At 46.3% G+C, this 135,870-nt stretch overlaps 24 protein-coding genes and 1 non-coding gene across 25 annotated transcripts; 14 read left to right on the top strand and 11 right to left on the bottom strand.

Moving 5' to 3' along the window:
* Positions 1–46,819: 46,819 nt before the first annotated feature.
* On the bottom strand, positions 46,820–47,545 carry MYCFIDRAFT_178132 (uncharacterized protein; the record flags this gene model as incomplete). Its single annotated transcript, XM_007932045.1, has 8 exons — positions 46,820–46,850; positions 46,939–46,946; positions 46,982–47,031; positions 47,064–47,075; positions 47,108–47,121; positions 47,159–47,308; positions 47,351–47,429; positions 47,482–47,545. The coding sequence occupies 8 exons, from the start codon at positions 47,543–47,545 to the stop codon at positions 46,820–46,822; spliced, it is 408 nt and encodes a 135-aa protein (XP_007930236.1).
* Positions 47,546–47,932: 387 nt separating this feature from the next.
* Positions 47,933–49,033, top strand: MYCFIDRAFT_120322 (uncharacterized protein; the record flags this gene model as incomplete). Its single annotated transcript, XM_007932044.2, has 4 exons — positions 47,933–48,173; positions 48,235–48,524; positions 48,575–48,811; positions 48,902–49,033. Coding segments are annotated over 4 exons (900 nt in total), but the record flags the coding sequence as incomplete, so codon positions are not given.
* Positions 49,034–49,138: 105 nt separating this feature from the next.
* Positions 49,139–50,276, bottom strand: MYCFIDRAFT_178130 (uncharacterized protein; the record flags this gene model as incomplete). The annotated part of the gene is made up of 5 exons (XM_007932043.1): positions 49,139–49,374; positions 49,410–49,418; positions 49,449–50,084; positions 50,122–50,160; positions 50,198–50,276. 5 exons carry the CDS (start codon positions 50,274–50,276, stop codon positions 49,139–49,141), a joined length of 999 nt encoding a protein of 332 aa, XP_007930234.1.
* Positions 50,277–50,303: 27 nt separating this feature from the next.
* On the top strand, positions 50,304–52,212 carry MYCFIDRAFT_178129 (uncharacterized protein; the record flags this gene model as incomplete). Its single annotated transcript, XM_007932042.1, has 18 exons — positions 50,304–50,308; positions 50,338–50,348; positions 50,387–50,400; positions 50,426–50,468; positions 50,504–50,663; positions 50,697–50,809; positions 50,838–50,876; positions 50,904–51,021; positions 51,050–51,108; positions 51,141–51,156; positions 51,194–51,446; positions 51,472–51,488; positions 51,526–51,545; positions 51,575–51,622; positions 51,654–51,670; positions 51,715–51,745; positions 51,825–52,096; positions 52,135–52,212. The coding sequence occupies 18 exons, from the start codon at positions 50,304–50,306 to the stop codon at positions 52,210–52,212; spliced, it is 1,314 nt and encodes a 437-aa protein (XP_007930233.1).
* A 32-nt stretch (positions 52,213–52,244) lies between these two features.
* Positions 52,245–54,694, bottom strand: MYCFIDRAFT_178128 (uncharacterized protein; the record flags this gene model as incomplete). The annotated part of the gene is made up of 10 exons (XM_007932041.1): positions 52,245–52,325; positions 52,351–52,492; positions 52,532–52,813; positions 52,854–53,026; positions 53,057–54,216; positions 54,260–54,278; positions 54,318–54,363; positions 54,393–54,429; positions 54,469–54,491; positions 54,540–54,694. The coding sequence occupies 10 exons, from the start codon at positions 54,692–54,694 to the stop codon at positions 52,245–52,247; spliced, it is 2,118 nt and encodes a 705-aa protein (XP_007930232.1).
* Positions 54,695–56,259: 1,565 nt separating this feature from the next.
* MYCFIDRAFT_90050 (uncharacterized protein) lies at positions 56,260–57,116 on the top strand (the record flags this gene model as incomplete). Its single annotated transcript, XM_007932040.1, has 2 exons — positions 56,260–56,417; positions 56,483–57,116. The coding sequence occupies 2 exons, from the start codon at positions 56,260–56,262 to the stop codon at positions 57,114–57,116; spliced, it is 792 nt and encodes a 263-aa protein (XP_007930231.1).
* Positions 57,117–58,006: 890 nt separating this feature from the next.
* MYCFIDRAFT_178126 (uncharacterized protein) lies at positions 58,007–61,330 on the bottom strand (the record flags this gene model as incomplete). Its single annotated transcript, XM_007932039.1, has 15 exons — positions 58,007–58,015; positions 58,039–59,402; positions 59,438–59,514; positions 59,541–60,220; positions 60,246–60,398; positions 60,428–60,514; positions 60,553–60,631; positions 60,658–60,708; positions 60,745–60,878; positions 60,918–60,947; positions 60,977–61,001; positions 61,049–61,104; positions 61,136–61,182; positions 61,208–61,235; positions 61,292–61,330. 15 exons carry the CDS (start codon positions 61,328–61,330, stop codon positions 58,007–58,009), a joined length of 2,859 nt encoding a protein of 952 aa, XP_007930230.1.
* A 458-nt stretch (positions 61,331–61,788) lies between these two features.
* On the top strand, positions 61,789–63,085 carry MYCFIDRAFT_212245 (uncharacterized protein). Its single transcript, XM_007932038.1, has 2 exons — positions 61,789–62,382; positions 62,443–63,085. Exons 1-2 carry the CDS (start codon positions 61,818–61,820, stop codon positions 62,973–62,975), a joined length of 1,098 nt encoding a protein of 365 aa, XP_007930229.1. The 5' UTR covers positions 61,789–61,817; the 3' UTR covers positions 62,976–63,085.
* Positions 63,086–65,073: 1,988 nt separating this feature from the next.
* Positions 65,074–65,896, top strand: MYCFIDRAFT_183745 (uncharacterized protein). The gene is made up of 2 exons (XM_007932037.1): positions 65,074–65,656; positions 65,715–65,896. Exons 1-2 carry the CDS (start codon positions 65,105–65,107, stop codon positions 65,757–65,759), a joined length of 597 nt encoding a protein of 198 aa, XP_007930228.1. The 5' UTR covers positions 65,074–65,104; the 3' UTR covers positions 65,760–65,896.
* A 178-nt stretch (positions 65,897–66,074) lies between these two features.
* Positions 66,075–66,682, top strand: MYCFIDRAFT_122683 (uncharacterized protein; the record flags this gene model as incomplete). The annotated part of the gene is made up of 2 exons (XM_007932036.2): positions 66,075–66,413; positions 66,470–66,682. 2 exons carry the CDS (start codon positions 66,075–66,077, stop codon positions 66,680–66,682), a joined length of 552 nt encoding a protein of 183 aa, XP_007930227.1.
* A 2,839-nt stretch (positions 66,683–69,521) lies between these two features.
* MYCFIDRAFT_79407 (uncharacterized protein) lies at positions 69,522–71,063 on the bottom strand (the record flags this gene model as incomplete). The annotated part of the gene is made up of 1 exon (XM_007931936.1): positions 69,522–71,063. The coding sequence occupies one exon, from the start codon at positions 71,061–71,063 to the stop codon at positions 69,522–69,524; it is 1,542 nt and encodes a 513-aa protein (XP_007930127.1).
* Positions 71,064–71,744: 681 nt separating this feature from the next.
* Positions 71,745–74,546, top strand: MYCFIDRAFT_57555 (uncharacterized protein). The gene is made up of 3 exons (XM_007931544.1): positions 71,745–72,204; positions 72,256–73,922; positions 73,972–74,546. Exons 1-3 carry the CDS (start codon positions 72,183–72,185, stop codon positions 74,242–74,244), a joined length of 1,962 nt encoding a protein of 653 aa, XP_007929735.1. The 5' UTR covers positions 71,745–72,182; the 3' UTR covers positions 74,245–74,546.
* Positions 74,547–74,895: 349 nt separating this feature from the next.
* Positions 74,896–77,001, top strand: MYCFIDRAFT_87318 (uncharacterized protein). Its single transcript, XM_007932035.1, has 3 exons — positions 74,896–74,917; positions 75,046–76,120; positions 76,176–77,001. Exons 2-3 carry the CDS (start codon positions 75,090–75,092, stop codon positions 76,801–76,803), a joined length of 1,659 nt encoding a protein of 552 aa, XP_007930226.1. The 5' UTR covers positions 74,896–74,917; positions 75,046–75,089; the 3' UTR covers positions 76,804–77,001.
* A 336-nt stretch (positions 77,002–77,337) lies between these two features.
* MYCFIDRAFT_190401 (uncharacterized protein) lies at positions 77,338–78,096 on the bottom strand (the record flags this gene model as incomplete). The annotated part of the gene is made up of 2 exons (XM_007932034.1): positions 77,338–77,445; positions 77,503–78,096. The coding sequence occupies 2 exons, from the start codon at positions 78,094–78,096 to the stop codon at positions 77,338–77,340; spliced, it is 702 nt and encodes a 233-aa protein (XP_007930225.1).
* Positions 78,097–79,375: 1,279 nt separating this feature from the next.
* MYCFIDRAFT_79412 (uncharacterized protein) lies at positions 79,376–80,362 on the bottom strand (the record flags this gene model as incomplete). The annotated part of the gene is made up of 1 exon (XM_007931940.1): positions 79,376–80,362. One exon carries the CDS (start codon positions 80,360–80,362, stop codon positions 79,376–79,378), a length of 987 nt encoding a protein of 328 aa, XP_007930131.1.
* Positions 80,363–82,666: 2,304 nt separating this feature from the next.
* Positions 82,667–85,044, top strand: MYCFIDRAFT_79413 (uncharacterized protein; the record flags this gene model as incomplete). Its single annotated transcript, XM_007931942.1, has 5 exons — positions 82,667–82,915; positions 82,971–83,862; positions 83,916–84,180; positions 84,230–84,342; positions 84,395–85,044. 5 exons carry the CDS (start codon positions 82,667–82,669, stop codon positions 85,042–85,044), a joined length of 2,169 nt encoding a protein of 722 aa, XP_007930133.1.
* A 1,522-nt stretch (positions 85,045–86,566) lies between these two features.
* Positions 86,567–91,832, top strand: MYCFIDRAFT_216477 (uncharacterized protein; the record flags this gene model as incomplete). The annotated part of the gene is made up of 7 exons (XM_007932033.1): positions 86,567–88,800; positions 88,860–89,056; positions 89,272–89,373; positions 90,611–90,694; positions 91,070–91,228; positions 91,351–91,536; positions 91,594–91,832. 7 exons carry the CDS (start codon positions 86,567–86,569, stop codon positions 91,716–91,718), a joined length of 3,087 nt encoding a protein of 1,028 aa, XP_007930224.1. The 3' UTR covers positions 91,719–91,832.
* Positions 91,833–92,157: 325 nt separating this feature from the next.
* MYCFIDRAFT_87321 (uncharacterized protein) lies at positions 92,158–93,441 on the top strand. Its single transcript, XM_007932032.1, has 5 exons — positions 92,158–92,409; positions 92,464–92,515; positions 92,567–92,907; positions 92,966–93,035; positions 93,087–93,441. The coding sequence occupies exons 1-5, from the start codon at positions 92,382–92,384 to the stop codon at positions 93,418–93,420; spliced, it is 825 nt and encodes a 274-aa protein (XP_007930223.1). The 5' UTR covers positions 92,158–92,381; the 3' UTR covers positions 93,421–93,441.
* A 7-nt stretch (positions 93,442–93,448) lies between these two features.
* MYCFIDRAFT_156795 (beclin 1) lies at positions 93,449–94,900 on the bottom strand (the record flags this gene model as incomplete). Its single annotated transcript, XM_007932031.1, has 1 exon — positions 93,449–94,900. One exon carries the CDS (start codon positions 94,898–94,900, stop codon positions 93,449–93,451), a length of 1,452 nt encoding a protein of 483 aa, XP_007930222.1.
* Positions 94,901–95,009: 109 nt separating this feature from the next.
* MYCFIDRAFT_178116 (uncharacterized protein) lies at positions 95,010–99,755 on the top strand (the record flags this gene model as incomplete). Its single annotated transcript, XM_007932030.1, has 8 exons — positions 95,010–95,015; positions 95,052–98,971; positions 99,036–99,114; positions 99,149–99,196; positions 99,224–99,296; positions 99,342–99,519; positions 99,545–99,632; positions 99,735–99,755. 8 exons carry the CDS (start codon positions 95,010–95,012, stop codon positions 99,753–99,755), a joined length of 4,413 nt encoding a protein of 1,470 aa, XP_007930221.1.
* Positions 99,756–99,783: 28 nt separating this feature from the next.
* On the top strand, positions 99,784–101,606 carry MYCFIDRAFT_190396 (uncharacterized protein; the record flags this gene model as incomplete). The annotated part of the gene is made up of 4 exons (XM_007932029.1): positions 99,784–100,104; positions 100,159–100,446; positions 100,521–101,471; positions 101,577–101,606. The coding sequence occupies 4 exons, from the start codon at positions 99,784–99,786 to the stop codon at positions 101,604–101,606; spliced, it is 1,590 nt and encodes a 529-aa protein (XP_007930220.1).
* On the bottom strand, positions 101,583–103,021 carry MYCFIDRAFT_34905 (uncharacterized protein; the record flags this gene model as incomplete). Its single annotated transcript, XM_007931469.1, has 2 exons — positions 101,583–102,369; positions 102,435–103,021. 2 exons carry the CDS (start codon positions 103,019–103,021, stop codon positions 101,583–101,585), a joined length of 1,374 nt encoding a protein of 457 aa, XP_007929660.1.
* Positions 103,022–103,496: 475 nt separating this feature from the next.
* Positions 103,497–104,708, top strand: MYCFIDRAFT_199257 (uncharacterized protein; the record flags this gene model as incomplete). The annotated part of the gene is made up of 1 exon (XM_007932028.1): positions 103,497–104,708. The coding sequence occupies one exon, from the start codon at positions 103,497–103,499 to the stop codon at positions 104,706–104,708; it is 1,212 nt and encodes a 403-aa protein (XP_007930219.1).
* A 27,056-nt stretch (positions 104,709–131,764) lies between these two features.
* Positions 131,765–132,391, bottom strand: MYCFIDRAFT_143023 (uncharacterized protein; the record flags this gene model as incomplete). Its single annotated transcript, XM_007932027.1, has 2 exons — positions 131,765–131,833; positions 131,921–132,391. Coding segments are annotated over 2 exons (540 nt in total), but the record flags the coding sequence as incomplete, so codon positions are not given.
* Positions 132,392–132,873: 482 nt separating this feature from the next.
* Positions 132,874–133,026, bottom strand: MYCFIDRAFT_t61. The gene has a single exon. It is a non-coding gene; the product is annotated as a tRNA-Met (tRNA).
* Positions 133,027–135,870: the final 2,844 nt, after the last annotated feature.

Genomic DNA, 135,870 nt, shown 5'->3' with positions numbered 1-135,870 from the left:
CTAAAGAAAAATATGCCGGCTATAGCTACCGGCTACGGCTGCCGGCTATAGCTGCTAGCTACGGCCGCTAGCTAGATTGACTTACGCTACTAGAACTTTACGCTCGAAAACTAGCCGCAATTCTTTCCTCCTCTTAGCCTTCTCTTAGGTTGTCTTCTTATTCTAACTTTTACTTTTTTCTATAGGCGCTAGCTATCGATAGAATGCCTTATTCCGCGCCTTTCTTCTCTTATCCTTAGCTCTTTTATCCTTATCTATCTTGTCCTTTCTCTCGCGGTCTCGTACGGAATTCTTCTTCGTAGAGTACTCCTCTTTAGTCTTACGCTTTTTAGTTAGACGCTTAGGTAAAACAAACTCGCGGTCTTTAGTTCTATCTTCTATTTAGCGCGCGGCGCGCTTCTCTCTTACTATTATAAGGGAAAGGGGCGGGGGCGTAGCGTATAGTAGTTATTGTCGGTATAGATATAGAGGAAGAAGTTAAAAGTATAAGAATATCGCGAAGCCCTAATTGTTGCCGCCTATATAACGTTATATAGGTAAGCTTTCGCAACTACGGTAACTACGCCCCGGTAATAGCAACTACGCCCTAGCAACGGCAACTACGCCCTAGCAACGGCAACCACGCCCTAGCAACGGCAACCACGCCCTAGCAACGGTAATAAAGCGTAGTAAATACAACCTAGTAACTATTATAGCCGGCAATCGTAGCCGGCAGTCGAATAAGAGTATCCTTATAGCAAAACCACGCCCTAGTAACGGCAACTACGCCCTAGCAACGGCAACTACGCCCTAGCAACGGCAAAAGAGCGTAGTAAATGTAACAGAGTTACTATTATAGCCGGCAATCGTAGCCGGCAGTCGAATAAGAGTGTCCTTATAGTAAAACCAATACAGTCTCTAGTTTAAACTAGGAATCTATATAGTTCGAAAAAACCAAACCGGAACTAGGGAGCTAGTTCGCCGCTAAGAAACCAAACTATATACGTTTAGTAGTTCAGAAACCGAACCACTGCGGGGTCTAAATAATACTACCCCTAGGGTACTATTAGCTAACTAATTAGAGGCTAGCAAACTAGGACAATAAGACTATACTACTATAGTCGGCGCGCACCGAGCATTAATAAGCGCGCTATAACCGTTAACTAATCGCCTGCTCTTTTAAGGAATCTGCCTCTTTACTAGCGTATCCTATAAGACCCTTCTTTTAGCGCCCCCTCTTATTCCTACGCCCTATTAAGGCCCTAAGGCCTATACGGCCGGCGAAGGCGCGCGTATAGCGAATAGTGCTAGCGATAATAACGGTAGCGTACGGCGCGGGATAGCGATAGTTAGGAGGTAGCGCGCGGCTATATTAGTAATAGTATTACGGAGTATGTCGCTAGTTAAAGCGTTGCTAGTCGAAGAAGGAAATTAGAAGTAAGGTAAAGCTAGCGCTAAGACGACTAGCGCCGCTATTATTAATATTACCTACTCGCTACTATTACTAACCTTACCTACTATTATTACTATACCTATAGGAACAACCTTACCTATACTACGAGCCTAAAGCACTATACTAACTAAGTTAAAAGATTGAACCCGCTAAGGGTTAATTAAAACTTTAAGCCGCTTAAAAGATTAAGCGACTAACAGACTAACTAAGGATAAAACTATAGAGCTAAGCTAGCCGGGGTCGATCTTGCGGACAATAGGTTACTCCTCGATCTTTCCGATCCTTTAAGCGAGGCGAACCTTAACTATTACACTTATAATAGCCTTTACCTATAGAAACTAGGCGAATTGTGTTTTTTTTTAAAAAAGATAAGATAAGATTAACAATTAAAGGCTGCCAAACCTAACTAATTAGGGCTAGTAAAACTACGATAGTAAATAATAGTCCTCGTAATAATAAGAACAATCCCTCGGAAGCGGACAAACCCTCGGAAGCGGATATTGCTAGGTCTTTTAAGAGTAGACGCAAAGAACTCGGTATAATATTACTTAGAACGGAGGCAGTGCTATAATACCTCGTACGCCTACCTATTATAGTAGGGAAGACGCGCTCGTATTATAATTAGTCGATAGTCCTTAATTCTTATAGATATATATTACTTTATAGGTTGTTATATATAGGAATAGCGCAGTTAGAGTTAGATATTATATTAGAAGGTAAGGTTTAACATAGTTATATAATTAGGTAGTTAAGTGTTTAATTTAGCGCGAGCTAAGCAGCTTATTAGACTCGCTAAGTTAGCAATAATAGAGGTCGAGATTAGAGTATAGATAGGCTACGAGGGCGCGGCCTTTAGAAGGGGAGCGTATATTAGGGCTAAAGAGGCTACATACGTGATTAGTATATAACTAGGCTAAGTAAAGCTAGGGTCTTAGTGCCTTAGGCAGGGCTTAGCGCTTAGCGTTAGGCTAACTAGCCTACCTTCCTCCTTCTCCTCCTAGATCTCTATCGAATACTACCTATACCTACTACTACCCTATCTACCTGCTAATATAACCCCTATTATAGAAGCTACCTAAAACAGGCTCGCTACTTTACGTTAAGAATAATAGCTAAAGGACAACCTCCTCGAAATATACCGCCTATAGGAAGCCCTAGTAACTAATACTAAGCTAATAGCAAGGCCTTCCTTACTAACTATTTAAAAGAAGGATACTAAACTTAAGGATTGCACCGTGTTTAATAGCTCTAGTCGAAAGCAATACAACGACTATATTCGTAACTAGAAGCTTAACTAGCGCAATATACCGAGAGCGCTACTAGATAACTATTCCTTAGTCGTCTATGCTATATAATACATTAATAGAGACCTAAAGCGCACCTAGGATAACTATTTTGACTCCCTTACTAATTAGACCGCTATTTAGTAGTAAGACTATAAGACTATTATACTAAACACCCTTAGTAACCCTATATTACGCTAGTAGCACGCCTAAGACTAATACCTACGTACTAAACAAAAGGCCGACTAAACCTCTCGATCCTTCGAGGCCTATCTAAAGGCCCTTAAGGACGATTTGCTACCTAAGACCGACTCTATCTAGATATCTAATATACGACCTAAACTAAGATAGGAATTAGTCCTTAAATTAGACCGCCGCCGTGTTTTTAAACAAGCTAATCTTATATGTATTTAATTTATAGTCGAAGTAGAAACAGCTAAATAGGCTGTTTAGCTCTAGTAACGACTAGAATCGAGGATCCGACTAGCTAGTACTAACCGTAGTAACCGTAGCCGCGGAGGAAACTAAGGTTCCTACTAAAACAATAGTGCTAACAATAGGAATAGTAATAATAACCGTAGAAGAGGCCGTAGCCGGCGACTATATAGAGGAGGCCGTAATAGGGGCCGTAGAAGGGGCTCGTATCCCTATAATGCTAACCGCTCGACTAATAATAGCAGCAATAACGGCTATAGCAATCCCCTAACCGGATTAAAGTACTTCAATTGTAATAGTACTAGCTATCTACTAGGCTAATACGACAAACCTAAGGACTAGGCCCGAATTAACTATACTTCCGCTAAGTATAGGAAACACCTTTTAGCCGCTAACGCTACCTCTATCGGCTCTTTTAATTAGTCGAAAAAAGAATAAGCGCCGCACTAACTATTAGCCTTATACGGTATAAAACTATCGATATTATACTAGCTATTATACGTACCTGCCTTATATAAGACACCTATAGTACTACTTACGAAACTAAGTATTAGGGCTAAAGAGGCTATACGTAATTAGCATGTAACTAGACCGAGTAAAGCTAGGGTCTTATTGCCTTAGGCAGGGCTTAGCGCTTAGCGTTAGGCTAACTAGCCTACCTTCCTCCTTCTCCTCCTAGATCTCTATCGAATACTACTCGTACCTACTACTACCCTATCTACCTGCTAATATACCCTTTTTATATAGTATTCGATCTACCCTTTAAGGATAGTAGCTAGATAGTCCTTATTTTAAGCTTTTAGCGGTATAGCTACGAAAACTATCGATTTAACTACATTACGCCCGAAGAATAGGACCTATACGCACTATTCTACTAAAAACAACCGTACTAATTATTAAGCAAGGCCTTCTATACGGCCTATTATACTAAGTTAAGCATATTAGACCGATACCTACTAATTCCGCTATATCCGTACTATAAGGGGCTATAATATATTATTAGTGCTACCCCTTATTATAATAGCCGGCTTATTACGAAACAATAATAATAACAACCGCGGCGCCGCTAGCAGCGCTAGCAATAATAATACTAGTAGCATAGTGCCTACCCAAGTGCCTACTAAAGTGCCCGCTAAAGGGCCTACTAAGGAACCTATAGTTCTAGGTAATAATCTAGAATTGCCTATTAACGACATTCTTAATAACGTTATTAATCGACGATATAGCTAACTAGCCTTTAGGCCCTAACTAGTAGGGAGACTATAGGAAGCTACTTAAAACAGGCTTACTGCCCTACGTTAAGAATAGTAGCTAAAGGATAACCTCCTCGCGCTCCGTCGCCTTTAGGAAGCCTCGATAACTACTACTAAACTAATAGTAGGACCTTCCTCGCTATTAGCCTAGAAGAAGGATGCTAAGCTTAAGGACTATACCGTATTTAACGGCTCTAGTCGCAAGCAATATAACGACTACATTCGTAACTACGAGCTTAATTAGCGTAATATACCGAGGGCTCTTCTAGACGACTACCCACTAGTTGTCTACGCTATATAGTATATTAATAGCGACCTAAAACGCACCTAGGATAACTATTTTAACTCCCTCGATAATTAGACCGCTATTTAGTAGCAAACCTATAAACCTATTATACTAGACACCCTTAGAAACCCTATATTAAGGCAATAATATACTTAGGATTAGTATCTTCGAGCTAAACAAAAGACTAATCAATCGGCTCGCTTATTCGAGGCCTATTTAAAGATCCTAGAAGACGACCTTCCGCTTAAGACTAATTCTATATAGATCTCTAAGATACGCCTAAAACTTAGGTAGGAGCTTATCCTTAAATTAGACCGCCGTCGTATATTTAAACAGGCTAATCTAATACGCATTCAATTTATAGTCGAGGTAGAAATAGCTAAACGAGCTGTCTAGCTCTAGTAACGACTAGAATCGAGGATCCGACTAGCTAGTACTAACCGTAGTAACCGTAGTGCCCGCGGAGGAAACTAAGGTTCCTACTAGAACAATAATACTAATAATAGGAATATGTGAGAAGGGTATATTAGCAGGTAGATAGGGTAGTAGTAGGTACGAGTAGTATTCGATAAGGAGCTAGGAGGAGAGGGAGGAAGGTAGGCAAGTTAGCCTATTGCTAAGCGCTAAGCCCTACCTAAGGCATTAAGACCCTAGCTTCACTCGAGCCCGGTTATATACCAATTACGTATAACCTCTTTGGTCCTAATATACGCTTCCCTTCTAAAGGCCGCGCCCTCGTAGCCGGTCTTTGTTCTAGTCTCAACCTCCGTTGCTACTAACTTAGTAGGTCTAATAGGCCGCTTAGTCCGCGCTAAATTAAACGCACAACTACCGATTATGTAACCCTGTCAAACCTTACCTCTAATATAGTACAATGTCCAACTCTAACTGCGCTATCCCTATATACAATAAACTATAAAGTAATATATATCTACAAGAATTGAGGGCCTTCGACTAATTACAATACGAGCGCGTCTTCCCTACTATAATAGGTAGACGTACGAGGTATTGTAGCCCTGCCTCCGTTCTAAGTAATGCCGTACCGAGTTCTTTGCGTCTACTCTTAAAAGACCTAGTAATGTCCGCTTCCGAGGGTTTGTCCGCTTCCGAGGGTTATTGTTCTTATTGTTCGTAGTTTCGCTAGCCCTAATTGGCTAGGTTTAGCAGCCTTCAAGTGTCAATCTTATCTTATCTTTTTAAAAAACATAGCTCGTCTAGTTTCTATAGGTAAAGGCTATTATAAGTGTAGTAGTAGAGGTTCGCCTCGCTTAAAGGATTAGATAGATCGAGGAGTAACCTATTGTCCGTAAGATCGACCCCGGCTAGCTTAGCTCTATAGTTTTTGCCCTTAGTTAGTCTATTAGTCGCTTAATCTTTTAACTTAGTCAAAGTTTTAACTTAGCCTTAAAGTTTTAATCAAACCTTTAATAGGCTTAAAGCTTTTAATCAAAGTTTTAATTAAAGGTGCCTTAGGCTCGTAGTGTAGGTAAGGTTGTGTCTGTAGGCGCAGTAATAATAGCAAGTGATATTAATAATAGCAGCGCTAGTCGTCTTAGCGCTAACTTTACCTTCTTCTAATTTCCTTCTTCAACTAATAATAACTCGGCAATACCGTTACTAATATAGCTATGTCCTTCCTTTCTTAAACAATAACACACTCCGTAATACTATTACTAATATAGCCGCGCCGGCCGCGCCGATTGCCTAGGCCCCGAGGCCTCGACGGAATAAGGAAATAAGAGGGGGACCTATAGGGCGCGTTAGTAAAGAGGTAGAATCCTTAAAAGAGTAGGCAATTGGTTAACGCGTCGTAGCGCGCTTATTGTTACTCGGTGCGCGTTTACTATAGTAGTATAGTCTTATTGTCCTTCGTTACTAACAATTGCTTGCTTCTAATTAGTTAGCTAATAGCACCCCGGGGGTAGTATTATTCTTAGGCAACATTATAGCCCTTAGCCTTCTTCTTGTTCTTTATACTAGTCTAATACTTATCTAATAACTCAGTTATATCTTCAAAAGAATCTTTAGCTTCCTACGAGTCCTATTTAGGTAAATAGCCTTGCTATCTTAGTAGGTACTCCCTCTTGCCTTACCTAGTACGATACTATAGGATACGTTCTATAGACTACAGCTCCTTACTATCCGCTAGTATATCTTCGTATTCTATAGGGGCTTTATCCCCTTCGCGTAGGTAGTACGGCTTAAGGAGGGATACATAGAAGGTGTTATAGATAGTATAATAAGGTAGGAGCTATAACTAATAGGCCTATGTGCCCTTAGCCTCTCGAATGCGGAATAGGCTAATGTATCTTAGTGCGAGCTTAGGCCTTGTTTTGCTATTAGGTAATAGGTGTTTGCGGATACGGAGGTTCTTTATACTAAGTATAACTATATCGCCTTACTTGAAGGTTATTAGTGTATAGCGCTTATCGTAGTAGGTCTTTTAGTACTCTTAGGCCTTTGTTAGCTTCTTAGCTATCTTAGTATAGATTTCTCGTATCTTCTAGACACGTTCTATTGCCGCTAGCGTTTCTAGTACTTAACGCGCTTCCCTTTCCTTATGCTCGGCCTCGAGCGATAGTAGGTCTTGTAGTATAGTAGCGTTCTAGCCTATTATAGCTATATAGGGCGAGATCTTAGTTAATAAATGTATACTATTGTTGTATACGAATTCTGTAGGCTATAGGAGGTTGACCTAATCCTCGGGGTTCTTATTAATGTAGCTGCGTAGGTACTGCTATAGGGTAGCATTCTGCCTCTCTATTTAACCGTTAGTCTATAGATAGAAGGCTGTTAATAGCCGATGCTTTAGTCTTAGCTGTAAGCAAATCTCGCTCTAATAGTAAGATATAAATATCGAGCCCCTGTCGGAGACTATCCCCTTAGGGGTTCCCTAATAGGTATAGAAGATGTTACTCTATAGCGCCTCTACTATATTAATAGTAGTCTAGTCTTTCCGCGCCGGGATGTATCGAGCGCCTTTAGTAAATCGATCTACTATAACAAGGATAGCATTATATACGTCCTTACTGCCCCTACGCCTAGTAGGTAGAAGGCCTATAATAAAGTCTATTGTTAGCTTAGCAAATAGCTTCTTTAGAACAGGGAGCGAAGACAACTCGCCGAACGGCAAGTGCTTCGGTACTTTAACTCGCTAGTATACTACACAGGTCTGTATATACTCCTTTATATGCCGCTTACTATTTAGCTAGTAGTATATACGCGATAGTAACTCGTGCGACCTCTCTATGCTATAGTAACTAGCGAGCTTACTATTATAGTGCCTCTTTAAAAGCTCTTGTCTAATCGATTGTTTAGCAAGGACATAATATCTGCCCTTAAACTTTAAATAACCTTTATCGTCGATCGACTAATTACTCTTACTAGATCGAGTCGTTCGCCTACTTACAAGCCTATTAATACGGTTAATAGCAAAGGCGTCCCTCTACTAAGCCCGTAAAAGCTTATCTATAAACGATTAACTATCCCTATTTGTAAGGTCATTCAATAGGACCCTCGCTATTAAACGAGGTACGCATTATATGCATCTAATAGCACTAGCAGCCGGAACTACTATAACCTCTTCTATAGTGCTGTCGCTATATAGACTATTACTATAGATAGCAATGTCCTTAATCGAGTTATTATAGCTCGAGCGATCTACGTCCTTCTTAACGTATACTAGAAGAACGACAACTCCGCTATAGTATTTATTGCCGCCGCGGGGTCCGGAAGTCCGCTTATCCTACGCTTGCTTATTAACAATACGGGCTATAGCAATCTTATGCTATAGGGTTAGAAACAAAGAATTAATATATTAGGTTTCGCTGTTGTAATTAGGTCGCCTTAATAGGCTATCGGCAGGGTTACTTATACCTAGCCGATATAATACATTAAAATCAAACCCGGCGAGGTAGACGGCCTATCTAGCCTGTCGACCTATAACCCTAGTAACCTTCGTAATTCTACGGAGGTTGTTATAGTCCGTATAGACCTAAATAGTATGCTATGCACTATCGAGATAGTAGCGCTAGTGCTTAAAGGCCTCGACAATAGCTAGGAGCTCTTACTCGTAGGTCTCGTAGCGACGTTCTATATCGATTATCTTCCGTAAAAAGAAGGCGATTAGGTGCTAGTAATTATTATTAGCCTGTTGTGACATAATAGCTGATATAGCGAACTGTAAAGCGTTAGTCTCGATTCGGATCTGTTTGCTTAGTACGAAATAGTATAATAAGGGGACTTTAGTAAAGCGTTGCTTTAGACCGTTAAAAGCGGCTTGTGTCTTATTAGTCTATCTAAACTCTCTAGATGGATTGGCCTTAGTTTTAGTAAGCTCAGTTAGTAGCATTACGTGCCTCGAATAGCCCTTAATAAATCGGCGATAGAAGTTAGCAAAACCGAGGAACGACTATAGTTCCTTAATTAACGTAGGAATAGGCTATTTAGTAATAGTCTTAATCCGATTAGGATTAGCCTTAACACCCTTAGTTGATACGAGGAAGCTAAGGAATAATACCTCTTTAGCAGCAAAGGTGCATTTAGAAGGCTTGCAATATAAGCTATAGGCTTGTAGGCGGTCGAGGACCTTACGTACGGCGGCCTAATGTTCCGCAATGTTAGGTAAGTGTATATAGACTAGGATGTTATCTAGGTAAACTATATAGAGGTAATCTAATAGGCCTAATAGGGCCCGATTAATATAGGATTAGAATGTAGCAGGGGCATTAGCTAGCCTAAATAGTATAACTAAGTACTTAAAATAGCTATAACGAGTGCGAAAGGCTGTTTTCTATTTATCGCCCTTACGGATGCGGATGCGATAGTATGTATCCTTAATATCTAGTATAGTATAGTAGTAAGCGCTAGAAAGGCGATCGAGGGTCTCGTTAATAAGCGGAAGTAGATAGCGGTCTTTAATAGTAATAGCATTAAGCCTACGATAGTCGACATATAGGCGTAGGCTACTATCCTTCTTTAGTACGAATAGGATAGGTGCACTAGTAGGGCTGTTACTATACCGAATACGCCTATTAGCTAGGTTTTCTTCTAGGTACTTACGTAATATAGCAAGCTCGCGCTTACTAAGGTTGTAGAGTAGTCTAAAAGGAACCTCCTTGCCTTCTATAATATTAATCTTATAATCCGTCTCCTTAAATATAGGCAATGTCGATGCTAGGTAGTATTTAAACATATTAATATAGGTCTCTCGAATAGGCTCTAGTATACGCTTAAGCTGTTTAGGGTCTATACTATTAGGGGGTATAGGTTCATCGTTATTACTACCGAGCAAATCGGCAATGTCGATGCTAGGTAGTATTTAAACATATTAATATAGGTCTCTCGAATAGGCTCTAGTATACGCTTAAGCTGTTTAGGGTCTATACTATTAGGGGGTATAGGTTCATCGTTATTACTACCGAGCAAATCGGTAGTCGGATTAGCTAAGGCGGAGGCTAGTATGCTAATAACAATAGTAGCTCCCCTATACAGGTTGTCTATATCTACTATGTAGGCAGTAAAGTCTAGTAGGCGTTCATTTCCGAGGTCGTCCTTTAGAGCTATAGGAACATAGTAGGCCCTATAGGTCAAGTGCCGAGCGTTATTAAACTAAGCAAGGGTTAGCAGGTTAGTCCTCGGCAGTTGTCGAAGGTCTAATTGCTTAGCTAGGCGATGGCTAATAAGGGCACTAACTGAATTTCCTAGATCTAGTATAACCTTAGTTTAATAGGTAGTGCCCTTCGTGTCCTATATAAGGCAGGAGCGTATTATAGCTAGTACAATGTCGATAGTCTTACGCCGTATAAGGCTAACAGTTAGTGCGGCGCTTACTCTTTTTTCGACTAATTAAAAGAGCCGACTAGGGTAGCATTAGCGGCTAAAAGGTGTTTCCTATACTTAGCGGAAGTACGGTTAATTCGGGCCTAGTCCTTAGGTTTGTCGCATTGGCCTAGTAGATAGCTAGTACTATTACAATTAAAGCACTTCAATCTAGTTAGTAGACTACCGTAGCTATTGTTGCTGTTGTTAGCCGAGCGGTTAGCATTATAGGGATACGAGCCCCTTCTACGGCCCCTATCGCGGCCTCCTCTATATAGCCGGCGGCTACGGCCTCTTCTACGGTCGTTGTTACTATTCCTATTGTTAGCACTATTGTCTTAGTAGGAACCTTGATTTCCTCCGCGGCTACTACGGTTGCTACGGTTAGTACTAGCTAGTCGGATCCTTGATTCTAGTCGTTACTAAAGCTAAACAGCTCGTTTAGCTGTTTCTACTTCAACTATGAATTGAATACGTATTAGGTTAGCTTGTTCGAATATACGGCGACGGTCTAATTCGAGGATAAGTTCCTATCTAAGCTTTAGGCGTATTTCCGAGATCTATACAGAATTAGTCTTAGCCGGAAGGTTATCCTCGAGGGTCTTTAAATAGGCCTCGAATAAACGAGCCGATTAATTAGTCTTTTGTTTAGCTCGAAGGTACAGGTCCTAAGCATATTATTGCCTTAGTATAGGGTTTCTAAGGGTGTCTAGCATAATAGTCTTGTAGGTTTGCTACTAAACAGCGGTCTAATTAGTAAGGGAGTTAAAGTAGTTATCCTAGGTGCGTTTTAGGTCGCTATTAAAATATTGTATAGCGTAGACGACTAATAAGTAGTTATCTAGCAGCGCTCTTAGTGCATTGCGCTAGTTAAGCTCGCAGTTACGAATGTAATTATTGTATTGCTTCCGACTAGAGCCATTAAACACGGTACAGTCCTTGAGTTTAGCATCCTTCTTTTAGACTAAAACGGGTAGTAAAGAAGGCCCTACTGTTAGTTTAGTAGTGGTAGGGTCTTCCTAAAGGCGGCGAAGCTCGAGGAGGTTATCCTTTAGCTATTGTTCTTAACGTAGGGTAGTAAGCCTGTTTTGAGTAGCTTCTTAAAGTCTCCCTAATAGTTGAGGGCTAAAGGCTAGTTAGCTATATCGTCGATTAACAATGTTGTTAAGAATGTCGTTAATAGGCAACTCTAGGTCGTTACCTAGAATTATAGGTTCTTCGGCAGGCCTAGTAGCAGGCTCTTTAGCAGGTACTCTAGCAGGTACCTTAGTAGGTAGACTTTGCAGTAGTTCGGGTTAGTTTGGTTTAGTTTACTAAGCCGAAACTCTAGTTTGGTTTAGGTTGGTTTGCTAAGCAACTATATAAGTAGCTAGTTCGAACTATATAATTTATCGGTTTTTAAGAAGTGTACGAATGTATACGTAGCTTCAAGTAAGCCCTTTGTAAGACTTAGCAGTATAGCCGGTAGCGTAGCCGGCATTTTTAGTCCTTAGTACTTATAGAATTTTCGAATCCTACTTAGGCTACGTAGTTGTATAAAGGTACTTATATAACCTCAAATCTATAGACAATTAGCTAAGGGCACTAACTAATCAAAAGTATATACATATATATACAAGGCATTATAGTTCAGTTCGGAAACTGCACTCCTTAGGTATAAATTTTATCCTTTCGTTTACGGTTCAATTCCCTAACTGCTTAGTAGAATGTCTTTATCTAGATCTAGGTAGAACTTATCGATTTCCCTAGAAGTCCTCCTCCTTAAGAAGTTTATACACTTTCCTACCGAACTATTCGATAATATTAAGTACTAGGATAGCTCCTCCCTCGGTATCGGTATAGTATATAAAAGAGCTATAAGGCAGCTCTATAGAACGTTCTACTAGTCACTCGCTATACTAAGGCCGAATACTAGTTCGTTCCTTAGAACTCTTAGTTATTTAGGAGATATAAAGGGTAGGGTAGGTAGTAACTTCGTATTGTATAAGGAGGTAGAGGCTGCTATAGAAGAGGCCTTTAACCTGTAGAAGATAGTAAAAGATATAGAGGCAGCTATAGGTCTAGGTACCTAGTTGAATTTTTAGTAGGTAGAGTATAAGGATATTTAAAGGGAGTATTAGGTAGAGTTGCGAAGGCAGGTATATAATATGCTCTAGAAAACAGGGATAGTGCCTATAACTATAACTATTAGGCTCTTTAACCTTCCTTATTTTTCCCTGTTTTCTTTTTATAAAAATCTAAACTAATACAAATCAACCGGAATGTCTATCTTCTTTTAGTTCTTTAAAAAACCTAGCAGCGTAGCTAGTAGCGTAGCCGGCAGTATAGCCGGCAGCGTAGCCGGCCTTTTTACTCCTTAGTACTAACGGGATTTTAGGAGACTTCTATTCCGTACGGCTAATAAAGTATACTGTACTATATATATATACTTAGAGAGTATTTAGAGCGCGGTATGCAGCGCCGTATAATAGCGGCTTATTTCGTATATAGAAAAGCTTGTAGATAATACTACGAACATCCTTTCTACTAGAACATCTATCCTACCTAGTACCGTCTCGAATATAGACATTCTAGCCTTTTAGAATCTAATCGAGTGCTTTGAAATCCTTGTCTATAATCGTTATACGCTTCGCGTAGATAGCTATAAGGTTGACCGCTAAAATAGTATTAATATAGTCCGAAAAGAGGTAGAAGAGAAATATATATTCGAAGATACGAACTAGGTAGGCTTCTATAGCCTCTTAAAGGGCGCCTATCGCGGAGGCTTAGAAGCGAAGGTCCGTTCTATAATCCTAGGCAATTTCGCGAATAAGTCGTTAGAAAGGAGCTTTACGGATTAGGAGCTAAGAACTCTTCTAATACTACCGAATCTTACGGAGGGCTACGGCTAAAGAAGGATTAGTAAAAAGACAGTAAGAATGCCGGCTACGCTGCCGGCTACGCTACCGGCTACGCTGCCGGCTATAAATAGGACTTACTTCCTAGGCGCTATCGACGCTTCGTACGATTGCTACTAGTAGTAGAAGCGCTAGTTATCGTCTTACGTAGAGCCTTGCCCGCCGTTATCTTACGCGGAGCCTTGCTCGCGACGCCCTTTCTAGTACCGGAGCTAGCGGTAGCAGTAGTAGCCCTCTTACGTTAATGTACTATACTCGTTCTACTATTTCCGGTCTTATTACGACCCGTAGAAGTACTAGGTCCCTTCTTACGAGGCGTCGTAACTTAGTCAAGTAGACTCGCTATTATAAAAGTCGTCGAATTAAGGAAAAAAGTGCGTTACGAAGGTATACGAAGGTACGCGTAGAGCGAGGGTATTACGGAGGTAGTAGATATAGAGCGTAGAGGTATAGGTATCGATACGAAGGTTGAATATAGCGGTAGTATCGCGGTATCGCTAGGCAATAGAGTAAGCTTCGCGCAAGCTATTATAGGCTAAGACTGTGTTTACTTACCCGAGACACGTAAAAGCCGGCTCGGGCCGTTACGCCGAGCCGCGGCAAACAGTCCGTAGTACTTAGGCGAGCCTCTCTCGCGCTCTCTTAGATACTTCGTCGACGTCTTAGAATAATAACGTCTTAATACTGTTCACTCCCGTTATACTACGTCGACCTTAACTAAATACATAACGCGTTACGATAACGTAGGCGCTTACGAAGAGCGGAACTAGCGCGCTACGACGGCGCCGACAATTGACTGAACTAAATAGCGCACCTCGAGTGCCGACAGCGTGTCCCCGATACCGACCTAACCGTATAGCGCAAGGCTGCTAGTTACTAAAGCAACTACGACGCGTAGTGGAACTAATAGCGGGTCTAGCGACCTCGAAGAAACAGAGATAAGTATCTTAGATTTTTATATACCTTAGTCTCTTAGACAGAAGTCCTACCCGGCACTAGAGAACAGCCTAACTCCGAGAGCGCCTAGGCGTACGACTAACGAGATAGCGCGAACGTACGGCGACAATAGCACGCGACTAAGTCTGTCGCGCAACTCGATCCTTCTAGAACAGTTGTTTACTAATCGCCGAGAATCGCAAACTCTCGACTCGACCTAATAGCAGCCTAATAGCTAGTACGTATAGTAAGAGAAGGACATTTTAGGCAAGCTACTAGGTATCGATAAGAATGCAGAACTACAACCTCGACTTAATCTCGCTAAGTTAAGCCGAGCCGAAGACGTTAAGGAGGTAGATAACGTTTACTAGATTCACGTCCCTCTCCCTAACGAGGAAACCGATAATAAAGGTACTAAGGAACCGAAGACAGTGCGTTATACACACATTAAGTACAATAACCTGCAGAATATAGCCGCAGAGAATCTAAAGGAGTAGTTTAATAGAGAATCGTACGGTAAAGCCCTATATGCCCTACTCTACATTATCGCTTACGATTTCAAGCGATCTCTTAAATAGACTTAGGCTCTAGATTAAGCTAATTTGCTTAACTAGAAGAAACTTAAGGACCTCTAGAACCTTTACGATGTAGTTATATCTATATATTAGCAACAGGGTAACAAGCTTGAAGCTAAGAACAAGCTAGTCGATAAGTTGCAAAAGAAGGTAGACAAGTATAAGCAATATATCGCCGAATACAAGGGTTAGTTAAAAGAGGCTAAGCAGAAGGCCGAAGGCGCCTTTAGCTAAGAAGACCTAGATAAGCTTAATGAAGCTTACGCTAAAGAAGTTAGCGAGTTAAAGACTTAACTCGAAGAAGCATAACGCGGTCGCACTTGTAGCCGCGAACCTACCCCGATAGGACGCTCTACATCGTCGCTATCTATAGAACGCCGTCGTAAGAACCGCGAAGGCACTAACAACAAAGAATCCGACAAGGGATCGAACAAAAGCTTAGACGAGAAGCCTATAGACAAGAAGAAGAAGAAGGTTGTTAATCTCGAGAAAGACGACCCTTTATCCTTAGACGATTCTAACTCTTTAGACTCCGACTCTAATAAGTCTAACGATAAGTCCGACTCCGATAGCGATGCTAATACTACATCGTATAAGAAGAAGGCAGACAAGGGCTTAGTTAACTACGATAAGACACTAACCTTAAGCTTAAAGATATATAGTAGCGGAAAGGATATCCGTATCGATGTCTTCTCGAACGACGGCAAACTCTTATATAAATAGTAGGAGCTGCAAGTCGAGAATAAGCTAGATTCTATAATCTTTCGAGACAAGAACAGCTGTCTACGCTACCTTCACAACTTAATAGGTAGCAAGGTATAGGTTACGCTAAAGCTACGCGTCCCCTCGAAGATTAAGAAGAAGGGTATTGCTCCTTTCCTATCTATCGCTAGCTTGTTGAAGTTTATACGAACCAACTATAGCGTCTTAAACGAGGACGGCAAGGCATACAGTAACTTCTTCGTACTAAAGTAGTAGGAAGGGGAGCGTTTCTCTACCTTCTATACGAAATACTAGACCGACCGCGCTTATATTAAGATGAAGCAGAAGACGGAGATCCCTCTCTTTATTGCTAAGCTTAATAAGGCTTACGCAGAGAAGTTTATTACTAGGGATGTCCCGAAGAAGTTGTCGAAGATTATTAAGAAGTGCTAGATCTTAGAGCAGTAGTTTAACTAGTATAAGGAAACTTATAAGAGGCCTGCTCGCAATGCTAGAAACAATAACTCAACTCTAAAGAACCCGTTAAACTCTAATACGACCGGAGGATCCGCACTAGCTAAGAACACCTCTACGGATAACAAGAAGTTATAGGAGGCTCGTCTAGCTAAGTATAAGGATCTCCTAGTGCTTAACAAAGATCACCGTATCGCGTTAATAAAGGAGGGTAAGTGCTTGAAGTGTTAAGAGAAGGGCTATATAAAGAATAGCCCGGACTGCCCTCTTAAGGACTTCTCTATACTAAAGATGCTATCTATAGTAGGCAGCTCTATTACCGAAGCAGAGGCGGAAAATGCGTAGTCTACTACTTAAGCGTAGCAAGTAGTAGACTATATAAGGAAACGACATCTATACTATTAAGAACGTCTTTAGCTAAGGTGCGAATACCTAAAGACCCGTTAGAACTCCCTAAGATTAGAGACTATATAGTAGTGTAAGGTAAAGCATAAGGCATAGAAGCAGAAACACATCTAGATAATAGATCAAATACAGAATACGTTAACTCCTTATTTGCGTATAAGAACAACCTTCCGATAAAACGCCTCGAATACCCGATAGTAGTTAGACTCGCCGACAGTAGCACCTTATCGTTCTTAATTACCTATATGTCTGAGTTCGAATTCGAACTTGACGGGCACAAGGAACTGTTGCGATACTAGGTTGCCGACATCGATTACGATATTACATTAGAGCGAACCTAGCATAACAAGTACTAACCGACGAAGAAATACGAAGAAGGATTGGTTATTCTCCGAGACCCGAGATGTAACTGTTACTTTGAAGGCAAACGACCTCTTATAGGTCTAACCTTGCAAATGAAGCGCAAGGCCTTACCTTCGAAGATAATTAGTAATTAGAAGGAGCCTAGTCCTATCTAGGTTAGGATTGAGAAGGTAGACATTAAAGAAGTAGGCCCTCGTGCTTTCGGCATATATGCGCGTTAAAAGGGCGCGATTGTCGATGCTATCTATATTAATCCTACGGAAACACATACCTCGAAGACTCCTACGGACCCGTTTATAGCCTATACCCTACTAGTACACTCTATAGCTGCGAGACCTATACAAAGCAGCAACTCTGCTTTTGCATACGCTATGTACGTGTATACTTTAGTAGCTAAGACTATTAATCGTATAAAGATAGGGAGGCTTACTACATATACTATAACGGCTACGGACAAGGATTAATTTATAAAAGGCAAAGACAAGAATTAGGATCCGAAGCAGTTTATGCCTCAAGTCTACTACCGGTAGGAATATATGTTCTCTCGTTACGCTACTAACGAGCTACCTCCGAGACAACTAGGCATAGACTACGAGATTAAGCTTAAGGATAGAGCGACCCTTCCGAAGAAGCGTCTATATAATATATCCGCTAGTAAGTGGGAGGTTGTTAAGAAATAGATCGATAACTAACTAGAGAAAGGTAATATCTAGAAGAGTAACTCCCCTATAGCATCGCCTATACTAATTGTTCGAAAGCCGGGCGGAGGCCTTCGGATATACATCGATTATAGAGCTCTTAATAAGGTTACGATCAAGTTAAGATACCTAATACCCTTAGTATAAGAGACTATAAACCGTATCTCTAGAAAGAAATGGTTTACTAAGCTAGACGTAATTGCCGCCTTTAACCGCATTCGGATCGCCTAAGGAGATAAATAGAAGACTGCGTTTACGACCCGCTACGGACAATTTAAGTGTATAGTTATGCCTTTTAGGTTGTGTAATGCACTAGGCACTTTCCAATCGTATATTAATAACTCCCTCCGAGAGTTCCTTAACGACTTCGTGTCTGTATATCTAGATAATCTCCTAATCTTTAGCGACACGTACGATAAACATATATAGTATATATAACGGGTCCTCGAAAAGCTAGATGTAGCTAGTCTTCAACTAGATATCGATAAGTGCGAATTCTACGTATATAAAACGAAGTACTTAGGATTAATTATCGGTGCTAACGGCATCAAAATGGATCCTAAGAAGGTAAGCGCCGTGTAAGAATAGCAAGAACCTAAGAATATAAAGGACGTTCAATCCTTCTTAGGATTCGCAAACTTCTATAGACGCTTTATCCGAAACTTCTTAAAGATCGTATCTCCTATAGTACGACTAATAAGAACGAAAGACCCGACTATAAGCTAGGACTAGAATAAGGATTGTCGAAAGGCCTTTAAAGGGTTGAAAACGGCGTTTACTAAGGCGCCTACACTCGCCTACTTTTATACTAGCCGAGAGACGATCCTAGAGACCGATGCTTCCGACTACGTAACGGTAGCACTGGCAGTCCTGTTATAGAAGGATAAAGACGGAATTCTTCGACTAGTAGCTTTCTTGTTACATAAGATGTCGCTAGCTAAATGCAACTACGATATATACGACAAAGAGTTAATAGCGATCGTTAGAGCGTTCGAGGAATAGAGGCTAGAGCTTATAATAAGCGAGTATAATAATAAGCTCTATAAGGATAAGCTAACGATAGTGTTCTCTAACTATAAGAATTTAGAACACTTTATAACGACAAAGGAGCTAAACCGCAGACAAGCTCGTTAGGCTAAATTCCTGTCTTAATTCAACTTTAAGGTAGTATACCGACTAGGAGTTTAGGGCACTAAACCAGACTCCTTAATAAGACGATCGCAAGATCTGCTATAAGACGAAAGTAACCCGAGGACGATAGCGTAGCGACAGACGATCCTCAACTCGGATAGAGTGCTATATATCTCCTTAAGCATCCTCTCGAACGTACCCTAACGTGAAACGAACGCGACGGACGCTAATAACGTTGCTCTAGAAGATTACATTCGGATTCTATACGCTAAAGATCTAGATATAACGGAAGCAGTTTCATAGTTAGAGTTGTCGAAGCTATGCCCTTACCTAAAACGATACAAGATTAGACTCTAAGACGCTACGGCGGCAGGAGGACTTATCTATATAAAGAATAGGTATAACAAGTACTGCTTGTTTCTACCCGCTAGCGAAGAGAACCGAGTGCGAACAAGAGTAATTAGAATGATCTACGACGCACCCTTAGCTAGCTACCTAGGTAGAGCGAAGACTCTTAATCTTCTAATAAGAGAGTACATCTAGCCCGGTATATTAGGCTCGGTAAAGAGATTTCTCCGCAACTATTATATTTGCAGACGTACAAAGCTAGATACTATATAGTACTTAGGTCTCTTACGACCTATACCGATACCTTTCGAACTATAGGATAACGTTGCTATAGATTTCATCGTAGAATTGCCGCCTTCTTAGAGTCGATTAGATAAGCAAGTCTATAAGAATATGCTTACTATTACTAATCGACTTAGCAAGCGGAAGTATATAATACCTATTACCTCGATAGAAGTAGAACACATTACATATGTCTATCTCCGCTTCGTCTATTGTTATTACGGCCTCCCTCTGTCTATTACTTCGGATAGGGGATCCTAGTAGATTTCAGCCTTTTAGCGAAGATTATACTAGTTGCTAAATATCGAGAGAACAATGTTATCGGCCTATTACCCTTAGACGGATAGGTAGAGCGAGATTACTAACAAGGCTGTTAAGCAGTACCTGCGAGCATATATTAACTATATGCAAGACGACTAGGTTAACTAGACACTACTTGTAGAGTTTGCGCTTAACAACTATGTATTAGAGACTACTAGAGTCTTACCCTTCTACGCCGAGACGGGTCGTAATCCTCGATCTACGACTGCTAATTTTACGAAGCCTATACAGCTAATGCCTGCTAAGCAACGCATTAACGCATACAAAGCTAACAAATTCGCTAAGCAAATAGAGGCTTTAAAGGAGTAGCTTCGCGAGAACATGCAACTTGTACAAGCAACCTATATAGACAACGCGAATGCGTATCGCTAACCGGCGCTAGTATACGAGAAGGGCGATATAGTGTTTGTAAACACTAGAAATTAGAAGACCGCGCGACCTACGAAGAAACTCGATAACAAATAGGTAGGACCTTATACTATCTCTAAGGTTCTACCGGCTAATATATATAGACTCGATTTCGACGATAGCGCGCATATCGGTCTTACTAATGCCTTCTACTCCGACATTCTACGACCCGTAGTATCCGATCTAATGCCCGATTAGAACCTACCGCCGCCTCCGCCGATTACGGTTATTCGCGAAGATAGCGCTAAAGAAGAGGACTATTTCGAAGTAGAAGAAGTGCTAGATAGTGAGATACGTATACCGCGTAGAAGGGCACCGAAGGGTAGAAAGAAAGAGAAGCTATAGTATAAGGTAAAGTAGGTAGGTTATAGATATAATAAGGCAACCTAGGCGCCCGCAAGCGACATACTCGACACTACTACCGCCTCTATCGCAGACTTTTATTATAACAACCCTACGAAGTGTAAACCGGTCGGCTTCCTTCCTCCTAAGGGCTAGATTCCAAATAAGAATACGCGTAGTATACGGCTACTAGGACTAGGGCTAGAGCAACTACGGTAGACGGTAGATACTCCTATAAAGGATGCGGAACTAACGAAGTCTGCTATAGCAACGCTACGGCGGAGCGCTCGCCTCGTTAGTATAGCAGTAGCGGCGATAACAGCCCTCGCAACTAATACGTTACCGCAAGTAACCGCGACCGGTAAACGTATAGGGCCTTTAGCTCTACTCGTAGAGGCTAGTTATATAACTGCACCTTAGGAAAAGAGAACCTTAGCTTAGGCGCTAGCTTCTAAATAAGTAACCGTTAATAGAAGCGCTATTAATATGCGTTATTGCACCGGCCGTTCTAGTAACGGTAATACTACTATAGATGTCGATAACAAAGTTAACGCGACCGAGACTAAAACTGTTAGTTCCTAGGTACCGTAGAGTGTCGAGACCGCAAGCACTAGCTAAGTTAACTTAAAGATCGATAGTTTAAACAGTGTTTAGAGTCCTGCTGCAATGCAGCGACTAAAAGATAGACTGCTAAGAGATGACTATCGTCTATAGAACGACGATTTGAAAGGGGGGGGTAGTGTTATAGGCTAAGACCGTGTTCACTTACCCGAGACACGTAAAAGCCGGCTCGGGCCGTTACGCCGAGCCGCGGCAAACAGTCCGTAGTACTTAGGCGAGCCTCTCTCGCGCTCTCTTAGATACTTCGTCGACGTCTTAGAATAATAACGTCTTAATACTGTTCACTCCCGTTATACAAGCCTATATTATAGCTACCTCCTTTTAGGCGCCCCGCTTTATAGGCATGCTTAGACCTTCTATCTTGTATACTACCTTCTATAAGTGATTGTTTCTATACTCAATCGTTCTTATATTATCTTGTATCCTTAGGTCTCTATACTAATATATATCTAGTTAGCGGTCTTTGCGAAGCCTATAGCGGAGCGCCTAAGACTAAACCGTTTAATCCTTATACAATCGCCCGTAGGATTTTAGCACTTTCTAATATATAGGACAACAACTACATTGTATAAGGACAAACCTAGAAAAAGGGTCCTGCGCCTTAATAAGAAGATAATATGTTCTTATACAAAGTATCCGCTAATCTGGATACTATAGGCTACATTTTCTGTATAGTAAGGCTAGTTGTTTGTACAAAGTTAAACAAAATGCCAGATTTCAGCGGCTCCGAGGCTAGGATACTATAACACCTAACGCCTGCCTATATCGACGATAAGGAGGGTCTTCTACAAGCCTATCTCTCGGACCTCTAAGTATTCAGATCTCCGGGTATACCTGTTATTGCTAGTATGTTAGCCTCGAGGGCAAATGCTAAGACTTTTGTCGCAATCTAGGCTTCCTCGCAGTGGTTAGAACACGACAACGGTATTACGTCGCAATAGATCTCAGAGTTAGAGGGCCTTGTTAAAGCTGTTAAGAAGGGCCTTAGTCCCTTTGTACTGCCCTGTTCTCGTAGAATTGTTATATAAACGGCTCGGAGGGCAAACAGCTATATTCTGCCTACTAGTTTAGTACGGTTTGTTCTTAGGCTTATAGGAGAAGAATTAGTTGTGTGCTATTGAAATGTCGTAAAAGTCCTATCAAATCTTAATAAAAGTCGAAGTGACGTAATTCTTCATCCTACAAGCCTAAATAGAGGTAGTATTATAGTAACGTTAGAGTAAGGAAAGAAGGCAGGTACGGCTAAAAAAGGCAGGCACGGCTAAAAAAGGCAGGTACGGGAGACTTTGAAATATAGCCGGTATATATAGCCGGTATAGTAATAGGCGAAAGCCTCCTTTTAATAAATAGCCGGCGTGATAATAGTATCTTACTATAGTATAGATATTCTTTAGTAATGCCTTTACTAGCTATAGTAATCTTATAAGTAACCTAGGCCTATTGCTAGTAAATATAAGAAATATCAGGTAGGCTATACTAAACAAGCTAGTTATTTAGTAGGAAAAGGCCTACTACCGTCTCTATATGCCGGCTACGAGTGCCGGCTATCGCTCTAAATTCAACTCCGCCCTATCTCGGAGGCTAAGGTACCGAGCGGAAACCCTATAGCTTATATTTACTCGGTTGTCGCGGAGCGCTTATAGGTAAGGTATTAGAAAAGAGTATAAAAAGTACGAGAAGACTTAGAAGAGTATCCTAGGATATAGGTCGTAAGTGAATAAGAGTAGTACGCCTAGTTATTTATATAGTACGTTACTCTATACGACTAAGAGCCTATATTATCTTATGCTTCGCTTATAAGACCTCGACTCTACTAGTATACTATCGATCTCTTCCTCGGTCGCTAATACGCTATCTCAATTCTTCTTCGAGTTGCTAGACTTAGTACGTATCTATAGCTATATAATAGCGCTACGTATTATAGAGAATTTCTCGTTAAAGTTTCTCTCTCGTAGGCTTACTATCTGCCTCGTAGTATAGAGGATTAAAGTGCTAATACTAAAGAATCTCCTTATAGTTAGGATGCTAGGGCTCCTTAGGACCTTTGTGTTTTAGGTCTAAATAGAGACGTATTATAAACGTTCTATCGCCCTTTCGCTTACTACCCGCTAGGTCGCGATATGCGAAGAAACTAATCTAAATATAGCTCGTCTCTATAATAGCTGGGTAAATATAGAGCGCTAGGTTTCTACTTCGTACCTTAGATTTAGGGACGGCGCGGAGATAAAATTAGAAATGTAGCCGGTACCTATAGCCGGCAAAAGGATGCGAAAATAGGCCTCCTCCTAGGTTAATCTAACGACTAAATACAATTTCTAACTAATCCGCTATAAACCGACGCCGAATTTTAGCTAGAAGCTATATATCTTTATTTTAAAGAGTAACCCGCTTCGTATAGATAGTAAGGAGGTTTAAAAGCTTAAGCTCGGTTACGAGAAATGCCTCTATAGCTTCCTAAAGAGTACTAATCGCCTTAGCCGTAAATCGTATACTAGACCGAAAATCTAATATAATTTCTCGGACGAGTCGCTAGAAGGGAGTCTTAGGGATTAAAAGCTCGGTCCCTCTTTTGTTTTAGAAAAGCCGGATCTAGCGAAGGGCAATAGTACCTAGTTTAAAGCGCCGCTTCTTTATCGTTAAGTCCTACTTTGTTCCCTTTCTTTTAATAGAAAGATAACTTTTCTTCGCGATAGTCTTCGTCCGCCTACTCTTTTTAGCCTTCTCCTATCTATCTATAGCCTTTTTGTTTTTCGGTACTGTTTTCCGAGGAACCCCCTTCCTTCGTATATACTACGGAGAGCCTTACTCTTCCGATATCTCGTTCTCGCTACGGTCTCCCTATACTTAGCTTGCTTTACCCTTACCCTTTAGCCTCTAAAGATATTTATCTGCGCGTTTAGGCGACGAGGGTATATCGGTAGGATCTAGAAAATTAATAAGTATATAATCGTAAGGAGACATTAATGCTTCTTGCCTTCTAGAACAAATAGTCTTCTATTAAACCGCCTTATTAGGTTATCGTTAGATTCGAATAAAGGATAGTAGCTTAAGGAAGGGGAGGTAGCCGGCTTAGGAAGGCCCGAAGAGCCGAATCCTTAAGGCATATTTGTCTTTAAGAATATAGGGAAAGGGAAGAAGGAGAGGAAGAGCGAATAGAGAATTAGAAATAGTCCGTAGGTAAGCGGGGTCGGTTGCTATAGCAACTAGTCTGTTTAGGTCCTAGGAATTCGAAACACATTTCGGATATATACCGGCTATATACGCCGGCTATATTACCTTATATATAAACGCTTCGTCTCCTTAAAGCTACTCTAAGCCTATATACGTTTCCGCTTCTCGACCCGGTATCGCCTTCTACCTCCGCCCTCCTCCTCTTCGTTATCGCTAATTAGGGTTTCGCTTAGACTAAATTTCGTATTCTCTTCGCGCTCCTAGGTTTCTTCGATCTTAAGGTTTTCTAATTCCTCGATTAACTCCTTTAGTATAATCTTTAGTAACCTACCTTAGCGATTCTAGTAGAGGAGATAGTATCGGAATACTATAATAGATTCGAAGATAGTAGGCGAGTATATTCGATTAAAGCGGCCCTAGTAACGAGCGATACTAAAAGACCTCTTATAGCCTATACCTATACTCGGGATAGCGAGGACGTCCCGAGCGACCGACGCTATCGTTAGAAACTTAGGCTCTAACCGCTACTATATAGCGAGAATATCGTCTCCGAATTCGTCTAGAAGACCGGTAAGATCTAGAGATTATTAGCCCTCTTTCCGAGCCTACGGGTTTATACTTACTCGCGCGCCGATAGAGATCGAACTCTTCTTTATTTACTTTAGTAGTTGCTTCCTCTTCTGCCTCTACTTCCTACCTACGAAACAGGTATAATATCGGAGCCTTCTAAACCTTCTTTTTCTTTATAGGAGCTACATTTAGACTAGTTTCTTTCCGACGCTTATAGAACATCTTTTCTAGAATAGTCTAGTAATACTTCGGCTATACCTCGTCCGCCTTCTATTCCGGCCTCTGCTAGTATATATCCTTTTCTACTAGGTTAAGTAAGTACGCAACGCTATAGATATCCCCGAACGAGTTAAAGGTAGCACTATAATATTTATACAACTTAGTATAGGAGGTGTCTATAGCTTTCGTTATAGCTACTTTCTAGGGAATGCTCTTCTTAGCTAGCTTAGCTACGGTTTCCTCGAGCTCGTTAAAGAGCTAGTTGTAGTACGTAAAGACAAGGTAGATCGTCGGTCCTCGGGTTCTTCTAATCGTAGTAGTAACCTTCGCGTAATGCTTACTAATATCGACGAGATACTCTGCTTAGCGCTATTCGGCGGCGGTAAGGCCGAGCTACTTAATACCCTCGGAACTCTAATAGATCTCGAGAGCGGTACGTAAAGTATATCCCCTTATAACTATATAGAAAGTCGAATCGAACCGGGTCTTAACGTCTTAGGTAAAACGGAGTAGGCGCTAAGGAGGCCGCTTTTGCTATCGCTTATTCTATGCGATATTCTAGGCATCGGTTTTAGGGCGCTCGATTAGGTTCTTTTAAATAGCCTCGAATCGGTTATATCTCTATAAGCTCGAGTTCGTATATATTGCTAGACGACGAAGCTAGAGAAAAAGAGTTAGAACTATACTAGGTTGCCGGCTATAGGTACCGGCTATAGACAAAAGTTATACCTTATACAAAACGAGAGCGAGGCTCTCTGCCTTATCCCGTCTTATTGCTATAATAAGTTTCTCGACTTTCGACTTTGCTTTATCCTTATCTAGGATCTTCTATTAGTCGTCGTTTAATAGTGCAATTTTAAGCGTCTTAAAGAGGGCTCGGATCGCGATTTGAACTATATAAGCGAGGTAGGGAAACTTCTATAGGGATATAACTAGCAACGACGTCGGCTCCGATTCGTTAGGGCTAGGGCTATTAATAGGCTCCTCTTTATCGTTATTATCGTACGTATTGTCGTACGTATCCGGAATCGTAGCGAGCTTAACATTCGGAAGATTAAGCTAGATTGTAGACCTTGTAATCTCCTCTACGTACTCGACCCTATCGATATAATTAGTAATTTCAAAGACATATACGAGTAAATTATATATACAACGCCTTATATAATGTTCGATTATTACTAGCGTTGTCCGTAGTAATCGAGATCAGTTTCGTTATTACGCTAACCCTATCTATTGCCGTATAGACAAGCTTCGCTATATCCTTACTAGTATAGGAACCTAGAATTTTAGAGAATCCGATTATAAGTTCCTAGAGTTTCTAATCCGAATTAATAAAGTATAGTATAATCGAGAGGAAGGAGGCTCTTATAGTCCGGCTTAACTAGCTATCGATAGTAATAGCTACTCGGCGAGTATTACGGAGGATCTCCCGAATATCGTCTAACGTAGCCTCTTTATTCTTTTCGAATATAATACGCTAGGTTGTCGCGCCGAGAAATAGGGGAGGGTAGTTTGTAAGATATAGGTATGTCTTCTATATAGACTCCCTTTCGTAGAAGTCTTCCGGAAGACCGTTTATAGCTAGCATTTCGTTTGCTAGTTGCTTAAAGTCTTCGGGGGAGAAATCGGTAGCCTTTAATCCTAGAGCTTCCTTAAGCGTAGCCTATAATAATTAGCTAGACCTCTACGGTTAATTCAAGTAGCCGGAATCTGTAGCCGGAATCTGTAGCCGGAATCTATAGCCGGTAGCTATAGCCGGTAGCTATAGCCGGCATTTTAGAAGACGTACCTCTTTCTAGAACGCTATATCTATATTAACTCTCCTCTCTCCTTAAGATTCCCGACACCGTTTAGAATAGAGATAGTTCGTAGGCGATAAGTTCCTATCCCCTAGTTTCGGGTGTTTTAAGATTAAACCGTAGAAGTTATAGACAATTACTAGTTAACCTTTAAGTCGAGAAGTCGTATAACGGTATAATGCCCCCTCTATAAAGAACTTCTAGAATGTATCCGTTCGCTCCTTACTCCCCTATCGCATCGAGTACTTCCGGAGTTTATACTCCTTCGAACGTAAGTATAAAAGGAACTATATCTTATAGACCTATTAATTAAACTGCTCTATATACTCGGGTTTCTAAAGATACGCCTAGCTAGCCTTTTCGAAGATTTCCGGGTTAATACTCGATGTTCTTATATCTCCGAACAACCTTCTACTTAGACTCCGTAAAGGTAAGGACTAGGTAGTAGTACCCTATAATGAATTCCTACTACTAGGATTCGGAGAGGATAAATCTAGCCCTAATCGTCGTCTAGGACTCGATAGGCTCGAAGGTAAGTATACGACCTCCTCTCGACGTTATCGTAATCTCGCTCGTATACTAGACTGTTTCGACTATCGTCTCGTTATTACCCTTCCTAGTATAGCGCCTAGTATATATACAATGTCGGTCGGTATATTTTAAGGTTTCGTACGGTAAGGTAAGGACTTAGGAGTAGTAGATATATACTAGTAGCTATAGGGAAACACCCTTTCTTTTATAGTATCGTATCGTTAGGAACAGCTAGGTAGTAAATAGCTAGCTACCTTTTTTTTTGTTTCCTAGCTACCTAACTACTAGATTTTTTTTCCTAGCTACCCTAGCTAGCCTAACTACTAGAATTTCTTTCCTAGCTACCCTAACTACCTAAATTTTGCCTTCTATACGGCGGCTCTCTCCTACTAACGGAACCGAGCTACTATACCTAACGAATCTAAGCTCGTTTTTAGTCTTAATCTATCCTCTTTCGGTATAAGACACTCGATAAGCAAATGCTTAGGCCGAGTCTAACTACGAAACCTAAGACTAACTAATAGCTCTATTAACTAATCCTAATCCTCGAACTCCTTCCGCTTCTTAGTAAAGACCTTAAAGAGCGCTCGAGCTTCTTCGGATACCTGCGGAGTAGTCGAGATAAAGCCGTATCGCTGAAATAGGTAATCCTTCGGAGGCTTATATAGAGATTTAGAGAATTCTAACGCTAACCTATCCTACTAGTAGCTTAGATTCCGGATATAAGCCCTCTCTGCCTTAGTAAAGATTTTATATAGTAGTAGCACTCTGCCTTCGAGAAACGCTTTCTATTTAACTGTTAGTATCTGCCGGCTACGAACGCCGGCTATATATACCGAGTATAGAATAATTACCTGTACCCCTTCCTCCTATAGTAACACTTCTGCCGTCCCTAGATACCTAGCCCCGATCGCATTAATCGCAAGCTACTTTGCCTTTATAGACGCAAAGGCTTCGCTCTAATACTAATAAAGAAACTTCTACTCTATATCGAGGATATAAAGACGACTAGTCTCGATTCCAATCCTTGCTAGCTTTTCGTAGTAGCTTTAACTATAATTTTCTAGATTAATAGGACTTATGCCTTAGCCCTTTACTAGTATCTCGTCTCTTTGACTATACTCGATCTACTCCTAGCGCTTATCGTCTATAGCGTTAGGCCCTAAGACTGTACCTGTTACTAGATCGACGTATAGTATCTCCTCGCTTTTTTTAGTTCCTTTATTCGTAGCATTAAGCTCTATCGCGGCATCCTAAACTCTAGTATTATTGTTCTCGGCTATCTAAATATCTCCGTTACTATCGGTCGTATCGATAGAGGTAGCGGCTATAGGTCTAAATACTATTAGTTAACGTATTAAAGAAAAATATGCCGGCTATAGCTACCGGCTACGGCTGCCGGCTATAGCTGCTAGCTACGGCCGCTAGCTAGATTGACTTACGCTACTAGAACTTTACGCTCGAAAACTAGCCGCAATTCTTTCCTCCTCTTAGCCTTCTCTTAGGTTATCTTCTTATTCTAACCTTTACTTTTTTCTATAGGCGCTAGCTATCGATAGAATGCCTTATTCCGCGCCTTTCTTCTCTTATCCTTAGCTCTTTTATCCTTATCTATTTTATCCTTTCTCTTGCGGTCTCGTACGGAATTCTTCTTCGTAGAGTACTCCTCTTTAGTCTTGCGCTTTTTAGTTAGACGCTTAGGCAAAACAAACTCGCGGTCTTTAGTTCTATCTTTTATTTAGCGCGCGGCGCGCTTCTCTCTTGCTATTATAAAGGAAAGGGGCGGAGGCGTAGCGTATAGTAGTTATTATCGGTATAGGTATAGAGGAAGAAGTTGAAAGTATAAGAATATCGCGAAGCCCTAATTGTTACCGCCTACGTAACGTTATATAGGTAAGCTTTCGCAACTACGGTAACTACGCCCCGGTAATAGCAACTACGCCCTAGCAACGGCAACTACGCCCTAGCAACGGCAACTACGCCCTAGCAACGGTAATAAAGCGTAGTAAATATAACCTAGTAACTATTGTAGCCGGCAATCGTAGCCGGCAGTCGAATAAGAGTATCCTTATAGCAGAACTACGCCCTAGCAACGGCAACTACGCCCTAGTAACGGCAACTACGCCCTAGCAATAGCAAAAGAGCGTAGTAAATGTAATAGAGTTACTATTATAGCCGGCAATCGTAGCCGGCAGTCGAATAAGAGTGTCCTTATAGTAAAACTGATATAGTCTCTAGTTTAGGCTAGGAATCTACATAGTTCGAAAAAACCAAACCGGAACTAGGGAGCTAGTTCGCCGCTAAGAAACCAAACTATATACGTTTAGTAGTTCGGAAACCGAACTACTGCGAGGTCTATTAGTAGGCACTTTAGTAGGTACTATGCTACTAGCATTATCGTTACTAGCGCTACTAGCGGCAGCACGGTTATTGTTTCGTAACGAGCAGGCTATTATAATAAGGGGTAACACTAATAATGTATTGTTAGCCCCTAAGATACGGATATAGCGGAATTAGTAAATGTTAGTCTAGTACGATTAACTTAGTGTAATAGGCCGTATAGAAGGCCTTGCTTAATAATTGGTACGGTTGCTTCGATAGAATAGTACGTGTAGGTCCCGTTCTTCGGGCGCAATATAGTTAGATTAGTCTTATTCGTAGCTATACCGCTAAAAGCTTAAAATAAGGACTATCTAGCTGCTGCCCTTAAAGGGTAGATCGAATACTATATAAGAAGGGTATATTAGCAGGTAGATAGGGTAGTAGTAGGTACGAGTAGTATTCGATAAGGAGCTAGGAGGAGAGGGAGGAAGGTAGGCAAGTTAGCCTATTACTAAGCGCCAAGCCCTGCCTAAGGCATCAAGACCCTAGCTTTACTCGAGCCCGGTTACATACCAATTACGTATAACCTCTTTGGTCCTAATAGAATAGTAATAACAACCGTAGAAGAGGCCGTAGCCGACGGCTATATAGAGGAGGCCGTAATAGGGGCCGTAGAAGGGGCTCGTATTCCTATAATACTAACCGCTCAACTAATAATAATAGTAGTAATAACGGTTATAGCAACCCCCTAACCGGATTAAAGTGCTTTAACTGTAATAGTACTAGCTATCTACTAGGCTAATATAACAAACCTAAGGACTAGGCCCGAATTAACCGTACTTCCGCTAAGTATAGGAAACACCTTTTAGCCGCTAATACTACCCCTATCGGCTCTTTTAATTAGTCGAAAAAAGAATAAGCGCCGTACTAACTATTAGCCTTATGCGGCGTAAAACCATCGACATTGTACTAGCTATTATACGTACCTGTCTTATATAGGACACGTACGGAACTAACTATTAAACTAAGGTTATACTAGATCTAGGAAATTTAGTTAGTGCCCTTATTAACCACCGCCTAGCTAAGCAATTAGACCTCCGACAATTGCCTAGAACTAATATACTAACCCTTGCTTAGTTTAATAACGCTCGGCACTTAACCTATAAGGCTTACTATATTCCTATAGTCCTAAGAGACGACCTCGGTAACGAGCGCTTACTAGATTTCACTACCTATATAGTAGATATAGACAACCTTCTATCTAATATTGTTATTAGCAACCCTATTCTTAAGCACTATACTATAGTTATAGACTTAGGCAGTTAATAGTAGCGATTTAGAATCGCTAGGAGAGAGGATATTAAATATATTAATATTAGCGAGTGCCCTAACAACATTAAGGTTCTATTTATTAGCACCCTAATACTAGCCTCCGCCTTAGCTAACCCGACTACTAACCTACTTAGTAGAGATAACGATGAACCTATACCCCCTAATAGTATAGACTCTAAACAGCTTGCTCGTATACCTTAGCCTATTCGAGAGACCTATATTAATATATATAAATACTACCTAGTATCGATATTGCCTATATTTGTAAGAACGGTATATTAGCAGGTAGATAGGGTAGTAGTAGGTACGAGTAGTATTCGATAAGGAGCTAGGAGGAGAGGGAGGAAGGCAGGCAAGTTAGCCTACTACTAAGCGCTAAGCCCTGCCTAAGGCATCGAGACCCTAGCTTTACTCGAGTCCGGTTATATACCAATTACGTATAACCTCTTTAGTCCTAATATACGCTTCCCTTCTAAAGGCCGCGCCCTCGTAGCCGGTCTTTGTTCTAGTTTCAACCTCTATTACTACTAACTTAGTAGGTCTAATAAGCCGCTTAGTCTACGCTAAATTGAACGTATAACTACCGATTACGTAACTATGTTAAACCTTACCTTCCAATATAATGTCCAACTTCTAACTGCGTTATTATTGCTACTATAGTAATAATAAGGTATTATATAGCTATATAAATTGAAGGCTAGCAACTAATTATAATACGAGTGCATCTTCCCTACTATAATAGGTAGGTATACGGGGTATTGTAGCACTGCCCCCGTTCTAAGTAAGGTTGTCCGAGTTCTTTGCGTCTACTCTTAAAAGACCTAGAAATGTCCGCTCCGAGGGTTTGTCCGCTTCCGAGGGTTGTTCTTATTATTATAAGGACTATTATTTACTATCGTAGTTTCACTAGCCTAAATTAGTTAGGTTTAGTAGCCTTTAAGTGTTAACTAATTATATCTTTTTAAAAAACTCAGTTCTTCTAGTTTCTATAGGTAAAGGCTATTATAAGTGTAATAGTTAAGGTTCGCCTCGCTTAAAGGGTCGGAAAGATCGAGGAGTAACCTATTATCCGCAAGATCGACCCCGGCTAGCTTAGCTCTATAGTTTTTGCCCTTAGTTAGTCTATTAGTCGCTTAATCTTTTGACTTGGTTAAAGTTTTAACTTAGCCTTAAAGTTTTAATCAAACCTTTAATAGGCTTAAAGCTTTTAATTAAAGTTTTAATTAAAGGTGCCTTAGGCTCGTAGTATAGGTAAGGTTGTGTCTATAGGCGCAGCGACAATAGCAAGTAATGTTAACAATAGCAGCGCTAGTCGTCTTAGCGCTAACTTTACCTTCTTCTAATTTCCTTCTTTAACTAATAATAACTCGGCAATACCGTTACTAATATAGCTATGTCCTTCCTTTCCTAAACAGTAACACACTCCGCAACACCGTTACTAATATAGCTACGCTAGCCGCCGGTACACTGCTAGCTTGTAGCGCGATACTATTATCCTCGATAGGATAAAGGAATAAGAGGGGGACCTAATACTAGGGGAAGGCCCTATAGGGCGTATTAGTAAAGAGGTAGAGCCCTTAAAAGAGTATGCGATTAGTTAGCGCGTTATAGCGCGCTTATTAATACTCGGTGCGCGTTTACTATAGTAGTATAGTCTTATTGTCCTTCGTTGCTAACAATTACTTACTTCTAATTAGTTAGCTAATAGCACCCCGGGGATAGTATTATTCTTAGGCGACATTATAGCCCTTAGCCTTCTTCTTGTTCTTTTCACTAGTCTAATACTTATCTAACAACTCAGTTATGTCTTTAAAAGAGTCTTTAGCTTCCTACGAGTCCTATTTAGGTAAATAGCCTTACTATCTTAGGAGGTACTCCTTCTTGCCTTATCTAGTCCGATAGTTTAGGATACGTTCTATAGACTATAGTTCTTCGCTATTAGCTAAGACTTCTTCTAACTTAGCAGGCGCTTTATCGCCTTCGCGCTAGTAGTACGGTTTAAGGAGGGAGATATAGAAGGTGTTATAGATAGTATAATAAGGTAGAAGCTATAACTAGTAGGCCTAGCTATTGCCCTTCGGTTCTCGGATACGGAATAGGCTAATGTATCTTAGTGCGAGCTTAGGCCTTGTCTTGCTATCGGGTAATAGATACTTGCGGATACGGAGGTTCTTCGTGCTAAGTATAACTATGTCGCCTTATTTAAAGGTTATTAGTGTATAGCGCTTATCGTAGTAGGTCTTTTAGTACTCTTAAGCCCTTATTAGCTTCTCAGCTATCTTAGCATAGATTTCTCGCATCTTCTAGATACGTTCTATTGCCGCTAGTGTCTCTAGTACTTAACGCGCTTCCCTTTCCTTACGCTCGGCCTCGAGCGATAGTAGGTCTTATAGTATAGCAGCGTTCTAGCCTATTATAGCTATATAGGGCGAGATCTTAGTTGCTAAATGTATACTGTTGTTGTATACGAATTCTATAGACTATAGGAGGTTAACCCAATCCTCGGGGTTCTTATTAATATAGCTGCGTAGGTACTGCTATAGGGTAGCATTCTACCTCTCTGTTTAACCGTTAGTCTATAGATAGAAGGCTATTAATAGCCGATGCTTTAGTCTTAGCTATAGGCATATTTCGCTCTAGTAGTACGATGTAAATGTCGAGCCCCTATCGGAGACTATCCTCTTAGGGGTTCCCTAATAGGTATAGAAGATATTAGTCTATAGCGCCTCTGCTATATTAATAGTAGTCTAATCCTTGCGCGCCGGGATATATCGAGCGCCTTTAGTAAATCGATCTACTATAATAAGGATAGCATTATATACGTCCTTACTGCCCCTACGCTTAGTAGGCAGAAGGCCTATAATAAAGTCTATTATTAGCTTAGTAAATAGCTTCTTTAGAACAGGGAGCGAAGACAACTCGCCGAACGGCAAGTGCTTCGGTGCTTTAACTCGCTAGTATACTATATAGGTCTGTATATACTCCTTTATATACCGCTTACTATTTAGCTAGTAGTATATACGCGATAGCAACTCGTGCGACCTCTCTATACTATAGTAACTAGCGAGCTTACTATTATAGTGCCTCTTTAAAAGCTCTTGTCTAATCGATTGTTTAGCGGGGATATAGTATCTGCCCTTAAACCTTAAGTAACCCTTGTCGTCGATCGACTAACTATTACTCTTACTAGATCGAGTCGCCCGCCTACTTATAAGCTTATTAATGCGCTCGATAGCAAAGGCGTCCCTCTACTAAGTACGTAATAGCTTATCTATAAACGATTAACTATCCCTATTTATAAGGTCATTTAATAGCACCCTCGCTATTAAACGAGGTACGCATTATATATATCTAATAGCACTAGTAGCCGGAACTACTGCAACCTCTTCTATAGTACTGTCGCTATATAGGCTATTACTATAGATAGCAATGTCTTTAATCGAGTTATTATAGCTCGAGCGATCTACGTCCTTTCTAACGCGTACTAGAAGAACGGCAACTCCGCTATAGTATTTATTGCCGCCGCGGGGTCCGGAAGTCCGCTTATCCTACGCTTGCTTATTAATAATACAAGCTATAGCAATCTTATGCTATAGGGTTAGAAACAATGAATTAATAGATTGCTAAGTCTCGCTATCGTAATTAGGCCGCCTCGATAGGCTATCGGTAGGGTTACTTACGCCTAGCCGATATAATATATTAAAATCGAATCCGGCGAGGTAGACGGCCTATCTAGCCTATCGACCTATAACCCTTATAACCTTAGTAATGCTACGCAGATTGTTATAGTCTATATAGACCTAAATTGTGTGCTAAGTACTATCGAGATAGTAGCGCTAATGCTTAAAGGCTTCTACGATTACTAAGAGCTCTTACTCGTAGGTCTTATATTAACGTTCTATATCGATTATCTTTCGTAAAAAGAAGGCAATCGGGTGCTAGTAATAGTTATTATCTAATTGCTATAATATAATAGCCGATATAGGGAACTATAAAGCGTTAGTCTCAATTCGGATCTACTTGCTTAGTACGAAATAGTGCAATAAGGGGACATTAGTAAAGCGTTGCTTTAGGCCGTTAAAAGCGGCTTATACTCTATTAGTCTATTTGAACTCTCTAGTTAGGTTAGCCTTAGTTTTAGTAAGCTTAGTTAGGGGCATTATATACCGTAAATAGCCCTTAATAAACCGACGGTAGAAGTTAGCGAAGCCGAGGAACGACTGTAGCTCCTTAATTAACGTAGGAATAGGCTATTTAGTAATAGTTTTAATCCGATTAGGATTAGCCTTAATACCCTTAGTTAATACGAGGAAGCTAAGGAAGGACACCTCCTTAGCAGCAAAGGTACATTTAGAAGGCTTGCAATATAGGCTATAGGCCCGTAGGCGGTCGAGGACCTTTCGTACTACAGCCTAGTGTTCTATAATGTTAGGTAAGTGTATATAGACTAGGATGTTATCTAGGTAAACTATATAGAGGTAATTTAATAGGCCTAATAGGGCCCGATTAATATAGGACTAGAATGTAGTAGGGGCATTAGCTAGCCTAAATAGTATAACTAAGTACTCGAAATAGCTATAGCGAGTGCGAAAGGCTGTCTTCTATTCATCGCCCTTACGAATACGAATGCGGTAATAGGCGTCCTTAATGTCTAATATAGTATAGTAGTAGGCCCTAGAAAGGCGATCGAGGGTCTTATTAATAAGAGGAAGTAGATAGCGATCTTTGATAGTAACAGTATTAAGCCTACGATAATCGATATAGAGGCGTAGGCTACTATCCTTCTTTAGTACGAATAGGATAGGGGCACTAGCAGGGCTATTACTATACCGTATCCGGCTATTAGCTAAGTTTTCCTCTAGGTACTTACGCAATATAGCAAGCTCTCGTTTACTAAGGGTATAGAGGGGTCTAAAAGGGACCTCTTTGCCCTCTATAATGTTAATCTTATAATCCGTCTCCTTAAATATAGGCAATGTCGATACTAGATAGTGTTTAAACACCTCGATATAGGTCTCCCTAATAGTCTAGGGTATACGAGCGAGCTAATTAGGGTCTATACTATTAGGAGGCACGGGTTTATCGTTATTACTACCGAGCAGGTCGGCAGTAGGATTAGCTAAGGCGGAGGCTAGTATTAGGTTGCTAATAAATAGGACCCTAATATCGTTAGGGCACTCGCTAACATTAATATATTCAATGTCCTCTTTCCTAGCGATTCTAAATCGCTACTTCCAAATGCCTAAGTCTATAGCTACAGTATAGTACTTAAGAATAGGGTTGCTAATAACAATATCGGATAGGAGGCTATCTATGTCTACTACGTAGGTAGTAAAGTTTAGTAGGCGCTTATTGCCGAGGTCGTCTCTTAGGGCTATATAGATATAGTAGGCTCCGTAGGTCAAGTGCCGAGCGTTATTAAACTAAGCAAGGGTTAGTAGGTTAGTCCTAGGCAATTGTCGAAGGTCTAATTACTTAGCTAGGCGATAGTTAATAAGGGCACTAACTGAATTTCCTAGGTCTAGTATAACCTTAGTTTTATAATTAGTGCTATACGAGTCCGATACGAGACAGGTGCGTATAATAGCTAGTATAATGTCGATAGTCTTACGCCGTATAAGGCGAACAGTTAGTGCGGCGCTTACTCTTTTTTCGAAGGTTAGCCTATAGGGGTAGCGTTAGCTACTAAGAGGTGCTTTCGGTGCTTAGCGGTAGTACGATCGATTCGGGCCTAGTCCTTAGGTTTGTCGTATTAGCCTAGTAGATAGCTAGTGCTGTTATAGTTAAAGCACTTTAATCCGGTCGGGAGATTGTTACCGTAGCTATTATTACTACTATTGTTAGTCGAGCGGTTAGCATTATAGAGATACGAGCCCCTTCTACGGCCCCTATCGCGGCCTCCTCTATATAGCCGCCGGCTACGGCCTCCTCTACGGTCGTTACTGTTTCTGTTGTTAGTATTGTTGTTGTAGTAGGAACCTTAGTTTCCCCCGCGGCTACTACAGTTGCTACGGTTAGTACTAGTTAGTCGGATCCTCGATTCTAGTCTTTATTAGAGTTGAATAGCTCGTTTAGCTATCTCTACCTCGACTATAAATTAAATACGTATTAGGTTAGCCTGTTCAAATATACGGCAGCGGTCTAATTCGAGAATAAGCTCCTACCTAAGCTTAGGGCGTATTTTAGAGATCTATATAGAATTAGTCTTAGCCGGGAGGTTATCCTCGAGGGTCTTTAAATAGGCCTCGAATAAGCGAGCCGATTAATTAGTCTTCTATTTAGCTCGAAGATATAGGTCCTAAGCATGTTATTGCCTTAGTATAGGGTTTCTAAGGGTATCTAGTATAATGGTTTTATAGGTCTGCTACTAAATAGCGGTCTAGTCGCCGAGGGAGTCGAAATGGTTATCCTATGTGCGCTTTAGGTCGCTATTAATGTACTATATAGCGTATACGACTAAGGAATAGTCGTCTAGTAGCGCTCTTAGCACATTGCGCTAGTTAAGTTTACAGTTACGAATATAGTCGTTATACTGCTTTCGACTAGAGCTATTAAATACGGTATAGTCCTTGAGTTTAGCGTCCTTCTTTTAGATAGGTAGTAAAGAAGGTCCTACTATTGATTTAGTTGTCGGGGCTTCCTAAAGGCGACGGAGCTCGAGGAGGTTATCCTTTAGCTATTGTTCTTAGCGTAGGGTAGTAAGCCTGTTCTAAGTAGCTTCTTAAAGTCTCGCTACTAGTTAAGGACTAAAGGCTAGCTAGCTATATCGTCGATTAACAATGTTGTTAAGAATGTCGTTAATAGGCAATCCCGGGTTATTACCTAGAATTACAGGTTCTTTAGTAGGCTTAGCAGCAGGCTCTTTAGTAGGAGGCACTTTAGTAGGTGCTTTAGTAGGCACTTTAGTAGGCACTATACTACTAGCGTTGTCGTTACTAGCGCTGCTAGCGGTAGTACGGTTGTTGTTTCGTAATAAGCCGGCTATTGTAATAGGGGGTAACACTAATAATGTATTATTAGCCCCTAAGATACGGATATAGCGGAATTAGTAGATATTAGTCTAGTACGATTAACTTAGTATAATAGGCCGTATAGAAGGCCTTGCTTAATAATTAGTACGGTTGTTTCGATAGAATAGTATGTATAGGTCCCGTTCTTCGGGCGTAATATAGTTAGATTAGTCTTATTCGTAGCTATACCGCTAAAAGCTTGAAATAAGAACTATCTAGCTACTACCCTTAAAGGGTAGATCGAATACTATATAAGAAGGGTATATTAGCAGGTAGATAGGGTAGTAGTAGGTACGAGTAGTATTCGATAAGAAGCTAGGAGGAGAGGGAGGAAGGCAGGCAAGTTAGCCTACTACTAAGCGCTAAGCCCTACCTAAGGCATCGAGACCCTAGCTTTACTCGAGTCCGGTTACATACCAATTACGTATAACCTCTTTAGTCCTAACAATATTTAAAGAGACGGACTATAAGATCGATATTATATAGGGCAAAGAGGTCCCCTTTAGGCCCCTCTATAACCTTAGTAAACGCGAGCTTACTATACTACGTAAGTACCTAGATAAGAACCTAGCTAATAGTCGAATTTAGTATAGTAACAGCCCTACTAGTATACCTATCCTATTCGTACCGAAGAAGGATAGTAGCCTACGCCTATATGTCGACTATCGTAGGCTTAACGCTATTACTATTAAAGACCGCTATCTACTTCCGCTTATTAATAAGACCCTCGATCGCCTATCTAGCGCCTATTTCTATACTATACTAGATATTAAGGATACGTACTATCGTATTTGCATCCGTAAGGGCGATAAATAGAAAACAGCCTTCCGTACTCGCTATAGCTATTTTAAGTACTTAGTTATACTATTTAGCCTAGCTAATGCCCCTACTATATTCTAGTCCTATATTAATCGGGCCCTGTCGGGCCTATTAGATTACCTCTATATAGTTTACCTAGACGATATCCTAGTCTATATACACTTACCTAACATTACGGAATATTAGGCCGCCGTACGTAAGGTGCTCGACCGCCTACGGGCCTATAGCTTATATTATAAGCCTTCTAAATGCACCTTCGCTACTAAGGAGGTAGCCTTCCTTAGCTTCCTCGTATTAACCGAGGGTGTTAAGGCTAATCCTAATCGGATTACGACTATTACTAAGTAGCTAACGCCTACTAGTATTAAGGAGCTTTAATTATTCCTAGGTTTTACTAACTTCTACCGTCGGTTTATTAAGAGCTATTCGAGGCATGTAATGCTACTAACTAAGCTTACTAAAACTAAGGCTAACCCGACTAGAGAGTTTAGATAGACTAATAGAGCACAAGCCGCTTTTAACGGTTTGAAGAAGCGATTTACTAAAGTCCCCTTATTATACTATTTCGTACTAAGCAGGTAGATCCGTATTAAGACTAACGCTTTATAGTTTGCTATATTAGCTATTATGTCACAACAATCGGACAAGGACTATTATTAGTACCCGATTGCCTTCTTTTCGAGAAAGATAATTAATACTAAGCGTCGCTACGAGACCTATAAGCAAGAGTTGCTAGCTATTATCGAGGCCTTTAAGCATTAGAGGTACTACTTCGATAGGGCTTAATATACAATCTAGGTCTATACAGACTATAACAACCTCCGTAGAATTACGAAGGTTACTAGGGTTATAGGTCGATAGGCTAGATAGGCCGTCTACCTCGCCGGGTTCGATTTTAATATATTATATTAGCTAGGCGTAAGCAACCCTACTAACAGCCTATCGAGGCGGCCTAATTACGATAGCGAGACTTAGTAATCTATTAATTTATTGTTTCTAACCCTATTCTTAAGCACTATACTATAGTTATAGACTTAGGCCTCTAATAGTAGCGATTTAGAATCGCTAGGAAGGAGGATATTAAGTATATCGACGTTAGCGAGTGCCCTAACGATATTAGGGTCCTATTTATCGGCAACCTAATACCTACCTTAGCTAATCCGACGGCTAATCTTCTTAGTAGAGATAACGATAAACCTATGCCCCCTAATAGTATAGATCCTAATTAGCTTGCTCGTATACTATAGCCTATTCGAGAAACCTATATTAATATATTTAAACACTACCTAGTATCGACGCTACTTATATTTAAAGAGATAGACTATAAGATCGATATTATATAGAGTAAGGAGGTTACTTTTAGGCCCCTCTATAACCTTAGTAAACGAGAGCTTACTATATTGCGTAAGTACCTAGATAAGAACCTAGCTAATAGTCGAATTTAGTATAGTAACAGCCCTACTAGTATACCTATCCTATTCGTACTAAAGAAGGATAGTAGCCTACGCCTATATATCGATTATCGTAGGCTTAACGCTATTACTATTAAAGACCGCTATCTACTTCCGCTTATTAATAAGACCCTCGATCGCCTTTCTAGCGCCTACTTTTATACTATACTAGACATTAAGGACGCGTACTATCGTATTTGCATTCGTAAGGGCGATAAATAGAAGATAGCCTTCTATACTCGCTATAGCTATTTCGAGTATTTAGTTATACTATTTAGGCTAGCTAATGCCCCTATAACATTCTAGTCCTATATTAATCGAGCCTTGTTAGGCCTACTAGACTACCTCTATATAGTTTACCTAGATAATATCCTAGTTTATACCTATTTACCTAATATTATAGAGCACTAGGCTATAGTACGTAAGGTGCTCGACCGCCTACAGGCCTATAGCTTATATTGCAAGCCCTCTAAATGCACCTTTGCTACTAAAGAGGTAGCCTTCCTTAGCTTCCTTATATCGACTAAGGGTGTTAAGGCTAACTCTAACTATATCTAAACTATTACTAAATAGCCTGTTCCTACGTTAATTAAGGAGCTATAGTCGTTCCTTAGCTTCGCTAACTTCTATCGCCGCTTTATTAAAAGCTATTTACGGTATATAATGCCCCTAACTAAGCTTACTAAAACTAAGGCTAATCTATCTAGGGAGTTTAAATAGACTAATAAAGTATAAGCCGCTTTTAACGGTTTAAAGTAACGCTTTACTAAAGTCCCCTTATTATACTATTTCGTACTAAGCAAACTAATCCGTATTAAGACTAACGCTTTACAGTTTGCTATCTCGGCTATTATATCTTAGTAGTCGGACGAAGACTATTATTAGTACCCGATTGCCTTCTTCTTAAGGAAGATAATTAACGCTAAGCGCTACTACGAGACCTACGAACAAGAATTATTAGCTATTATCGAGGCCTTTAAGTATTAGAGGCACTACCTCGATAGGGCTTAATATACAATCTAGGTCTATATAGACTATAATAATCTCTGTAGTATTACTAAGGTTACTAGGGTTATAGGTCGATAGGCTAGATAGGCCGTCTACCTCGCCGGGTTCGATTTTAATATATTATACCGGCTAGGCGTAAGTAACCCTACCGATAGCCTATCGAGGCGACCTAATTATAATAGCGAGACTTATTAATCTATTAATTTATTGTTTCCAACCCTATAGTATAAGATTGCTATAGCTCGTATTATTAATAAGCAAGCGTGGGATAAGCGGCTTACCGGACTCCGCGACAGCTTAAAGTATATTAATGCTCTTACTATATTAATAGTACGTATTAAGGCAAGGGCTAATAATACTAATAGGAAGAGCTATAATAACTCCCTAGTCGATATCGCTATATATAGTAATAGCGATTAGAGCACTAATACAGTTAATCTAGCTACTAGTACTATTAGATATATATAATACGTACCTCGTTTAATAGCTAGGGTGCTACTAAATAATCTTACAAATAGGGATAGTTAATCGTTTATAGATAAGCTATTACGTACTTAGTAGAGGGACGCCTTTGCTACCAAACGTATCGATAAGCTTATAAGTAGGCGAACGACTCGATCTAGTAAGAGTAACTAGTCGATCGATAATAAGGGTTACTTAAAGTTTAAGGGTAGATACTATATCCTTACTAAACAATCGATTAGACAAGAGCTTTTAAAGAGGCACTATAATAGTAAGCTTGCTAATTACTATAGTATAGAGAGGTCGTACGAGCTGCTATCGCGTATATACTACTAGCTAAATAGTAAGCGGTATATAAAAGAATATATACAGACCTATATAGTATACTAGCGGGTTAAAGCACTAAAGCACTTACTATTCGGCGAGTTGTCTTTACTTCCTATTCTAAAGAGGCTATTTGTAGAGCTAATAATAGACTTTATTATAGGTCTTCCGCCTACTAAGCGTAGGGGTAGCAAGGATATATATAATACTATCCTAGTTATCGTAGACCGGTTTACTAAGAGCGCTCGTTATATCCCTACTCGGAAGGATTAGACGGCTATTAACCTAGCTAAGTTACTATAGAATAACATCTTCTATAGCTATTAGGGAATCCCTAAAGGAATAGTCTCTAACTAGGGCTCGACATTTATATCTTATTATTAGAGTAAGATATACCTATAGCTAAGACTTAAGCATCGCCTATCTATAGCGTTCTATCTATAAACAGATAGCTAGACCGAGAGGCAAAATACTACCCTATAGTAATACTTACGAAGCTATATTAATAAGGACCCTAATAGATAGGTTAACCTCCTATAACTAGCCGAATTCGTATATAATAACAGTATGCATTTATTAACTAAGGTCTTACTATATATAGCTATAATAGGCTAAAACGCTGCCTTACTACAAGACCTACTAACGCTCGAGGCCGAGCGTAAGGAAAGGGAAGCGCGTTAAGTACTAGAGATACTAGCGGTAATAGAACGTATCTAGAAAATGCGAGAAATCTATACTAAGATAGCTAAGAAGCTAACAAGGGCTTAAGAGTACTAAAAGACCTACTACGACAAGTACTATACGCTAATAACCTTTAAACAAGGCGATATAGTTATACTAAGCACTAAGAACCTCCGTATCCGTAAATACCCGTCGCTTAATAGCAAAACACGCCCTAAACTAGCACTACGGTTTATTAGTCTATTCCGCATCCGAGAACCGAAGGGTAATAGTTAGGCCTACCGGTTATAGCTCCTACTATACTATACTATCTATAATACCTTCTATATCTCCCTCCTTAAACTATACTACTACCGCGGAGGCCCTAAAGAAGCCCCTATAGAATATAAAGAGATACTAGCCGACGGCGAAGAGCTATAGTCTATAGAACGCATCCTAAAGCACCGAACTAGGCAAGGCAAGAAGGAATACCTATTAAGGTAGCAAGGCTATTTACCTAAATAGAACTTATAGGAAGCTAAAGCCGCTTTTAAGGACATAGCTAAGTTGTTAGACGAGTATTAGACTAGTATAAAGAATAAGAAGAAGGCTAAGGGCCTATAATGTTACTATTAGGGCCTAGGAACAATGCTACCCCTAGGGTGCTATTAGCTAACTAATTAGAGGCAAGACAATTGTTAGTAAGAGATAATAAGACTATACTACTATAGCGAATGCGCACCGAGTGTTAACGAGCGCGCTATAACTATTAACTAATCGCCTACTCTTTTAAGGATTCTACCTCTTTACTAATACGCCCTATAAGGCCCTCCTCTTAGTATTTAGGTCCCCCTCTTATTCCTTTATTCTACTAAGGCCTCGAGGCCTAGGCGATCGGCGAGGGCGGCGCGCGTACGCGTAAATAGTAATAATAATAATAAAGACAGCTAGCGCTTATACTAAAGGACGGCGCGGCCGGCGCGGCTATATTAGTAACGGTATTACAAAGTATATTGCTAGTTAAGAAAGGAAACGAGGAACAAGGTAAAGTTAGCGCTAAGACGGCTAGCGCCGCTATTATTAATATTACCTACTCGCTACTATTACTAATCTTACTTATTATCGCTACTATACCTATAAAAAACAATCTTACCTATACTACGCTAACTAAGTTAAAAGATTAAGCGACTAATAGACTAACTAAGGGCAAAAATATAGAGCTAAGCTAGCCGGGGTCGATCTTACGGACAATAGGTTACTCTTTAATCTTCCGACCCTTTAAGCGAAGCGAACCTTAACTATTATACTTATAATAGCCTTTACCTATAGAAACTAGACGAACTGCGTTTTTAAAAAGATAAGATCAATTAATAATTAAAGGCTGCTAAACCTAACTAATTAGAGCTAGCGAAACTACGAACAATAATAGCCCTTATAATAATAAGAACAATCCCTCGGAGCGGACATTTCTAAGTCTTTTAGAGTAGACGTAAAGAACTCGGAACGATATTACTTAGAACGGAGGCAGTGCTATAATACCTTGTACGCCTATCTATTATAGTAGGAAAGACGCGCTCGTATTGTAATTAGTCGATAGTCCTTAATTCCTATAGATATATATTACTTTATAGTTTATTATATATAGGGATAGCGCAGTTAGAGTTAAATATCGTATTGTATTAGAGGTAAGGTTTGATACGGTTACGTAATTAGGTAGTTAAGTGTTTAATTTAGCGCGGGCTAAGTAGCTTATTAGATTCGCTAAGTTAGTAGCAGAGGTCGAGGTTAGAATATAGAAAGGCTACGAGGGCGCGGCCTTTAGAAGGGAAGCGTATATTAGGGCTAAAGAGGCTATACGTAATTAGTATATAATTAGGCCGAGTAAAGCTAGGGTCTTAGTGCCTTAGGCAGGGCTTGGCGCTTAGCGTTAGGCTAACTAGCCTACCTTCCTCCCTCTCCTCCTAGCTCCTTATCGAATACTACCTATACCTACTACTACCCTATCTACCTACTAATATAACCCTTCTTATAGCTTCTTTCTATAGTTAGCGGTAGTACGCTTAATCCGAGCCTAATCCTTTAGCTTATTATATACCCTAAGTAAGTAGCTAGTACTATTATAATTAGAGTACTTAAAGTCGGTTAGTAGAGCGCTACTACTAGCTATAGGCCGCTTAGTTTATTAGTAGGGGAATCTACCCCTTCCGCGGCCCCTACTACGCTAGGTATTGCCCCCTCGATATAACTAGGACCGGTAGTTGCTATAGTCTCGCTAGGGGTCGCTATTATTATTATTCTTATTAGGCTTATTAGCTCTACCCTAGTAACTACCTCTTCTATAGTTGCTACGGTTATTATTATTATTAGGCCGGATCTTCGATTCTAGTCGTTTCTAGGCCTATATAGCCTATTCGTCTAGGTTAACCTCGACTATAAATTTAAGGCGACTATAGTATTATTTAAATATACGGCGGCGGTCTAATTTAAGGTTAAGTCCCTACCTAGATTTAGGTTATACTTCTATAATCTATATTAAATTATCTTTAGATAGTAGGTCGCCCTTAATAGTCCTTAGTTAGTTTTAGAAGGCCTAAGTAGTCTTATCGGGTTTCTATTTAGCGTAGAGGAATTGTTCCTAAGTACGCTATTATCTTAATTAGGGGTTACTAAGCGTATAAGCGTATTTAGTATAGTATCCTTATAGGTTTGCTAGTCGATTTTAGATAGGTCTTTAAGGGAATTAAAGTAGTTATCTTAGCTTCTTTTAGAGTCGCTATTAATATATTATATAGCGTAGACGACTAAGGCGTATTTAGTTAATAGCGCTTTTAGTATATTGCGCTAGTTAAGCTTATAGTTACGGATATAGCTATTATACTACCGCCTACTAGAGCTATTAAATATAGTATAGTTCTTAAGTTTAGTATTCTTTCTTAGGACTAGTTCTTCCACTATAGGCGTACTAAGTTTAGCTATAAGGCGTTAGATAGCTACGAAGTTTTTACGGACTTTCTTCTCTCGTATAAGGGCCTAGAGTTTCCTACGTAAATAGGTCCTTAGAAGCCCGAGGTTAGGTAGTCTAAATAGTAGATAGCTATCCTATTAGCCTATAATAAAGCCCTTATTTATAATATTATTATAGTTATCTAATTTAGTCTATAATCGATTAACTTAGTCGAATAGGCTATATAGAAGGCCTAAGTTAGTAACTAGTATAGTCGAATTAGTACTTTCTTAGTATATAGGTCTTATCTTAGTAGTAGGCTAGGTTTAGTACGAATTTTAAGCCGTATTCTTAAATTAGTTAACTATCTAGCTATAGCCCTTAAAGGGTAGATCGAATACTAAATAATACGGGTTAGGTAAGTAGGTAGATAGTATAGTTAATAGCGTATAGTATTCGATAAGATCTATAAAAGAGGAAGAGGAAGGTTAGGAAGCTAGGCTATCGCTAAGCGCTAAGGCCTACCTAAGGTACTAAGACCCTAGCTTTACCTAGCTAGCTATATGCCTTTTATATACCCTCTAATAATTACTAAGACTTTTATCGTAATCTAGCTTTTATTATAGTAGTTAGAATATAATAATAGTATTACGTTATATTAGATCTTAGAGTTAGACGGTCTTATCTAGGGTATTAAGGAGAGCCTTAGTCTCTTTATACTATCCTACCTACGTAGAATAGTTATACTATAGGCTCTAAGGGCAAATAGCTATATTCTACCTACTAGCCTAGCGTAGTTTATTTTTAGGCTTATAGGCGAAGAATTAGTATAATACTTTTAAAATATCGTATAAGTCCTATTAAATATTAATAAAAGTTAAAGTTACGTTATCTTTTAAGTAGAGTAATAGACTAATAGGTATCTAGAGTAACTCGAGGAGCTTATAATAAGAGTTATATAAGGTATCTATTAGTCTAGAGTAGCGCTTAAGAACAAATTAGATTAGTACTAATAACGTATACGTATAGTTAGTAGTAGCAGTAACAGCATACGGCAGTTATAGCGCAGGGAGGCTGAATTTCAAAGATGCGCCCGTAAACGGTAAACCTAACCGAGCCCGGAGCCCTCTAATTGGTCTAAAATCGAATCCGAGTTACGTGGCCCTTCGGCCTTAGGCTGTGCTTTTACACAACAGCAAAGGCAATGAAGGCAACACTACAATAAGCCAACACTACTACTGCTCCCCTAATAGCACTATACAATACGACTAGCACTATACAACACGACTAGCACTATACGACACGACCAGCACTATACGACACGATCAGCACTATACGATACGACACCCCTATGCCTGCCTCTTCCGCAAGCTCCGCAAGCAACCCATAGCGGCCTTCTACCGCAAAACAAACCGTTCTTGAGCGCCACTCCGTCGCTCCGCTCGATTAGGACAAGCACTGCAGGGCTTGAACGATACTTTATAGTCCTACAAGCCCAAATAGAGGCAGGAGCTCGCTACGCACAGCGTCTGACACCAAGTTACATCGATGACAACCAACTGCGCGAAGCTCACCGTGCTCGCATATGTATAACGAATCTCTCCTAATAATAAAGTCTCCTTTCCCAAGTCGCAATCAAAAGCGTCAGGGCGTCCCTGGCGCGGTAGAATATGCCTGCACTCAGATTTGGCAAGGATAATGGATGCTTATATAAACGCAGCAGACGTCTCTCCTGGGACGGAGTCGAAACCCACCGTTCCGGCATAAAGCCCGCTTGCATCTCGGTCAGCTGTAACTCATCTCCTTCTGCTCTTCCCATTGATTAATTCATCAGTGCCGGCGAGCACGATGCTCATATTCCTTTAGCGCGCCGACTGGTATAGGGATTATTTCGGAACTGCCGGGAAACATTGTCTCTGTGGACGATTCCCTGCGCTGCACTTCTAACATTCCTTCTCTTCTTGCGCATGCTTGCCCACGTCGTGATGAGCGTCATGGCTGATCGCGGCATCATCTGGATATGGACATCGCTATTGCTTCTCTTGGCCACAGCACTTCCTTCCGCAGCGGCCCACGCCAATAATCAACCTGTACACGCTGCTCCGCACGAAACCCGACAATCGCAGCCTCCAGGGAAGGCTCGATGGGATGAGCTGCACAATATCTACCTCACGAATCTAAGGAACAGTCTGGACCCGCAAGGACCATGCACTTGGGACAATATGGTGGTGCGCAGAGAATGGTAGGTAACCTTCCGGTCCCCATGATCGTTGAGCTGTTGCTTAAGCCTGTTGCAGGGGTGATTTGAGCGTAGCAGCTCGGAAAGAATATCTCTCAGCTTTGCGATGCTTGAAGAACAGGCCAGGAAAGACAAGCACCTCAGCTTATCCGGGAGCCCGTGGGCGCTGGGATGACCTCGCCGTTGCTCACCTGATTAATGTTCAATCTATCCACCGCTCTCCATTGCTAGCGGTCTGGCACAGACACTACATATGGCAACTCGAGCGTGCGCTGCGAGAGGAATGCGGCTACGAAGGAGGTATGTGCTTCTATAGAGGTGGAGAAGCCGTGTCTATTCCGACTGACATGGATCGCCGCAGGTCTACCTTACTGGCATTGGTCCAAGTACCTCGACAGACCCATCAACACCTGGCCACTGTTCGATAACTCTGAGACTTCAATTTCTGGAAATGGCACACAGACAGGACCGAGGTGTGCTTGTGTCATGAGTGGCCCTATGGCATCGTGGACTATCAATCTGGGGCCTCAAGGATTTGATTCGTGGGGATGCAAACGGAATCCACGCTCTGACGGCCTTGGATACAACCCGTCCTGCATTGAACGAACTTTCAATCTCCGAGCTCTTGACAGTGTACAATACGACCAAGTCGTATACACTATCGACCAGGCGCATGGTAAGTATTTGCGGAATTTCGGAAGCTACGGCTTGACCTGACCATGTCACCAGATGTAAACAGATTCGCGCAACTGATCGAGCTCGAGTCGCCATCCGTCCACAATGCTCCTCATCTCTTCATGGGTGGTTCACAGAGCGACGTGACATTCTCTTCCCAGGACCCTTGGTTCAACTTCCACCACGGCATGTTAGATTTCGTTTTCTCGGTATGGCAGAGCCTCGACTGGAACGCGAGGACTACATCATTGCCAGAAGTTCGTGTTTTTGATGCAAAGAGAGTTGAAGGAGGATGTAAGCCATTGCGTGTGACGGGCTTATGTATGTCTTGGTGCATGATTTGCTAACGGTAGTTTCTAGGGAATATGCCAACACCATACGCGGATCTGAATACCATCATTAATCTCTCTCCGGTCTTTGCAAACATCACCGTTAGACAAGCCATGTGGCCGAACAAGAACAACTACTGTTACAGATACGAATGATAGCATTATGCATATATTGCCAAGCATAATCTAATTCATTGCATCGTGATACGAGTGTCGTCTCGACCCGAATAAAGCCATCTTACGAGTTCGCCCATGCGGCGATCACATGCGACTTCCTCCAGTTTCGTCTAGATAAAGGTCATCTCCAGCAATTAACCATGGCCTGCAGAAGGATATGAAATACGACAAGTTCGGGCACACGAGACAAGAAGAAGTTTGATCAAGACCGAGGAAAAGCTTTGGATAACAAGCATTGAGATACACATACTCGGCGACTTTCGGGAACTCCGCAACTTGCAGAGAGGTGAACCTCCCTTCTGTCCGCCACGAACTGGGCACTGTCCAAGCAACAAAGCAGAGTCGCCTGTGCCACGACATCGAGCTCACTTCGGAGGATAGCAAGTCTCAGCACCATCAGGCGTACCATTATCCGTAATCACGCATCCTCGGAACCACTGGCCGCAGTAAGCGTTTCCAGCACTGTAAACGCGATCATCCGTAGTCCCATTTCCATTTGTTGACGTTTCAATCTCGAAGCTGATGCCAGCGGTGGACGGGTTCGTCCTTGGAGCCGTGCATCCATCCAAGTTGACGACGATGCAAGCATTGTCTGTCGTGTCCGATATGCTCTCTGAAAGCCCCCAGAATGCAGCTGGAGGGCTGGAAAGGATGGCTGCGACACAGCAGCTGTAGCTTTCCGTAACATCGGGATAACTGTAGGAGTATCCGCTCACGTTGGCATCAAGGTCTGAGATCGGTCCTGCCGCGAGGCCGAATAGCGGTAGGCCTTTGTAAGCGGTGGCAATGTTGTTTGTCGCGCAGGCGGCGTAGACTGGTGAGGCTGTCGAACGATACTTCGTGTATGTCGCGGTAGCTGTTTTTGTGACTGTCTTCTTGCAATCAACGCTGGTCTTTGTATGGGTTTCCTTCTCTACTGAGCACTTGGAGGCCTGTTTCCAATGTACAACGTCGACCTTTTGCGGGTGTGAACTTCCCCGACCGGCCCAGTCGCCGCCGCGGCTGCGCAGGGCTTGTAGGAACAGCCTCTCTCTTCGCGAGACTTGCAGCCGGGTCGTAGCTTGCACCTGGAATAGACTCATCAATGGGGATAAAGCCCTTCGAAGCTGGGATTGTCGGTGTGGACGCTGTTTTGGCAGTCACCGTTTTCGTCGTCGTCGTCGTAGTCGTGAACACGGATTGTCCCTTTCCGTGCTTGGTCTTTGTCTCGTAAGCCGTCCATGTCGTAGTACAAGGCCTTGTAGAGGTTATGTGGTAGGTCTGAACGTTATGCACATAACCAGGGCCCATCCTCGTGTAGCTATAGACCTCTGCATTGTGACGCTTCTCAAGCACTTCGCCTTGCGGTGATAATGCAATGCTGAATTGAAGCAAGCTCATAAACGAGCAGAAGATTTGACTCGCTGCCCTCATGGTGAATGAATGTCTAGTCCCTGTCTGTTAGACGAGATTTCCAAGGATCTGTGAAGAACGGGTCAAGTATAAGTCCTTATATGGCCAGGTCGAGAGTGCCATTGTCCTCGATGGATCAGAGAAGCGGCTCGCCAGCACTTGCTTATGGAGGAGACCCACTCGACCAACCGGTAAGGCTGGAAGTTTATACTAGTCAGTGCCTAAAAGGGCCTTTGGTAGGCGGCTTGAGTATTGCTTTACATAAGGGAAGAGCCTTACAGCGTCTCAAAACGGCACCTGGAAAGCTGATTCCGGAAGTCAACATCCCTTTGGCGTTCCTTGTCCCGCTTGCAAGATGGACTTGTTCGGACCATGAGGGGCTGGAACAGAGATAACATTCTGGTTCCTCCTTTGCCAGGGTACGGCCGAGGTCTCTCCCCTTTTTCCATTCAGTGAGATGAGATTGCCATGGGTGCCGAGCGCTGTTCAGTGTTCAGTATCCGCCGTCTGGCTTTTTCCAAGATGAATCGAGAGCGTAGCTCCTCAAAGCCAGAGCGGAACCTCATCACAGGATCGTGCATAGTCTTCTGAGGCTTGGTCGAGGCTCTACAACGTGTCACCGTACTGGCCAATACAAAAAGCATGCCAAGCACCGCAGACAAGTGGCACAGCAAGTGGGGATCGAGATTCCCAGCCTTATTGCGCCTCCGGTCCGAGGGTAGGAGACATGTGAGGACGCTGTGTCAGGACGGGTCCCTTGCCCATGTTGAGTATGTCGAAGTTGCAAAGCGCACAGCATCGCAACGAGAACGAGCGCGAGAACATGTCGTTGCCCACAAATTCACATATACGCATCGCTGCTGGATGTCGAAAAGAGCGAACGCGGCGAGATTGTGAATGTGGCTTGCAGATGCTTTCACAGTCGCATGATCCGTCCCGATCTCAAGTTGCTTCTCGAACTCCAGTTAAGATCGGTATGGTGACGGAGATGAGAATGCCCGTCCGAAATAGACTTGCTCCTTGAGTATGCATTGGTACTGCAGTGTTTTGTAAGCAGTTAAAATGTAAATAGAGCAAAGAGAGAAGCAGGATACGGAAGGTGTACGTCGTGACGCGGGATCGGTCTAGCCCAACTAGGAAATACGTGGGTCCAGACGAAGAAAGCATTCTATCTTCGTCATTTCTATTGCAATGTATTTAGTCATAGGATATTCAAACCACATTGTATACTCAAAAGAAGATACTAGTCCCGTCTGAGCCTGTCCAAGGCCATGAAGATCCAAGACAATAAACCACTCGGTTAAAACCATCCAAAAATAAAGATCCTACAATCAAACAACAAAAGATTTGGCAGTAAGGACTTGAGTTTGCTTTATAGGAATAGCCGAAGGTGGGGCTCGAACCCACGACCTTGAGGTGTCCTTTTCTGGGTGTGAGAACCCAGATAAGAGCCACACGCTCTACCGATTGAGCTACCCCGGCAACGAGGCTGTTGTTGAGGGTGGAGAATTCAGTAGCGTATATGACAGCTCAAATACGGCCCGTATTTGGGCTTCAATTACGGCGTGGGGGCCGGATTCATCTCCACCTCAGTCGGCCTTGGCCCAGCAGGTAATGGTTCCTGGTCAGCCAGCTTTTCATCCTAGACAAGTGTTTTAAATAGTTCTTTATGAGCAAGAGAGTGATAGGGAGTGAACAGCAAAGGAGAAGAAAGTTGTAGACAGGTTGAGAGCTGCAGATTCGGCTTGAAGACTGATGGGTTGTAGGAGCAATTTTGGGGATACGGAATCAGCTCCGGTTAGAGTTTGATCACATCTCTCTCCTCTTCGCCTTTCAAGTTTGGTTCCAGTGACTGTGGTTCGTGGCATTCGTGCAGCATCTGTGGATTTATCGGCGACACACACTGGGACCTGAGCATAGCTTATGATGATTTTATTGAAGGAGACTTCCTCGTATCGAGCGTCCAGACCTTGAAGCACCATGAACTGTATCCAGTGACGCGTCGACCGTGTCGCGCATCGATCGAGAGAAGCGCCGATGGACGATCTGTACGCCGAATGTTTGACGGAGTAGGACTCCAATCACAAGCTCACTTCGACATTGAGACGGCGTATCTGCACGGCAGAGCGCAAAGAGCTGGAAATGTGTCCTGCACGCGAGCTGTCAGTAGCTTTTGGCCCATGATCATTTGCGCTGGAAAGGAGGACTATGCGATAGAGACCGAGGCAGAGGATGGGTCCGCAATATGCTGACGATGTAGGATGCAGGAGAGGCAATATGAAAGAGCTGTGTACGATGATGTAGGACCAATTACTTTTCATTTCCAGTATGCCATCAGCTTTGCACGAAGCTGCCAAGTCGACCAACCTATTAGAGCGATGAAGTTGTCTCTCGGACGCATACTTACGATGCGCGATGCGCCGTGCGTGCTACAATTCCGAAACGCCAGACACGACCAAGAATCTCCCTTCCACTTGCTTTCGCCCGCCTTGTCCGATGCCAGGCCGTTTCGAAGTCGGCAAAGGGGAACAAAAGTGCTCTCTGCAAGGAGCCTGCCGTGGCCGCGCCTAGACAACAGGACTGCAACCAGAATCAATTGTTGAACAAAACCTCGCCGCACTTCTTGCAGCGCGACAGATGCGCATGCTGCTGCTTTGTCTTGCGTACTCTCCACACGAAATCTGCCCATTCCTCCGACTCCACAAAATCGACGACAGCTTTACCAGCGGATTCTCTGTTGGCATTCATAGCTGTTAGAAGCTTTCTCGGAGCGCAATCGCAGATTACGCGACCTTCTTTCTCGACCTGCACAAGATCCCACTGGCTATTGGCAATATGATTCTTCGGCGGGAAGAGGGTGAAGCGGTATGTCGCATATTCCGTGAAGCTGTCGCGGTTCCAGAGTGGTCGGTTGATTGCCAGCTCGAATTGTGGGATAAGATCTGCGTAGTCGCCTAGGCTTCGAAGAGTATTGCCTACGCAGCAATTGTGGACGACACCGGCGTCGAATGCCCAGGTGCGATTCTCAGCCACGAATATCGGCATAACCTCCCAGCGCATCTGGCGGCAAGTGTTGGCAATGCCCGGGACATTGAAAGAAGTCTTGGTATGGGTGCAGGCGCCCTGGCTACACGTCTCCGGTTTCGTGCTGACCTCAACAGTATTGGTCTCCTGCAGGACAGCAAGGCGGTAGATGCGGTTGCGGAGTTCGCCAGGTAGCTTGTAAAAATACTTGCCAATGTCGGATTCAGGACAGTCATTCTTGAAAGAGACTGGCGGAAGCTGTCCCAGGGACAGACTCTGCATGGAGATGTTGCTCGGGGATTTGGTGTTGCTGTGAGCCTTTGGATTGGATGCTGGCGCGCTCAAAGGCTGCGCGACACTGGGAAACCATTCCTCCATTTGCAGCACCTGCTCGTCTCGCTTTCCGTTCTTCCACACGTGCGAGGATTGGAGCAAACTGAGCTGACGCGATTTGCGGTGCTTCTTGAATAGCTGGGGCTTGGTGACGCCGCCAGGTTTTTTTGCGCGCTTGAAGAAGTCGACGTCCACTAGGAGATGCTCTACTGAAGCGATGGAAATGGTCGGATCCAGCGGTATCGTGCTGGAGCTGTATGATGTTCGATGGCGGCCCATTATGCTTGTCTTCTCATTTGGGCTGTTTTGTTGTTGCGAGTCCGAGAAAGGAGACAATGAAGTGGTCGGCTTTAAGTGCGGGATACCGAGAAGAGAAGACGTTGGAACAAGTGGCAGGAAAGGGAAAGTGCGAGCTTGCAACAAAAGTGAAGCTACGCGTTACAAGCTCGACGAAACGCGTTGCATGTGCAAACGGCTTCACAACAAACAAGCTTGGCATAAACATAAACACAACGATCACGTCACAGCACTTCACTTCCCTTCGCTCGAAAGTGAGAAGGCTCACACGGGACAAGCACAACTCCCCCACTGGATCAGAATCTGGATCAGGGCTGGGCACGTCGTGTCTCAAAGAGCGAATCGGTCTTGCAGCCCGAAAACAGAACGTCTCTCCAAGACATCAATCACACTGGGAGATCGCAAAATCAAGCAATATACTGAAAAGAGAAAGTCTCACAGCTCATGGAGAGGAGTGGCCACCCCTGCCGCCACCCTTGCCGCCACCGAGCTTGTCACGCTGCTTGATCCGTAAGATGAAGCTGGAGAAGATATCGAATTCGGAGCATCTTTGCCTCTTTCCACAAGGACCAGATCAAGGGCAGTGCCGCTCATGAAACGTGAACGTGAACGTGAACTAGCCGCCACGGCGAAAAGGACTACACTTCGCTCCGGTCCCACCTCAATTCTTTTTATATATTTGACATTATATAGGGGATAGTAACTGGAAGAGGTCGTTTATTATACTATTAAGAGTAGCTTGCGATGCCCGAAATCTGTAATTTCTACTAAATCATCGTTGGACGCCCCGCTAGAGCGTAGCTTCCCCAGTATGAGGAAGGAGCGTCTGAGCGGAGACTGGGTCAAAGCTCCCATCCTCCTCCAAGCTTGGCATTCATGTGTTGCCTAAACTTAAACATTAGCTCCTTCCTGTATCTCAAATTCGACCTTCGAACATCGCTGGCAGCTCATATCTAATGCGCATCTCCGAAATGATGCTTCATCGCTAGGCTATAGCCCTACTCACCATGGCATTGTCGCCTACTACCAGTTCGAGTTGCACAGCGACTAGAAGCATCGCAAATGCCTCGACGCAAGATCACTGAGCGCACGCGACTGCGACGCGAGACTGCCAACCAGGAGCTTCCGCTTCTCAAGTTACCACAATGAGATCTGGGGCATGGTCACGCCGCTGGACGAAACGCAAACGACATCGAAGCACCTCGACTTCTACGACATCAACGAGGGCCAGAAGTAGCAGGTGTATTCAGTCTTCTCCACCAAACCATGGCGAAGAATTCAGCACGCACCTCGTTTCAAACTGCCACCACTGATCCAGGTCTGTCGCCAGATTCGAGAAGACGCGTCGAGCCCGTTCTATGCCAGCAATACATTCATCGCCGGCATCGGAGTGCTAGATCTCAGCATGGACTCCATCGGGCGGACAGCAGAGTGGTCGTCAAAAATCGGCGACCTTGCAGCGAAGCACTTACGCCACGGTCCTTGTTGTGGAATTCGAGGACCTGGGGTCGAGTTGCCCATCGAGAACGGTCCTGCTGAGCGTTCGCAAGCGGACGGCTAGAATAAGGCTTTGCTCAATGACGAGCTGGAAGGGAGAACTTGGGAAATGTTGCAGGCAAAAGGACGTGGCATTTGTGATCAATGACAAAGTTTTTGGGGGAGATGGAGGAGATTGAGAATGGGACTACCGACAAGCTGCTGAAGGTATTTGAGCAGTTTGCTACCCGCCACTGTCGCCGGGAAGAACGTTGGGCCCCGAAGAAATCGATATATAGTGCTACTATGAGCTGCTCACTGGTAGAGCTACTTTGGCATGTGGTAGAGCGAGGGTGTGAGGCTGGGAAATGATGGCAGTGTTGTCATTGATTCAGTATTGGAGCTACCTGGTTATGCTGGGAACCAGTGCTGGAGAATGGATGCATCCCAAAGAATGTTCCGGTTCATCAATGACTGTATTGCTCCCCAATCCATGGTGTCTTCGTTGTCGATGGCTTTCGCTAGTCTTGTATCGCGTACGGGATACTAAAGACAAAGTGAAGGAAGCTCGTCTACCGTACCACCTCCATTTGCCGAGGCACAGGATGACTTCGACATCCACTCCACTTGAAATCTGTCTATCCACATCCATTACCCTTCCAACCTCATCGAAGCCAGTCAAAATGCCGCTGTTGAATAGACACGGCGTACACATCTATTACGAAGTCTACGGTAGTCCCGGCGCAAGACCTCTGATCCTCACACATGGCTACTCTTCCACATCAGCGATGTGGCACGGCCAAGTAGAGGCATTGTCCAAGGATTTGAGATTAATAATCTGGTACCAAGACACACTCGAAAAACCCCCCACTTCATCGATATGCGTGTGTATTAATGCCCGGCCAGGGACATGCGAGGTCATGGCCAGAGCGACTACCCATCCGACCCGCAAGCCTATAGCGAAGCGCACACCGTCGCGGACATGGGCGCCATCCTCGATGAAACCGTCGGAGCTGGAACCAAAGCCATAGTTGGAGGTCTCAGTCTCGGAGGCTATATGTCGATGGCTTTCTACCTCATGCATCCCGAGCGTGTCGGCGCATTGCTCATCATCGATACCGGCCCGGGTTTCAAGTCCGATGCTGCGCGAGATTCGTGGAACGAGTCTGCTCATAAGACAGCTTCGCAATTCGAGACTCAAGGGCTTGAGATCTTGCTGCAGCAGAGTCCGGAGCGCAGTCGGGTCGCTCATCGTAATGCTAAAGGATTGGCGCTTGCTGCGAAAGGCATGTTGGCGCAGAGGGATGCGAGAGTGATTGACTCTTTGAGCGGTATTAGAGTGCCGAGTCTGATCGTCGTTGGCGCGGATGATAAACCATTCCTGGCAGCGAGCGAGTATATGACGAAGAAGATACCTGGTGCTGAGAAAGTGGTTGTGCCGAATGCTGGTCATGCTGTGAATATTGACCAGCCGGATGCTTTTCTAGAAGCTATCGCAACATTTCTGAGACGAGTTGGAGATGGAAAGGCGCTCTTGTAGTCAGGATCGTTTGGTCAGCAACGATACGGGTGCCGCTTGCTGAAGCAGGTTGCTGATCTATGTGCTGTACTTCCATCAAATCTCAACCCTCCCACAAGTAAGTTGGGTATCATCGAATGCTGGATCAATCCGAACCACAAATTCTCGCAACAATACGCTGTAGCTCGGTATAACTATCGAAATCTGGACCCATCAGCAGCCATCAAGATCGAAACATGCTTGTGTGGCGTACCTGAAGTATCTGATATTTTATGCATGGTCAGCTGTAGAGACGCAAGCTTGGTATATCGCTTTTCATCTCGAAAGTGCTGATCAATGATATCGGGCGAGCAGGGGAAAGCAGGATAGCCTTCGCGGTGGGGGCCATATACGACGGCTTGAAAAACGCGGTCTGATGCTCTCGTGAGTGTCAGCGTTGGTGCCGACGTTGTGAGCGTGAAGCTATTTGTTCCAACTAGCGGGTTCTGCTTGTCAGTCATGTCGAGAATTTTGTCGAAAGCGCACTCACCATCAACAATAACGCAAGCCCGGGAATTGGATTTCTGCTCGTATCCAAAGAGCGCCATCTTGTATTTTCTTCTCTCAGAGTCAGGTACGCGTCCGACGATATGTTCGCGGCTGACAACCTATACATGATCGATAGTCAGCAGCGTTTCAGGTGTAGAGCGCTTCAACTTGAAAGTTCAGACGATGTTGCTGCGTCCAGCACTACGGTCTCCTTTCGGTAGAACTGTGTCTTGCACGCGCGGGAGTCACTCACCGAGGATTCTCGCGATCGTCCTGTAGGGTCTGAGGAATCAGCACCTGGTCCCGACTCGCGGCAGTATCGATCCTGCTATGCATGAGTGTGCAATCAAGCCATAAAGAGTGGATGCAAGCCGACCTTGTATTCACGTTCGCTTAAACATTCCCAGATCTGCACAGCCCCGTTCACGAGCACTTGCTTGTCGCTAAAGGCTTTCAAGCTAGAGTTCCATTTCCGTGGCGCAAGCTCACATTTTGTGAACCTCATGCGAGCACCTTTGCATGAAGCGTCTCTCCTCACATCTGGCAAAAGCTTTTGACTCGTCAAGAGAGTCATGAATTCGAAAAACTTCACAGGCTCCAGGAAATGAAGAGTGATTCCACGGAGCAATCTCGAGACGCTGCACTTCTGTATCTTCAGTGCCGTCTCATCGGATTGGGGGTAGAATGACAAGGGTTCGAAGACGGCCTCTGCCAGTCGTGCAATTCCAGGCCGCAGATACATTGGGTCGCCATCACACTCTAAAGTAAGATCGAGCTCGTCTGGAGGGATTTGATGAAGGAACAGGCGGCAAGGGATCGGGTCATGGTGAACACGTGTGGTGAAGGATGTTTTCCAATGCTCAAGCTGAGGCTCTATTGAGATATCACCGGGGTTTCGAAAGATCTCTCGTCCTACGCCAGTCTTGAAATGCTTCTGGCATGCGCTTGCGTTGGGCCGTTGGTGCGGATCAATGTTGAGCATGCGCCGTATCTGGCGAACAACGCGTTGCGTCTGCGGATGTCGAATGTTTTCCAGCCCAGCTAGCTCTGAAAGGACTGAGCTTCTGATGTTTTGATCCGGGGCATCTCGCGAGCCTCGATTTATCCAAAACGCGGCAGATTGGTTGTGCGTGGTGTGGTGGAGACGAGCAGAGTAGAAGTTCTGGATCGCTCTAGGCCCGTTTCCTTGACCTAGCTCGGCTTCTGCCTTGATAAAGACAAGTGCCTCAGTCAACAAACAAGCCAACGACCAGATGTCATACTTGTCTGCCATATCAATGCTGCTGCCTGCGGCAGATTCCGGTGGAGCATAGTCGTTGGTACCTATGGTCCTCCTGGCAGCCTGGCCAAAGTCAGTCAAAAGAAGACTCTTGCTTCTGGTGATCAAGATATTGGCCGGTTTGATGTCCAGATGGCCCAACATGCGCCGCTGGCCAACGGCTTTCGAGTTCGTTGTTGTGGTATCGGCGACGTCATGTATGCTAGCCGCAGCCTCCACGATATCCAGCAAGGATTTCCAGAGCCCATGTTCGAGCAGGACCAAATTCTCATTGTGCGTGGAAAATGTGGCGAGATGATCTGAGAGACTGGACTCTCGGAAGTAGTCCTTCAGACTGTATTGTTCCCGTCTGAAGACCAAATTCACGAAGGTAAAAGCTAGATCTGGCTCTCGATGCTCGACGAATGCCATGAGGATTTTGGCAATGCCTGGAGTGTTCCGATTGCGCAGGAGCAAAGCCAGTTTGGCTTCATTCTCGGCATCTCGCATCTTGGCTCCGTCTGAATCGTGCCTGAACTTGTATCGTTTGCGGAACAGGTCATTCTCCTGCTATGCGTAAGCGGGAGGCAGAAGCTGGGAAGGCTGGGCAACATACCAGCAGTTCGCAGTAGCCTGGCTCAAAAGTGCACCGGGAAAACTTGAGCGAGGCTCTGCTCTGTCCCTCGAGGATGTGATGTTCCTGGGTGATGGGCAAGTTGACATTTCCATAGAACTCGTCGAGGTCATCCTGTGCCACGTTCAGAGTCACGACCTTCATCAGCTGCACTTTTGGGCGGATGCTCTCTCGAAATCTGTTGGCTGCGCATTGCAGGCACAGTTCAGCGAATGGGATGCTTGGCGGTGCATCGTGGGTGCATTCTTCGCACGTTGTACGGCGGGTGTCGACAAAGCGGAACAGGCGAGATCGAATGTGCTGGCCCGCACTCCGCCGCACCAGCTTGGAGAAGTCATCGACATCGTCGGCGTTGCTCCGAAGGAACTCGCGGGTGGCGAACAGGCAGCCGGACAAGGCCAGGGCCGAGAAGGCCTTCAGCTTGTCACTGCTGTCCACAATCTCGGCCGGCAGCTCTCTCTCGCGCCGGGCATTGTTCAGGGCGTCGCGTTGCGGGCTGCAGAGCACACAGTCGCAATTCAGGAGGTCGTGGATGGTGCGCAAGGTTTCGCCGCGAAGTCTCTTGTCGGCGCTCGGGAAGGCTCTTCGGAGTCGTTCCAGCGTGGGGAGGAGGTCGGCATCCTCAGCGACTTCATACTCTTCCTCCCGCTTCACACTGCTCTGCTTGGAGGCCTGCGCGCGAATGCGCAGCAACGCCTCGGTCGTCTTGCAATCTTCATCCGACGCATACGCCAAGAAGTCGATCCGCGCAGATGTATTGGCCATGCGGGCATCGGGCAGTCATCGCCGCGATGTTGCCTTCCACCACGAAGAATGCTCTCGTGGACAGCCTCACGTTCGCGCAACGCAATGGCATGTGGCATACGGCATACGGCATATTGAACTTCGCCGTGATGAAGGCCCGAGTCACACCGGCGAAGCGGCACGCGTGATGCGCCCGTCACCGTCACGATAAGACAAAGAAAGCCACGGCCACGGCCACGACTTGGCCTCCCACACCTGCGGCCTCGCAAATCACGAAGCTCGCTTGCAGCCACATCAATAGTGCGTGCATCTACTGCTCCGCCTCTAATTATATATGGCACTTGGCATGCCATGCGTGCCGGCATCAGGCCACTCGCTTGTGCTGGCGCCCATTGCACACATCGAGGTCCAGAAAAGCGGCCTCAGACCGGCGACAGGCTAACATATTGCTTGCCATGCGAAGCCATGGAATACGCATATATCACTTTGATTGCTTCCTCAGGCCCTCGCTCGCAGGCTCGGCATCGCCATGAATGGCCACGTCGATAGACCTACGCCTTACCTGCCGAACACCACCACTCACGTGCCCTTGGATGAAATCGGTCAACCGTCGACACGCCTGCCCAATGTTCAGTCGCCTTCACAAGGCCCTACAGACATCCTGGAAGATGATGGCCTTCCTCCAAGGCTGGATCAGCGCGTCAAGCAAAGACGCACGCTCTCAGCTTTGGACGTTGCAGCTCTGATCGCGAACAAGATGATTGTACGATAATATATATTCTACAACACGATCGCTGGTCATCAACGAGCTGACAGCAGTCCATTGGTGCATAGGGCACTGGTATCTTCACCACGCCTGCCATTGTGCTTCGGAACACCTTGGACAAGAACGTCGCCATTGGCCTTTGGACTCTGGGATTCTTCTACACTGTCATCAGGTATTGCCACGCCGACTGCCACCGTTGAGCTTCATGAGCTTACACTCTTCAGCATGTTACTGTACATCGAATACGCCAGAAAGCTCCCTTTCACAGGAGGGGAGCTTGTATACGTATGTGTCATAGCCTCCATCACCTGTGGAAGGCTTTGCTGAACTTCTCAGATGGATGATGCTTTGCCCAAACCTCGACTGCTCGCCTACACTCTGTACGCCTTCTACTTCGTGTTCTTGTACACATCCGCCACCAATTGCATGCAATTTGCACGCTTTGTCTTGGCATCCGCCAACTACGACTATTTTAGCCTTGTGAACGACGACAAGCTCGACCATAATCAGCGCCTGGTCCGCTTTCTGTCAGTGGCGGTGATCAGCGCGATATGCTTGCTGTTGTTTGTGTCGAGCGCCAAAAGTAAATTGGTCAACAAAGCGACGGCTCTAGCGAAGGTCGTCCTACTTCTCGGAGTGATATTTGCTGGCGCGGCCTACATCGGCAAGAATGCTGTACATGGCCTGAATCGAAGCACCCCTGCAATCCAAGACTTGGGTCCCAGAGATACGAATTGGCCATTTGCTCTGATGCAAGCGCTCTTTAGCTTCCACGGCTGGGAGAATGCTACTATGGTAGCCGGTGAGATCGATTCGTTTCGAGTACTACGAAAAGGATTTCTCTGGGCTGTCTGCGGGGTTGGCGCCATCTACCTATCTGTTGCAATTTTGTTGGCTGCCGCGTTCGATTGGAACAGCACATCCATCGAGGCTGCGAAAGAAAGCGTTCCCGACAACTACCTGGCGCTCTATCTTGGTGGCAGCAACTCTGCGAATATCGCATCGGCCGTGCTGATATCTCTCTCCGCATTTGGCAGTATACTCAGTGTGACATATACTTGCGTTCGTGTCAAGCAAAGTATATCTTGGGCGAACATCTTACCCTGGTCTCAAATCTGGAGAAGATCGGGCCCAGTGCACCCCCAATACAGATGGCAGCAAATTGGTACAAGGCAGGAACTTGCACTCACATTTTCCGAGAAAGCACTGGATCGGCCAGGGACACCGCAGGGTGGTATCATTCTTCACTGGATCATGACCGTCTTCTACATCTGTGTGACGGCTGCATACACTCACATCTCGGATGCCATATCATTCGCTGGGAATTTGCTTGTGTACGGACATTTTTGGGCAGAAGGTGAGCAGAAATTTTCAACATCTCAAATCGTATATCGGGGAGACTGACGAATATTCAAAGCTGCTGTCGCCCTCCTTTTCATCCCAATTGGTGCTTGGGGATTCCGACCCAGACCTATACTACGCTCACTGGCGCACGAGTGGCATATGGACAAGGACGGCCATGATCGTACTAGCGAGCCCGCATCTTGGTTCAGGCCGAAGTTCGCTCCTTGGATAGGTCCATCGGTCCTGGGGCTGCTTGTCGCGACTTTCAGCATTGCTATAATTGTGGCTGCGGTGGTCAAAAACTCCCAAACCCTGCTGTACGTCACGATAGGCATACTTGGAGCGGGAATCTGCTACTGGATGCTGTTTGTCAACTTTGAGACCTCGCGCACGATATTTGACGCTCTTGGCTTCCAATTGTCTGCGCAGACGCATGGTGTCGACGATTTCAGTGATCCCGACCGAGTATGTCACTGGTGTGCAGAGGTCGACGGCGAGCATCGCCATCCCGTCGAGAGTTATTTGACTTACAATGTCATCAGTTTGAAGGATCAGGAAAGCCTACGCGCAAGAGTTCTGCACAGGGTATTCGATAGCAGCTCCTAGCTGTGGGTTTTCTCGCCGCAGAATGCACAGGAGGGCAATGGCGGAATGTAGCGTCACATTTATACGTTGCGCATCGGAAAAATGAGAATGCATACCCGGCTTTTTCACCTCAATATCTCGCTCCAGCGAACCCTACTCTCGAAAATCCTGTCTTGCGGTCAATTTCACAATCATTGAGTACATGAAGACAGACTTTGCAAAGATTCCGACGTGAAACAACATGAGAGTGACCATAGTTGACTCATATCAAACCAGATGGCAAAGCAGAAGCCTTGCGAGTATGAATCACACCAAACGCAAGTCGTAAGAGGTGATGCCTAGGCATGAAAGACCTCGTGACCAAAGCGGCATGGCCATGCGGCCTCCACCCTTGTGCTTCCTTATCTTCCGGCGATCCTCTCTTCGCGACTGGCCATCTTTCCAAGCACTTCCACCTGCGCCTGCGCCTTTACCTCTATTGAACTTATTCGCTTCCTTCTCACCTCAGGCTGCGAAGATGATCAGGACTCCAAGCATATCGGTCCTGATCAATTCTAGCGCAGCCTGGGTACATACAGACATCTCCCACTACGCGAACCAACGCGATGTGATCGATTACATGGAGCGACTGTATCCAACGAAGTACGACAGGGCGAGGAAGAGGTATATTCAGAATTATGATGTTGTGGTATATCTATCTCTCTACACGCACCTGAAACTGTCGCTGATTTGCCGTGCCTTAAGACTTCTCCAGAAGGCATACATCGAGTATGGGCTGCTGCGTACATTCCTGAGGTTTGTTGTTGAAAACCACAAAAATTTACGGTGAATGCGTCGGACTAAAAGTAGATTTCTTAGGAGGATGTGAGATTCCTTGAAGATTTGAACAATACCGGTAGCAAGACCAACGACGATTGAGAGCAGCAACAGCGGCCGCCAGCAGACCTAAGACCGAGGTGTTAGAACAAACCGGTGAAGTGGGATTAGTGGAACAGGCGAGTTCATGCGTGGCGTGGGCGGCGGCAGTGCTGCTGCATGCCATGCATGGGGCGGCCTCTTGGCGAGACTCGGCTGTAGAGACATCAGCCACATTCGCCTATTGTGTGACACTCAACATCAGCTGCGGACGGGCATTGTCGCTCGCGTGCTTGAGCGAAGCAGGCTGTGATCGCGCTGTAATCTGGATATCATTAGCATTGAGGAAAGCAGTCATCTGTGTGCGAGACTTCACATCGTGTTGACTCTGCATTACCATGTCAGTGCCACTTTCTCCAAGGACCAGTCCAATCCCGCCAGTCGTCAGCACGAATGAGAAGGTGCTTACAACAGCCAGTCGAATAGATTCTGCACTTTCTCAACATACCGTCGGAGGTGGCCTACGATCGGCTCCAGCCAAGGTGAAAGCATGGGAGATCAGCGATACGGCCCAGCTTGTTGGCGCCTCTTTCAATAACAATCCGCCTTCTACAACGTCGACAGCAGTGGATGAACACCTCCAGAACTTACGACGTGGCCCCAAAATAGACAGAACACAGCTTTTCATCGTAGAGCAGAAGCACTCCAGGAGCACCATCACTACGGATTCCGGAGACGTCAGAACTGTGCTGGACTATGTGCAACCCTTCACACCGCTGAACAAGACTCTTGCAGCCTTTAGAATCGACGATAGCGATTGCTATATTGGCAAGGCTGATGTTCACTGGAGTCCTCCCACACAGGATGGAAAGCTTCTGGAGCTCTGCTGCTTATTGAAGTACGTAGAGCAGAATCAGCGCAAGGCGTCCACCAAGCCGGATGGAAAGCAAAGCTTCGGTGAGGTACAGCGATGGTCACTCCGGCAAATGGCCTTCTACCAGCGCTTCGAAATTGGCTCGAATAGCGAAGCCATTGTCGTCGTCAATAATTCCGCGGAGCTATTCTCAAGTCTGAAAGCTGCTTGTCGTGAGGGTCAGGAACCACTCAAGCCATATCGGAACTGGCTTCGAATGCCATTGCTGGTGTTTTCGAGTTTGCCGGCACAGTGGCCTTCGTACATTGCTGTGCTGCACAAAGCAGTAGAGGAGCAGAAGAAGAACGCGACCTTTACGGACCCTCAGAAGAAGCGGATCGACGAAGCCGACAATAGGTCTCTGGAGATGTGCGTAGAGCTCATGGATCGCCTGCAGTCAGCTAGCCATGTGCTTGCGAACAATATTAGCATCCTAGAATCGGCGCTTCGGGAGGCGAAGAGGAGACAGGTCGTACTTGACGCGCAAAAGCCTTCGCAGGACCATCGTGACCAGATCATGTTCGAAAGTGGAGTTGAAGATGCCATACAAGAACTTCAATTCCACCGCAACCAGATCGAGCTCATCATCGGCCGGCTAGATAGGACGACCACCACGATCAGCAACCTTATCTCCTTGCGAAGTTCGTACAACATGGAACGCATGACAGAGCGATCCATTCTCGAAGCGAAAGCCGTCAGGATTATCGCACTAGTCACGCTCCTGTTTCTGCCGCCGACCTTCACGAGTGGCTTCCTGGACATGGATAGTTTAGATATCAGCAGGTCGGAGGGTGGACACTTGATTATAGATGCTAGGCCGGAGTTCTTGTTCTTTCTTGCTCTTACGATACCCCTGATGATTGTTACTGTTGGTGGCTGGTTGCTGTGGGATTGGCTCAGTACAAGGCGAAGAGCTAGACTGGAGGAGCCGTCGCTGCTGTACGGTTAGCCACACTCGCCGTGTAAATCGGTCCCTAAGTTAGAAGTTCTACCTTCATATGCATCTCTCAGACGAGCACGTTCCGGCATCTCTCTAGCCTGCTCTGAGCCTCCAATTGGCATCTTCTCCCCTCGCCGTGGTGCAAATCCGAGCCTTCGTGCTGTGCGCCGCTTTGACCCGTTTCCTACAGTCCTGCATCGCGAGTAGTGGGAACGTAGCTTGAGGGAGGTGTCGACCACAACATCATTTTGCAAATTTCAGGTGCTTCAGCTTGTTGGATGTGCATTTGATACAACGACTTGTGGCAAGTCGACAGAAGTCGTGACTCTTGGACGCGACCACGACATCGCGTTAAGCTATACAGTGCACATAGTCAACGAGAGCCCGAGTCAGCCTATAAGTATTCCTCAAGATGTCCGAGAACGTGCATCCAAGCTCTGCGAAAGACACCAACAGCGCCGCCGCAGATCAACCCGGCCGACCATACTACGAATCGCTGCGAGCCACACTGCGCCAGACCTTGGAAAAGAAGCGACGTTTGGACGAGCAGCTTGCGCAGCTTGAAGAGAACATCTTCAAGCAAGAAAGCGCATACCTTGAAGACACGGCAAACTCAGGCAATATTGTGCGCGGTTTCGACGGCTGGGTCAAGGGAGTTCAGCTCGGAAGGAGCGCAGCAGATGACAGGCGAAGAGGTCGTGTACGAGATGAGGACAGGGTGTTTTCGAGAAGCTCAGTGGCCTGGATGAGGGTGTGTAGCATGTGATATCCAAGGAGTGGCAAATCGCGATACTGATAACAGGGCAGGCACAAGAAGGGCCAGATTCTAACACTCCGTCTCACGCGCCCACACCCACAGCCTCATTCGCACCACCACTTTCGGCTCGAGATTCGAACGCTCCTACGCCTGGCGGATCATCGGTCAAAGCACCGAATAAGAAAAAGAGACCGAATGACAAGGACGACGATGAAGATGGCAAGAACTCGAAACGTGGGAAGATCAGCTACGCACGCGACTAGAAGTGAGGAAAGCATCCGTGCTTTCTTTCTCCGGTTCGTGTGTCAATTTCTGAGGATGCATTGATTTGAGCTTTAGCGTTGGTGTCCGGCGTTGGTATATACCCCGATTACAGATCGAGATGTTACGCCTCGTGCTTTACATTTTAACAATGGCACAGATCGTTGACAAAGGGAGATCATGACTGGAGCATTGGCTAGCCTTAAATGATACATGGACTGGTTCATGAGTATCATGGGCTTTGCTTTGCGAGAAAACTCTTTTCGCCTATCTTCTAACATGCTAGAACGAGCACAGCATTCTTTCAGCCTCCAATGATGTGCCCTTCTTCAACGAAACCGCAGGAGCACGGCTAAGGTATGTCGGTCGGCACATGGCACACTTCCGCCTCATACCCACGCTCTCTCATGGGATGACACGGAGTAATCCCACGATTCTTCTCACGAAGACATGCTTAGGGGATTCCTCAACACGGAGTGCACATCAGCGACATACTCCGCCCCACCTGTTCCCTGTGATCTAAGTGCTCGCAATCATGGTTGTCCACGGCGTAAGTCTCCTTGCGATTGATCTACATCCATCAGGTCAGCCACCATCGTCCAAGATTCTTCGCACAACACTAACCTTCTCCAGTTTCTTAACCTGTTCACCCGTGCAATGTTCCTCCGAGAATACTGTGAGGTCACAATTGCCTAGCGCCATCAGCGCAAAGTTTTCGAACTCGCTCGGGATAAGACACCACTCACCCAACTTCTCGAGTTCATCCCAAGGCCAATCTCCCGGTCCCATATATGTACTATAGAAGAATTGTCGGATTTTATGATCACTCCATCTGACGTTTGAACATTTGCCTGGCTCGAGTTCGAGGTGGCGTCTCCAGCTAGTGCGCTTGCATCTTTTGTCTAGGGAGCCGTGATACCAGACGTAGAATACTACCTCCCACTTCCCCTTGGCGTCGTCGCCAACTTCCAGACTGGCTTCTGAGGTTTGGTTCATCGCGACAAGGCTGTCTTCAGAGGTCTGGGTCATCGTGGTGAAGCTCATGCCTATGAAGCACCTGGGAATGATCAGCGATGCTTGGAGGGGCGGGACTCTACTGCTGTCTCCCGTTTAACCGTAGCATACTCACATAACAGTCCCAAGGACCGTAACGAAATTTTGAAAACGCATTATGATGTAGTTGGGTGAGGCTATTATCGTTCGAGAGATGCGAGGACTGTCTAGCACAGGAATATATATGCGTGCAGAAATTCTGGTGCTGCCAGGTGGCCTAGCCAAGACAAGGCTGCTCTGATGGTAGCTCTCCCTCGTGTGCCAACAACTCTGACAACTCGAATCAGGCTGCGACTTTGCCTTATCTTGGCCACCACCACGATACCCCCAATTCTTCATATTCTCCCCTATCAGCTTCCTTCATCATCTCCAAAATGCGCCTCACCACCTGAAGTTCATATCCCCGCTTCTCGAGCTTCCATCAACGTCACAAATTACACCTAAATTTCGACGATCCATGTAAACACACGGACCGAAATCGTGAAGCGATTCGTTTTTTTAAATGGCAGTTCAGTGATCGTGATCTTGAGAGGAATCCTGAAAAATATGGTAAGGGGGGGAAGACACAAGGGGAAGAGGCCACCTCCAAGCTAATTCGATTCGCTCGTGATCAGGTGATTGTAGTATCATCTGTGGGGGATTAGGGAGGGTTGAGAAGGTGAGTGATGAACAACGGAAGGGTTGCGTGGAAACCGGCGGCTTCTAATAAGTTTCTGTGCCCGGGTGAATCACAAGGAGGTTTTTAGACATGAGTCTGATCGGTGTGTATTTCGATTCCGGAGGCGAGGGCTTTTAAGTTGGAGTGCGTTCAAGGCCAGGAATCTGGATTTGGAGGATTTTGAGGGTTGGAAAGTAAGCTCTGGGCAATTTGAGATGTTCAAGGAGTAGAAGTATGGAAGACGCTGACACCACAGCCTCGTCTCGCTGTTCTCCCTCCGAGAATTGCAGCATAGGACCATGAGTTTTCGGTTTAGCAATTGGGATGCCTTTAGCAAGCAAGTGGTGGAAGGGAGTACAGTTCGAGTACAAGAACAATGCGATTGTGATACGAATTCGGTTGCCATTAAAGATGGCATTGACCAGCACTTTGCTCTTCCTGGCATGGACAGCTGCCTTCAGAATTTGATAGAAAGTAGTCACGTGTTACTTGAGCTTTGGATTCGTCTAGTGCTATTTCGTATCTATTCGTGAAATATTCGTAGCGCTTGCCGCTCCAAGGTCAGCTGGGGAACACCTTTCCGCATCCACCACGCAAGCAGACGTATGTGCCGCGCGGTTGAGCATCTACTGTGAGCCCGCGGTGAGACATTGCGTTCTGGGGCTCGGGAATTGCTGGGGGCTCAGCAGATGCTGTCAGTTGCAGGGCTCTGTGTTTTTTGGAGTTTCTCTTATGGTCGGCCAAATTTGACTGGTTATTGTACGCTTTACGGCACATCTCACAACAATAGAGCCGCTCCTTCGGGTGCACGATCTGCTGGTGGCGACGGAGAAGATGGCCAAGCTCGAACACTTTACCGCGCGCAGTTTCCAAGCACGGATAGCTGCCGCGAGGTTGTCTTTCTTGCTGTTCCGTGTGTTGACATTAGTCAACGGCTTTCTCGACTTTCTTGCCTGCTTCTGTTGCAATGCTTCCACCTGGATCGTAATCCGAGTCTGCTTCATACGGCGTGTCTGAGTCGTCTATTGTTTCCGGGCAGGCGCTCGGCTCTGGGCTGTTAATCGCTGCTGGCACCTCAATTATGTCTGGAAGATGGATTGAGCTGGATCTGACTCGCTGCTTTGGTGCTCCTATCCTTTCGCAGCGTTTCCCAACCAGCCTTGCTCTACCACGAACTCGAAGATCCTTCCGCCTTTCGTGGTATCAATCTTGCTAATCTCACGCACATTCTTCTTCTTCAGCTTGCCTTCACTTTTCATTGCCTCTCTGAAGATGGCATCCTTGATGGCTATGTAGGCTTTCGGATGCAACCTCAATTTATTGCAAAGATCTTGCTCGGGAGATGTTAGAAGCTGGAAGTCAGGTGCAGAGTCCTCATCCCAATTCGCCGGGGGAAGATTAGGTATTGGTTGAAGAGGCTGTCGTTTTGGCACCTCGCCATTTGGCATGCCATTCACTTGATTCTTGTCGCTCGACAGCCGCACCGGGAGATCTGCTTTCGTTGTGTACTCGATCACGGCAGGCGCAATCTCCGGCGCAGGCTGATTCCTGTCTGACGGCTTGCTTGGCCGTATACCATTACTCAAACGATCGAATTGACCTGGTTGCGGGTACTGCCTTGCTATCCGCTGAGCTTTCAGTTCTTCATATTTTTCGCCTGCGGAAAGGGTCGAGATCCTCATGCGACGCCACTCCTGGAGCTGTGCGATGGCTTGTCGCAAATTTTGCTCCTTTTCCAGATCTTCCGAGAATGTGACAAAGTCAGGATGTGACATGATTCGCGCGAACGGTTTAAGCCTTTGGTGCAGATCCCGCTGCTCTTTGGTTCGCTTCTTGTCGTTGGCGACATTTTTTCGATACTCCAAAAGCCTGTGATTGAAGATTACTTTCTTCCGATCCGTTCTCGCCGTAAGTCTGTCGTTGTAGATTGTCATGACAACCATCTTCAGCTCGGTCTCCGGATCGAATTGTTTCGTGATGGGGTTGAGGCCTTCCTCGGGAGAGAACTGCATGTGCTGGACTGCCTCTTCGGCATCGTTGAAGTATTCGGTTTCAAACTCTAGCCGACCCGGCATATATCCGGCGACTTCATGGCAGCTTGGGACACTGGACGTGGGCTTGGCGGGAGCTGCTGCGACTTCTGCTGCCGCCTTGATGGCCTCCTTGCGTTCCTCTATCCGCCTCTTCTTCCGCTGCTGGAACTCTTCTCGCGGTACCTCGTCGCTCAAGCGCTTGTCACTCGGACTCGCGCGCTCTGGTAGCGGAAATTTTGACGAATTGATATATGTCTGAATGTAGTGGTCGCGCACTTCATCTTTTTCTCTGTACCCGCCAATATGGTCTGCGATGTCTGCAAAGCTGCCGAGCCCATACTGCTCCGCGCCTTCTAGTAGCAGCAGTTCTTCATCGGCGCCCCAGTCCTCGTCAAAGATGGGTATACTATGCGGTTCGATGACTTGGTATGGGTGTTCTCGCGGGTTGTGGTGCAGGTTCGATTCTCCTTTCGAAAAGCATGGTACACACAGATCGTAGTCGGGACAGCTTTTGCTGGCGCATCGGATGCGCACTGTCGCTGTGATGTCGTTACTGCAGACGTTGCAGATGTACTTGACGCCGCCGCCAGAGCTGCCCTCGGAGCGTGGCGCACCCTTCGCTTTGTTGATAAGACCCATGTTACGTTATGAGCATACTCAGAAAATCATGCGCGAAGACTCGATGATTTCATCAAGCTTGTGACAGAAACCCTGAGCTGCCTAGGGGTGTCGCATGTTGGCGCGCATCTGGTGGCTGCTGGAAGGTGAGGTCGAGCGAGGGAGACGCGGAGGACGGCTTCTCCACAGCGACAGGCTACAGCTCGGCCCGAAGAGCGGTCGCCTTGGCCAGTTCTGGTTCTACTATCCACTCCGAAGTTCTGCTGAGACTGGCATCATTTGACGGACAATCAGTGCCCTGAAAATGCGTGGGAAAAATGCTGTAGCAGGCTCCCCTTGGCGTAGGGGGCATCTGGCAGGTGAACGTAGACAGCAGAACTTCAAACACCAAGACGAGAAGGCATAGATCATTCCATTGCACCTAATCAGATCAGGCGCTGCATGCTGCATACTATTATCGTATCCGTCAGCCCTACTGGCACGCCAAGAGTTTCATCTTGACTTGGTCTGGTCGACAGCCCAGCCTCCTGAGTGCCAGAATGGCAGAATCCTGTGCCTGTGCCCGTTCCCCTCGAGGCGCAAGCGTCGTGTTGGCGTTTTCTCGAAGCGGAAGCGCGCGCGGGCTTCTATTTTCAATCTCCCACTTTAAGTTAAACATTATTCCCCTGCTCCTTTTCCACTCTGGAACTATCGCGGCTGCAAGCTCTGATTTGCAATTATTTGCGGTGGGCAACTGATTTGACTAGGACGGGGCCTCGGAAGGCAGGTTTCCAGCTTGCCAAGCTTGCCAGCCATAGGAGGCGGAGTGGGCTGTGCTGTAGTCGAGATACGCCGCTACCGACGCCGCTTGACTACCAGGCACCGCAAGAGATACGACACCAGACCAGACGTTGGCTGTGCCCGTCGCCAGTATTTCTCGTGCCAATCGCCACACCATCAATTCCCTCGCGCCTCGACATCGCCCACATCGCCCTCGCCTCGCCTCGCCTCGCCTCCCCATAGGATCGTCATCTACCCGGTTAGAAGGGTCCGCCGGTCTTCCACGTGCGCCAGAGGTGGCATACTCCAACTTCCTGCCGCCACTCGTCTTGATCTTGCCCAATTCGAGCGACAACATCTTGCAGACCGACAGCAGACATCATGTCGTGGAAATTGACCAAAAGTAGGCGGCCACGCCGGCCAAGCAAACCCGAGTAAGACTGACACGCTCCAGAACTCAAGGAGACCCATCTCGGCGCTCCCTTCTCCAACACCTTCTCCCGCTCATCCTCACAATCCACCATCGTCGACCAGCCGCAGAAGTCGCCCTCGGCGACAGCCACCCCAGGAACTTCGACGCCGCTTTCGCAGACGACCACCGCCTCCAATGGCTCCGACCCGCAGGGCATTCAGGCCTCCGAGCAAATGGCCACCGCCATTGCCGCACCCGCGAAACCTGGCATCTTGATCCTGACGCTGCACGAGGGTAAGGGGTTCAGCTTACCGCCAGAGGCCGAACAAATGTTTGCACAGCGACCAGGCCATGGCGCCAGTATGAGCACAGGATCATTTGCGGGGAGCTATATGGGCAACAGTGCACGTCCAGGGTCAAGTGCTGCTCAGGGAGGCTTCAGACCGACGTCTGCCAGTGGCGGTGGCATCAATAACATGCCCTCGGTACACGGTCGATACAGCAGCAAATACTTGCCATATGCCCTTGTGGACTTCGACAAACAGCAGGTCTTCGTCAATTCTGTCTCAGGCACACCCGAGAGCCCAGTCTGGGCGGGGGAGAGCACGCAGTACAAGTTTGATGTCAGTCGATCGACTGAAATGAACATCTCCTTGTACATCCGTAACCCAAGTGCACCTGCAAATTCTGGAAGAGCTCGAGATATCTTCATTGGCACAGTTCGCATCACCCCTACTTTCAGCGAAGACGCACAATCTGGAGCAACGCAGCCAGCCTCAAGTTCAGACGGAAAGAGCAGCAAAAAGGACAAAACGATGCCACCACCTCAGCAGTCGACCAATGGTCAAGTATCTGGTGTCAACTGGCACGAAATACAATTTGGCACAGGTAGCATCCGAATTGGCGTCAAGTTTGTCGAGAACCGACAGCGATCTCTCAAGGTGGAGGACTTTGAATTGCTCAAGGTCGTTGGCAAAGGCAGCTTCGGCAAGGTTATGCAGGTGATGAAGAAGGATACTAACCGTATCTACGCCCTCAAGACCATTCGCAAGCAGCACATCATCTCAAGATCCGAAGTCGCGCACACGCTTGCAGAACGATCGGTCCTCGCGCAAATCAACAATCCTTTCATCGTGCCACTGAAGTTCTCCTTCCAATCGCCCGACAAGCTCTATCTCGTGCTAGCATTCGTCAACGGCGGAGAACTCTTCCACCACCTGCAAAAGGAACAGCGCTTCGACATCAACCGATCACGATTCTATGCGGCCGAGCTCCTATGCGCATTAGAATGCCTACACGGCTTTGGCGTCATTTACCGTGATCTGAAGCCCGAAAACATTCTTGTCGACTATGTGGGCCATATTGCACTTTGTGACTTTGGCTTGTGCAAGCTGGACATGAAGGACGAAGACAAGACCAACACTTTCTGTGGAACACCCGAGTACTTGGCACCAGAATTGCTCCACGGCCAAGGATATACCAAGGCGGTGGATTGGTGGACACTCGGAGTACTGCTGTACGAGATGTTGACTGGACTACCCCCATTCTACGACGAGAACACGAACGAGATGTACCGCAAGATTCTATCGGAACCGCTGCATTTCCCCGGACCTGAGATTGTGCCTCCAGCTGCACGAGACCTACTGCAAAAGCTTCTTGATCGCGATGCAACGAGGAGACTGGGCACCAATGGCGCTGCGGAGATCAAGGTAGGTTCTGCAGACACGTAACCTTAACATAGTTACTGACCCGCTACAGGCGCATCCATTCTTCCACAGCATAGATTGGCGCAAGCTTCTCGATCGGAAATATGAGCCCAGCTTCAAGCCCAGCGTGGTTGATGAGCTCGACACTGCCAACTTCGACAAGGAGTTCACGTCGGAAGCACCTACGGACAGCTATGTAGATGGGCCTATGCTGTCGCAAACGATGCAGCAGCAGTTCGCAGGATGGTCGTACAACCGTCCTGTTGAAGGCCTTGGAGATGCAGGAGGAAGTATCGCGCGTGGCAATGCATTCGATCAGAGGTAGAAAGGCTGTTCGTGTAGGACAAGGAAGAGGAAAGCGAAAAAGGCGCGGATTCGAATCATACACGAGAAGTTCCCGCAAGCGCTGTGATTTGCATGGCCGAGCAGCAGCTGTGGGCGGAAGTCGACGGAACCATTACTCATCTGCGATGGGCGTATGGGAGGCATTTGTGGTTAGTAAGGTACTCTTCTAGACGGCCGCGAAGCCAGCGTAGCTAGGTGAAAAGTCGGCAGCGATTTTGGCGTCCAGCAGGCATCTGGGGCACTGAAGAAATGCGAAAGCAAGCATTGGAATATTCTATCTTGACGATTTGTTCTCGGCTTTCCATCGGCGTTTGAAAGCTGTCCCAGTGCACGCATAATCAGATACAGCACCAGCACCGGCTCGTGGCGGGTGAAATTCATTGTGGTTGCGGTTGCCGTTCTCTGCCTGACTAACGCCTTCCAAAGCTGTGTCGGAGGGGTCCCGCATGCGTTGCCCCTCTATTTCTATTGGGACTGGGGACTGGGGGGAGATTCGATTCACGTCACAGACCGCTCTCGAAACTTTTCAAAAGCTCACCTGCAGATACACATTCGCACTTTGCAATCCATTCTGCGCCAAATCCTCATTTTTCCCGTTTGCGTCTATCAGCAACATCACAGCATCTGGAGACTGAAACGCCTCCATCACGAAGGTGAGTTGAGTACACTCAAGCGCCATAGCACGGCAGCGGCAGCGGCAGCGGCAGCGGCAACGGCAGCGGCAGCAGCGGCAGCATTATGGAAGTGAGAAGTGAGAGAATTGACGTCGCTACTCACATAGATCATCACTGAGAAACCCCTGACCACTGAGAAGCACCGCCCAAGATGCCCGGTTTCGCGCAGGCAAACGAGTTGCCAGCATGGAAGGCGCTTATGGAGCACCACGACAAGCTGGGTCGTGGAATGGTGCTTAAGAGCGAGTTCGAGAAAGACCCTCAACGCTTCCAAAAGTACAGCCGCACCTTCGCCAACGAGGCCGACGGCAGCAATATCCTCTTCGACTTCTCCAAAAACTTCCTCACAAATGAGACCCTTCCGCTCCTCGTCAAGCTGGCAAAGGAGGCCAAGCTCGAGGAGCTGCGAGACGACATGTTCAAGGGCGAGAAGATCAACTTCACCGAAAACCGTGCTGTCTACCACGTGGCTCTCCGAAACGTCAAGAACGACCCAATGCAGGTCGATGGCGAGAGTGTGGTTGAGGTCGTCAACGAGGTGCTCGACCACATGAAGGAGTTCACTGAGCAAGTTCGCTCTGGTGACTGGAAAGGATACACGGGCAAGCCAATTGACACCATCGTCAACATTGGTATCGGTGGCTCAGATCTCGGACCAGTCATGGTCACTGAGGCACTCAAGCCATACGGCAAGCAGGGCATGAAGCTCCACTTCGTCTCCAACATCGATGGCACCCACATCGCTGAGGCGCTCAAGGACAGCAACCGCGAGACCACTCTTTTCCTCATCGCATCCAAGACTTTCACCACCGCAGAGACCGTCACCAACGCCACCTCAGCAAAGAAGTGGTTCCTCGAGAAGGCTAGCGAAGGCGATGTCGCAAAGCACTTCGTTGCTCTCTCGACCAACACCAAGGAGGTCGAGAAGTTCGGCATCGACAGCAAGAACATGTTTGGCTTCAGCGACTGGGTTGGTGGCCGATACTCTGTGTGGTCCGCCATCGGCCTCTCTGTCGCGCTATACATTGGCTTCGACAACTTCAGGCAATTCCTTGCTGGTGGAAACGCCATGGACCACCATTTCAAGACTGCTCCGCTTGAGGAGAACATCCCAGTCATCGGAGGTCTGCTCAGTGTGTGGTACTCTGACTTTTTCGGTGCTCAGACACATCTCGTTTCTCCGTGAGTAACTTTTCCTACATAATACACAAATCGATTTACTGACATTACTTCGTAGATTCGACCAGTACATGCACCGCTTCCCAGCATATCTCCAACAACTCTCTATGGAGTCTAACGGCAAGGCAATCACTCGAAGCGGCGACTACGTGAAATACACGACTGGAGCGATCCTCTTCGGCGAGCCTTGCACGAACGCACAGCACTCTTTCTTCCAGCTTCTGCATCAGGGCACGAAGCTTATCCCAGCCGACTTCATCATCGCCGCCAAGTCGCACAACCCCGTCGAGAACAACAAGCACCAGCACATGCTTGCATCGAACTTCTTCGCTCAGGCCGAGGCTCTCATGATCGGAAAGACCCCAGACACTGTCAAGGCGGAAGGCGCTGCCGACGAGCTTGTGCCACACAAGGTGTTCTTGGGTAACCGCCCAACCACAAGCATCATTGCCGAGAAGATCACACCTGGTGCCCTCGGCGCACTCATTGCTTACTACGAGCACGTCACATTCACTGAAGGTGCTATCTGGAACATCAACTCATTCGACCAGTGGGGTGTGGAGCTCGGCAAGGCTCTTGCCAAGAACATTCAAAGCGAGCTCGACAACGCAGGCGAGAGCAGCAAGCACGACAGCTCGACTTCAGGGCTCATCAACGCCTTCAAGAAGATGGGTGGAATCCCATGAATTAAGGAGAAGGGAAATTTGGATGTCAGGGAGACAGCAAAGCTTTGAAGATGTCTTGTGCTAATAAGTGGCACTGCAGTGTGCTCACGACTGGGCTGGGCTCGGTTCGAGAAGCATGTACCTTTGAGACGAGAGATGAGATACTTATGCAGAAGAAAAGCTCACATAGAGGCATGAACATGGTTTGCCATAGCCCGGAATGCGTCCAGTCCTGTGTCAGGTCCACTGTCCAAAGTAAGAGCTCAGTTGATGGAAGAGTTTCCTGGGATCAGTGCAGGGTCCTCTCGAGACGTGCTGGAAATTTACGACCCTGATGGCTCTGCTGAGAAGTTCCAGGCGATGGTCTCAAGTAGCGCTCTAGACACGCTCATGCCTGCGCGAGGAAATAGGTTCATATTACTGCCGTCGAGAGAAGAAGACGCGAGGCGCTAGAAAAGAAGGATGAATACTGCAATGCAGCAACAGCCGGTGTCAGCAGGTCCATTGTAATGTCATACATTCCCGTTAAACTCATTATCATAATTATCATCATCATCATGTCTCCATTACACGGTCAAGTTGGTAAGATGAAACCAGTCGCTCGATAAATGCTTCATCATCCCTCGGGCTGTCTTCTCTGATAGATCCATTACCCTCATCAATCTGTAAATCTGTCAGTCGTCGCTCCACTCCATCGTCATGTCGCTCGCAAAGACATACATCAGCAGGCTGCACAGCCAATCCATTCGCATGTCTTACACTAATACTCCTCCTCAGCACATTCGAACTCCAAGTCTCAGCACCCGAGTCTTCGGGCGCAGTCCCCAAATACCCAAGATGACTCCTCATCTTCTGTTTCTTAATAATAGCTTCCGAAGGAATTTGATGCACCACCAAATACTCATGTTCCCAGGAGTTATCAGATTTTGTAGTAGAAATGTCGGATTTCAGGCCCAGGAGTGTGACGAGTTCTTTGACGCTGAAAAGTCTGGTGATTTTTGATACGTCGAGGGTGGTGAGGTTACAGATTTCATCGCCGTTTTTTTCGCTCCAGTTTAGTGCCCATTGTTGGGCGTGTTGCTCGTTGGTGAAGATTGAGATGAAGGGACTGCCGTTGTGGGAGCCGTTGAGGTGGTCCATGACCAGTTGGCGGAGTTTGTTGTCGGAGACTCCACGTGCCACATTGGGTAGGATGAGTGATGCGTCTATGGCTCCTAGTGGTGTGACTGAGCTTAGAGCATCTGGTGTCTGCACTCGGTATGCACGAACAGGTTTGGCGGAGTGCCGCAGCCGCATCCAGATGGTCAGTGGCATGTTGGGATCACTCACGGATCGCTTGTGTGTTAGCATCTTTTTGGCGCCATTGGACTTGGTGTCGTCGAAGCTCTGGACTGATTTGAGGGCCTCAATGGCCGAGTCAATGGCATGGTCACTGATTTCATCGACCTTGAGAGCTTCCCGGAGATCGGTAAGGACCTGTTTAGCTACGCGACGCCGTCTTCGCCGGAAGTCGTCCCTTTCCAGAATCTGTGCGGCTGCGCTCATATTCGGTGGTTGATATGGCTGTGGCTGTCTTGAGGCGGGCGTGAAGAAGACGTGCCACTTAATAAGGTGACGTTGGGCGGACGGAAAAGCTTAAGGTGAAGTCGCTCGTCGTTAAACAATAACAGATGCAAGGTCCAGTCTCGGATTCGCAGGGTTCTGACTAGCATTCAAAGGAGGACAAGATGTGCAGTGCAGGGCAACCTTGACGCAGGTCCGGGCCGGCAGCGAGCTTTGTTCGGGAGCCGCACGTCAATAAATATATATACAGCCAATGCAATATACCAGGCGGATGTTCAAATTTCCGGTGTCGCAGTGAGTTGATTGTGACAGCTCGTACGGTCCAAGATCACGACAGCGTGGTCACGCAGCAGGTAGAGAGTGGTGGCCAAGGAGTTCGGAGCATGTCCTATCGCGGAAAGTTATAGTGACTCCAAGCACAACTCCTGACCCGCTTGGGACCACCACGGCGGAAGCGTCGCAGTATGACAGTATCAGTTGAGCGACAGCACAGCAAGGCTCTCAGGACCACGGCCGCCAGAAAACAGTCAGAATGGCTCGAGTGGTGCCATTGTTGGTGATACCAAGTCTGGACTCTGCAAGCCACAAGCCTTACCGATTTATCTCTCGATGCGGGCGTCATTCAGGAGGCCAGATGATCCCACGTTTGGCCTGAAAAGGTGCCACCTCTCTGTACTGGAACAACAAGTGCGGCACAGCGATTTCATCCACAACAAGCTCACCGAGGCGCTTGTAGTGGAAGCGGAACCACAACACTAAGATGCGCACGCAAGAGTTGAAGTTGGATAGTGCTTGTATTAACGTAGCTATGATGAAAACCTCTACATGAACAGCAGTCTTCCGCTTATCGCGGCCCATCTAATGCTGAAATTGCAGAACATCATCCGCTCCGATTCCCTTCCTGCTCAGCACCGCCTCGTAGAAAGTACAGCAGCTGCCACCACTTAGATCGCGTCTTAGTGGCCTAATTCAGCTGATGTGGTAAAGCACAATGGCCGCATCGAGGCGAAAAGCATACAGCTCGCAGCATTCACCACATTTGTTCGCCACTATCTCTCCGCCGCCAGTACTCCCTCATCGGGTTCTCGGATTTCTTGCTGTTGTCGGGGCGTAATGGCTTGTGACGAGGCTGCTCAGCGTTGCCAAGAGAGTTGACTCTCATGCCATCGCTGCCTCTCCACCTCGAGTCGTACATCTCTTCGTTTCCGCTCGGCGGTATCCTTGCCGCTTGACATGCCGTGAGACTTGGCAGTGCAGACTGACACGTCGTTGGGAGTTTTGGACTCTCCTTTTCTTTCCAGTAGTCGCGGATCTCTTTAACGCCGTCCTTCCGCTTCCAGTATACCACTTTCGCGATGGTCGGTCTGGTTGGTGAGAGCTCTACAGCGGGCTGATATTCTGCTGCAGTCGAAGTCTCGGCTGATCGGTCATTCTCCTGATCCTCGTCATCTGCGCCTTGCTGCGCGTCATTCACGTTTGGCTTCTCGTGGACCTCAGCTCGAATGCAATTCTCAACGTCCGACATGGGAACGTCATGACATTCGCCATCCGGACCGACCTCCTGGCTCTCCTCGGCTTCCACATCATCGGTAATATTAATATCAAACGGCCGCTTGACCTCGCAATCATCAGGTGTCATGGATTGACAGAGCCGCGATCGTCTGGGCCCGAACTCCAGATGCTTCCTGAGACCAGGTCGCTTTTTCTGGCTGATTATGAGTGGCATTTGTGGATACCTCAATTCAAGCGCCTCAGTCAGGTCATCGCGCCTCGTCCTTGCCATATTTCTGGCTCGGAGATCCCGTGTCGAGCACATCGCATCCATATATTCATTCATGTACTTGGCTTTTTGAGCTTCGAATTGGCATGTGGGGCACTTAAGGGCCATCCAGATGATGACTTCGGCGTAGCCACTCCAAGCTTGTTGCGCATTGCATGGCGTGTGGTTTAGGCAATTGCTGATGTGGTGCTCAGAGCTGTGATTGCACTTGTAGATCCTTTGTTGTATTTTGCACATTTTGGCGAACGTGCAATGGTATCTTGTGTCTTGCTTTGTGGTTGTGCGGCGGCGGCGGCGACGACGTTTGTCTGCAGAGTGGTCTTGCAGTGGCTTTGTAGCGTTGTCGCAGAATATGTTCTCTTGCAGTCCGATCAGTTTCGAGCAATCTATGTTGCTTTGAGGTAGATTTGTGGTGCGGAGAACTTCTTTTTGTGCTGGTCGGCGCGATAAGAAATATTTAAAATCATACCGGACCCACCTGCGTGAGGACATGTGCTGACTAGCGCAGCCTCAGGCAGTACTAAAAATCTTTCTTGTGAGCAGCCGCATGTGCTTGAAGCTATTCTTGCTTACCAAAATTCAGCTCGTGCAAGACCTGGCCGCCGACAGTTGTGTGACCGGCTCCACCCATTCACTCAAGAGCGACGGGTCATAGGCGCATGCGAATCTCCAAGAACATCTCGTGAAGAGTGTATACTTTCATTCCCTTGTATATTTCGTAGCTGACTCTTTTGTTGACTTTTGTGCTGATCCAGCGATCCAACCAAAAATACTTCCAATAGAAACATCAGAACTCTGCGATTTGCTGAGGACATAGCTCGAGAACGAGCTTATAACATACTGAATTCTTGCGTTGTTCTTTCAGACGGACAAGCTTTTAACAGATCCCCCTGCTGAGCTGGATCGCCGACAGCAAACCATCTTACACCTATCTGATTTCAGCAAGCACATGTACGCAACGAAGGGAAGAGAAGATTGTATCGAAGATGTGCCACCATAGATTCGTCCAGTACGAGTGCGGTTGCTTGCATCAACACGTCCTGAGTATCTGCTTGGGCAACAAGCAACAAGCCAACGGAAGCAGAGCTTTTTGCAAGATTCGAAGAGGGAGTGCCATGCGACCATGCAAAGACGACGGCGCCATTACACACCGGATTCCTGCAGAGTGTGCCGTCTGCCGGAAGGAAAGAGAGAAGAACGTTCTAGTTGCTGATGTCATTGACAAGATCAATGATACAAAGCTCGACACGAAGCTGGTCGTCCAAGAGCACAAGCAGAAGCTAAGAGATTTAGAACAGCTCTGCAGGAGTGATGCACTCGCTGCAAAGAAAACAAAGCTACCTCGAAGACAATGCGAACCGAGATCAAGCCCACTTGGTGCAGCTGTAGACAGTGCCGAGACGGAGGACTGTTTTGTCGACGAACTGTCCGTGAAGCCAAGACCAGACCTGGATACGAGGAGGATGCTCATCGGATACGAGCCTCAGCAGAGACTGACCAGTTCCAAAGGCAGTCGGGGTGTGCATGGACTTATTTCGGTCAGAGATGCACGCCTCGATCATGACCAGCCCTTCGACACCCAGCAAGAGACTTCTGGTGCGGCGAACGCACTGCAGCTGGCTCGAGCAAATCTTATTGAGCTCCTGCTCACGAAGACAAAGGCTCGTAAAAGGTCCAGCGGATTGCAGAAGAGTGCTCCAGGCCTCCAGGACAATTTGACACAGCCTCTTGACCAGAGTCTACGCCGTAGAGACAGCGTGGTCGGGCAGACCAGTTGCAATGCGGGAAAGCCGGACCATTAGGAAAGTTCCTGGCGTAGCTGACTCCAAAATTATGCGTGAGCTACGTCTAAGAATCGCATTTGTTGGACGGAACGAACGTAGGCGCTGATAGAAGCCATATGGGAAGACGACAGGTGGATATATGATCGATATTCCAAGTCAGCTAGGCAGATGATACTCCGCTATAATTAGAAGATTGTGCTCGCTTGCTCAATTTGCATCGTCCTGGGAGATGCTGTCCCTAACCATGCGAGCGATACCTCAACCAATGCCAATGACTGTGATAGATTCGTGAGAGTCGCGGGAGCTTGCGCAGTGGACGTGTGAAATCGCCTCCCTCTCCCTCACCTGGGTCGCGTTTTCCAGCTCTGCAAGCTGCTTCCTGCCATGCTCGCGGTGTGGTAGGCCTCGATCCCAGCATACTGCATGTGAGGAGTTGTTAATGACCATGTTGAAGGCCTGGCCTCATGTGATGGTGGAAAAAATAGGGCAAGGAGGAAAGCAACGTTAGGTAAGCGTCCGGAAAGGTTGCACAAGCATTTTAAATCCCTGCTAGATTCAAAGCATAAACGCGTGTACAAGCCACCAGCCACAAACTGCAAACTGCGCTGCGCTGCGCTGCGCCATCCAATCCTCCAAGCGCAAGTTCCAGCACTACTATACGAGAGCGCCCTGTTCCCAATTCCCTCTGGTCTTGTACAAATCGCAGATCATGTTCATACCGCGATAGCAGCATTCTTCCACTTCAACACCCTCCGCCATGCCCGCGACCGAACCTCCCGAATCGCCTGGACGAAGAGCTTCTGGCAGCGCGCCGAACTCGCCAGGCAAAGATGAGCTGGACAAAGTTGAGCTGAGCGATCTTGACTCAAGCCCGCCGCAGCTGCCCATCGAGCAGGATCTGATGCAACTGGCGAGACTGGGAGAGTTGCGGGCTATACAGAAACTTTTCGACAGCGGGAGATATAGTGCCAAGTCGACGGACGACCAGGGCATCACAGCTTTACATGTGGGGAAAGAGCAGACCAAGAGATCGTGTAGAAGATGTGCTGATGTGAAAGCAGTGGGCAGCCATCAACGGACATCATGCTCTGTGTCACTTCCTCATACAAGCTGGGGCCGATGTGAATGCGAAAGGCGGCGATGCTCAAGCGACGCCGGTGCTGTGGGCTAGTAAGCGCTTCAATCTCCAGGTTATATCGCTGCTACTTGCCAATGGTGCCGACCCTTTGATTCGAGATGACCAAGGCTACAACCTCCTTCATTCTGCAACATTGGACGGGAATGTATACCAACTTATCATGCTGCTGCACCATCCCGACATTCCAGTGGACATAACGGACTCTCAAGGACACACATCACTCATGTGGGCAGCATACAAGGGCTTCTCGGCCTGCATTGACGTGCTGCTACGCTTCGGTGCCGACGTACACGCAACCGACGAAATGGGGTTCACCGCGCTACATTGGGCACTCGTGAAAGGCAGCTATATGTGCATACAGAAGCTGGTCGAGCATGGCAGTGATAGATTCGCGCGTAGCAAGCCGCAAGAAGGACAGACGGAAGGCGACACTCCGGCAATGACTGCATCGAAAATGCAAAGCGAACGACAATGGCATAAGGCGCTTATCGACTCAGGATTCGACGAGGCGGGAAATCCGATGAGCTTCCCGATCCCGATGGTTAAAGACAGGCGATGGTTCTTCAGCCGATTCTTCTTCTTCTGGCCATTTGTGCTCGGCGGTATTCAGCTTCACATGCTTGCATATATGAGTCCTTGGATATCGATACCCGGGGTGCTCGTCGTTGGGTACGCTCTCCAATATGCTGTCCAGAAGACGCTGCGATGGGCACCGAGTGACATGAAGACTATGCACAAGACGCCATTCCTTGCCGGTATTTTTGCTGGAACCCTTTTCTGGGTCGGAGTCCAATATGTGACCAAAATCCTACCTGGTAAGCCTATAACGAACCTCCATCTGGAGGCTTACTTGCTTACGTCGTAATAGATACCCTTTGGACGAACTTCTTTTTGAACATAGCGTTTGCGACTTGCTACGCCCTGTGTACTTATTTCTACTTTATGACGATGACGGCAGATCCTGGCTTTATACCCAAAGGCGCGAGCCGCGGACAGACGAAGAAGACGATTGACGAACTCGTGGAGCATAATGCGTTCAACGAGACCCACTTTTGTACAACATGTATGATACGCAAACCTTTACGAAGCAAGCATTGCAGGCGCTGCGGCAGATGTGTCGCGAGGGAAGACCAGTGAGTTCCTAACACAATTGCGAACGCAATCCAAGCTGACCTCTTCCAGCCATTGTCCTTGGGTTGACAACTGCGTGGCTGTAAATAACCACAAGCATTTCATATTGTATGTAATGTTTATGATCTTTGGCATTGGTTTCTTGATACGACTTACGATTGCATGTGAGTTCACAATCGCTTATGGAAGCTTGTGGCAATTAGCTGACCCGCTCAGATCTGGAAGTTCTTCCTGCACCGACAGTCTTCCAATGCACTTTGCTCAAGGATGAGTTGTGCGCCGAATTTTCCAAGGATCCTTTGACGATAATCACTAATGCGTGGGCCTCGCTTCAACTCACCTGGACGTTCATGCTCCTCTTTGTGCATCTCTTCCAGGTGGCTAAGAATCTGACAACTTTCGAGAGCATGCGGAACATGGATCAAGTGAATCCGCTCATGTCTGCTGTTGCAGCTGGCACAATGACGCTCGATGGAGCACAACTCACAGACAGTGGCGCCGGACCTCATCCTGGTGGACATGGTCATGCTCACAAGCACAAGAAGAAAGAAGGCTGTCTTAGACGTTGGTCACAAATGCTCGGCCTGGATGCCTTCATCACAATAGCATTTCAAGGGTACAAGGGCAGCAAGAACAAAAAGCACAAACACTCTAAACGAGTCAACCCGTTCACGAGAGGCTTGTTTCGGAATTGTCAAGACTTCTGGCTTGATGGTCCCGTCTTCGGGAAGAAGGAGAGCAACAGGGGATTGTTGAATGGTCAAACAGTGGACTATGCGAGCATGTATGAGGTGCCCAAAGGCGGACCTATGCGGTATCGCGGCGGCTATGAAGAAGTTGCCGCTGCAGATGTCGAGGAAGTATAGTAGCATCAAGCAGATCCTCAACCTGAGATTGATCTATTGCTCGGGATTATCTTGCTTCTCTGGTAGCATTGATTTTTCACATGTCGCTTGTGTCAACTTCGCACATGCAACCTTTGCCCTGGTTGCGAGATTGCAGATTCCGTGGTATGAGGCCGTTATGTTCCTCGCCGAACCGACCTCTGGACTGCATGCTCGAGACATGGATCTGACAACCGTATGAATTTGTCGCGGCACGCCTGACCAAGAATCTGAAGCGATTGAAAGTGGAGAAGAGAAAATTAATCGGAACGAGGTTGAGCATTTCGCTTCGATTTGTCGGCACACATCGGGTCTCATGAACGGTCTTCCTGAGTGGCTTCAAGCAGATGGATGGACTTGCGGGTTAGAGGTCGACTGGAGGCTTGGCATTGAAGTGCATGGCATGATCGTGATGCTTTGGATGCCAGTGCCGAGCAAGCATGCAGTGGCAGGTGAAAATGCAGCGGTCTTTGAGATTCAGTGCGTTGTAATAATGTTCCCACTAGATCCATCCATCCATGGGCTTGGCAACAGGCTGTTTGTGGGGCTCGCGATCACGCAAGACCGGTCGTGCCAAACGATGAACTCTGAATACGACGAGTAGAAGATGGTGTGCAGTAGCGAGATGTCGTTCTCCGATTGCCCTTTCCCGAAATCTGGATCTCTGACAGACATGACCATCGATGGCAGGTGTAGTCGAGGTATGCTTGTCCACGAGCAGGAGAGGGAGAAGGGTTCCTTCATATAAAGTGGCAACGGGGACGCCCTCGATCTTGGCGCGCGGCTAGAGCATCCCCCCAACCTTACTCAAGGTCTCCCAGCGAGACGGCGGGTGGCAATCTCGCACAAATTGTGCTCGCCCTCCGTGGTTGATGGCCTGCTGCGCTGAAATCCCAAGCAAACGCCGTCGCCGTAGCCACAGCTGTACAGTGCAGCAGCAGACGCGCTCAAGCAGAGAACTTCCACCCTTCTAGTGCGCACGCTAGTCTCAGGGGCACATGCACAAGAAGCGCGGGCGTGCGTCTGGCGCCTGTGATTGGACAATCGCCGTGAAGTGCCGAGCAGAGGCAAAGACTGTGAGAGAGCTGCACTGAATCTGATGCAGCACGTCGCGTTCTGCTTGCGTGAGTGACTTTGCCTCAGATCCTGCTGTCGTCTACTCTTCCCTTTGCCAGTGGCAGTGCTGTCCATCTTCGACGCCGCCGTCCGTTCTTTACATCTCGACTTCATAATATTCGCCGTGTGGCATCACAATACTCTGCCTCGCCGCCACCGTGCAACATAGACACAGCCCTGCTCGCCGTCGCGGCTATCTACGATCGACCCCTACCACATTATTGACTACAGGCCAGCACGACCACGTCAGACGGCAAGGCAGTCCGGAGGCCCGCGCCGAACAACACCTCCATCACTGATGCAGCCTGGCGGCACCATACCAACAACATACGAGCAACAAGCAACCGCCGCATGAGCCTTCACAGACTCTGTTTACGACGCCAACAAAATGGGTCCGCGGCCCACCCACTTGAGCCTCAAACCCGATGAGGCGGATGCGGCATCAGGCTATGAGGACTTCCAACCGCCTCAGGTGAGAGCATGGAGAGATCTTCCGTCGCCGCGCGCGGGCGAAGTACCGCCAGCCTTGTCGCCGCTCGACGCGCTGGCTTTCCAATTGCGACCGCTACATGAAGAATTCAAGCGCAAGGAGCAGAATGGGAGGAGGATCAGTAGGTTGCCGCCGACCATGGTCGCGAGCGAGGTGCGGAGTCGACCAGACTATTTTCGAAGTATGAGTAACGAAAGCAAGATGAGTGCTGTGGCGGAAGGGCAAGAGGACAGAGATTTCAGTCCTGTCGAGCACTGGGGGAAGGCGGCAACGCAGCTTCCAGAGAAGGACAGACCGGTCAGCCATTATCCCATGTTTGATCGGACATCTGTGGCCACGAGGGACAGCAGAGACATACCTGGCGTGCCAACACCATTTTATGATGCGCAAGAAGACCAGAACCCGCACACCCCTTCTGCGAGTGAAGCTCCGGAGTACTTTGGCATACCGCGGGCGACGTCTCCAGATCCAGTTGACCCGAAACTCAACGTCCAGGCACCATCTCCACATGCACCACCAAGCCTAACCAACAGCATCGACACAGTATCTTCTCATCCCCGGACTAGGACGAATGATTCGCAAAGGTCTCACCGTTCGCAGCAGTCTTTGGCATCCGAAAGAGAGAGGGGCTTGGCGCCACCCCAGTCCCCTAGAATCCCACGATCACCGAGAAGCTTTCAAAGCATACGCTCAGTGCCGCCGGATAGTGATGCTGAAGATGGCCCTGCAGCTGGAGGATCGCACCTGGCGGGAGTTTCGTCACGGAAGTTCTCTGGTAGCAGCAACACGTCAAGACCGCAGTCTCCATTCTCACCTTGGATGCATCCGATACACAGGTCGCCTTCCATGACGTCTGAGTACTCCATGAACGGCTCGCAGCAGCTGCAACGACCCGCGCCTGGTGTCTCAAACTTTTCAAATTTCTCTCGACCTATGAGCAGCTCTGGTAGCAGGCCATCATTCGATAGCAGAACGTCGTTTGACAATCGACCTTCGCTTGATCGCCAGACGTCCGATCTCCCGCGCCGCGCGCCTTCTGGAGCAAGTAGCAGCACAGAGGCGTCATTCAGACCAGCAGTGTCGCGTGAAGGATCTGGTGATGATGTTCTGGCGACGCCGATGAGCCATATGCACATCGAAACACCCGGGCTGACTTCAAGGCAAGAATACTTTCCGTCAGATGGAGCGACACCTGATGCGAACTCATCATCATCTTACATCTACGCAAAGTATGCGCTCCCTCGTGGTAGGCCTGTGGACCGGGGCTCGACGGCCTTCAGAGATTCATGGATTCAAACCCAGTCCGAGTGGGACAAGCAGCATGGCACTCTGCCTGGACATGAACGCAACCAGTCCGATAGCCCCATTTTTGAGTCTGTTCCACGCGGATCGCCAGCACAATCAGAGATTGCTCGAGGTGGCAGGACACTCGCTTCCACTCCGAGTGAGGCCAGAAGCCATTCAGCAGATCCTCGCGGCTTTGTCAAGCCAGCGCACCAAATCTCTTCGATGCACAGATCGTCGCCTTCAGTGAAGACTGATAGCACAGATCGCACGTTAAAGGCCGTGCCACTGCACAAGAAGTCGCCCTCTGCCGATCTGACTCCGGACGAACATCTTGATATCGGCATTGCGGCACATGACAAAGGAGAGACGAACAAGTCGACATACCATCTACGACTCGCAGCATTGGCCGGTCTACCGACTGGCATGCTACTGTATGCACTCGCTTGCAGACATGGCTGGGGCATGCGTCCAAACCAAGAGGAAGGTGTGAAATGGCTCAAGAAAGCTATGGAAACCTCAGCATTGGATGTGGCGACTGCTGAAGAGCGGCTCAATGGAGGAAACAAGAAGCTCGACCCAACCGAACGCAAGAAGAAGAAGGCGCAATATGCGCTTGCCATCTATGAGCTTGGCAACAGTTCCATGCACGGCTGGGGTTGTTCGAAGGATAAAGCGTTGGCTGTGCGGTGTTACGAAGTTGCTGGAGCTTGGGGCGACGCTGATGCTCTCGCCGAGGCTGCGTTCTGCTACACCAAGGGTCTGGGTGTGAAGAAGGACCCCAAGAAAGGAGCGAGCTTGTACAGAAAGGCTGCAGAACATGGTGTCAGCATGGCCGGGAACAGCTGGTAAGCAGAAACGATGCCTGTGGACGCAAGATCGATTGACTAATTAATTATGTCTGCAGGATTTACAAGTCCAAATACATGGACAACGATTGCAGCGAGACGCTCGAGAAGGACCGGAAGCGGCCAGACACTGCCATATCCAAAGACTCTGGCATCTCGGGCGATACGAAGTCCAGAGAGGAGAAGCCGTCAAAATCCAAAGACGAGAAGTCTTCCAAGTCCAAAGACGAAAAGCAGGGTCGCAGCCGGTCACGCAGTATATGGGGCAAGAAGGAAAAGCCAAGCTTTGAACCCATGCCAACACGACAATACCAAGAACGACAACCTTTCGATTGATTTAGCGAGTACAATATTCCCACTTTTTGTATAATCTGCATAATCATTGGTGGGGAGCACTGGAGCGATGGCGAGAAAGGCGATCTAGTGATCCGATGCGACCCACGATATAATGTATATTGTGCCGGCCGACAGCTTCTTTGATTAGCGGGAAAGAGTTTCACGTTGGAACGGAGGTGCTCGCAGGCGTGCGGAGTCCTGGTCAGGATGGACTTCTGAATTTGGGGCGAAAAGCAGGTAGGCGCATATGGCGACGTGATTGATATCGAGCGTGGGTGGAGCGCGGCTAGGCTGCAGCGTATTTCATGTAGATCAAGGTGCTGGTCGGGTGTGGGTACAGCAAGTCAAGCAGTGAAGCAGGCTGATAGCCATCGCCATCCAAGACTCAGCCTCACGCAAACGCCTGCGAGGCTACATACATAGACACCCTGGCCCGCGGTCAAGAACAGGGCATCTATCTAATTTTGCACGGCGGCTGCCGCGCCTCACGCCTGAGGCATTCTTCCTCTCAACGCGTCCAGCTCCGATCGGTCGTCTATCTGTCATCTCGTCGTCTCGTCTTGCACATGCTCAGACGGCGGCCCCGAGTCCTTTTCGTACAGGAAGCCACTTGCAAGCGCATACATACACCGCACTCTTTCGAGCTCTCGGTCCATCCTGCCGCCAACCTAGTGCCCGAAGTCAGACGCCCACACGAAAACGCAAAAGTACAGCTGATTGATGAGGCCCAACACGAACATGTCGCTGTCAGAGGGCAAAAGATAGACATTTGCGGCAGAAGAAGAGGGCCAGTCAGATGAGGGGGAAAGGAAGCGTTTTGGAATACTTGGGCTGCTAAAATGCTTAGCAGAACTGTCAGCTGGCCAGCTTCTTCGCAAAGACCAATGTACATGGCGGGGAATGTCTTGACCAAGATAACATGCTTTTGACGTCCAAGGCTTGAGAGCTGTCGTGGCATGTGGCATGTTTGGTGCTGCACGCCTGACATCACATCTTCCCCACTATCGACCACAGACGCGTGTGACCATTCCATTTCATCGCAAGCGAGCGAGCGACAGCTTCAGCCCGAAGTCGTCCAACTCCTCGTCCGTTCCGCTTCTCCCGGTGAGAGCACGGTAACAACGAGCTCCTGGGCTGAAACCTTGCGCTTCCCTCGGAGGTGGCGGTACCTGGGTCGCCCATTGACGTAGGAGTGGACGAATCTCATGGGCACGTCGTTCCAACACCTCTCGTCTAACTATCCTGTTCTTCGCCCTGGAAGCTTCGGGTACGCGTGAGTCCTTAGGCAGTGGGACACTCCTGGCTGCATTACTTCATAAAGACCAGTTCTTGTTTTAAGTGCTTTGAACTTCTAATTACTCTGGATACCCAAAGAAGAAGCGAGAGAATTACACAATATGTCGGATTTGAACCCAAATCGTAGGTCGGCATGCTTCTGGGAGCTCCCCAAGATATCACTTACATTCCTCCACAGAACCTGGCTCTGACGCCGAGCAAGAGCAAATCCACAAGGAGGGAACTGACTACATCAAGGACCACATCGCAGACGATGGAACAGGTAAAGGTATGGCTCCCGAGCCCATAAACCCTCAACAGCACGGCGCCTATAGGCAGTCCTGTTACCGAGCGAAGAAAAGAGCAGCGGCCTAGTCGATATACTTTCAAGGGCTTCCTCGGACTGCGGAGCCAGCCGGAAGAGTAGAGGGTGGAGGACACGGATCTGCAACAAGCGAGGAATGTGGAGGAATCTGCAACTCTACAACAGCTTCTGCCGTAGTAGCCGCAGCTGCTGTGACCGCTTCTGGGAACAGAGACAAAACTTTCACTGCCGAGTTGTTGAGTTCGAACACAGGAGAGAACACTTAGGCTGACACTGTCGCGTATGCAGTACCCTTGACGACAAGCAAGATGGAGAGTACTGACAGCAGCGAAGGCCGCGCTGGAGATACTTTTGATAGTGGAGTGAGCCAAAAGGCTACTGATGGTCAATCTGGGCCTGGCGATACTTTCGACAGCGGCGTGAGCAGGACTGCAACTGATGACCAGTCTGGTCCTGGTGATACCATGGACAGTGAAGCCAACAAGAATCTTGGTAAGTGAAGACGCGGATGAGCAGTGACGGCTCTAGTCTTAGACCATGAGCTGTTGTTGCTCGGTGACTGCATTTCCATTTCGACCGAACAGAATTGCTGACATTTCTCTCTTCACTCGCAGGCAGCGAAGGCCACCTCGAACGTGAGGAAAGCGGCCAAAAAGGATTTAAGAAAGAAGGAGGCAAGAAGATGGAAAACGAAAGCGCCATACCTACCGCTGGAGGCCAGAGACTAGGCCAAGAACACTGGGGCGAGAGCAAGATAGTACCAGAGAACCCAAAGCCACAAGAAGATGGACAGCCAGATGGTAAGCGAGAAGCAGTGAAGCAAGGCTTGAATATTTTTGCTGATTTTGATCCTTTAGACGAGACTGCGAGGAACACTGCGAAGAATGCTCGAGGTGCTGGTTCCGGAGATGGTGAGGGCAAACAGAGCTTGGTGGATAAGATTAAGGATAAGTTGCCGATTGGAAATAAGAATAAGGAGTAGGTGGTGAGGAAGTTGTCGTGATTTGATGAGGTTATGGAAATTCTGAACTGGAGCGAGTACTTTCTGGTTTGAGACTTCGATACCAGCGTGAAATGAATGAATTTACTGCAACTCATGTCGGGGCTCACTGTCACACGCGTTCCGTCATTACATTGTGCTTCTCGGCAGCAGAGCTGTGATTCTGCCGCCGGTCGGTGTCAGTGTCCCGCCAGTCTGTGAAGCAATGAGCGTGGATATAGATAGGGTCGTTCGCAGAATACAAAAGAGAAAAATTTTTGGTCTGATGGTCGGAGTATGTGTTCGTGTGGGAGCGGAGTCATGACATCAAGGATAGGATAAGAGGACGACCCCGTCCAATCTGTACTCTCTGCGCCAAGTGCGGTACTGGCTGCGTTGCATACGAAGGTCCTCGTCATTTCGATGGTGGCCTGAAAAGTATGAGGCTACAAATTCTTTGTGTTGCTGAGCTTGCTAAGGGACCGTTCATGGGTACTGTTGATCTACGTAGGTGAGGGCATCGGCTGAAGTCAGCCATCGCAAACCCGACCCCTCACTTCACAAGATACATCATCCCGAAAGGATTGATGAGCATCACAATGCATGTCTTCGAGCTCACAGGCTGCCCTTGCTCCGTTGTTTTGGAGCGTCGAGACTTAAGTTATCATGGCAGTCAAAACAGCTTACGTGACTGGTGAGTGCAATAATGATCGGATTCATCGATCATTGACTGACTAGCTGCGTGTAGGCGGCGCCAGCGGGATCGGCCGAGCAGTGGTCGAGATGTTAGCAAAGAGAGGGTATGCTCTATGTTTTTAAAGTCAACGAGCATGCTCTAAACTCGCGCGCAGTGTCCGTGTTGCGGTCGCAGATGTCAACCTCCCTGGAGCACAGCAAGTCGTATCATCACTCAAGGACGGCTTGGCGGTCGAATTGGATGCTGCGAGCTGGGAATCACAGCTTGCGGCTTTCCAGAAGACACTTGAGGAATTCGGCAGAATCGATTATGTGTTTGCGATCGCTGGTATTGGAGAGAAGAGGTGGCTAGCGAATGATCCAAATTCGACCGATTTCGTGAAACCTGACCTGACCACTCTCGACATTGACTTGAATGGTGTCCTTTACACGGCTGCCTTGGCGATCCAGCAGATGAGACGTCAGGAGCCGGACGAGAGGGAGATTCGCGGAAAAAGTATGTGTCCATCGCTGTTGCATGATGCCGCGCAGTCCGCTGACCTCGGCCGTTGTAGTCACTGTCGTCGCGTCCGTTTGTGGTTTCTATTGTGTGCCCACGCTGCCGATATACACAGCTGCCAAGCAGTAAGCAACCTGGCTCATGGCTTCAGGAACGAGTCATTGACATCTTCTCAGCGGCGTCGTCGGGTTTGTTCGCAGCTACGGCAAGCACTTGCTGACCGAAGCTATTACGCTGAACGCAATCTGTCCAGATGTCGTCCGTACCAACATTTCAACAGACGCGTTCTACTCGCAGATGGAAGCGAAAGGTTTGATTGTCTCGATGGAATCGGTGACTCAAGCCTTTGAGCAGTGTCTCGATGAGAACATCAGCGGTGAGACACTGGAGATTGAGCCGAAGAGCGGAGTATTCCTGCGCAGCGGTCCTGAGCCGTTTGACCAGGAGGCCGAAGAGACTCTGAAGTTGCTACATCAACGTGGTCTTCATTTACAGCAGCCAAGTCAGTAGTGCAAGTAAAGCTGCGTTGTGACCTGCTTCATCGAGCGTTTCTGGTTTCGGCCGAGTCGGCCATGTGACTGGCATGGGCAAGAAGAAATTTGCAGCATGTCAAGGTATACTTGCAGGCCTTTGTCCACTGCTCATCCTGGCCGAAGCTGCCAAGCTTGATGCTCACGTCGCCAATCTTGTCCTTGACAATCGGGTAGGGCATCTTGAGGCCTGGAGTGCCGGGCTTCGGTGTCGTACGCTCGACATGCTCGCCCACTTGCCTAAGACATTCAAGGAAGGCCACCATGGCATTGTCGAAGTTTCGATGCAAGAAGTTCAAAGCTAGAGGGAGGTCGCCGCTACTGAACAGTTCGTAGACGGTCTTCTTTGGCTTCCCATCCGGCGTCGAGGCTGTTTGTGCATACTCGACCTTGACAACTTTTGAAGTAGAACCCACTGGAACCAGCTCGAAGCCTTTCAACTTGATACCAAGTTTCTCGATCACCACCGTCAACAGGAGAAGGGTCTGGCCCCAAGCAGCATTGATCTCTGGCCAGTCTACAGATTGGTCCGGGGTCCTGCCCAGACGAAGGCCATTTATGGTTCCAAAAGTGCCGTCATGGCCTATGCAGAAGGTATCGTTGTAGACATTTGTGCGCTGCAAAGCTTCAAGCACTTTACTATCATGTGCGAGCTGAACCTGAAGACTATCACGTTCCTCCTGGAAGGAAGCAAGTTCGGCGGCAAAGGCATTCCTGTCACGCCAAAACTGCTCTTCCTCCTCATCCAAAGCCTCTGCCTCAGCGTCAAGAGCCGCAAGCTCATCCTCCATCCGTGCCTTTTCAGCTTCCAGAGCCTCGAGCTCTTCCAACGCCTGTTTCTCCCGTCTCTGAGCATCTTCCAGGTCACGTTTCGTCTTTGCCTTCTCTTCCTCGGTGGGCATGTCTTGCTGGGCTTTTTTCAGAAAGTCCACGTAAGCATCACGTTCACGGCTGACGCTGGCCTGGCGTTTCTGGAGGCCTTCGAGAAGAAGCTCTGTACACTCGGAGCACACTGGGTGGTCGATGTCGGATCGAGCCGACAAGATCTCGAACACGCGCATGGTCGTCTCCATTTCCTGGGAAAGCGTCGTTTGGCCATCTGCGACAGCAGCTGTGTCCGGCTTCTTCGAGGGCTTCTTCTTTGGTGGCGCGGTGACATGCTCTTCTCCCGACGCCAGCTGCGGCTCGGAAAGCATGATGTAGGACATGTCTGGATGCAGACCAGGGCGTTGACTGGCAGACACGCTCCGCTTGTGCACAGGCGGTCCAGCCTGCTTCGAGACATCATCGTAGATCTGCCTGCGTTCTTTGGCTGCTGCTGATCGCGGCGCTTCGGGCGCTTTTGGCTCCAGCACAGGCGCTGCATCGGCCAGAATCTTGAACGAAGCCGGGTTGAGGTGCTGCAGCGATGCGTCGATTTTGAGAGGAGTCTTGCACTTCTGGCACTGGAGAGTCGCCATATTGCTGCACACCGTGTGGCGATTCGGTTTCGCTCAGCGAGGGCGCATTGGAGAGTGACATACGGGTCGGCGCATCTTTCATGGAGAATTCCGGCTATCCTGATCTCGAATGTTCGTGTCGTCGAAAACCTATGAACAGCTGCCATCGGAGTTCAAGTCGCGCCTTGCCGATGCCAAGACGTTCCCGCTCCCGCTTCCCACTTCCCGATGTTTCCGTCGCGTCTCCCCGGCGCGCGTCAGCCGCGGACATACGATACAGTATCTTGTGCTGTGTGCATGGCAACAGCAACGTGTCAGCGGCGCGCTTGTGTACGATATCGCGATGGCGGAGAACTATGTACAGAGCGGCGGCGGCGGCGGCGGCGGCGACGACGACGCTCGTCTCGAAACTGACCGAGCACGCAACGATCAGAAGCTCAAGTCCCGCTTTGAGCACATCTTCCGCAAGTACGAGCACGACTTCACGGGAGTCGGCGACGAGATCGAAATACACACGAACACCATCGTTGTGAACAATGGTCACTTGGAGCACATGCGAAGCGAGGTCGATCCGGGCAGGAGCGCTTCCTCTCGATTCCTGTTGAAAACATTCCAGCACCCCCTCGAGCACGGATCTGAAGATGCCTCTACCAGCTCAGATGATGAGGAGGATTCAGGCGACTCTGATGAGAGCGACGAGGACGGTGAGGACAACAACGGTGGTGACAATATGAACGAGCCTGCCGGTGTCAGCGCAAACCCACTTACATCTGCCAATTCGCACTCTCAGCACGACTCTCTACGTGCACTGGACTGCATAAAGAGACCTGTCAGACTTCCGCGCCTGACTCGATTGCTGGTGGAAGATGGCACTCCGCAAAGCCCTATCGCCATCGAAGGTGATGCTGCCAAAGCCATGGTGGAAGAATCTCCACATCGAAGCGTGTCGGAAGCAGTAACTCCTGCTGCCGTCCTAGCTGAAGCTTTAACACAGTCTACAGCTGCTCTACACGCGAGCGACGGCCGACGCGCAGGGATCGACTCGGACACGATCCAAGCTCTAGGCACGAGTATTGCGGACCGCCTTGCGCAACTCATGGGTAGCTCAAAGAAAGCAAGTAAGAGGGCAAAGGTGCAGACGCAAAGCAGCGCGGCAGATCCTGTTTGGGACTACCCTCAGCTTCCTCGAGCTCCAAAGGAAAAAAGAAAGCGCAGCCCCAGTCCAGCCTTGCCGACGACTTGCTCCCCTCTAAATCCTTCTGTGGGAGACAAATCCCTGTGGTCTGGAGTGGCAGATCCTGCTGCGGCACGTAAGCGAAGACGACGCAACCTGTATGCTGAGGTTGTTCAGCCACCTGTTCGTCGCTTCGGCGTCAATACGGACGCCGTTGAGCAAAAGAGGTGCTGGAATTGCAGCTTGACTCGTTCGCACAAGTGGATCCAGGGACCACACGGTCAAGACTTGTGCGTTTCTTGTGGTCAGTACTATCAGCACCATGGTCGTATGAAGCCATTTGACTCACCAACTCCACCACCCCCCGACACAATGGAAAGCGATACGCAGGTCAAAGAAGAGAACAAAGAACCGACGATGCTTGCAAAACAAACGATTGCCGTCGAAGACACACAGCTTGGTGCTGAAAGACAGCGAGCCGAGATACAGCTCGAGCCAAAAACCAGCGCCTCTCGAAGGCGAGATCCACCACCTTCGTCGATACCCTGTTCAAGTTCCTCGGTATTGTACACAGCGAATACCTCAAGGCCCATGACTCGCCCACAGCTTCCTAAGCAAGTGCGACTCCGATGGACAGCCGAAGAGAATGCCCGCATGATCAAGCTCAAGGAAGCAGATAATCTGAGCTGGGAGGAGATCAGCGAACACTTCCCAAATCGTTCGGCTGGCTCGGTGCAGGTGCACTACAGTTCTAACCTTAAGGGCCAGCGAAGCGAGGGCAGAGACCTGTTTGACCAGGGGATGGCCATGGAGCGGGATACAGCAGAGGAGGCTGCCATTCAAGAGTCCGCTGCACAAGAGTCTGCCGCGAAGAGTCCCGGCACCGAATCTTCGCAAATTGAGGGATGGAGTGAGCAGCACGACGCACTCCTCCTTGAGCTGATTGAAGATGAAGGTTTGGGTTGGCGCGAAGTTGCCAGTCTTCTGCCCGGTGATGATGTGGAAGCAGTGAAGAGACGGTATGAAGTGATCACGGAGGACGGATATGAACAGTCCACCACCAATGCCGTCTCGGATCGTGCCCCGTCTCCGCCGCTGGAAATACTACAGAGTCCTTCTCGCTTCTACACACCCGAGGAAGACGATCTCATTTCGCGGCTAGTCGGCCAGGGCCTCAGTTGGTACGATATGGCCAAGCATTTTCATGGTAGGGCTCCAGGTTCACTTCACAAGCGATACAGCACAAAGCTGAAAGTGTCTCACTCACGGACCCGAAGGAGCCTGCCAACTGCATCGCTCACAGGCCTGCAACGCTGTGCCACACCGCTGCTGCGTCAAGCCTTAGACAACAGCCTGAGACGTCAGTCGGACTCACTTGTGCAGTACCAATCGGAGACAGAACCCGACGGGACTGAAGCTACTGCGACAATGGACCATGAGCTTGACAGTGGAATGCTTCAACTTACGCCCACTCTCCACCCAGCAGACTCAAGCGAACATCAATCGAGCACATCACAGCCAGAGTATCCGGAGCCATCTCAACAGCTTGAAGAGGAGCTTCTACGCTCTTCCACTTATCCTCCAGATCGACCAAGCGCCGTACATGTAGCTCCGTCTATAACCGAGGACGACACTGGACAGTCGCCGACGCCGGATAGTCGAGCTGAGCACGCATCAGAGGAGTTTTCTGTACCTTTGCACAGTTGCGACTCTGATACGTCTGTAGACAATGTCGTTCCAGTCAAAGAGGCCAAACTTGTCGATTTGGCAATAAGGTCTTGCCGCCCCTCTGCCTCCATTGCTGTTGGAGAAAACTCCTCTGCAGAGACACTGTACGCAGGCAGTTCGAGTCCAGATGCAGTTGCTGACTCGCGGGATGCAGCTGATCAAGAAGCTGCAGCGGACTCAAGCACAGACGGAGTTAATCTCGCACCGAGACCAGCTAGGGCAATAGTGAGCTCAGATGCCAACTCGATGGTCGCTCGAGTGCAATCTCATACCGAATCGGGCGCGCTGGTTCCAGTCCATCGTTTGGACGAGGGCCTCGAAACAGCCACTCTCATCTCCGACTTTACCACAGCGCTACAGTATGAATCTTTTACCACTTTGAACTCTGAGCAGATCGACGTCGAAACGCATAGCCCCAACGATGATGCACCATCCACGTCCGACTTCAGCCACCAAGCCCCTCAACGGAGGGGATGCCTGAAAGGCAAGAAGAGGTCCTCGAAGGCAATGTCGGCGACTGGCATCGAAACTTCAATGCAGCTTGAAGACCAATTGACTAGAAGCGAGGAAGAGCCTGGTTCGATAGCCTTGACTACAGAGTCTGCAACTTGGTCTCTACAGGCTGAAGAAGGTGTTGAAGCATTCGTCGATGATATGCCACGCAAAGAAGTTGCTGCCTCTGCCGATGACACGACTAGTCTGTATCGACCACGTTCTCGTCATGTCACCTTTAACCCGGAGGTGATTGTAACGACCCCGATCGAAACCAACAAGCCTCGTTTAACCAAGATACACAAGACGCGAACGCCTGACCTGCAGGGACGCTCCAAGCCAGCAGGGAAGAGGCGGAGTGTCAGGCTGAGTATCAACTCCTTGGATGCGGCCGACTTGGCTAATGATCCTTTGAGCTCTCCAAGAACAGTCGAAGCTTTCATAGACAGGACAGGCTCACATTTAGGAAGTGAGCCAATCGCACATGTATCAAGCTCATCGCTTTTTGCAAAGCCATCCTGGCCTGCGAGTGACTACAAGACACCAAAAAGCTTGGGCTTACGCAGACTTGCGGAGTTGAAAAGCCATTCAACGCCGCGAAGGAGAAGCACGCCGATCATCGATCATAAGAGAGGTAATGTCTCCAGAAGAGTCGTTGAGACGGCTGTCAGGACAATGAGCGATCCTGAAGAAGATGAGTTGGCATGAGACGGGTGTCTGACTTGGGCTCTGGCTTTTTACAAGGCACGATTGATTGGATAGCAGAGACAGCATTGCATGCCAGCAACTTGTGACTACCGATATCGGCTTCGCCTCTCCTAATGATCGCACGTTGGCGCAGGTGATACTGCAAGAGATCTTGTGCATCCATTGAGCTTACGCGACAGAGCACGCGCATAGATAACTCGGCGACAGATGAGAACGTGTCACCACATCTTTGTCTCGTAAAGTCCCTCAATCATATGCAGGTACACTGCGCAGTGCTGATAATCGGCGCTGGGCTTCAGGCTGCATCACCTGAATGTCATACAAGAAAGAAATCAGAATAGGACTGATCCTGGAGCGAAGTCAAGCAAGGAGGTCCTCGTTGCAAGAATGAAATCGGTCCTACTGCCGGTCTCGATACGAAGCTGAGCTCAACAAAGATTGCAAGGCTCTTCTATCTCTTCAACGATGGATCAAGAGAATCAGCATCCTCTAAATGCAACATGACATTGTCGGCCAGCATACAGGAATTCCCTCCCCAGTCAACGGCTAAATCGGCTCGCTAGTGCATGCGGCTCCGCGAACGTGGTCTATCAATCTTGCATACCCGTACCCACTGCAGCCCGCACATCGACTAGCTTGGCCGATATAGGTGTGATGGGCAGTTAACACCGTTCATACCTCCGGCCGATATGGGAAGGTAACCGACGCCGTTAAATTTCTTCCAATGCTCCGTTTTGGATTTGTCGTTTGCAGCAAACAATGGCGACCTTATGAAACAATCTAAAAAGGATAATATTCGATGATGGAGAAGAAGCAAGAAGCGCCTACGGCATTGGTTGTGCCAGAAGGCCGAATGCCAGGTGAAGAAGAAATCGAAACCCCTGCAGACGGAAACGAAGCAGAACGAAATGCTGCGCCGAAGCTTGAGCTTCAACGGACTGTTTCTGGACCACCGTATTCTATCTTCACGCCTCGAGCAAAGATTTTTATTGTCGTCGCGGTCTCTATATCGTCTCTCATCTCGCCATTTGGTGCTACGACATTCTACCCAGCTCTAGATGTGATTGCACGAGATCTTGGCGTCACGCCGACGTTGATTAATTTAAGTTTGACGACTTACATGGTAAGTGAATGGTCTAAATGATGATTGCGGAAGGTGGATGCTGATCTTGAAAAGATTGCTCAAGCCATTGCTCCAGCACTCATAGCAGGAATGTCAGACACGAATGGCAGGAGACTATCGTATATTGTCTGCTTCATAATCTTTCTGGTTGCGAACATTGGTCTCGCGCTGCAGACGAATTATGCGGCGCTCTTGGTACTGCGTATGGTGCAAGCATTTGGGTGTAGCGCCGCTATAGCTCTTTCGAATGCTGTCGTCGCCGATATTGCCACGTCTGCAGAACGTGGCAAGTACATGGGCTATGCGACAGCAGGACTGTTGTTCGGCCCAGCTTTTGGTCCGGTAGGTTCTTTCCATCTCATCTCTGTACGACCTGTCTCAAGCAATCACTAACCACTTCTTTCCTCTCAATCCAGACAATTGGAGGCCTCTTCGCCCAATACCTAGGCTGGCGTTGGACCTTCTGGTTCCTCGTGATTTTCTCAGGCTTCCTGTTGGTAGTCTTCACACTCTTCTTCCCCGAAACCTGTCGAAACGTCGTAGGCAACGGCTCCATCCCCGCCAAAGGCGTGAACCAATCCATCTTAGGGTACCTCCAACAACGAGGCCACCGCCTAAACTCTGGAGATGACGCAAGCTCCTTCACCACAACCTGCAGCAAAAAAGGATCGAAGTTTTCCCTCCCAAACCCACTTCAAACCCTCGCAATCCTCACCGACAAAGAATCCTCCTTCATCCTCCTCTACAACGGCCTCTTCTTCACCGGCATGATGGTCGTAACAGCCTCCATACCCACCCTGTACGAATCTATCTATCACTTAAACACACTATACACAGGACTCTGCTACATTTCCATGGGCATGGGATCTCTAACCGCAACATTAACAATGGGTCATGTAGTAGACTGGAATTTCCGTCGACATGCCCGCCGCCTCAACCTCCACATCAGCAAAACCCGGCAACAAGACCTCACAAATTTCCCCATCGAACGCGTCCGTTTCGAAGTCGTGGTTCCAGGACATATCATCGGCACAATCGGAATTTTGATCTTTGGCTGGACGTTGAATTTCCATACCTCCCTCGCTGGGCCCGAGGTGGCTTTATTTCTCATTGGTTTTGGCGTGTCAACGGCTTTCAATATCACGAACACTTTACTCATAGATTTACATCGTGATCAACCAGCTACCGCCACCGCGGCCGTGAATTTTGCTCGATGTTTGATGAGTGCGGGTGGTGCGGCGGCCATTATTCCGATGTGTGATGCTATGGGGATTGGCTGGGCTTTTACGTTTTTGGCGCTTGTTTATGTTGTTTTGATTGCGGCGGTGTTTTGGTTGATGAAGGTGGGTATGAGGTGGAGGGAAGAGGCGAAAAGAGGGAAGAAAGAGGTTCAAAAGAGAGAGGACGGGGAGGAGAGGGAACCGGACACGGACACGGACAGTAAAGACGAGGAGGATGAGAATAAGACATAGATAGAATCACGGTTGCAAGATCTCATCTAGACTAAAGTCTACGTCTGCTCCACCAATCTCTCCGGCCTGTTTCCAAAATTTACTCAGATGCCTATTCCCACTATCACAAATTATCGTTACAATCCTCTTATCTCTTCCCAATTTCTTCGCCATAGTCGCAGCAGCCACGAGATTCACAGCACTACTCGCGCCAACGAATAACCCTTCGTTCTCGACCAACCATCTTGCCATCTTCATCGCCTGTTCATCTGTCACTTTCACCGCGTCATCAATCAAATGCATCCCAGCCTGGAAATTCTTAGTCAGACGATTAATTCCGACTCCTTCGACAATACTATCAACTTGATGCCGTCGTCTCGTGCCTTCGGCTTCTGTAGATGAGAACATAACCCCATACCGAATCTTATTGTAAAGACCGCTACCCTGAGGATCTGCAAGGATGATTTTGAGGTTCGGGATTAAAGGCTTGAGGTATAACGCTATGCCAGCGATCGTACCTCCTGTCCCAGCTCCTGCTACGAAAGCGTCAAGTTGGCCTCCGGAAGTTTGGGAATAGATTTCTGGACCTGTGGTGGATTGGTGTGCGAGGTAGTTTGCTGTGTTTTCGAATTGGTCTGCGAAGAAACCTACGCCGGGTTTATTTGGGTCGTCAGTGTGCTCTTGTGCTCGACGACGGGCTGTGTTGACGAATTGGTTTTGGTCGATGATTGAGGCTGGAGGCACGCGTTCGACTGCTGCGCCGAGTTTGAGGAGGATGTCGGATTTTTCGGTAGAGGTGTCCGATGGCATGCAACTAGAAAGAAATCATTGAGAATTTCGGACATGTTGGAGTTCACGGGGTTCTGAAGATATACGTACATGTGTGCTTTATATCCTCTCGCCCTCGCCACAGCTGCGAGTGAAATTCCCGTTGAGCCTACGGTGCCCTCGTAGATTGTGTCGCCACGATCAGGTACGAGAATTCCAGCTTCTTCAGCATGCGTGATCATTGACAGGGCCACTCTGTCTTTCGGCGAATTGCCAGCTCCATTTAAGAATTCTGCTTTGGCTAGAATTTCGCATCCTGTTGCTTCGCTCAAAGATTTTAACTTGATCAGTGGCGTATTGCCTATTAGGCCTTCAACACCAACACTGATCTCATCTTGAGGAGCTATGGCACTGGACTGTGACCATCTGGCATCGAGATTCGATTCTGGTAGCACAGAGGACTTTCGCCTTGTGTGGTCCTCTAGTCGGACATAGTCTGGGTGGCCTGGTCTTGGGTGGTTTTGGCCTCGCAGGTGCTTTATGCGTTTGCGATAGGCATGTTCCAGGTCTGGATAGAAGTCCTTCAATCCTAGGGTGACGATGATTCCAAGAAGAAAGCCGCCCGTCGCTGTGAGCTTGTGTCGGTTATCGACGATACTGTCCCATATTCGATGCCATACGTCGGCCACGACTCCCATTCTCAGCGACGTATATCAGAGCCGCCGCATGCTGTCCAGATATGTGAATCAACGTTGGTGTGGAATTGTGAAATGGCAACAGCATATGACGCTGCAATTTTAGCTTCGATACCCTTGCAAAGCACAGGCCTTCTCGGAAGAGAGCTCCGCAACCGTACCTCGCGAAGTGAACAACTCCAGGCCATTGTTATTGAACAGGAGACAGATTGGTATGGACTCTCCCGCGGTAAATCGCCTTTTCCGACGTCTAGCAAGTCATAGCTTCTGCCATCAAGCACGGCATATTTCGAGGCCGCTAGCAACGACACAATCGCGATGCCAAAGCAATGGACGACGGCCGAAGACTACGAACGAGAGCTCATGGCAGCAGAGAACCGATCATTTTCCTAGCGACAAATCTGAAGAGTTCAAGCGCTTTCCAACTGTGACTTCAGATGCATTGCGAGGGCGAAGGGAGCGACCGCGGAGGGTGAAAATGCTGATGCGAGACTTCATCGAGGACAGCTTATACAATCCTCACTATGGATATTTCAGCAAGAATGTCACCATCTTCTCGCCTGGAGCACCGTTCGACTACAACAGCATACGAGATGAACCGGAGTTCTATCGATTGCTTGGCGAGCGCTACACCCAATTCGAAGACCAGCTGGACAAGAAAGAGTATAATGAAGCAAGGCAGTTATGGCACACACCCACAGAACTGTTCAGACCATATTATGGAGAGGCCATAGCAAGGTACATGGTGGCAAACTACAAGCTCACCTTGTATCCTTACCACGACTTGGTAATATATGAGATCGGCGCTGGAAACGGTACACTCATGTTGAACATTCTGGACTACATACGGCACACAGACCCAGAAGTGTACGCCAGGACGCAATTCAAAATTATAGAAGTCTCGCATGCACTTGCCAACTTGCAAGCGCAGAAACTGAAATCGACTACTTCAGCGCGTGGACATGAGGGCAAGGTCGAAATTATCAATAAATCCGTGTTTGACTGGGACCTGTACGTGCCTACGCCGTGCTTCTTCTTGGCCATGGAAGTCTTTGACAACTTCGCACATGACGTGCTGCGGTATGACCCGTTCACGGAAGAAGTCATGCAAGGTTCGGTGCTTATCGACGGCGAAGGCGACTTCTACGAGTTCTATAGCCGCACCTTGGATCCAGTCGTGCAACGCTTCCTTCGAGTGCGAGACGCAGCATGCCAGGATAGGAACTATCCAAATCCACTGCGAAAGTCGAAACTACTACGATCGTTACGACATCAGATGCCGCTCGCGCCAAATCTGACGTTGCCGGAGTACATTCCGACACGATTGATGCAATTCTTCTCCATTTTGGCCAATAAGTTTCCAGCACATCGACTCATCACATCAGACTTCCACAGTCTGCCGCAAGCTACTGCTGGATATAATGCGCCAGTGGTGCAGACAAGATATGAGAGGAGGACCGTACCTGTTCGGACGCCGCTCGTACAGCAGGGGTATTTCGACATATTGTTTCCAAGTGATTTTGGCGTAATGGAGGACATATATCGCGCCACCACAGGACGGTTGACGAGAGTCATGTCGCACGAGGAATTCTTTCAGAGATGGGCATATCTTGAGGACACGCAGATGCGGAGCGGAGAGAACCCTTTGCTCAGCTGGTATAAAAATGCTAGCGTTATGGTGACTGTGTAGATTATGTACAGCCATATGGAGACATGTCAATCTCCTCAGCCGCCCGGCACTTTTACGCTGAGATGCTTTCTCATCGAAAACAGTCAGTCGCATTCGGTCATGAAGCTTTTCGTGGAGAAAGAGAATGTCTCCCAGGGGGCAGCCTGGAATTGCTGCCTCGACTGCTCTCAGCTCAGCAGATGTTGATGCATGAAACAATATCTCTGCGACGACCAGCTTTATGCAACCCCTACCCCGGAGCCAAAAAAAGACCATGAAAAGTGGTTGACATTTGCCAAAGCTCATGTCCTCAATTGCACCAAGCTCCACAAGATCTCATTCACAGCAATGTCCATCTGTGATGCCATGAGCTTCGTATACTGCCCGATTCGGAGTCACATGCGAGAGAAGCAGGGTTGTCGGATAAGCTTCACCCGACTTTAGCCAGAACACAACAGGCAATCTTCATGCATCGCAGAAGAAGCGAAGCGAGATGCGTTGCTGCGAAGATTGTGCATATGACTGGCGTATTGACACAAAGGATGGTCTTTCTCAAGTATACCCTCTGTCTGCTGGTGTCAACAGTTGCGACCACGGCAGTAATCTTATCCAACTTTAACTACAAGCTTGATTCGGCAGGCAACCTCATAGACGCTCACGATGGGAAGCTATACTACTTCGATGGCAAATACTATCTCTACGGGACTTCATACAATTGCGGCTTTCGCTGGCGTACCTCCAACTTCACCTCACCGTTCTGTGGCTTCAAATGCTATTCCTCGAGTGATCTTTTGACGTGGCATGACGAAGGCTTTCTATTCGATGCGTCGACACAATACTGGCAGGAGGCCTGCGCTGACACTGCCGCGTGCTTTCGTCCAAAGGTCTTGAGAAACCCTAAAAGCGGAGAGTACATTATGTGGATGGTTGGTCATTTGCCGTTTATGCTGTTATTGATACGTTTACTCATGAGTCGTAGAACTCGGGAGCTTCGACCTACAGCTACACAGTGTTCAACGCTTCAAGCCCCGTGGGATCATTCGTCGAATTGGGCAAACCTGTCATGCCGTACGCTCGCGGAAACACAAGCTATGGTAACGGAGATTTCGGCATCACAATCTGTCCTGATAGTGTTAGGTATATTGTCTATGATACTACACCATTTGTCACGGGTCCACCGCTTTTCTCCAACCCCAATATTACGTTCGGTATAGTGCAACGACTTACGCCTAATTATAAAGCAACCGAGGCGGAGTACAGTCTTACTAGCTTAGCGAATATTAAGGCTTAGGATATATTCTAGAGGAACGGATAGTAGTATCTAACGGTACGGTTGCACCTATGCTCGGCAATTATTCTATCTTGTACTAACAGTTTTAATATAGTTTAGACATATTTGCGGTTACAACTTACTGCGACTTAATAGATACGAGCTATATTAAAAGTCGAGATCCTTTAGGACCTTAGCTAGAAGCCGACCGGGTCCGAATCGCAAATAGTTTATACGGAGGCTAGTATACTATAGTCGCTTAGCTTCTACGCGCATACCTAGCGGCTAACGGCGACTATATATAGCTTTATAGCTTAGATATATAAACGAGCGATATTAACGAAAGTAAGGTAGGTCTATATTAGGAGCCGCTCTACTTCGTAGATAATAGATATTATAGTAGGGACGGTACGCTAGCTAAGCCCGGTATATACTTTCCGTAGAACCGTAGATACTTACCCTAATACTATACTATTGCCTAACTACTAATCGTCCCTCGCGTAACAATTAGTAGCTTCGCTTTAGTTAGATCTAGATCTGTTCGAATAGTACCTAAGTACTAGACGAACGGGCATCTTAAAAAACTAAAAAACGCGACCGCGAGGTCCCGTACTAGCGGCACCGACCTACCTACCTAACTATAACAACTACCTACGCTCGATATAGATACGATTACGATAGTCCTCTAAATTCCGTATATTATCTTCTATATATATATAGCTATATACCGACAGCCCTCTAATCGACGGCGCCCTATAGCCCTCTAATCGCTAGACTAGGCGGCCCGCCTTCCTTATCTAGGTTTGTTTACTCTATACTAGCACCTGCCGAAGCGGGCACTAGTCGAGGCAAGAGCCTATAAGCATCCTAACAGTTTCCCGACTCTAGTCTAGTTCCTTAACTCTATACTTATCCTATATTTTTACAAGATTACCGAGCCTACGCTTATTCTATAAATACGCTAGCTTCCGTACGCCCCGATTTAGACGCCTACTCGTTAAACATCGCTTTTTGCTTTAAGGAGTTCTTAGCTAACGCTAGTTACGCTAAGTTAGTATACTAGAAGTAGAGAGACCCGCTAAAAGCAGTCGTTACGACAATTACTACTTATTATTAGCCCCTAGAAGAATATATACTACGAAAACTCTCGGACGCTAGAGGTAGTACTACTCTCGGTTTCCCTTAGGATTAGGCAGTTAACCGCTCTTTAGTTACGGCAGCAGCGAAGACGCTAATTGCACTCCGTAACGAACTTGCTATTTTAGACTCGATAGAGCCTAACGACTTAGCTACTCCTACTCTAGAACTAGTACCGCTGTTACTAGACACAGTAGTGCCTACAAGTCTAAGTCCGGACACTAGCCTATAGCTACGTCGTCGTCGGACCGTTTTAGCAGCTAGCATACGACGAGTTATATACATACGTTATAGGTCCTTACCGATTGTATTTCCCCTAGGCCTACGAGAACTTAGTGCCTTAGAGCTGTTAGTCCCGAGCAGTCCTAATTTGTCTTTACCGGTTTCTATCAACCCTAAGTAGTAGGGTCCTAAATAGCAAGGTTTGGAGCAATAGAGCCCTAAGCCCGAATAGTAAGAGCTTCTAGCCCCGAACAATCCGGAGTCCCTTTTATTAGATACTAAGCTTTACTAACGAGGTACTTAGTAGTAAGAGCTTTAGTAGCAGAGGCCCGAACCGGAACATTAACGTCCTAAGACGCAGTAGTAAGGACTACGACAATAAGAGCCGTTAATCCTATCCGCTTCTACTAAAGACATAGCTAATATATCCTAAGAGATAGACTTAGAGTTCTAGCGTACGGACTTAGTATATATAGAGCCTAGCGTCGAGCGTAACCTACCTTCTCGATAGCAGACATAGCGCTATAATAGGTTAGTCGACGCTTTCCTAGGTATAGAGGCTAGGCGTCTAGTCGCAGACCGCTAGCGTATACGCAATACTAGCGCGGGACTATCCTCCTAAAACTAGCGAAACGGCAAGTAGCTAGCTTACGACAATCCCTAGCCTTAACGCCTACGAGAAGGCGCGCTACGCGAAGTTCTAGCACGCGAGAACTAGAACGCCGCTAGCGCTAACGCGGCCGCTAAAGACGCTAACGGCGAAATCCTAAATGCCGCTAATCTAGCCGTCCTACGTAACGAGATACGCTAGCTGTTTAGACAACTGTTAAATTAATAAGTTATATAGACCTAATAGCTTAGGGACGAGATCTAGGATAAGATCGACTAATTACGCTAGAGCATCCCTTCGAGCTTAGTATAAGATAGGCTAGATACTAGAAGAGCTAAGCGCCTCGCGCGTATAGGTTTAAATAAACAGGTTCCGTATAAACAAGTTCTATTAGCCCTACTACCTAACCTAGTCGAGGCCTAGCCTTATTAGTTACGCTGTAACGTAATACGTAACGCCGAGGCTAGACAACGCTGCTATAGCTAAGGCGGTGCGGCTAGCGGAGAGCCTCTAAGCCCGAGCCTAGGTAATTCTAGTACCTAAGGCGGGAACTTTAGCTCTCGAGGTTACCGCTTTAACCCGCACTATATCGACAACTTTTAGTTTAGCCGCTTACCCTATTATAGCCTGTAGCGTTCTTAGCGCTTAGAGAGGTTCGACCCGATAGATATCGGGTACTTCTATCCCGACGCCTTATACGCGGACTTAGATAGCTAGGACATCTATACGTATAGTAACAAGGTTACATTTACCTTAGTATACCTGTTCTTAGACGTAGCTTGCGACTACGCGGCGGTTAATTACGCCCGCATAGTGCGTACTTAGCTTACGAAGTGCCTACGTAGAGCCGTATAGCAATAGTTTATCTACGAGCTAACGAGTAATAACCGCGATACTATCCGCGGAGGAGAGGGCATTAAGCGCTAGTGCAAGGCACTAAGGGACAAGTTTAGCAGATCTATCGTCGAGGCCTAGGACAAGCTATACGCCGAATCCTATATAGTATAGGACGTACGCAACCGTAGAGCACCCTAGTAATTTATTATAAACTGTATCCGCTACGTACGTAAGGCAGGTTTCGAGACAGACCCTAATAGACCGTACGCCCTTCTCTACTAGGCATAGTTACGATTCGAGCCCCGCCTATAGGACAAGCTCGATAAGCCTTTACTAAGCGATACGATTTACACTTTTATACGAGCTATTAAAGACAAGTATAAAGTATAGTACCGTAGATATATATAGTCCGATAGCTATAGTACAGTACGAGGCCGCAATAGATATAATAGTAAGTTACAATACCGAAACGCTCGCAATAGCGACTAGTACGCCGATTCTTCGGGCGCGTATCGCAATACTTCTAGTCGCGGTTACGCTAGTAGGTTCGACGATCGGTACGCTATAGTAGTACGCGGATATCGCGACAATTTAGGTCGCAGTTACGCCGGCGGCTACGGCAATAAGCGCCCTAGAAATAGTAGCTATACTAATTAAAACTAGTATTAGCGCCGGGATTAAGGAAACGATAGGCAAGCCCTAGCGAGGGAGGGACGCTAAAAAGAGTACGTTTCTAACCGTAACAATTAGGTAGAGCTACGTAATAATAATCGGGGCTACGATGTACGCGGTAGCAAGAATGCTAATCGTAGACAACGATAAGATAGGGGTACGCGAAACGACGCACGCGACACCTAGGGTTAGTAAGAACGCAGCTACTAAGGCAATAAGGCCCCGCGCAACTATTACGCTAATAAGCAGGTACCGGAGCCTCTAGTCGGAGAGCCTATATCTACCCTATAGCCGCGTTTATACTTACGCCTACAATCTAGCTTACGCTACTCGACGAGGCTAGTAAGCCCGCACTCTATACCGGCGTACTTTAACGACTAGGTAGACATCTACTACGGATTAGACGACGTAGATAATAACGCCTCTTTATAGGACTCCGTATTAGTATACTATAGCGAAGTGCCGCTACTATCCCCCTTTTCCCTATATATCGGTAAGTACCTTCCTCTAGCTATAGAACCCTTCGCTACGATACAGTCTTTAAAGTTCTTATACTTAAATTGCAGTACGAAGTTCGATAGTAACAATCTCTTATAGGACTATAGGCGTACTAAGCACGCTACGGAGCTAACGCCTAAGAAGGATAGTATAGAGGAGGACGCTAGGCTTATTAAGTCCGCTATATTGCTAAAGGTTAAGGGAGAATACGCGTTTCGAAGCTATTATTATCTACGTACAGTCGTGCGCCTATAGAAGGATAGTACGGAATACGCGGTTTGCCTAGATACTAGCGCTACTATATTACTTATCGACGAAGCCTTCCTATACTAGACGCGCCTAGACATCGAGCGCAAGCGTCTAGTAGCCCTACTTAAGGTTAAAGGCGTAGGATTAACGGATATTACTAAGTACGTAGACCTCGATTTTTAGGTACTAGGAATCGTTAAGAGCTCTAAGGTTATCGCCTATATACGGCATAAGATATACGTCGTTAAGGAGCTTAGCGCTAAGTTCCTTATAGCGATAGACATTATCGGCCTAGAGAGCATTAAAATTGATATGCTATACCGTACTACGACAATTAATTCTTATAAAAAAGCGAAGATTCCCCTACTAGTAGGCCGCAAAGATTACGTTAAGTTCTATACGGTTATATACTCCGGCGATAAGAACGTCGTTCTAGCACTATAGACTATAACCTTAGTGCCTGTCTAGTTTAGAATAGACCTTCCTACAGATCGAGACGTAGCCTTCTACCCGCAAAACTAGGAGCTTAAGAACAAAGCCCTAACTATCTACGCCGCCGTCGTAGACGCTATAGTAAATTTCGTATAGGTCCGTAACGATACGGATTAGCTATAGACGCTGCTACGACATACAAAGATAGGGTATATACGCGAGTGTAACTACTACGGCTGCTACTATATCGCGCCTAAAGATTACGGCGTAGCCGGCCTTCCGCTACCGGACCTGCCGAACTCTATAAAAGAGACCTAGCTTTTTAATAGCGTAACGGCCTACGGCACTAAAGAGCAGGTACAACTTATCGAGGCCGTAGTAAAGAAGCACGAGGACCTATAGAAGGACAAGGGCACTACGGTAGACATTCCTAAGTCTAACTACCTAGAAGTTACGCTAAAGCTAGGCTATAAGAACGATAAAGTTCCTATAGTAGCGTACCTACTCTGCGCCCCTAATAAAGAAGTCGTAAACAAGACGTTCGACCCGCTATACGTATAAGGAAAGATGTCCTTTACTACTAAGCCTACCTAATTTAGGTTCCTAGTCTTCGTAGTCTAGAAAACAACGATAGTAGACGGCAAGCTAGTCCGCAAAGGACGTGTAGTCGTAGACATTAGAGGCCTAAACAAAATCACAGTTAAGGATTCTTATTCGCTCCCTAGATAAGAGGACATTATTAAGGCACTACGCGGCTCGACTTATATTATAACGGTAGACGCGGTATCGTTTTTCTATTAATAGGCAGTAGCCGAGAAGGACCGTAGCAAATTCGCGATTAATAGCTACCGCGGCTAGGAACAGATATACGTAGCTATTATAGGTTTCTCAAATAGCGTATAATATATCTAGCGCTAGCTTAACAAGATCCTTAAGCGATACAAATCCTACTACTATGCTTATATCGACGATATTGTTATCTACTCCCGTACCTTCGACGAGTACCTATAGCATCTAAACGCCGTATTCGAGTGCCTAGCAGGCAAGAACATTAGTATCGCACCGTATAAGTTATTCCTCGCGTATCTATCTATAAAGCTTTTAGGCTAACGAGTATTAGGACTAGGATATACTACTTATAAGGAAAAGGTCTAGGCTATCCTAGACTTAAAATTCCCTACGACGCTAAAGGATATCGAATTTTATTTAGGACTAACTAGCTAGCAACGCTAGCATATTCTATACTACTCTACGATTACGATGCTATTCGAGAATCGCAAGAAGGAGCTCTTGCGCCTTAGCCTAGCTAATAAAGGAAATAAGCGCAAACGCTACGCTATAAGGACCCTAGCTTTCGACTCCGATAAATCGCTAGAAACCGAGTATAAGGCCTTCGACATCCTTAGACAGATATACCGTAATGTTAAGTTCTCCTATTACGCGGACCCTAATCGCCCTATATATATCGACCTAGATGCCTATATAGGAGGATTCGTAGCGGTAGTATACTACGTTAAGGGAGATCTAAAGCCGACTATCGAGAATAGCAAGGCCGCACGCTTCCTAGCAGATTAGGTACAAGTTATTATATATCTTAGCAAAGCCCTTACGGACGTCGAAAAGCGGTACCTAGCTACCGAGCTTAAGGTTAGCGGACTAGTCTAAATAGCGCGGAAGGCACGAATAATCCTATAGGTAGTACGCAAGCCGGTATATATGTTTTCCGACTATATTACGGCCCTAGGCATTACTACGGCAGCGAGCCTAGCGACGACTACGTCTATAGACAAGCTTAACCTCCGTCTAGTACGAGCTAGTTAGTACCTCTCTTAGTACCCTAAGCTTAAGGTACACTACTGCCTAGGACGCCTTTATAGAATACCGGACGCCTTAAGTAGGCTCGTAGCGGATCTTAACTAGGTAGCAGATCAAGTATACGACATACTAGATCCCCTAGTATACGACGATCTAGCGCCTACGAATAATATAATCGACGCGTACTATATATACCTATGCGAAAGCGAGGGTGCGATTTGCTTTTACGCTACTATAATCGACGAGCACTCCGGCTAAACGTACACCTCTAACGAGCCTATAGTTTTCTACTCTGTACTCGTAGAACTCGCTACCGAATTTAAGGACAACTTAAAGGTAGGATATACTAAGAACCCGCATTAGTCCGCAATCCTAGCTTAGCTAAACGCTATAGAGGAACGCCGCCTACGAGCCGCCGCTAAGAGGACCCTAGACGCTAACGACAATCCTAATTAAAAGGAAGCGGATATTATAGGCGAGGCCGAGTCGAGCCTATTAGGACTTTGTTTTTTCCTACGCGACGACCTTATCTATTTTAAGGACGATACCGACGGTAGAGAGAGGCTATATATCCTCCGCTCCCTATATAAGGAGGTCTTCTAAATAGCCTACGATTATTACTACTACGCAGGTTATTACCGCACTTACGCTCGTCTATACGCTAGCTTCTATATACGCTAGCTCGGGCGCGAGGTCTCTAAGTATATCGCTTACTGCTCCGAGTATATCCTAAACTAGACGCTACGCTATCCTCTATACGGTAAATTACAACCGATTAAATGCTAGCCTATTCTATAGTACGCTATTACTACGGACTAGGTTTACGGCCTGCTACCTAACAAAGACGGCTACGATAGTTTCCTTACTAAGACGTACAAGTACTCTAAGCGCGTTATACTACGCAAGTACAAATTAACGTAGACGGCGTAGTAGTACGGTAGCGATTAGATCTAAGGACATATCGAAATAGAGCGTAACCTTCCGGCTATTATAATCGGCGACTAGGACCCTATTTAGCTTAGTAACTTTATAAAAGCAGCCTTTAAGAAGTTAGGTACGAGGTTCTTCGCAACGACGGCGTACTACCCTTAGTCGGACGGCTAGTCTAAGCGAACTAATTAGACCGTAGAAATCGTACTACGATTCTTTACCTCTAATTATCTAGACGCTAATTAGACGGACGCACTTCCGTATATCTAGGCCGAGCTTAATAACGCTAGAAACGCCTCGACTAGAGAGGTACCTAATATTCTAATTCAAGGATTTAAGACTAACTTAGACGCGCTAAACCCCCTTACCGAGCTCCCTACTAAGGACTACTTAGCATTAAGATAGGAGGCACGCGATTAGGCTGCGGACTCTCTCGCGTAGGCGGCAGCAATAATAAAAGACCGATACGATCGCAAGTATCGCCCTATTTCCTTTAAGACAGGCTAGAAGGTACTGCTTAAGCTATATAAGGGTTACCGCCTGCTAGGGAACTCTAACCGAAAGCTCTCTGCGTAGCGTACTAGTCCTTTTAAGGTACTACGCCTAGTCGGCAACCTCGTATACGAGCTCGACCTCCCCCTAGTAATGCGTATCTACCCTATAATCTTAGTCTCGCAGTTAGAACCCTACTCGGAGGGCCGCGATCTATACGACCGAGAGGTACCCGAGCTAGGCCTAGTAGATAAAGCACCTTTCGATAACGACTACCTATACCTAAAGGCGCCCTATTACGAGATCGAGAAGCTCCTCGGACGTAGAGTCTCTAAAGGCAAGACGCAATATCTAGTTAAGTAGCGTAGCTACGGTTACGCGCATAACGTTTAGTACGACGTTAACGACCTCCGCGACTTAGCGGAACTTGTCTAGGAATACGATCGCCTCTACCTATAACAAGCGTTACGATAGCAAGCGTTACGTTAGCAGGCGGCACGTTAGCAAGCGCTATAATAGTAGGCACCGACAGCGCCGTCCCTAAGCGCGCCGTAGTTAATAGTAGGAGAACTATAGGCTCGGCCTTCTTAGAGGCCTAGTTTGCGTAACTCCTAAAGAACGGCTACTTAGAAGGTTAACTAAGTAGCACTATACGTAACAATAGGTATCTCTATCGCGGCACGCTATATTATAGCATTATTGTCTATAATTAAATCGCACCCTACTTTACCTTATTTTAAATCGCACCTTACTTTACTTTATTTTTAAAACGCAAATAGTTTACTTTATTGTCTTTCCCCTATTATTACTCTAATCCGACGGGCTATACCGCATATATAAACGGCGCGGCGCAAGCGAGGTAAAGTTTGCGTTATAATAACGTAGAACGCCCTAGCAACGCCGCAAATTTTCGACGCTATAAACACGCAATATATTAAATTCTATATAATATTAATCTCCCCCTACTCTAGCAAACCTACGACTACGTACGCTCTCTAGTAACCTATTATATCGAGCGACGCCGGTATGCCTAGCGACATTACCGCGATAGTACGCTACCGCCCTTAGAATAACAACTACGGCCCGCCGCCTATCGATATATATATATACCGCTAGGACGAGTTGTCCGATCCTAGCTAGACCTAGCTAAACGAACGCCGCTATAAGTCCCTACTATTCTTCGCCTCTTAAGAGCCTAAATTCGAGCTATACGACGACTACGCTATTACGCTAATAGACGTAGCGTAGAGACTTAATTATAGTATCCTAGTAGAGTAGGTGCTAGTACTAGTATACCGCGAACTAGACTAGCCGCTCCGCGACTACGTCGGCGAGTTTATAAGCGCTAAGATCTAGACGCGAATCTATAATACGCTAATCCTATAAGTTCTCCTTCGCGGACGCGCTACTAAGATCTACCTAATTATAATCGCAGACTTTTTCCTCTATAAGTACGGCTCCTACCGCGCCTTTATTACGCGTATTCGCGCGTAGGACTATATAGAAGCTACGGACTTCGCCCTACTACTCCTTAATCTAGAGCTTAGCGCAACGGACTATAACTTATTACGACGTATTAAGATTATACTCTAGGAAAATACAAGCCTACGTAAATACGAGAATAACGACTGCTTCGAGTAGGCCCGTTTCTTTAGCATACTAGAATTCTACTAGTTCCTCGATTAGGCGCCCGACGTATCTAAGACCGACGACGGCGGCGCAGTCGTTACGCTCCCTAACCCCTAGTATGCGAAGCTTTTCTACGACCTAGACGACATCCCTATGCCTATACGAAACTACGATATATACTACGCTATCCGAACGCTATCGCGGCTTAATATTAGTATAACTAATTACCCGTAGATAGAGGCGCTATATAGTAGAAACTACGTCTAGATAGCGACGTAGCTATTCGGCGCGCTAGCAAAGTACGGTTTCTATTCTAACGCTATTAGTATTCTATACGAGGTACTTAAGGGCATACCTAGATAGCGTAACGCGAACGTCGACCTTAACGTAGTTTACGACTAGATCGCTTAGATCGTAGGCTGCGATAAGATAGGCGAGCACCTAAATCGCGACGACCTACTAGGTTAGTACCCCTTAGAGCAGACACTTATAGCCGAGCGGATACGTAACTAGCAAACAGCGGCGATATATATTAAGGCATAGGAAAAGATTCTAGCCGCAGAGCTAGTAGACCCTATTACTAGCGAGATAGCTACGCTACTATAATACCTTATATAGATCGCGTCGACGGTAGACTTTTAAACCGAATGCTAGTACGAGCTCGAGCGTACGCTTATAATCGTCTACGACTAAGATACTATCGTATAAAAGCGTAAGACAAGCAGAGAGTAGAAGGATTATCGTAATACGCTACGCTACTACTAGGGCGACGACGGCTTAAATCTAGATAAGAAGATCCTACGATATAAGTAGGACGCCGAGCCGAGCGAGACTATAGTAAAGAATAAGCAAGACGCGCTAGGTATAGAAGCGACGTAAGATAAGCGGGACGCTATCGAGCTAGAGCCTATAACGTCTAGCGCGACGATCTATAGAAGATATAGAGATATAGGCTATTATAGCGAACTTCGAAGCTAATCCTCTACTACCTAAGGGCCGTTACCTTAAGAACTCCCTATAGAAGTATTAGCCGACGCTAATCTAGGCGGTTCTCGCGAACGTTTTCCCGCGTAAGATAACGCTCGACGCTGTCTATAAGAACGTCTAAGTCCTTCTTAGATATATAACAATAGCACGTTCCGTCGATAAGGAGCTCTCTAGGTAGGCAGAAAACGAGGATAATATAGTAATTATAGTAGACAGCGAGTAGGTACTTACCTTATATAGCTAAGTAGTATATAAGAAAGCAGTAGGTAAGCTTCCCTAGGCGGACGCTAAGCTATTATAAGACCGCGTATAGCAGCTAAAGACTATTAATAAGTAGCAACCGCAAAAGGCTACTAAGTAGCTATAACTACCGAAGAACGTCGGCAGCGTAGTAGACGCTACTACTAAGAAGTCGCTAAAGGACGTACCTAAGGACGTAGAGAATAGGGAGGAGACAGGTCTAGTCGCTATATTATCGACCGTAGTAGGCGGTAAGGCTCTAGGATAGGATACCGAGATACAGGACCCTATAGAGGTACGAGAACGCAATAAAGAGCTCTAGAAGGTAGTAATAGAGGCAATTTTAGCCTACGTAACAGAGCCTATAATAGTAGCACAACTAACCGAGGCCGTCCCTATCGCGTTCCTAAGTATAAAGACCGTACTAGACGCTAAGTTCGCGTAGAAGTTACTAGAAGCTAACGTCGGTATAAGTCTTACCGAAGTAGGCGACGTATTTATTCTAATCTCGAAAGATAGGTTAGAGGCGAAGATGCGCGTAATAGAAACTACCTAATTTAACGACGAGTATAATCTAGGATAGTACGTTATAGCGAACGACCCTAAAGCTAAAACGCTCGCGCAAATATATAACGATAAGACCGAGTATAACAAGGCCCTAGCCCCTATTAACTATAACTCCCTAGTATATAAGAACCCTAACGGCGGCGACGACTCTCTAGTACGCGATAACTCTTACGACGACGGCGACTCTCTAGTACGCTAAAATACTAACAATAGCGACGACTTATAGTATAGCAATTAGAACGACGGCGAGCGGTAGTAATATCCGATCCTAGATAGCGTCGATATAAATAGAGATATTCGAGACGCTATAAAGGCATTAGGCGCCCGCTAGCGCACCGCTGCCCTCTCCTATATAACGACGGTAAACGCTATTAAGGTCGCTATAAAGGAGGACAACAACGTTATCGAGCGTATTATAATAATAGACAAGTTAGCCTGTATAGGACAAATTACGCTCTAACTAGTATACGAATACTAATTCCTTAGCTCGGTATATAAGACTGCTTATATAAACGAGTACTTTAAAGAATTTATTAGCGACTTTTACCCTACTCCGGCACCTAGTATAGACCTACGTAGTAGGCTCTAAGTTATATTCGACTATGTCTAGGGATACTATAGAGGCCCGCTAGTCTTAGGACCGACCCTATTACTCTATACGCTACTACAAACGCGTACGGTAGTAGAGTACGACGCTAACCCCCTAGCTGCCGACTATAAAAACAAGACATCGGACGAGCCTACCGATTATACTAAGCCTACCGATAGCGCCGATTCCCCTATCTATAATAAGCCTACTAACGACACCGAGGACAATTAGGACTCTATATAAGCCGATACTAAGGACGCTAACGTTTAGGACCTTATATAAGCCGAGGACTATACCGATAACACTAGCGACGTATCTACTATCGACGACGCGATAGATACGCCTAAGGGATAAAAGGAGGACGACGATAAGAAGGACGCCCTAATAGACGTAAAGGAGGAGAAGTAGCGCTATAGAGCGACTAGAGCAGCTAAGATAAATAAGGGTAAGGCAAACAAGGACGACGATTAGGAAGACAGAGTAGTAGATAAGAAGAAGGTACGCTATAGAGCGGTTAATATAGATAAGGACAAGAACTTCTAGCGCTCTAGCATATAGTACACCGGTATAGAAGACTAGTTAGAGTCGCAGTATTAAGCTAATATAGTAGTACTAATATATAACGCGCTAGGATTTAAGATAATAGACTATATACTACCGATAGGCACCCGCTTATCCGACTTTAAACTAGGAATAATATACTACAAGGTCGACGATACTACTATCGGCTTAAAGGATCTTAGAAAGTAGTATATGTACTCCGTCGAGGTATAGGGATATCCGCGCTCTAAGCGCAAGCTAATTAGCCCGCCGTACCTATACTATAAGTAGCATCCTAACGGAATATACAAGATTGCCGCTATTGCATATCGCACTATACTTATAGGTAGCGGCACCTTCCGCTATAAGGCCCTAGATTAGGTTACCTAGACGCATATCGATAATGTAAGCAACTAGGCGATAATTACGACTATAATGCCGCTAGACATCGAGGGCGAAACTAAGCTAGTTACCTCTTTACACTAATAGCAGGCGCGCTAGCGGAAGTACTATAAGGACCTAAACTACGACTTATATAAGAAGTAGCTCTAAATTATTTCCCTGTCCTACCTTACCTTTAAGGCTGCTATAGTAGAGTAGCTAATAGAGATCGATATCGAGGCAATCCTAGACTACGCCCTTACGAACATATAGGCCTATAATACGACTAACGAAGACGGTATACTAACGGATGTCGCGCTCGACTATTTCCTACGTATAGCGCATCTCTAGCTATAATTAGGCTATATACCGAGCGTAGACCGCGATTAGGTTGCTATCTATAATAGGAAGGGCCTACTACTAAAAGACATTAAGTACGATTACGCTACGGAGGACATAGATCCGGTAAAGTTATACCGCGGACTAGGGCGTATAGGTATTACGGGACGATACTAGTCGCTTACTAACGAGCAACGCGCCGACCTATACCTCTACCTACTAGACGAGCTTGCAGCAGCTATTAAGTCTAAGACTCTCGTTAGTACCGTAGCTACTAACGAAGAAGCGCTAGCTACGCCGCAACTATCGGAGAAGCGTAAGACTAAGTCGCGGTACGGCGCCGCCGACGCTAGTACCCTTGCCCTAGCCTCTAAGGGTAAAGGCAAGGCCTTCCCCCTACTAAAAGGTAAGGATAAGAACAAGCTACCGAAAATCTAGACGCGCTAACCCTTCGATCGCGCCTTATCCCTACTAGCCTTAGTACCCGCCTCGATACCTATACCTAAAACGCTAAAGCAAGTCTAGTACGTTAGCGTACGTAAGATACAAGACAAGAGCAGCGGAACAAAGCGCAAGCGAGCTAGCACTAGTACTAGCGAGATATCTAACTAAAAGAGACGACGCTAATACGCAAACTTTATAATAGACTCTAATACTAAGGCTACGCTAAAGTCGGCTACTAAGAAGACGCGCGCTAAACTAGTAGACTTAGACTAAGGAGAGGAGGATATACTCGAGACGACGAGAACGCATAATACGAATATAAGGATATACTTATAGCCCTGCGAGTGCTAATAAGTCTAGCGAAGCGGAAGGCTAAGCCCTAATAACGAGCGCGAAATAACAGTCTTCTACTTAATAAGCGATAGTCTATATATAGAAGCATCGATATATGTAAGCTATTAGTACCCTCTACGCAACTTAACCGAGTTATATATATACCTACTATAAGCTCTATAACAGCTAATATTATTCGTAATTGTTTAAAGTTATCTAAAGCGTAGTCTGTTAAATGCTATCTATATCGACCTCGTTACTATACTGCTCCTACTAAGTTGCTTCTTGCTTAGTACCCTATATATCCGCCATCTCTATATCCTATAAAGCTAGTGCTTCCTAAGTGCCTATTACATCTCGCTACTGTTGCTAGTTGTCGTATATAGCAGCCTGTTCTGCTATTATTGCCTCGTACGCTATTTCTTCTTAAGTATTGCGATCTTCAAATCGGACAAAGACCTTAACACTACGACGAAAGTAGGAGCTAACACCCTCTACTAAAGCAAGCCTATATTCAAATTCGTAATTAAGCTAGTACTATAGATACTAATCTAAGAAGCGACGAGCTAGCTAAGCAATATTAAGAATCTCGCCTAGGTAGAACAAAGCATATATATAGCGCGCGATGTAATCTTAAGAAGCGGCAGGGTTTGTCTAGTTAGGTTGCTGTCGCTAAAGCTGTCGTGCCCGCTCTACTTGCCGCCGGTTTGCTATAATACGCTAGAAGAAGTCTATATTTGCAGGATCGGTAGGCGGTAGCTATATAGTAGGAGGACCGTAGGTAGGGTAGCTACGACTAGCAGGCTGTTATTAGGTAGCTTATTCTTCCTAACCTTGCTTACTTTGCTAATCCTACTGTTATAGAGAGACATATAGAGGTACGTATTAAGGATAGCGCTACTCGAAGGCATTTACTAAGTCCTAAACTAGCCTTGTATTAACACTGCCTAGTTAAAGCAGCTAACGATAATTATAGGGCTTAGGCGGTGCGTATATAAAGATTCGAGCTAGACGGTTTAGCTTAAATAGGAGCTATAGGTTCTGCCGAAGGATAGCTTGTATCTACTTAGACCGAGCAATAACCTATAAGTCCTTAGTTAACTGTTCTTTCTCCCGCTGCTAACGCTCTTGTTTATATGCCTGCTACTAGCGAAGTAGCTGTTCTTAACGCTTCTTCTATGCTTCCTTGCGATTCGAAATATTATCGCGCGAAGGCTACTAAGCTAGGTTAGGTGCTTCTAATAAGAGAATATCGGTAGGAGCAAGTATACGCTAAGGTCGACGGCGGATATAGTTAGCATATCGAGTAATAACCGATTGCTAAACTTTACCCTGCTTAAAGCGCTTATAGTAGTCGAACGGTTCTTTAAATATTAAGTCGGTTAGATTACGTGCCCTAGAAACGGCAATATAGGACAGGCTAGGAGTGAAGTCCTTCTTAGATATGTCTAGAACGACCTTGTCTAGAGTTATGCCCTGCGACTTATGAACTATAACAGTATACGCAATAGTAGCTAGAAACTATATACAGACATATCGGGCATCTTAGCGCTAATTGTATAGCTATTCGCGGCGTATAGGTACGATAGGGACAATATCCGGTAGCAAGCCGTACGTGCTATTAGGGTCGTGTTAGTCGTTTAAAGTAGGGCTAGTATAGTTGTCTAGTTGTATAAGAAGCATAGTAGGGATACGCTGCACGATCTTAACGTAGTTATTACTAGTATCTTCCTAGACAATATTACGGATAGTGCCTATACTGCCGTTAACAACACTACTACTAACCTAGAGGTTCTAAGTTACTATAATACGAGCCCTAATACAAAGAGGTAGACGTAGATAGAGATTGCCTCTAGTCTCGTACGATGCCTAGGCTACCTATAGACTGCTAGAGTGCTTAGTAGCAGCGATGCAAATCGGAGTATTATTGTCTCGCATTGTATCTTAATTATAAGCGTTGACCTGCTTCTTATATAGATATAGCTAGAGTGCGTCTTTAAACGAATCCTAATCTGTAGGTAAGAGGCTACTCTTTAGCCGCTTTACTAGGGTCTCCTAATAATCGATTATAATACCTCCTAGGGCATTGCGTAGGCCTTTAAGAGCCTTACGAAATGCATAGGCGGTAGTATCGGTACCCTACTATCGCTAAATTACATTAAGCTAAATAGTCTAATCAAACATTTAATAAAGGCTGTAACTAGCAATATCCTCGGGCGTGCGAAGGTCCTTAAGCTTAGAGAACAGAGGCCTACTACTAACAGGCAGCAGTTAGTAGAAGTTACTAGCAATAACAATACTGCGGCCTCTAAACGGCATTTTATCTCCGTTTACATTAAGAGTACCTACTTGCCGAAGGCGCTAATTAATCTAGAAGAGTAGGGTTAAGTCTATTATTAACTTCTTATCGATAATGATATAGATAATATTAAGAACTGCAGATCTAAATTGATTAAGCGCCTGTCTATCGAGAGGAAGGTACTCCTTTATCGTTAAAGGTAACCGGAAGAAGGAGTGTAGTATACGACCCTTAACGCTACTAGTAGTAGCACTAGTTAGAGCTAAACGGATGATTAGATCTAGGATAATCTGTGCCTACTCGGTATACTGCTACTACTCGGTTCGATTAAACTAGTCGGTAAGTCGCTTAATCTTAGATAAGAGAGTGTCGATAACAAAGGACTTGCTAACGCCCGCCTTACTATCTACGTTAAGCAGGAATAGCGGAGGCTCTATTAGATTCGCAAGACTGCTACTCTAGTAATTAACTAGCTTGTTAAAAAGCAACTTCTAAGCAGGAGCTAATCTAGCAATACGCTAAGGAAGGTCTATAGGGATACTAATACGCTAGGCCTAGTCTATACTACGAAGATTCTTCTAAAAGTCCTTAATATCGGAGGCTCGAAGGTTATATCGACCGATATAAGACTTCTAATCGTATTTAAGATTAATCTGCCGGTTGCTAAGATTATTTAAGTCTTCGATCCGCTTACTAGGGCGACGTAAAGGCAGCGCAGTAGCGAGCAATACTTCGTCTACGCGCTTAATTTCTATATCGTAATATTCCTCTTCGAAGAGATCGGGGGTAGCATCTAGTAGACTAACACCTATATAATTATCTGGATAATTATAGTTGTTCTTATACTACTTATACGCAGTCGACTAAGCTATGTAAGCGGTAGGCGGATTATTCGCATCCCTAGTATTATCCGCGAAGATATAGCCGTTCTCGATAGATAGGTATTGCCTATTAAATAGATAGTAAAGGGCGATCTTAGTACGGTACTAATCCTTATAAGTGCTATCTTCTCTATTAGGTACGCCGCTATACTTTAGGTACTAATTAATAACCCGTAGCTTCGCTCGTAGACGCTTCTTATATGTACGGAAGTCCTACTTAGTAAGAAATTCGAAGAGCGTTAAGTTAGGTCGATTAAGAAGGTCCGACTTCGCGAAACTGTGCTCGTTAATACTATAACGCTCTATATACTTAAGTAATAGCGACTTGCTCTAAGTAACTAACTCTCCTACCTCCTTGTTATAGCGCTTAGGTCGAGATTGCTACTTAGGCGTACGATAATCGAACTTTAGCACTAAGCGAGAACCCTATACAAGCGGCAAGTTTAAGAGCAGATATAGTTCTTCTTAAGCAGACACATCGCGTTCGCCGATAAGCTTATTAAGTATCTTAGCGAAGAAGGAGACTATTAGTCGTATACCTGCTGCGTTAATCTTAGGAATAACTTTCTTACTAAGCTCTAGGAACGACTTACTCTGCTTCTCTTACTTAGTGCAGTATTTGCCGAGATAGTTAACGATAGTACCCTTGTCCGTATAGACGGCGATATCGTTGTTCCTAAGCTAGGCAGTCTAGATAGTACGATTATAACTATTTATACGGGTATCGTTACGAGGCCTGTCGTAAATCTAGTGCCGCGGATTTAGGTTCTTTATAACTATACTATTATCGTAAAGATCGCGAGGGAAGTGGAAGCGACAAGTAACGATGCCGGTATCCTTGTTCTTACGCTAACAATACTTATAACCGCAGGTATAACGCTATACTCGGTTAACATTAAGCATTAATTAATACTAGCTGCCGTCTACCTCGCTAGTCTTCATCTGAAGTACAGCTAGCTTACCGGCAACTAGCCCTATGCGGGTTGGGTTAGGGTTTATAGCCGTAACGTGCTTAGACTAAAAGTTAGCAAGGGCAGAGCGATTAGCTCTAGTAAAAGACTAAGGAAGTAGTAAGCCCTAACGATGCTTAAGCTAAACTAAGCTATAGTTATAGGAGCTGCTACGAGCCTAGAATTCATACCGATTCTAGTAATCTACAACGCTAAACTTCTTACGGATAAGGTCTATAATAAATTGATAGCGGCGATAGAAGTAGTATACTACGATAGTAGGGTTGTTCCGGAGATTCTCGCGAGCAATCTTTATACGCTCGTATTCTGTTCCTATTAGTACTGTCGGCATATACTTCTGCTAGTGCTACTAATGCAGATTAGCAGCACTAAAAGTTAAGAACAGGTGCGGGCAACTAAGTGCCTTTACGTAGTTCTCTAATTTAGTAGTCTTAGCAATCTAGTATACGCGTATACCTCGTAGAGTGTTGCCGTAACGGACGATAGTAGAAATTAGACGCTTCGATTTATTATCGTCGTTGTCGATAGCGTTACGGAGATTATCGAGCGTAATCTCCTTAAAGTCCGGGTTCTACTATATAATGTAGTCGGCCTTCTTGCGGGTCTGCTTCCTTATAAGCGTATTAAGGGCTATATAACGGAACCGGGAGTAGCTCGTAAAGCGGTGTCGAACTAGTCTAGTGCTATCGTCCTACTTAATTATATACTTAATCTAATCGTTATAAGAGACCTCGCGTAGGCGTGCTTCGATATAATTACTAATACCCTACGGTATAAGCGTAGGAAAGGCACGGGCATAAAGCTTCTATATATTATTAAACTTATTAAGCGGGATAGGATCAAAGTCGGGCATTGTTAGCTAGTGCTACTAAGGTGCTTCTAATAAGGCATCTATCTATATAGTAGCTAGGTTCGCTAAATTAGCTTGTACTTGTCGCTAACCCTCCTACTCCTAAAGAATATCGTTAATAGTATTACGAGCACCTTTAGGAATGTGTGCCTATAGAAGAGCTACCTCGAAAGGATAATTAGCAAGGCTGTCGAGCTCTTGTCGAGTGCCTAGACGACTATTAGGCTGTATACCTGCCTCTAGATTCGGGCGAGTACTACTATTATCCTGCTAGTCTTAGTTTAACTAGCTCTACAGAGGTAGAGGTATCTTATCTTCGTTATACTCCTTAAGAGTATTAAGCCTATGCATAACAGACTCGCCTTCTTAACTATTAGGCAATTGAGAAAGCCGCTCTTTATTAATAGCAATACTAGTATATTCCGGATTGTTTTGTACTAAATAATCGAGCTAGGCCTTTACTGCCTATCGCCGTACTATAAAGTCGGTTACGAATATACGATTAGTTATATTATCTCTATTCGTAGGACGAAGAACGACTATCTCGAGATGCTCCGGCATAAGAGGAAGCTCCTTCTAAACCTTGCTAGTATCGCGAAGAAAGTTAATAACATTGTTCTTATACCGCTATTAAGCACCCTTAATTAAGCGCATTTCGACGTATACATATATACGCGCGATAAGCATCTCTTCGGTCGCGCTTAGTACTAGAAGAGGCTCGCTAGTGTTAACGTTAGTAGGCTATTCGCTAGGATCTATCCGATTCCTAGCCGATATAAGATTAGGTAAGCCTCTAGGCTTGTTATAATCTCTCGAAGCCCGATAGCGCTTGCAATTGTTAAATATAGGTAACTCCGGGTTAGTATCTAATTCTATATTAAACTAACGCTCCTTACAACCCTTCTATGTCTTATTGTTCTAGCAATACTAGATTTCTTCGCGATTAAGCTTGTCGAAGAACTCTCTAACTAACTCTATATTAATGTCGTCTAAAGTAGGGGTATATAGATTGTTACGGTCGAGAGTAAGCGGGGGGTCTTAGCTAGTAAGAAAGTAATTATCGTACAACTCTTCCTAAGCTTTAACTCCTGCGATACGAGTAGCCTAACCTATACGGCGTCGAGGGACAGCACGGTCTTGCTATAGCTATAATAGGCGACATATCCGACAATTGTACTTATATTCTATCGCGTTATCGTACTTATAGAAGAACAGCACTCGCTCTGTCTCGTATATACCTAGTTAATACTACTTTATCTGCGTCTCTCGCTCGAAATTAGCGGCGGCGCAGTACTAGCAAGTATTCTAATATAGCGCTATAATACGCGCGATAGCACGTAGAACATTACAGATCTTATATTAAAACTACAATCGATCGTCTGCTCGCTACCCTAGATTAGGATTACCTCCTCTAGTACCGAATAGCGTCTCTAGCAGGTCGAAGTTACTACTAAAATTGTTACTGCTTAGTAGTAGATCTTGTAATAGCTTTTAAGCACGCTTAGTATTGCCGGCGAGAATATCGTTAATAGTCGGCGTCTAAGACACATCTTCGTCTCCGGTACGACGACGCTAGCGATAGGAGCGCGAAATAGCGTACTATATAGTACGAGCAGTAGCAGTCTCCGGATTGTTACTACTATGCCGGCCTTGTCGACGACGACTAGCCGTACCTATCGAAGACTCTAGTAGCTATAACTAAGCTAGTACTTGCGACGGTCGAGGCGGAGGTAGTATTAAAGACGTATATAGGTCTAGCGGAGGCTTCTTCTACGGATCTCTAGTGCGTAGAGTAACGGCGATATTACTACTAGTAGATATAGGGCTCGAAGCTATGCTTAGGTTAATGCTTGAAGGTAGAGGTAGCGTAGACTAAATATAGATAGGCGTATTAGTAAGCGATATAGTAGAAGGTAGCCGACTACTACTAACACGACTACCTCCTCGCTTCGAGGGCGTCTATTAAGTATCCTCGCTCTCTAGCTTTCTCTTGTTCTTGCTCGTAGTAACCTTTATACGGCATTTATCGTAGGTCTTTAGCTTCTTCTTACCCTTAATAAAGCATCGCTGCTTCTTCTAATAGCTATAAGTAGTGCATGTATCCTTCTCTCTATCGTAGTTATTATCGACCTTACTATCGCTATCGTTACTAGGGTTAGGCCGGTCTGTTAGTACGTTCTTCTTTAGTAGTCCGCCGCCGCTAGGAGGTCCGCTACTAGAAGCTGCTACTATAGAGCGGGTACGTGTTATTATACAGACAGTCTAGATCTAATTAAGACTAGCGTACGTATCGGTAAGCGTAGAGATAAGCTTATTATATGCCTTCTTATCGCTAAGGTTAACTGTCTAAATCTAACCCTCGAGGTTGCTTAATATACTAGTTAATTGCGACTCTAGCTTGTTAAGTATAAAGTCTAATATACGACGGATGTTGCGTCCGACGAAGTTCTTGCTACGGAAGAGCTCGTACTGCTCGCAGATAGTCTATTCGAGCTAGTTGCGTCCTCGAGTGTATAACTTGCGGTCGCGATTATAGTATATATAAAGCGTACAACTAGTACGATCGTCTAGCGGAGGCCGCTTAAGCAGCATATTTAAATACACTACTATCTTAATGCAATAGGAAACGATGCGATCTAATACGTTGCGAGTAGGTGCTTATTAGCCGTAGGTTGTATTAAGAGGAAGGTCGAGGTTGACGCGTATATAGAAAGGCGGAGCACAGAGTAGAAAGGGAAGGAGTTGTCTGTTTGTGCCTAACGTCGTTCTTAAAGCAAGCGCTATACTAATCTAGGACTAGAACCTAGAATAGTAAAGGTACGGCTTCTTATATATAAATGCACGGACTATATATACTATACCTATCCGATCGGTAAATAACTATATACCTTATCGTCTCTTTGCAAACATTAGCGCTTAGAGGGAGGGGGATAGTCGTTCCTCCTAAACCCCCTCCCTTACCGCGTAGAGTGCTCCTATCTTTGCTAACGTTAGCGCTTAGAGGGAGGGGGATAGTCGTTTCTCCTAAACCCCCTCTCTTACCGCGTAGAGTGCTCCTGTCTTTGCTAACGTTAGCGCTTAGAGGGAGGGGGATAGTCGTTCCTCCTAAACCCCCTCCCTTACCGCGCAGAGTGCTCCTGTCTTTGCTAACGTTAGCGCTTAGAGGGAGGGGGATAGTCGTTCCTTCTAAACCCCCTCCCTTACCGCGCAGAGTGCTCCTGTCTTTGCTAACGTTAGCGCTTAGAGGGAGGGGGATAGTCGTTCCTTCTAAACCCTCTCCCTTACTGCCCGGAGTGCTTATTAATCGCCCGCTTTATTTATCCTGCCCTATTATATCTATCGTGTATATACTGCTTAGCGTAGGAGATTATATTAGCCTAAGGCTGCCGTCGTTATCGTGTTAATTACTTTTGTTAGCGTAGTTTTGCTAAAATGTGCTTAATCGACTTAACTCGGTCGACTTCGATCTAGCTAGTACGTAGATTAAACGCGCAATCTATAGTATATCTAAACCTTACCTCGCTACCTTTTACGCTTCCTTCTAACTACGCTACTATAACGCTAGCGACGACAATAGTATATTAGTATATAAGAATTGTAGCAGTGCGTCTAATTATAATACGAGCGCGTTTATCTGCTATAATAGGTAAACGTCGAAGTATTATAGCACTGCTTCTGCTCTATATATATTGTCCGAGTTCTTTACGTCTACTCTAGAACAAACAGACCTAGCCCCTTCTTCTATAATATACGCGGATTACCTAATCTTCTAAACTAATGCTAGGGTATAGAGTCGTGATTTTAGTAGGTTTCTTAAACCGCCGTAAGCCGCGCTAGCTAGGTTATAGTAGCCTTCTATACTATAGTAGGGAATTGTCGGTATTAAATGCGAGGTTTCTTCGTAAAGTCTTAAGGTCTCGTTAGCCTAAAATAACTAGGTTTGTTAGCCTTTAATTGTCTAAAAAACTTAGTTCGTCTAGTTTCTATAGACAGAAGCAAGCGTAGTAGGCATATTACTTAGTTAACTTGTAGTATATCTTAAAGGGCTAGGTGTAACGATATTTGACCGCTAGAAAGCTCCGGCCTACCGTTCTATAGTTTTGCTCTAGTATTGTCCTTTATATCCTTTTAACCTGCTAATATCTCTTTCTGTTTTGTAAGTCTTGTGCGGTGCGGTGCGGTGCGGTACGGTGCGGTGCGTACGGTGCGTACGGTGCGTACTACCGTCGTATCGTCGTCTCGTAGTTTCTGTCGTCTTATGTATAGGTTATAGTATATAGTGTTAGCGCAATATAGTGTTGTTTGTGCTTTGTTATTGTCGCGCCTAGGAGGAAGTAACGTAAGAACTTCTACCTAAGGTTTATATACGTAACGTTTCTTTTTAATTTCTACTAATTAGATTGCGCGCTCGAATTTGTATAGGAGCGCCCTTTAACAATTCAACCCTCGCAATACGTACCTTCTCTATAGGTACGCTCTTTAAGCCTGCGCACCTTCTGCACGACATTCTAACTATTATTTCGCGCTCGCGTTAGGCTAAAAACAGACACCTTCTACAACCTTTGTCGTAAGCTCCTTAGGTTGCTCTAGGTGCCTGTTTTTTTAGCCTTCCGCTTCGCTAGAATAAGCGGTAAGGAAAACGAGCAAAAGCGGAAGGAGTACATTAGAAGGGGTTTAGCTAATATAGTACGCTAGCCTTCGTTCTATCGGACGGGGGTACTATTACGGCAGGGACGGTACGCTAGCTAAGCCCGGTATATACTTTCTATAGAACTATAGATACTTACCCTAATACTATACTATTGCCTAACTACTAATCGTCCCTCGCGTAATAATAGGTTAATTAAGCTACTAGACTACTATACGCCGAGCTACGATATCCTAGTTAAGACTAGCTTGTCGATAGCAATCGATATTATAAGAACTACCGCAGTTACGAGTGCACTAGGTAACTATACTTAGAACTATAATCTTAGTATAAAGTATAAGAACTTTCTCTACTAATTCTTTCGAGCGCCGAAGAGTAGTAATATTACCGAGCTTAGCTTTAACGTTGCTTAATAGGCGTAAGCAAGGTCGCCTACTTAGACTTTAAGTACTAATATCTCTAAGTAATAACTATCCTCTAAATCTCTACTTTAGCGCTACTAATACTAAGAATCCGACTAAATTATATACGGCCGCTAGAGGTATTAAAGTGCTATAGTATAAAGTAATTGCTACTAGAGATCTCGGATAGGCGCTTCTAATATTAAAAGTGTAGCCTAATGCGTCTATTATAGTAGTAAGTATACTTTATATAGCTTAGCTTTACGGCTTAGCTAAGATTCCTAGGGTAATTACTATATATTCTATATAAGTACTCCTAGTAGTAGTATTCCCTATTGCTATATAGAGCGGGTTATATAGCTAGAACTCGATGCTTCTATATAGTAGCCTTTAACCTTTATAGCTGCTATTTAGCAAGGACGATATCCGCTTTTTCTAGTACCGGATCGAGAGATGAATTACTATATGAGGATTGGTTGAGAACGATTTCTTAGTTCTGCGTCTTGACTGCAGTTACGCAACGCTCCTACAACGACTGTCTTTCACATCCGCATGCGACGTTCTAGTAGCTGGTGATCCTGGGTTAGTTACCTGAGTCATCGGAGCTGGACGAAGTGAGATGATAGCGTTTCCCCATCACTTTGGGAACAGTCTCGGTTTCTTGCACTCCGTGCAGAGATCAACCAGTCGGTCCACAGTGATAGCACCAACGGGCTCGATGAGCGTCCTTGTTGTCAAGCGAGCGAACTTGCCGTTAATGTCTCGCACCTCGCGATTCGGTAGCATGTCTTGTCCTGCCAGCAACACAGCATCTTCCGGAGTCCAGCGAATTTTCGTATCAGCCCAAAATGATTCTAGTGGCTCAGATGGTATTTTCGAGCAGAGACGATGCGAAGCAGGACCTGATTCATTGACGAACGTCTTCAGCTTAGGATCACTGAGCCATGCAGGATGTGTCCCCCTGGCGAGTCTGTAACCATTGACTACCAAAGCTTGTCCTATCACATCGTGTTTGTGTTCGACGCTCTCACTTTTTCGTATGACTAAATATACGTCTTCGGAGCCAGCTTCGACCATGTAGTCTCCCGGCAAGATAGAAGCGCAGACAAATGCAGCAATCTCCTGATCGACGTATAAAGGTTTGGGCAAGAGGTCAGAGGACACATCAAGCTGTTCACGCATTGCTTCCCAAGCCATCATCGTGCCATTTTGAGCTCTCTTCTTGCCTGGATTCGGTCTGCTGTCGTATGCAATGTCTATAGAGCTGAGGGACAGACGCTGATCGCCGTTGATTAGATCTTGGCCACCAAGTTCCGCCCACGGCCCAATCTGTCGTGCAGGCAGTAGCCTTGTGGCGACGACATCGATGGTGGCCGGGAATGCTGCAGCAGCGGCGATCTCGAACGCACGAGTTCATGCATCTCTGGTGTGTGGACAGAGATGTCCAAAGCCCACAGCAAACGTATGCTACGTGTATACTTGATCAGCTGCAATGCGAGCATCCATGTTGACGTGGTGTAGTCAGGCATCAACGGTCCCAGACCGTAGCGCTTCCAATCGACAAGACCCAGGACACCGTAAATCTTGTCGCGAGCGTCGGAGCATCTAGCATCGACATAGTCAATAAAGATATCATCCAAGCTCCTCGCTGACAGCCGAGTGTAGGCTGTAGAGGTCACGATCTGATCAAACAATCGACTCGAAGGGTCTCGATAGTACCCAGGTCCATCCAGATGTCTCGTCAGCAGATAGAGTCCAATTGGCGAGATCATATCAGTGCCGCAAAGCACACGGACTTTTGCTTCTCCAGCGGCAATTTCCTGCACGATCCACAGCCTGTGCCAGTACCCTCTTTCGCTCATAGCTACCAGATCTTGGTTAAGCTGACGCATGACTTCTTTGCCTAGGCGTCGCAGGACCATTATTAAGGGCAAGCTCACAAGTGCACCAGATGCCTCCGGTATCGAGACTAGATCTTTGAAAAGGTTGTGCTTCATTCGCATGTGGCCGATAATATTGGCCACTACAGCGAGCCGTCTGCTACTCTCACTGCTCTCGCCGATACAAGCAAGTACTTGTCTTGCACGCTTGTAGATGTCAAACATCATAGCGACTTGCACACCTTTCTCGCCTACATTGTCTTGGTCAATGCAGATGGAGTCGATCCAGACATAGTCTCCCGGGCAGCGCAGTCGAGCTTGCAACAATGCGAAGCGGCACTTCCGACGGACTTCCATGTTCAGTCCATTAATGGTCAGGCTTCGAGTCGGATAGCCTGCTGGGCCCCATGTGTAGGAAATCGCGCTGTATGGAGGGGCTTTTCTGAGATCCCATGTGCTCAGCTGTAGATGCATGCCGCCGCCCCATTTTGATGCCGGGAGCTGGAGGAGGCGTATTTGATGATTGGGATCCGCGAGAGGTTCATGCTTGAATTCAGGCATGTCCAATCAGACTGATGATGTTTCCGTTGCCGATCCTTTGGAGATTTTGCACGAAGAAGATAAGTCGTTCTCATCGAAGATGCAAGGCTGCAGCGGCTGATGTCAAGCCTCTGCAGCTGGAGATTGCGCCGAGTTTGGCATGCAAATTCTCGTCGCAGCTGCTGATACCAAATGACGCCTGTCAAGAAGGTTTATACACCAGCTGGACGCAGTATTCGCATCTTAAATGCTTTGCGATGTTATATAGGGCAAGGTATAAAGCGAAAGAGTCGAAAGGTGTAAGTGCTCGGCGAACATTTACCCGACTTGGCACTAAAGTCTTGGCGTTCAGCACATTGCAAAAATCACAGAATGCATCAGCTACGAGGCTTTCTAGAAGCCTGTAAACGATCAAAAGGTGAATCTCAATACTTTGCTAGGCTTAGGCGATACCAATGCTTAGAGACTGCCAAAAATGCAAAAAAAAAGACTTGCTAGTATTGTGCATTCGCCGGGAATCGAACCCGGGGCTAGCCGAGGATGCGGTAATTTCTATGGCAACGGCTAATTTTACCTGTGGTAACGTGACACTGTTAGAACCCTACTGGCGTCGACGTGGATGATGGGTTGAGAACTCACCACTAAACCACGAATGCAGCTGATTGGTTGACGTGGGCTATTCTCTTTGCAAATATAATTGTAGAAAACTAACCTAACTACAGCTGACAGGATAGTCCACACTGAGACCAGAAGCAATGAGGCTGCCTTTTTGGCGTGTTCGGTGAACGATGCAGCGGTCAGCAACGAGAGGCACGATGACACCAATGCCCAGAACAATTCTTGCGAGCTCTGAAGCTTGAGAAATCCCATACATGCCCTATCAAAATGAGATGGTTCGTTTCCAAAAGCTAGACTCTCAACAAAGATGGGGAATTCATTTGATCAGGTTCAGACAGATCGGTTACGGAAGTTCTCTCCGTCCTACGGAAATACTTCCAACATTTTCAAAGGTTCCAAGCCCATACAAGTTGCGGCTGGAACATATGAGACCTGGGCAAAACTTCAGTCAAGCCTGACTTGGCACGTCGACATATTCCATAAGTGAGGACCACTTCTTTCAAGTTTGGCTTCGTAATTATTCCGAGATTCCTAACCTGACCGACCCTTAAATGAACTTCCTACCCATACGGAACGAATCAGCCCGTCGATTCTCGGTTGCTAATGATGGTGAAGAGCCCAAATCTAGACATGAAGAAGAAATTCTTCGTTGACTAGTGGGCGGATCAGATCATCTGATTGAACCGAAATGTAACTGTCGATTCGACGCCCCGAAGAGACAGGCTGAACTAGCTTTGATCGATTATTCAAGAAGACCTGTGAGCATTCCAGAATACTCACAAACAAGTGGTTGGGCGATGGAAGCCAAGAGTTCGGGAAATCCAACTTTTCAGAAATCGCTCTGACATCGGTCATTTCCGAAAAGTCGTCTGGCGGAAATGGGTTGTAGGCATCTGCTGTAGGCAGTTTCGTGTGCAGTCTGTAGAATTGAATGATGTCGAGCGCGGGAAGACTCGCAAGCAAACAGCAGCCAGATCTCTGTCGTCGACAGCAGTCCCGCGATCGCTCAAACAGCACACCGAAAATCAAGCAGCCTCTTCCTGCGAGACTTGGCCCTCCCCCAGGTCTCAATCTCTTCCTCGCTATTCCAAACATTGCATCAGGCTGAACTGCCCCTCCACGATAAGACCAACAAACAACCCCCAACTCTTATCGCAGCCTATGACGCAATGTCATGGGCATGGTCCCTTGCGTCTTCGTCCATGTGCTTGCAAATTGCAACCAGGCACATCCCCGTTCGGGCTGTACATAAGCGATGTCGAACCTTGAGTCAGTAATTTCAGACCTCATCCCTAGGATAACGTGAAGACGTAGACTCAGGAGGAAGGTCGGTTGGCAGGCATGTCAGTATTGACAAAGAGCGAGCGAGAAGAGAGTGTTGTTGAGACACGAACGATACCAGGAAGAGATTGAAAAGAGCGAGATTCTTGGCTTTTCGAGTCGTGTGCAGGGCAGGGTCTTCGCTTGGGAGGACAAAAGTCTTTGCAGCCTTCTTTTTCTTCTTACTGCATTCTGAGAAAGAAGGGTCGTGTCGTGTATCAGATAAAATTCGAAAGTTGATTCGGGGTCCCGATTTGCGGGCAAGGTGCAAAGTTCGCAACGACGGGCCGATCTCCCCTCCCCTACCCTGAGATGATCAAGAATGCCGAGTCAGCCGATTCTGGACTTCAGGTCTTTTTCCCCCAATGGTTGCTCGAGAAGGTAACGATAAACACGAGGGACTTCAAACATGTCGACAAAAGCTTGCCCTGGAAGATCACATACGACCCTGGAAGTCAATTCATGCCCTGCTGCTAGGTGAAGTGGAAAGAGAGTCAGGATGGGCAACAGGAACGAAGAAGTTGTCAGTGACAGTCGGCATTGACTCCGGACCCCCGATCAACAGGTACTGTTTTTTGATCAGGTCGAGACCGCCGAGTGCACATTCTGAGTCAGCTTACGAGATTTGCATGTCTAGACCTTCGTCGAGTGCTTGACCTGAATGCCCTAGATTCAATGCTTGTCGGCATACATGCTGCTAGGAACAGGCAAATATGAGCGAGTCTCAATGGCCGATAGCTTCCTGATTGGAACTTTCTGCTTGTTTCCGGCGTAAAGACTCGTGCCATTCTGGCAATCGTCGGCTACGTGCCTGGGTTGGAATGAATCAAGACCGGCTGTTCTTGCCTCTGCATTCGCCTTCCTGCCCGTACACTCGAGGCTGAGATCTGGATGTCGGGAGCGCTCAGAGGTTGGGATGATACTGAGTCAACGCTGGGACTGTAAACAAGGAGGCGGTGCTCCGCATTGTCCTGCAGAGATGGCCGGCAGGCGAAGGCAAGGATGCGGTAGACTTCTCACTGCAGTGCTGCTTGACAAGGTAGGTTACCAGAAGCCATCTGGAGATGGCGAAGCAAAAAGAAGTTTGCTTGGCAATCCGGACGATCTATTACTGTCGTTTAGGAGACCTTGCTGGAGATGAGGCTCTGGTCCTACTCCTCCGGGAAGGGTCGCTGTGGCCGGCTTTTCGTCCTCGTTACTGCCACCGTCTGAATGAACCGTGTTCATCCGTGTTAATCCTGGGAAAGCTCAGACAAGATGAAAACCAGTGAAGAGTGAACCGGTCGGACGATACTGCATCGTCCCCTCGATGCAATTAGTGACACGTGAAATGTGCCAAGTTCAGTGCCCGTGGTGGTGTTGAACGTGGCAGCTGGAAAGGAGGAGGAAAACCTGCAGTTTTCGTTGCCTACGGTCGGTACGCGCCGGGTCATGGTTAAGCATTCCGGTATATGCAATTTTGATGTATAATAGACGGTGGTAGAACTCCTGAGCTGTACGCATTTGCGGCACCGGCCAGCCTCCCAGCCTTCGACTCTCTGGTAAGCTCACGTATGTTCAAT

Source organism: Pseudocercospora fijiensis (genome assembly GCF_000340215.1).
Source record: "Pseudocercospora fijiensis CIRAD86 unplaced genomic scaffold MYCFIscaffold_8, whole genome shotgun sequence".
Lineage (NCBI taxonomy): Eukaryota > Fungi > Ascomycota > Dothideomycetes > Mycosphaerellales > Mycosphaerellaceae > Pseudocercospora > Pseudocercospora fijiensis.
Note: the sequence above shows the minus strand (reverse complement) of the source record. Positions and strands in the feature narration are given on the sequence as shown.

Coding starts and splice junctions, on each gene's coding strand:
- MYCFIDRAFT_212245 (XM_007932038.1), top strand. CDS start 61,818: ATGGTAGCCGGTGAGATCGATTCGTTTCGAGTACTACGAAAAGGATTT. Junction 62,383..62,442: donor CGGACATTTTTGGGCAGAAG/GTGAGCAGAAAT, acceptor GAATATTCAAAG/CTGCTGTCGCCCTCCTTTTC.
- MYCFIDRAFT_183745 (XM_007932037.1), top strand. CDS start 65,105: ATGGATCGCCTGCAGTCAGCTAGCCATGTGCTTGCGAACAATATTAGC. Junction 65,657..65,714: donor CTAGACTGGAGGAGCCGTCG/CTGCTGTACGGT, acceptor TAGAAGTTCTAC/CTTCATATGCATCTCTCAGA.
- MYCFIDRAFT_57555 (XM_007931544.1), top strand. CDS start 72,183: ATGTCGTGGAAATTGACCAAAA. Junction 72,205..72,255: donor GTCGTGGAAATTGACCAAAA/GTAGGCGGCCAC, acceptor GACACGCTCCAG/AACTCAAGGAGACCCATCTC. Junction 73,923..73,971: donor ATGGCGCTGCGGAGATCAAG/GTAGGTTCTGCA, acceptor GACCCGCTACAG/GCGCATCCATTCTTCCACAG.
- MYCFIDRAFT_87318 (XM_007932035.1), top strand. CDS start 75,090: ATGCCCGGTTTCGCGCAGGCAAACGAGTTGCCAGCATGGAAGGCGCTT. Junction 76,121..76,175: donor CAGACACATCTCGTTTCTCC/GTGAGTAACTTT, acceptor ATTACTTCGTAG/ATTCGACCAGTACATGCACC.
- MYCFIDRAFT_87321 (XM_007932032.1), top strand. CDS start 92,382: ATGGCAGTCAAAACAGCTTACGTGACTG. Junction 92,410..92,463: donor CAAAACAGCTTACGTGACTG/GTGAGTGCAATA, acceptor AGCTGCGTGTAG/GCGGCGCCAGCGGGATCGGC. Junction 93,036..93,086: donor ATATACACAGCTGCCAAGCA/GTAAGCAACCTG, acceptor ACATCTTCTCAG/CGGCGTCGTCGGGTTTGTTC.